Source organism: Coregonus clupeaformis, chromosome 15, assembly GCF_020615455.1.
Source record: "Coregonus clupeaformis isolate EN_2021a chromosome 15, ASM2061545v1, whole genome shotgun sequence".
Taxonomy (NCBI): Eukaryota; Metazoa; Chordata; class Actinopteri; order Salmoniformes; family Salmonidae; genus Coregonus; species Coregonus clupeaformis.
The window spans coordinates 56,895,474-57,039,652 of NC_059206.1; the positions used below are offsets into that span (position 1 = coordinate 56,895,474).

Here is a 144,179-nt window from a genome sequence, read left to right on the forward strand (position 1 = left end):
TCTTTTGTTGATGAGATTTTCAGGGACCTGCACGGACAGGGTGTAGTGGTGTATATTGATGACATTCTCACATACTCCGCTACACGGGCCGAGCATGTGTCCCTGGTGCGCAAGGTGCTTGTTCGACTGTTGGAGCATGACCTGTATGTGAAGGCGGAGAAATGTCTGTTCTTCCAAGAGTCCATCTCCTTCCTAGGGCACCGCCTGTCCGCGTCAGGTGTGGAGATGGAGATTGACCGCATTTCGGCCGTGCGTAATTGGCCAACTCCAACCACGGTGAAGGAGGAGCAGCGATTCTTGGGTTTTGCCAACTACTACCGGAGGTTTATCCGGGGCTTTGGTCAGGTAGCGGCTCCCATTACCTTCTTGCTAAAGGGAGGACCGGTGCGTCTATAGTGGTCAGCCGAGGCGGACAGGGCTTTTGGTCATCTGAAGGACCTGTTTACCTCGGCTCCGGTGCTGGCTCATCCGGAACCTTCCTTGGCATTCCAGGTTGAGGTGGATGCGTCCGAGGCTGGGATTGGAGCTGTACTGTCTCAGCGCTCGGGTACGCCACCAAAACTCCGCCCCTGTGCTTTCTTTTCTAAGAAGCTCAGTCCGGCGGAGCGCAACTATGATGTGGGGGACCGGGAGCTGTTAGCTGTGGTTAAAGCTCTGAAAGTGTGGAGGCATTGGCTTGAGGGGGCTAAACACCCTTTTCTCATTTTGACTGACCATCGTAGTCTGGAGTACATCTGGGCGGCGAGGAGGTTGAACCCTCGCCAGGCAAGGTGGGCCATGTTATTCACTCGTTTTGTGTTTACTCTCACTTACAAACCAGGTTCCCAGAACGCTAAGGCAGATGCCCTGTCCCGACTGTATGACACAGGGGAGAGGTCCATTGAGCCCACTCCCATACTTCCGGCGTCGTGTCTGGTGGTATGGGAGGTTGAGCATCGAGCGGGCGTTACGTACTGAGCCCACTCCCCCCAGTGTCCAGAGGGTCGGATGTACGTGCCACTCGAGGTTTGTGATCAATTGATCTATTGGGCTCACACGTCACCCTCCTCTGGTCATCCTGGCATCGGTCGGACAGTGCACTGTCTTAGTGGGAAGTACTGGTGGCCCACTTCAGCCAAGGACGTGAGGTTTTATGTTTCCTCCTGCTCGGTGTGCGCCCAGTGTAAGGCACCTAGACACTTGCCCAGAGGGAAATTACAACCCCTACCCATCCACAACGGCCGTGGTCCCACCTATCGGTGGATTTTGTGACAGACCTTCCCCTTCACAAGGAAACACCATGATCCTGGTCATTGTGGATCGGTTTTCCAAGTCCTGCCGTCTCATTCCTATGCCTGGTCTCCCTACAGACGTACAAACTGCTGAGGCCCTGTTTACACACGTCTTCCGACACTACGGGGTACCTGAGGATATTGTGTCGGATCGGCGTCCCCAGTTCACCTCAAGGGTCTGGAGGGCGTTCATGGAACATCTGGGGGTCTCGATCAGCCTTACCTCAGGTTTTCACCCCGAGAGTAATGAGCAGGTGGAGAGAGTTAACCAGGATGTGGGTAGGTTTCATCCCCTGGGCAGAGATGGCCCAAAACTCACTCCGCCACTCCTCTACTAACCTTATTCCTTTCCAGTGTGTGTTAGGTTATCAGCCGGTCCTGGCACCTTGGCATCAGAGCCAGATCGAGGCTCCTGCGGTGGATGAGTGGTTTCGGCGCTCGGAAGAGACCTGGACCGCTGCTCATGTACACCTGGAGCGGGCAATCAGGCGACAAAAGGCGAGCACCAATCGCCACCGCATTGAGGCCCCGGTGTATGCACCGGGGGACCGGTTCTGGCTCTCGACCCGAAACCTGCCCCTTCGCCTGCCCTGCCGGAAGCTGGGTCGGCGGTTTGTGGGGCCATTTAAAGTCCTGAGGAGATTGAATGAGGTTTGTTATAGGTTACAGCTTCCTCTTAATTACCGTATTAACCCCTCGTTCCATGTGTCTCTCCTTAGGCCGGTAGTAGCTGGTCCCCTCCAGGAGTCTGAGGTACAGGAGGTTCCTCCGCCCCCACTGGACATCGAAGGGGCACCGGCGTCCTTGGTCCGTTCCATCCTGGATTCGATGCGTCGGGTGGGGGGCCTGCAGTATCTCGTGGAGTGGGAGGGGTACGGTCCGGAGGAACGGTGCTGGGTCCCTAGGAGGGACATCCTCGATCCCTCCATGTTGAGGGATTTCCACCGTAGTCATCCGACTCGCCCTGCTCCGCGTCCTCCTGGCCGTCCCCGGCTGGGGCCGCGCGTCAAGGGGGGGGGTACTGTCACGGATTCAGCCGAGGCTGCCCCTCCTCCTTGCTCGGGCAGGCTTCGGCATTCGTCTTCACCGGAGTACTAGCTACTACCGATCCATGTACAGTATCTATGTTCGACTTGTTTTGTCTTCATTGGTCACACCTGTTTCCCATCATGTAGTTATGTCTTACCTATTTAACCCTCTGTCTCACACTGTGTGTTGTGCGTGTTTGTTCATGTTTTGGTTGTCGTTAGTGTGCGGGTTTATTCCCTCCCTGTGTGGAGGTTTTGTTCTTACTTTTACCTACGAGTAAAGTACGTTTTTGATTAGTTCTGTGTCCTGCGCCTGACTTCGCCTACCGCATTACACTGACGCCTTGACACACTAGTCCTCTTGACCACTAGTCCTCTTGACCTCTAGTATTCTGCGTTGTGTGTATTTATCTTCTAATATTCTTACACAAAGACAAATGATATAAAGAATGACAGTAAAAAGCTTCGCAGCATCTTAAATGAAATTTTGGGCAAAAAGGAAAACTCAGCTCCATCATTCATTGATTCAGATGGCTCATTCATCACAAAACCCACTGATCGTACCAATTACTTTAAAAAACAATTGTATTGGCAAGATTAGCCAATTTAGGCATGACATGCCAGCAACAAACGCTGACACTACACATCCAAGTATATCTGACTAAATTATGAAAGACAAGCATTATCATTTTGAATTCCTTAAAGTGAGTGTAGAAATGGTGAAAAACAATGACAAGCCATCGGGGTCTGACAACTTAGATAGAAAATTATTGAGGATAGTAGCAAACGATATTGCCACCATTTTTTGCCATATCTTTAATTTAAGACTACTAGAAAGTGTGTGTCCTCAGGCCTGGAGGGAAGCAAAAGTAATTCCGCCACCTAAGAATAGTAAAGCCCCCTTTACTGGCTCAAATAGCCGACCAATCAGCCTGTTACCAACCCTTAGTAAAGTTTTGGGAAAAATTGTGTTTGACCAGATACAATGCAATTTTACATTAAACAAATTGACAACAGACTTTCAGTACTCTTGTAGGGAAGGACATTCAACAAGCACAGCACTTACACAAATGACTGATGATTGGCTGAGAGAAATGGATGATAAAAAGATTGTGGGGGCTGTTTTGTTAGACTTCAGTGCGGCTTTTGACATTATCGATCATAGTCTGCTGCTGGAAAAACATATGTGCTATGGCTTTACACCCCCTGTTATATTGTGGATAAAGAGTTACCTGTCTAATAGAACACAATGGAAGCCTCTCCAACATAATCCAGGTAGAATCAGGAATTCCCCAGGGCAGCTGTCTAGGCCCCTTACTTTTTTTCAATCTTCACTAACGACATGCCACTGGCTTTGAGTAAAGCCAGTGTGTCTATGTTTGCAGATGACTCAACACTATATACATCAGTTTCTACAGCGAGTGAAATCACTGCAACACTTAACAAAGAGCTGCAGTTATTTTCAGAATGGGTTGCAAGGAATAAGTTAGTCCTAAATATTTCAAAAACTAAAAGCATTGTATTTAGGACAATCATTCACTAAACCCTAAACCTGATCTAAATCTTGAAATGAATAATGTGGAAATTGAGCAAGTTGAGATGACTAAACTGCTTGGAGTAACCCTGGATTGTAAACTGTCATGGTCAAAACATATACAGTATATATATATATATTTTTTACATCAAGTTTTTATTATTTCAATTCATAGGATTCATACAATACATTTATATATATATATATATATATATATATTATCCTCCCACCCCTCACTGGCAATCTGATAGCATGTAAAATAAGTAATGAGATAAAAACAAATACATTTATATTACATAGTAAATCTACTGAACAATACATCATATTGCCTCAGAAATAGTGACAAATTATTGATACACATTCATGGATGTAAAGGCACGTTGGTTAAGAGTTCAGAAATGTCCGGTGCTGCTTTTTTCCATATGTCCAGAATGGACACCTTGGCCCTGTGGATCCTGGCCGTGGAGAGCTCCATAAGTACAATTTCCTTAAACGTGTGCAGCCATTGTTGCAATGGTAACTAATGAGGTGGAATCCACCTTTGTACAATCATTTTCTTAGCAGCTGTGGTTCTGCCAACCACACTCAATGTTGGTGCTCTGACAAGTGCAAATCAGAGTCATCACAAAGCAACATCACTATTGGATCTAATGGCATTATTCTATCTATAAGTACAGAGATTACATCGTTGACTTTTCCCCAGAATTCAACCACCCCCGGGCATTTCCACAGCACATGCTGAAACGTACAAAGGTCCCCTGTGGTGCAGAACTCACATAATGGCGATGGACTAATACCCATGTGATGTCTTTTTTAAGGTGTTACATACAGTGCCCTCCACTATTATTGGCACCCCTGTTTAAGATGTGGTCGAGGACTTCCAAAAATTCTCCTTTTTTTTTAAACAACATAGAACCCAAATACAAAAAAAGAGAAAAATCCAACCTTTTATTTAAGTACATTACTTTGGTGGTAAAAAAAAAAATCACACATTTAGAAAAAAATAACTTGAAATCATGTGTCCCACAATTATAGGCACCCCTAACAATTCCGCTGAAAATTTTAATTGATTTTAAAAAAAAAATATTTTTCTGTAGTTGCTAAAGTTGGTCAGGGTATCTAGGAACTTTAATTAGTAATTCATGACTTCCTGTTTCCCTGGGGTATAAATATGACGTGACACAGAGGCCTAATTCTCTTACCCATTTGTCAACATGGCAAAGACAAGAGAACACACCATTCAAGTAAGGCAGATTTGTGTCGACCTTCATAAGTCAGGCAATGGCTACAAGAAAATAGCCACTCGCCTTAACTTGCCCGAATCTACAGTCAGAGGAATCATTAAGAAGTTTAAAACAACTGGAACAGTGACAAACAAGGCTGGAAGAGGTCCCAAGTTTATCTTGCCACAACGCACAGTGAGGAGGATGGTAAGAGAAGTAAAAAAAAGTCCCAAGCTCACTGTCACAGAATTGCATCAAAGAGTGGCATCTTGGGGTCACAAAGTCTCCAAAACAACCATCAGACGCTCTCTACATGCCAACAAGCTGTTTGGGAGGCATGCAAGGAAAAAGCCTTTTCTTACTAACACTCACAAACGTAAACGTCTGGAGTTTGCTAAGCGGCACTGGGACTTCAACTGGGATCGTGTGCTTTGGTCAGATGAGACTAAGATTGAGCTTTTTGGCAACAAACACTTTGGGTCTGGCTTAAAACAAAAGATGAGTATGCCGAAAAGCACCTCATGCCCACCGTGAAGTATGGTGGAGGATCTGTGATGCTGTGGGCCTGTTTCTCTTCCAAAGGCCCTGGGAACCTTGTTAGGGTGCATGGCATTATGAACGCTTTGAACTACCAGGACATATTAAATAAAAACCTGATGGCCTCTGCCAGAAAGCTGAAGATGGGTCGTCATTGGGTCTTTCAGCAGGATAATGATCCAAAACATGTGGCAAAATCTACACAAAAATGGTTCAGCAGTCACAAACTCAAGGTCCTCCCATGGCCATCTCAGTCCCCAGACCTCAACCCAATCGAAAACCTGTGGGGCGAGCTAAAGAGGAGAGTGCATAAGAGAGGACCCAGGACACTGGAAGATCTAGAAAGATTGTGCAAAGAAGAATGGTCAAAGATCCCTCTCTCTGTGTTCTCCAATCTTGTGAAATGTTATAGGAGGAAATTAAGTGTTGTCTTGTTGGCAAAAGGGGGCTGTACAAAGTATTAACATCAGGGGTGCCAATAATTGTGGGACACATGATTTCAAGTTTATTTTTTTCTAAATGTGTGATTTTTTTTTTTACACCAAAGTAATGTACTTAAATAAAAGGTTGGATTTTTCTCTTTTTTTGCATTTGGGTTTTATGTTGTTTAAAAAAAAAAGGAGAATTTTTGGAAGTCCTCGACCACATCTTAACCCTCCCGTTGTCCTAGGGTCAAAATGACCCGCCACTGTGTTGAACCAACTTTATTTAATTTTTATATTTTTGGGATCATTTGTGATAAGGAGGCAGTGAGACTTTAAAGAAAGTATCACTGCCTCCTTCTCACAAATGATCCAAAAAATATAAAAATTTAATAAAGTTGGTTCAACACAGTGGCAGGTCATTTTGACCCTAGGACAACGAGAGGGTTAAACAGGGGTGCCAATAATTGTGGAGGGCACTGTAGGTTCTATGGCATTTTTTTTTATTAATTACGGAATTTGTGATTGGGGTTTCTAGATGATTCAAATATATTTTTCCACACTGTCTCCCAATTTATTTGTCTGTCAGCAAGTGTAAAATCATTTTCCCATACAGTGGATAAAGTTAATGGTTTTTGTGCTGCTAGAATTAATTGACTATAGATATCAGAAACAACTCCTTTTGAGGGGTGTCTGTCCGTTAGAAGTTTGACCAATGGGTGTACTGCTAATTCTGCTCCCCAGGGGACTCCATAGGCTCGCATGGATAGGTGGAGTTGAAGGTAAAGAGAATATGATGAACCTGGGACATTAAAACACTGGCGGATTTCCTGGAAACGGAGTCCATTCACATTGAATATGTCTTTGAAAGTATAAATACCCTTCTTAGACCAAGAATCTGATAGAAATGGTTTCTTACATGCTAAGAATTCTTTATTACGCCATATTGGAGAGTATGAATGACATTTAAGATTAGATCTCATATGCTTCTCTGTAGCTTTCCACACATTTACTGAGTATGCTATAATGGGTCCAAACAATAATGCACATTTCTTAGGAGTCAATCCAGAAAATAATGAATCTTGTAATCTAATTGGTGAAACTATTGACTCTTCTATAGCACGCCAAGGAACAGAAGCCTCTGGGTTTAACCAGGTCTTCAGGAAATTAATTTGGAATGATAGGTGATACAATTTTAGATTTGGAACTGCAAGTCCACCTGATGCGTTTGTTCTCTGTAGTGTTGCATATTTAATATGTGGTCTCTTTCTCCCCCAAATGAACTTCTTTATGAAAGAGTCAAGTTTAGACCAATAGTCTATAGGAGGAGGCAGTGGTAACATGGAACTCATAAAATTGATACGAGGGAGGACATTCATTTTAATAATTGAGATTCTAGCATGCAAAGAAGTGGCTATAGCGGACCATCTTTTTATGTCTTTCTGGATCTTTTGAAAGGTTTGTAAGTAGTTCTTCCTGCAAGTAGTGTGAATAGCCGATGTGCCAGAGGAGGAAGTCCACTGTGTGCAGCTCACCCTGCACTAACATAAAGAACATGAGCACATCTACTGCTACTAAGCTTCCCAGTAAAGCAATAAAAACAATTAAGCATCCCAGAAGAAAAATGCTCAAAATAGCCCAGGTTAACATATGTAGCTTAACTAACAAGGTTCATGAAATCAAATATTTGCTAGTAACAGATGACATTCATATTCTGACTATCTCTGAAACTCACTTAGATAATACATTTGATGATACAGTGGTAGCAATACAAGGTTATAACATTTACAGAAAAGATAGAAATGCCAATGGTGGAGGTGTTGCTGTTTATATTCAGAACCACATTCCTGTGAAGATTAGAGAGGATCTCATGTTAAATACTGTTGAAGTAATATGGCTGCAGGTTCATCTGCCTCACCTAAAGCCCATTCTGGTGGGAAGTTGCTATAGACCACCAAGTGCTAACAGTTAGTATATGGATAACATGCTTGATAATGTATGTGCTATCAATAGAGAGGTATAAAGAATATATGTTGGTCCATGGTGTGTAATGAGGAGGAAACAGACACTTGACACATTTATGAAATTGCTTATTCCAGTTACTAATAAGAATGCACCCATTAAGAAAATGACTCTAAAAACTGTTAAATCCCAGTGGATTGATGAGGGATTGAAAAATTGTATGGTTGAGAGGGATGGGGCAAAATGAATGACAAATAAGTCTGGCTGCACAACCGATTGGCAAATGTATTGCAAATTGAGAATTCATGTGACTAAACTGAATAAAAAGTAGAAGAAACTACACTATGAATCAAAGATAAATTACATAAAGAATGATAGTAAAAAGCTTTGGAGCACCTAAATGAAATTTTGGGAAAAAAGGCTAACTCAGCTCCATCATTCATTGAATCAGCTGGCTCATTCATCACAAAACCAACTGATATTGCCAACTACTTTAATGATTTTTTCATTGGCAAGATTAGCAAACTTAGGCATGAATGCCAGCAACAATTGCTGACACTACATATCCAAGTATATCTGACCAAATTATGAAAGACAAGCATTGTAATTTTGAATTCCGTAAAGTCAGTGTGGAAGAAGTGAACAAATTATTGTTGTCTATCAACAATGACAAGCCATGAAAATTACTGAGGATAATAGCGGACGATATTGCCACTCAAATTTGCCATATTTTCAATTTAAGCCTACTAGAATGTGTGTGCCCCCAGGCTTGGAGGGGAAGCAAAAGTCATTCCGCTACCTAATAATAGTAAAGCCCCCTTTACTGGCTCAAAAAGCCGACCAATCAGCCTGTTACCAACCCTTAGTAAACTATTGGAAAAAATTGTGTTTGACCAGATACAATGCTATTTTACAATAAACAAATTGACAACACACTTTCAGCATGCTTATAGAGAAGGACATTCAACAAGCAAAGCACTTACACAAATGACTGATGATTGGCTGAGAGAAATTGATGATACAAAGTTTGTGGGGGCTGTTTTGTTAGACTTCAGTGCGGCTTTGACATTATCAATCATAGTCTGCTGCTGTATGTATTATGGCTTTACTTCTGATGAGGTGATTTCGAAGGAGTCAGGCGCAGGAGGATAAATCACAAAATAACAGGATTTATTCCGAAACACAGAATTACATAGTAATGCATCAAAACACTCCAGTGCGCAAAACAGGCGCACTGGAAAATACAAGGCACACAGGGAAATATCCTGCCAATACAAAATACCACCGAGGTTCTCTATCCTCCACAATTAACAATCACACACAAAGACAAGGGGGCAGAGGCAACACTTATACAGGTACTGATGAGGGGATATGAACCAGGTGTGTTTAACAAACAAGACAAAACAAATGGAATGATGAGATGAGGAGTGGCAGTGGCTAGAAGGCCGGTGACGACGAACGCCGAAGCCTGCCCAAACAAGGAGGCAGCTTCGGAGGAAGTTGTGACATTACTCCATCTGCTATATTGTGGATACAGAGTTACCTGTTTAACAGAACACAGAGGGTGTTCTTTAATGGAAGCCTCTCCAACATAATCCAGGTAGAATCAGGAATTCCCCAGGGCAGCTGTCTAGGCCCATTACGTTTTTCAATCTTTACTAATGACATGCCACTGGCTTTGAGTCTATGTATGCGAATGACTCAACACTATACATGTCAGCTACAACAGCGACTGAAATGACTGCAACACTTCACAAAGAGTTGCAGTTAGTGTCAGAGTGGGTGGCAAGGAATAAGTTAGTCCTAAATATTTCTAAAACTAAAAGCATTGTATTTGGGACAAATCATTCACTAAACCCTAAACCTCAAGTAAATCTTGTAATAAATAATGTGGAAATTGAGCAAGTTGAGGTGACTAAACTGCTTGGAGTAAACCTGGATTGTAAACTGTCATGGTCAAAACATATTGATACAACAGTAGCTAAGATGGGGAGAAGTATGTCCATAATAAAGCGCTGCTCTACATTCTTAACAGCACTATCAACAAGGCAGGTCCTACAGGCCCTAGGTTTGTCACACCTGGACTACTGTTCAGTCGTGTGGTCAGGTGCCACAAAAAAGGATTTAGGAAAATTCAGAACAGGGCAGCACTGCTGGCCCTTGGATGTACACAGAGAGCTAATATTAATAATATGTAGGTCAATCTCTCCTGGCTCAAAGTGGAGGAGAGATTGACTTCATCACTACTTGTGTTTATGAGAGGTGTTGACATGTTGGGTGCACCGAGCTGTCTATTTGAGCTACTGGCACACAGCTCGGTCACCCATGCATACCCCACAAGACATGCCACCAGAGGTCTCTTCACAGTCCCCAAGTCCAGAACAGACTATGGGAGGTGCACAGTACTACATAGAGCCATGACTACATGGAACTCTATTCCACATCAAGTAACTGATGCAAGTAGTACAATTTGATTAAAGAAACAGATAAAAAAAACACCTTATGGAACAGCGGGGACTGTGAAGCAACACAAACATAGGTGCAGACACATGCATACACACACACACAATAAAATACGCACTATACACACAAGTACACATGGATTTTTGTACTGTAGATATGTGGTAGTGGTGGAGTAGGGGCCTGAGGGCACACAGTGTGTTGTGAAATCTGTGAATGTATTGTAATGTTTAAAAAATTGCATGAACTGCATTAATTTTGCTGGACCCCAGGAAGAGACATTATTGACTGGAGGGATTTCTGAGCGTTTGCGACAGAGCAGTAGACATCTGCGTACAGAGAAATTGCTTGTTCAGTTTTATTGATTTTGATATGTGAGGAAGCCGAATTTTGACGTATGCTTTGTGCCAGCGGTGCAAGAGAGAGAGCAAATAGCATAGGGGAGGCGGGACAACCTTGTTTACATCCTCATTGTATGGTAAATGGATTAGATGTGTAGTGCCGGTAGATATTATAGAAGAAGGATTCACATACATGGTGCGGATCATACTGTATGTATAAATCTAGCCCCAAAACCAAAATGTTCAAGAATAAGCCATAAATATTCCCACTATAAGTGGTCAAAGGCTTTCTCTGCATCTAATGATAACACAGCACAAGGGGTATCCAGATTGGAAGCCTCAGCAACCACATGAAAGAGGCGGCGCATGTTATCGGCTGCCTGACGACCTTTAATAAACCCTGTTTGGTCAGGATGTATGAGCTTGTTAATAACTTTCTCTAGGTGCATGGCTAGAATCTTAATTTCTGTTCAGATTAAACTGATTGGCTGGAAATTAGCACATTTTGTGAGGTCTTTTCCTTTCTTAGTGATTAGGGATATAATAGCTGATCCCAAAAGTTGAGAATGAGTTCAGGAGGTATTCCATCAATACAAGGCTCTTTATCTTTCTTCATATTTAAAAGAGCAGCTTTCAGTTCAGATGAAGTGACAGGTTCCTCTAATAAAACAGTTTCTTCTTGAGAGAGTTTGGGCAACGTAAGGTTATCCAGGAACTGCTGACAAGCAGAAGTATCAAAGCTATGCGAGGAACTGTATAAATCTGAATAATATGCTCTAAAAGTTGTATTTATTTCTGTAGGATCAGATATCAGTCTCTTAGTAGGGGATCTGATCAGCTGTATTGTTGATCTTGTTTCAGAATGTTTAAGCTGCAGCGCCAGTAAGTGGCTAGGCCTACTCCCTTGAAAATAGTATTTTTGTCGCACCCTCTGCATAATGAATTCTGCTCTACGTTACAACAGGTCATGAAGTTCCAGTCTATTTGTTTTTAGCTCAATTTCTCTCTCTGATGAGTAGTTGTTTGCCTTCCAGCATTTTACAATGATTTTCCAATTCACTGATCTTCTGAAGTCTTAATTTCTGTAAATTAGAGGGAAAATGTGTAGTGTTTCCTCTTATGAAACATTTTACAGCCAACCATACCATAGTTGAGTCCTCCACTGATGTCACGGATCCCCCCGGTACTGCTGCTCATTCCGTTCACCAGCTCCGGAGGTCTACATCACCAGCCTTCTAGGTGTCACTGAACTATATCATTACCACCAACCCCGGACTGTCTTGTCTCATTAAGCACACCTGGTTCCCATTCTCCCTTATTAGTATGTGTATATATGTGCCCTCTGTTCCCCATTGTTATGATGAGTTTCTGGTACTGAGAAGTTCAGGATGCAAGAGAGCAGTTACACAGATTGAGATTGGATTCAGTCATTATTTAATGGCCACAATATTGGATTCAATGACAGGGGGTACGGACATAGCCTCCTGCCATCTGAATGACTTCCATACAAAATCTCTCAGTTTATATAACGCCCTTCCAATCTACTTTTATCTTACACAGTTGCTAACCATCATTGATTGTCACTCATCTACCACCATATCATCCACCTACTTTGTATCATGTGGCACCCTAGCCAGGCCATTCCATCACGCACCCATCCTAAGATTAGCAACAGTGGCCCCCAATCGATGTTGGCACACTGACCTTCTGTTACTCACTCGTGACACCAATAACACATGGTTCTCTGTCCACATACAGATTATGATCTCTCCATACATTAATGAATCTTGTATCACAAATCATCATAACACTCATTGTCCTTGTCGATAATTGTCCCATGTCCGTTGGTCTCGTGAGTACTTTGTATTATGGGTTACATACCGTGGAATTGTGCACTTGTTATTACGGGACTCGTCCCGTGGATTATTTAGAGGTTTACACCTCGCTCTTTTGTTTGGGTTTCATCCCTTTGCGTCCCCGTCGTTTTTTTCATGAAGTACCTTGTGTTGGGTAGAGTAAAATATAACCTCTATTACGTATTCCTGCGCCTGTCTCCTATCATTATACAACGTGACAGAATTATCAACCTTCCTAAATGGAGACAGCGGGAAAGGCCGAGCTGGCAACCATCGTAGAGACAGTCCAGCATCCCGAGCACTGTCTCTCCAGACTCGGCAGCGCCATGGACAGCGTGCTGGCAACCATCCTGCTTTTGGAGGGGAATGTGCAGTCCCTCCAGCACCGGTTCTGGCACCAGCCCCCACAACACCACTACCTGCCTCCATCCCATCTGAGCCGGTCCCTGGAATAGCCCTGTCCCTCCCGGAGCACTTTGACGGCACACTAGCGAGATGCAAGGGATTCCTTCTGCAATGCGACCTGTACCTCACTCGCTACGCCGAGGCTGTCTCCGGGAGAGACAGGGTTGCCACAGTCATCTCGGCACTGACTGGACGGGCCCTGGACTGTGGTCTAGGAAACGGGCGGACCCGAGGTCGAGTCCTATGAGTGCTTCACCCTCCTCTTCTGCTCGGTGTTTGATCATCCTGTGGAGGGCCGAGAGCGGGGTGAGCGTCTACTCCGACTACGTCAGAGATCTAGGACCGCCTCGGAATTCGCCCTGGAGATCCGGACCCTCGCGGCCTCCACCAGACGGAACGAGTCGGCTCTGGTCAACGTTTTCCGCAGCGGACTGCAGGAGGAGGAACAGAAGGAGTTAGCCTGCTGTGATGACAACCTGTCACTCGACCAGCTCATCAGCATGGCGATCCAGTTGGTCAACTTCCTGCGGTTCCGACGATGACCTGCGCAGAATCTGGAGCCCATGGCTACACCTGCTCTGTGGCCAGAGCCAATGGAGGTGGGCTCTGCAAGTTTGCCAGAGGCAGAGCGTAGGAGAAGGAGGAATCTGGGCCTCTTCTCCTATTGTGGAGAAAGGGGTCATTTCTCCCAGACCTGTCCTCTATCCACTAATAGGCGATAGGCCAGGGAATTCCCCTGCTCCAACTCTCATTTTCTGTCACCTCAACCAGTGTGTTCTCCCATTAAATTCACTGAATGCCATAGCCCCTCACTCCCGTTAGCTCTGATTGATTCCGGAGCTGCCGGGAATCTTTTAGATAGCGCACTGGCCACTGCATTGCACATTCCTTTGGTTCCCCTACGGTCACCCATTCTGGTTCGAGTCCTGGATAATCGTCCAATAGGGACAGGGTTTGTACATCACTTCACTGTTCCCATTTCTCTGCTGACCCATGACACTCATTTAGAACAGATCACCTTTTTGATTATAGACACCCCCACGCACCCCGTTGTTCTAGGTCTCTCCTGGTTGAGTTGGCATAACCCTGTTATTTCCTGGTCCGAGAGGAGTCTGCTGGGTTGGTCGCAGGAGTGTCAGGGGAGGTGTCTCACGGTGTCTGTCAACACCACTACAGTGGAAAGTCTGGACCATGCCCCTCGAGTGGATTTACCGGAGGAATACCAGGATCTGCATCAGGTTTTTTCTAAGACCCAGGATACATTCCTGCCTCCTCATCGCCCCCCCATCATCCCTCCGTTCCGTATCATCGCGCCAATGGTGTGGGACGTGGACGCCGACATACGGCAGGCCCTGCGTACGGAACCTGCACCTGCACAGTGCCCGGAGAACCGTGCCCACGGGTGTGCGGGACCGCCTCCTTACCTGGTCACACACGGCGCCTGTGTCGGGTCATCCTGGGATAGGCCGTACCATCGCCTGCCTGACTGAGAAGTACTAGTGGGCACCTTGGCTAGGGATGTCCGGGTTTACGTCTCTTTCTGCTCCATCTGTGCCCAGTAAAAGACACCCAGCCACCTCCCTTATGGAAAGCTCCTTCCCCTGCCACCCTTATGGAAAGCTCCTTCCCCTGCCGGTTCCACAATGACCCTGGTCTCACCTCTCAGTGGACTTTGTCACTGACCTTCCCCCCTCCCAGGGGAACACCACCGTTCTAGTTGTTGTTTTCCAAAGCTTGTCGCCTCCTTCCTCTGCCTGGGCTCCCCTCGGCCATGCAAACCGTGGAGGCTCTTTTTACGCACGTCTTCCGGCACTACGGGATCCCGGAGGACATTGTGTCAGACCGTGGCCCTCAGTTCACCTCATGCGTATGGAAAGCGTTCATGGAACGCCTGAGGGTCACGGTCAGTCTCACCTCCGTGTACCGTCCTCAAGCTAATGGACAGGTGGAGAGGGTGAAGCAGGAGGTGGGCAGGTTCCTGTCAGGATCGGCTGGGGGAGTGGGCTGAGTATGTGCAGAATTTCCTCCGCCACTCACCTCACTCCTTTCCTATCAGCCGGCCCTGGCACCTTGGCATCCGAGCCAGACCGAGGCCCCTGCGGTGGACGAGTGGTTTCAGCACGCTGAGGATATCTGGGCCGGCTGAGGATATTCTGGCTGAGGATATTCCGTTCACCAGCTCCGGAGGTCTACGTCACTGGCCTTCTTGGTGTCACTGAACTAGATCATTACCACCAGGTTGTAAGGCAACAAAATAGGAAAAATGCCAACAAGACTTGTGTAACTACTCTTGCTAGGTTTCGGTTTTGCGTCACAGCTTGGTACCTAGAACAGATAGATCTCCAATGAGGACATGCTGCATTTCTCAATTTGAATGAGACTCTATGATCTGTAATCCTAATTCTGTCTATCTTTTTCTGTTTCTCATTCAACAAATGAAATATAAGCCTGTTAGCCCCCATGTAATTAGTTAGCTTTCCTTCATTCTTTGCTGTAAAAGATAGCAGAGAAAATATTGTTTTTAATTAAATCAACAACACCTTTCTTGAATATTCAAACGGAAGGAAGTGGTCATAATCAATTGTTCTCTGTGATTTGAGTGTCACTGTTGACAACTTTCTGGAATTTCTTGGAGGTTTTTCCAAAAAGTGCCTATTTGTTAATGCTAATAAATTAACCCCCTTTTTTGCAAGAAAACTAGCGAACCGATCACGGCGCCATCTGATGACCATTTAGGGAATGGAGTTCTCAGCTGAGGTCCCAAATGTTGTTCAGGAATATGGAGTATTGACAGAGAAAAGAGGAGGGGGAAAAACTCACTTGAACATGCATGACTATCGTGCGTTTATAATACATATATCCATTTCAGAATAAATTCCTCACCTTTTCTGGCCATGATGAGTTCAGATTCCCGAACTAGCCATACAACAAATGACCATATGCATCTCTCATTTAATTGGGCCTACCGGTATTAGATAGAGCTATGCATCTGAAAGGGAGTGCGGTTTATAACATACTGTGCAGTAGAATTTAACAGTAGCGTGTATTCATGATGTCAAGGGAAGCCAGGCTTCCCCCCCAAATAAAATAATAATAATAGTAATAATTATTATTTATTTAGTCTCTCTGTGTTTCATTATTTTCCTTCAATTCGCAAGAGGCTGAATGTATCTCACAGGAGAAAGCATCCGAGGGAGCGAAACAGCGCCCCTCTGTCTCTCTACGTGTAGGCCATGTATCTGATGCTGTTTGGTCCATACGAGTATGACGTTGTTGCCGCCCGTAGCATTGACGGCAAGGGAAGCCAGCGAGCATCTGGTCTCCCTTGACAAAATAAGTATAAAACATTTGCCAATCAGCATTGAGGTAAACTGAGCGAACTCAACTGTGAATGGTTCTGCTGCACCAAAAAAAAGTGTAAATGGAAGCCAGCTTGGATTTGGCATCACTCCTATCACATCCCATTGAGAGCATACGCCATTGACAGAAAAACTTCAATTGTTGCATCTTGTTGTGTTGTTGTCCTCCGGTGGCTAGCTAGCCAGCTAGCAAAAATGGTCCCTTTCCTAAATTAGCCATGGATGGAGATAGGGATTTGGACTTGTGGTTTTACTTAACTCTCCGTACTGGCCAATGATTATAACGGCGATTCTGATGCAACCATTAATTCATACATTGTTGTTCTCCTGGCCTGAGAGGATGGAAGTTCAATATGTAGCTAGATGTAGAAGGCTAATGTTAACTAGCTAACGTTGCCCATAAATGGAAGTTAGGCCAGCGAGCAAGCATATTAGCCAGGTAGCCTAGGAAAACAAAAAATAAAAGCGTGTACTGTATGACAGAGTTATAGACTGTTTCGTCAACATGAAAGAGAGGAGGATGGCATTGGCGTTTCTCTACAAGTAGGGTGAGTCAACATGTTTTTCTACTTGCACGAACACGCACACACACGCACGCACACAGAAATCAGAACCATGGACAGCCACATCATATTTAGCTTACGTTGATTGGACTACATTGTTTTTGGTATCTTTTAGTTTCACTGTATCAGACTAAGCAGAGGTGATTTGATGACATTGAAATGGTGCTGGAATAGTGGAGGCAGTGCCTATTTTCTGTGCGACGATGCGGTAACTCTCTGTGGTTCTAAATCAATAGTTGTTTAGTGGTCCGAAAATGTTGAAAATATGAACTTGCTTGACCATGCTTTAGGTCATGTAACTGTCTTTATGCAATATGCTTTGTGGACTTCACTGGACAAAGGTTGCTATCCGGTTTTGTGATAAAACAAAGGTGTGGTTGAATTTATTCTGCCACTGTGTCTTCTTATTGTCTCGGCCTTTAGGCCTATATATCACGGTTGCAAGGCATATGAATTAACAGGTTATAGAGCAAACAACGCAATTATAACAACATATACTGTAGGTTGTAATATGGCTTTTTTGGTGGGGTAGCACCGCTACTGGAATTCAACAGGTGAACAGACAGTTGATCTTTTGCATTGAAGTGTGTCGGCTACCACTGTAAGTAGGCCCACTGTAGTTTTCATTTTATCAGAGTAGACAATGTTTCAGAATTCGCGGGCAGTGCAGCATATTTAGGTTCGGGAAAAAGTAAATTCAAAACATTGTTGAATTCAAACATCTGTTTACAGGTCCACAACAATTTGCAATTGTTTTTGTCTTACAGAAATGGTCAGATAGGCTACAGCAAGTGTCAGTGATGTTCTGCCAACATCTCCAAAAACATTTGATCAAGTTTGCCATTGCTATTTCCTTTAGATACTGTCCTGGCGTAATTCCAATACTTCCAAGGTATACAGCAAATAAGGGTGTTATTGTCACCATAAAAGGTGAATGATGGGCATTTTTCAGGCGGAGTTATAATGCTCGTTCACACAAGCACAGTTTTATGACAGGTCTGATTTATCACAGGAAATATGTTTATAAATCTCAATATTTTGGTGCGTGAGCAGTCTTTTCAGAAATGGTGCATGCAGATATTTAGTGTAAAATTTACACAACGGTCATAAATTAGGCCCCAGGTGTCCACAGCAGTGGTGGAGCCCTACAACTCCACCCTGACCACCCTGGAGCACTCTGACTGCTATTTCATGGTGGACAACGAGGCCATCTTTGACATCTACAAGCGTGACCTGGGAGTGGAGCGGCCATCTTATACCAACCTAAACTGCCTCATCGCCCAGATTGTCTCCTCCATCCCTGACTCCTTGCGTTTCGATGGAGCTCTCAACATAGACCTGACAGAGTTCCAGACCAATCTGGTACCTTACCCCCATATCCACTTCCCCTGGTCACCTATTCCCCCATCATCTCAGCAGAAAGGTCCTACCACGAGCAACTCTCTGTTTCTGAGATCACCAACACCTGAACCGGCCAACCAGATGGTGAAGCGCGATCCCAGACTTCACAAGTACATGGCCTGCTGCCTGCTGTACCGCGGCGATGTGGTGCCCAAAGACATCAACATCATCAGCATCAAGACCCAACACATCATCCAGTTTGTGGACTGTTTGTAGACTTGTCCCACTGGGTTCAAGGCGAGGATCAACTACCAGCCCCCTACGGTGGTTCCTGGAGGAGACCTGGCCAAGGTCCAGAGGGCTGTATGCATAATGAGCAAAGGCCAATCGGCCTTTGTGCACTGGTACGTGGGTGAGGGTGAGGCCATGGCTGCCTTGGAGAAGGACTATGAGGAGGTGGGGGCAGACTCTGGCGATACCTGTGAGGATGATGAATACTAAATCTGTCAATCCTCTTCTCAAAAGCGAATTCTTGTCTACAGCAACTTCCAATAACGTATTTAGAATTTAGAATTCTTGCTCTTATGTCATTTGTACTTTTATAGATCTACTAATCCATTTAGAGGTTTTAGATAGCTGGGTTGAAAGGGGTTTAGCTAAGCTTTGTGGGAGATGGAGTTCTTGAGCAAATGGCTCAAGCAAGGATTGCAAATGTCAACATTTTGATGCTCTTCAAGTTCTCTTCTCCCTCTGTGTTGCCATAATAAAAATGTCTACGATATGTTTCAACAACTGCCATTTTAAAGAATGTTGATATAAACCGAAGACTGACACATCAATTAAAATGGTTGCTTTTATTACATTGTATATACGTTTTACATTTAATTTTGTAAAATAAAAAAATAAACTGCAAAAAATAAACTTTTTTGCAGTCTACGTTCCAAAAATAAAGCAGTAACTATAACATAAGGATTGGGTTAGACTGTTGCAATGAAATGCATGTAGCTAATACTTCATGAGAATATAGGACTTAGGGACAGAGGGAAGTAATTTGATCACGTGAATCACACTCAAGCACCGAACAAAGTAGTGCTGTGTACAATGATGTCTATGGATGCACATCTGGTATGATTTTGGTTTAAAGATTTTATGGTGTATTTTTCCATGGCTATACATTTCTGATAGTTGTTGCATCCCAATTGCGTCCTGTTTCCAATTATTGTTTTACATAATGCACCATTTATTTAACTAGGCAAGTCAGTTAAGAACAAATTAATATTTACAATGACGGCCTACCCCGGCCAAACCCTCCCCTAACCCGGACAATTGTGCGCCGCCTATGGTACTCCGGATCACAGCCGGTTGTGATACAGCCTGGGATACAGACCAACTTGGGTATGTAGCGACACCTCTAGCACTGCAATGCAGTGTCTTTGACCGCTGCGCCACTCAAGGAACCCCGTCTGAGGACAAAACTTCTTCATTCCATGTTATGTAATTCCATTACAGAGGCAAATGGTTGGTACAGATTGTAATACATAAAGGCACAAGAGAAATTAAATCTGAAATTGATTACACATATAAAATAACATATTTTCAAATTTGTACATTATACATTTCTATTGCTTTTCTATTCTCATGAATACTTAATACTGAGTGCGTGGCATTTCACGAAAAAGTGAGTGACAAGTAAAACATTGTCTAATAAATTCATGACTAGAAATCTAAGAAAGTAAAATTTCTGCAACTTTTGTTTGGCATATCGGAAACAAATGAGAAGATACTGTAGTGTGAATACAACAGTTTGCTGGATTATAATACATTAAAATTGTGAAGTTTTGCACTGAGAGCAATTAAATGTGATCTGTTCTGGTATTCATAAATCGTCTCAGATTAGATGTGCCGATCTAGGATCAGGTCCCCCCAGTCCACTTATTGTAACCTAAGAGGCTAAATTGATCCTAGACCAGCACTCCTACTTTGGGATGCTTTATGAATATGAGCCCTAATCTGATATGTCATGATGTCAACATTGCAGGGTCAGACTAGCCTGATTGCCAGTCTGTTTGTGCTATCATGCCAACTGTTTGGCTTGACAATGAGCAAGGGAGTTGGCAAGAGCACAAGCAGATCTGGGAACCAGGCTAGGGGCAGACAGTCATGATGGTGCAATGGGCTAAAGCATTGCTACACCAGGACCATAGCAGTCAAGCAGTTGCACAAAGGCTATTATAAGCATGAAAAACATTTATATGTTTCATAGATATCCAAGGAGCCATTTCTCTCAAAACATTTTGTAAGCCGAGAGACGGTCTAGTGTTAGAGTAATGTAGTTCACAAAATAAAACAATACACTGTTTTGGCTTTTAACATCACTGCAAAATGTCCACAATTACGGTAGTTAGTTATGATATGCATTTTATCTTTGATCCAAAATATTTGCCAAAGGATGACAACAATCAATAAGACTTGAGGTTATAGTCTCATCAGCAGCAATGATAATGCGGAAATGATGTAGAGCAGTAGCAATGGTCATCAAAATTGCAACAGTCGGACAATGGATACACCAACCTTTAGAATTTGTTTTATCTATTGACTGAATTATTTGATATATACATTTTATTGGCACGGACAAATAATGAATGGAGTTCAGGGATATTGGTGGAAATTCGGGTATTACATTTGTCAAATTTCACTTATTTTCTTAGAAAATGTATTTTTATATATATTTTGTGTTAAAATAAAGAACATTATCTGTGCCCTATCTGCGTAAATACACAGGGTGTATTTGCATATATGAATAAATGAACATCAAGCAGTGGAACAGGGCTGCAACCACCAAAAACTTGTGCTGTCTAGACGGCCTCATTAATTCCTGTTGTTATCACATTCTGTTGCATAATTCAATAAATGTGTCAATAGCAGGATACCCTTGGATGAAAAATCAACATGCTTGGCTTTAGATTACATCTATCTATAAATACTTTACATTGTTTGTGAGATCAGACATATCACTATAATCCGAGGGTTCATTTTCAGAATTTACTTTCATTTCAGCGCATCTAATTTGTAAACATTTCAACTGTATTCAATTCCACCAAAAAGGAGGTAAGTGTCGAGACGATGCGCTAAATCCCCCACAAAGCTTTAGCATTTGCGCTAAATCCCCCACAAGGCTTTAGCATTCTTATAGATGCAACGGAAAGACAATGTATTCCATTAAATCCATTTCAGCCATTACCGGGGTGTGTTTGACAGGTCATAAACATTTCTGTGGTCACATTAATGGGAAAAAACGACAGGCACAAGCAAGAGTATGAAAGAGTCGCAGGAGTAAAATGAAAGCAATCAATCCAGCGAGATTTAAGTGACAAGTGGATTTTGCATTCCTCAAACACAGGAAATAGATGGCTGAAAAATACAGATCCTCAGGTGGGCGGGGCATGCGCATTGCTAAGAGCAGAGCCATGTATTTGAAGAGATGTGCCAGCTTTTCGAATTTTGAATATTGTTCTAATTCTAGTAATTCAGTTAGATAGCATTATTGAAATCTTCCCCATTTAATGTTCATGGGGTGCTAACATGGCTACCATAGAATGTTTAAGCAACATGTAAATGCATATTAATGCTAATTCTAGACATTATATTCCCCATGTTAACGTGGCGCTAACATGGCTGCCATATAATGTTATAGTGGCATGTAAATGCATCATAATGCAGAAACCTCAATGGCCCAACTGTCTAAATACAAGGCTTTAATGTAGAGGTAATAATAAATTTAGATAATGCAGAACCTGATCCAGATGCAGCGCTCCTAGTGGCCGGGGACTTTAATGCAGGGAAACTTAAATCCGTTCTACCTAATTAATACCAGCATGTTAAATGTGCAACCAGAGGGAAAAAAACTCTAGACCACCTTTACTCAACACACACAGAGACGCATACAAAGCTCTCCCTCGCCCTCCATTTGGCAAATCTGACCATAACTCTATCCTCCTGATTCCTGCTTATAAGCAAAAACTAAAGCAGGAAGCACCAGTGACTCGGTTAATAAAAAAGTGGTCAGATGACGCAGATGCTAAGCTACAGGACTGTTTTGCTAGCACAGACTGGAACATGTTCCGGGATTCTTCAGACAGCATTGAGGAGTACACCACATCAGTCACTGGCTTCATCAATAAGTGCATCGATGATGTCGTCCCCACAGTGACCGTACGTACATACCCCAACCAGAAGCCATGGATTACAGGAAACATCCGCACTGAGCTAAAGGGTAGAGCTGCCGCTTTCAAGGAACGGGACTCTAACCCGGACGCTTATAAGAAATCCCGCTATGACCTCCGACGAACCATCAAACAGGCAAAGAGTCAATACAGGTCTAAGATTGAATCGTACTACACTGGCTCTGACGCTCATCGGATGTGGCAGGGCTTGAAAACTATTACAGACTACAAAGGGAAGCACAGCCGCGAGCTGCCCAGTGACACAAGCCTACCAGATGAGCTAAACCACTTCTATGCTCGCTTCGAGGCAAGCAACACTGAAGCATGCATGAGAGCACCAGCTGTTCCGGATGACTATGTGATCACGCTCTCCGTAGCCGATGTTAGTAAGACTTTTAAGCAGGTCAACATTCACAAGGCCGCAGGGCCAGACGGATTACCAGGACGTGTACTCCGAGCATGTGCTGACCAACTGGCAAGTGTCTTCACTGACATTTTCAACATGTCCCTGACTGAGTCTGTAATACCAACATGTTTCAAGCAGACCACCATAGTCCCCGTGACCAAGGACTCTAAGATAACCTGCCTAAATGACTACCGACCCGTAGCACTGACGTCTGTAGCCATGAAGTGCTTTGAAAGGCTGGTCATGGCTCACATCAACAGCATTATCCCAGAAACCCTAGATCCACTCCAATTTGCATACCGCCCCAACAGATCCACAGATGATGCAATCTCTATTGCACTCCACACTGCCCTTTACCACCTGGACAAGAGGAACACCTACGTGAGAATGCTATTCATTGACTACAGCTCAGCATTCAACACCATAGTGCCCTCTAAGCTCATCACTAAGCTAAGGATCCTGGGACTAAACACCTCCCTCTGCAACTGGATCCTGGACTTCCTGACGGTCCGCCCCCAGGTGGTAAGGGTAGGTAACAACACATCTGCCACACTGATCCTCAACACGGGGGCCCCTCAGGGGTGCGTGCTCAGTCCCCTCCTGTACTCTCTGTTCACCCATGACTGCATGGCCAGGCACGACTCCAACACCATCATTAAGTTTGCCGACGACACAACAGTGGTAGGCTTGATCACCGACAACGATGAGACAGCCTATAGGGAGGAGGTCAGAGATCTGGCCGTGTGGTGCCAGGACAACAACCTCTCCCTCAACGTGACCAAGACAAAGGAGATGATTGTGGACTACAGGAAAAAAAAGAGGACTGAGCACGCCCCCATTCTCATCGACGGGGCTGTAGTGGAACAGGTTGAAAGTTTCAAGTTCCTTGGTGTCCACATCAACAACGAACTATCATGGTCCAAACACACCAAGACAGTCGTGAAGAGGGCACGACAAAGCCTATTCCCCCTCAGGAGACTAAAAAGATTTGGCATGGGTCCTCAGATCCTCAAAAAATTCTACAGCTGCACCATCGAGAGCATCCTGACTGGTTGCATCACCGCCTGGTATGGCAACTGCTTGGCCTCCGACCGCAAGGCACTACAGAGGGTAGTGCGTACGGCCCAGTATATCACTGGGGCAAAGCTTCCTGCCATCCAGGACCTCTATACCAGGCGGTGTCAGAGGAAGGCCCTCAAAATTGTCAAAGACTCCAGCCACCCTTGTCATAGACTGTTCTCTCTGCTACCGCAAGGCAAGTGGTACCGGAGTGCCAAGTCTAGGTCCAAAAGACTTCTCAACAGCTTCTACCCCCAAGCCATAAGACTCCTGAACAGCTAATCATGGCTACCCGGACTATTTGCACTGCCCCCCCACCCCATCCTTTTTACGCTGCTGCTACTCTGTTAAGTATTTATGCATAGTCACTTTAGCTCTACCCACATGTACATATTACCTCAACTACCTCAACTAGCCGGTGCCCCCGCACATTGACTCTGCAACGGTACCCCCCTGTATATATAGCCTCCCTACTGTCACTTTATTTTACTTCTGCTCTTTTTTTTCTCAACACTTTTTCTGTTGTTTTATTTTTACTTTTTTTGTTTAAAATAAATGCACTGTTGGTTAAGGGCTGTAAGTAAGCATTTCACTGTAATGTCTGCACCTGTTGTATTCGGCGCATGTGACCAATACAATTTGATTTGATTTGATTTGATTTGATACATGAGTTAAAAATTGCAGTCCATTTATGTCTAATAATATCAACCAAAACACAACAACATATGGACTTCCTGTCTAACAGAAATGCACATTAGGGCACACTCTATTCTATTGGCCAAACTAAAATACTAGTCTGTAAATACATTCTAGAGGAATCTAATCTTCAAGTTACACATTTTCATAGCCTTCATGCTTTACTTTTATAGAAATTGACCCCACACTATATGGCACAGGAGAATTGTCTTAAGTGTCAAGCCTCAGTCTATTCAGCCAATTCAGTCTAGAACCTGTCCTTGTTTTACACATTGTGCACAGTGCAATAGGTTTGTTAGCTTGTCCACAATAGCAACAATAAGTCAGGTGATGTGGTAGTTTCATAGAACTGCAGAGATACAGTGCAGACTGTAGTAGGATGACACATTTTAGACACCACACTCACCTAAGCAATGTAGGCAGATGTCACATTTGAAATGTCATATACATAACACTTAAAAATGCTCACTTGCAACCATATCACCACTTACAAGTTCATAGTGAAGCTGACCTATGTAAAGTATGGACAAAGATATTTTCTATAACATATTTTTATAAACATAGTTAGACTTAATTTTTGTTCCTTACAAATTTGAAGGTATTCAACCAACCAACAATCCATTTAAACAGTGCATTAATAAAATGTGATAAGCTGTAGAAATGTAATAATTAGAACGTAAAAATGGCAGTGTTAATATGAGTCCAAATTCATAAAAAGGACATCCTCATGGACATCCTCATTGCATGAATTATTTAGCCTTCGTCGCTCGGTAGAGCATTTTACCACTTCCTTGACCTTCTTTGACACTTATGGTTAGAGAATAATAACACATTTTAACCCATCTCATGATGTACAAGGGGCATAGTTCCTAGCATAGTACCTGAATGAATATACTCACACCTTTAGGACACACATGGAGTAGGGCCGGTTTCCCGGACAAAGATTAAGCCAGGTCCTGGACTAAAAAGCTATTTCGTTGGAGATTCTCCATTGAGAGGACTAGGCTGGACCATAGTGTTCAGCTGGATTGCAAAAACATGTTCCCTTCGCTTGCCATCCATAATCATGCAATATAGCGATGGCTTTACTTAGCCCTCCACCTTATTGTTTTCATCCATTCAATCAGGGGCAGAAGGAAGGCTGCATATTTTTGTTACAGGATACTGTCTTTTTATTTACATTACAATGAGATTAGAAGTGCATAACAGGTATCAAACGGTTCAACTTTTAGAGAATGTCTGAAACAGCAGGTCAAAGGGTCATGTATATTATCAACCGATATTACAGGGACTCTTGGAAGATAAGCATCCATTGTGGGTTAAACAGATCCAAACAAACAAACGGGGAGATATCACAATAATAGTGTAACTAGTGTCACATTGATCAACACTATCACTTTGAGGCACAGAGAGGCAACAATCCAGCTCTGAACAGCAACTCACACACAGTAGATCTGTGAGTCTCAACAACAAAAACGTCCCATTCCCTCTTCAAGACTTTTCAATAATGGGAGTCATGCCAATGTAGGTGTTGCCATTTTTTCCCTCACCCTCCTTGTTGCTCACAAGAGAATAAGATGTGTCCTCCTTTGTTGTCGTCTATACATGGAGAGAGTTTAGGGAGGGAGGGAGAGAGTGGAGGGAGAGAAGGAGAGTGGAGGGAGCGAGGGAGTGGAAGGAGTGGATGGAGGAAGTAGAGGGAGGGAGGGAGAGAGTGGAAGGAGGGAGAGAGAGGTTACGGAGTACAATATTAGTGGCAAGACATTGGACAAAAGAGCATTTCAGGATCATAAGCTTTCAGATACAGTATTTGTTGTCCAACCAAGTATGATCTATAGGGACATGTTATGCTGTACAAAGGTCTGGTTTTCTGGATACAGATTGGGCTTAGTCCTGGACAAAAAAACATGGTCAATGGAGAATCTCCATTGAAATAGCATCTTAGTCCAGGACTAAAATTCATCTTTGTTCATAATAATGGCCGGAACGGAGCAAATGGCATAGCATCAAACACCTGGAAACCATGTGTTTGATGTATTTGATACCATTCCACTGATTCCACTCCAGTCATTACCATGAGCCCGTTCTCCCCAATTTAGGTGCCACTGACCTCCTGTGGTGTCCGGGTAAATTCCCCAAAAGAGTTTAGCTTTCAGGATTATCATTAATCAGATTGTTAACATATCAACATATGTTATTCAAAATAGTGCATACTTGTCATCAGTAACAATGTACAGTAAATACTGTTCACTAGCTCAAATATAAGAGAGGATTATGCAAAAACTATTATGCTAATTATAGAAGGCAATGATATAAAGAATCAAGAATAAGTAATACATCTTAATGATAAAGGGAAGAATTATGAATTATTATTAGGACTTACAGGAGCTGAATAGAGAGCTTTGCCAAAAACAATAAGTTTAACTTTGTTCTGAACAGAAACATTATGGAAGCACATGCATACAGTACTCTTACAATGGTTTAAGATGCACTGGTTAAGACATTTACTGAATCATGGTGGCATCACAGTTAAGAAAATGATTAGTTACACAAACATGTTAGTAATTTTAGCATTGTGTTAATGGTGCGCTTAAGACAACTGGAAACTTGTCAAATAAATGTAGGTCAAATCATGACTTCAGTGATCTTCAGGTCAGAAAGTCAGAGTTCTAGAAAGATGCCAGAGTTTCCGACTTGTAATTCCGAGTTGGATGACCGTTCAAAACGTTTTTTTCCCCAGTCGGAGCAAGTTTTTCCCCTGATTTTCCCCTAGAGTCGATTGATGCACCCGTGCATCACACGGTGACATCATTTTGAATATTGAATAGCTCCCCGTGTGTTTAGCCTAGAGACTTACTGTTTCTTGTAGTGGATGCAGCTCAATCCACTATTTTTGCCATAATAAAGTTTGCACCTATTCCATAACATGGGGCTTTTGAAAGTGGCCTTTTTCTACACGAGAGGATCTGGACAAGGAAATCATCACGAAATCATCGAAAGATGAGACTCTCACGAACACGAAAGTGTCGGTTGTTTGGCTCTACGTCATCCATAAGCTTTACGACAGTTCTCTGAATTCTCTGTTGTGGACGTCCCTTCTTATTATACCTCAGTGGGACATTCTCACCGACTCTCAAGACCAAACCGTTGGAGCTACAAACTCATATGTCACCAATATCGAAAGGGGAGACTCTCACGAACTCAAAGGTTGTTCTGCTCTATGACGCACACAAGCTTCAGGGGAGTCATACGAAGGTAACCTAGTATCATACCGGCTGCATTTCTTTATTTTGAGAGTTATATATCTTGAAAACTTGATTGCTTACATGCAAAACATTTGGGGACTATATCATTAATGGACTAATGAAACAAATACCAAAAGATAGTGTTTGGGTGGAATTTTCCTTTAAGTGCTTCATTCAATGTGGATATCAATGTAAACAGCAAATGTGGAGTTGAATGTTGATTTCCTCTGCCCTGGTTGCGAAAGGAAAACATCAACCAGCAAGCTAGCTACTTAGCTAAACAATGGAAGGTGCACAATCCATGGCTACAAAGCTAGCTGGCTAGCTAGCTACAGTTGAAGTTGGAAGTTTACATACACCTTAGCCAAATACATTTAAACTCAGTTTCACAATTCCTGACATTTAATCCTAGTAAAAATTCCCTGTCTTAGGTCAGTTAGGATCACCACTTTATTTTAAGAATGTGAAATGTCAGAATAATAGTAGAGAGAATGATTTATTTCAGCTTTTATTTCTTTCATCACATTCCCATTGGGTCAGACGTTTACATACACTCAATTAGTATTTGGTAGCATTGCCTTTCAATTGTTTAACTTGGGTCAAACGTTTCGGGTATCCTTACTCAAGCTTCCCACAATAAATTGGGTGAATTTTGGCCCATTCCTCCTGACAGAGCTGGTGTAACTGAGTCAGGTTTGTAGGCCTCCTTGCTTGCACACGCCTTTTCAGTTCTGCCCACACATTTTCTATAGGATTGAGGTCAGGGCCTTGTGATGGCCACTCCAATACCTTGACTTTGTTGTCCTTAAGCCATTTTGCCACAACTTTGGAAGTATGCTTGGGGTCATTGTCCATTTGGAAGACCCATTTGCGAACAAGCTTTAAGTTCCTGACTGATGTCTTGAGATGTTGCTTCAATATAACCACATAATTTTCCTTCCTCATGATGCCATCTATTTTGTGAAGTGCACCAGTCCCTCCTGCAGCAAAGCACCCCCACATCATGATGCTGCCACCCCGTTCTTCACGGTTAGGATGGTGTTCTTCGGCTTGCAAGCTACACCATTTTCCTCCAAACATAACGATGGTCATTATGGCAAAATAGTTCTATTTTTGTTTCATCAGACCAGAGGACATTTCTCCAAAAAGTACGATCTTTGTCCCCATGTGCAGTTGCAAACCGTAGTCTGGCCTTTTTATGGCGGTTTTGGAGCAGTGGCTCCTTCCTTGCTGAGCGGCCTTTCAGGTTATGTCGATATAGGACTTGTTTTACTGTGGATATAGATACTTTTGTACCTGTTTCCTCCAGCATCTTCACAAGGTCCTTTGCTGTTGTTCTGGGATTGATTTGCACTTTTCGCACCAAAGTACGTTAATCTCTAGGAGACAGAATGCTTCTCCTTCCTGAGCGGTATGATGGCTGCGTGGTCCCATAGTGTTTATACTTGCGTACTATTGTTTGTACAGATGAACGTGGTACCTTCAGGCGTTTGGAAATTGCTCCCAAGGATGAACCAGACTTGTGGAGGTTAACACATTTTTTTCTGAGGTCTTGGCTGATTTCTTTTGATTTTCCCATGATGTTAAGCAAAGAGGCACTAAGTTTGAAGGTAGGTCTTGAAATACATCCACAGGTACACCTCCAATTGACTCAAATTGGGACAATTAGCCTATCAGAAGCTTCTAAAGCCATGACATCATTTTCTGGAATTTTCCAAGCTGTTTAAAGGCACAGTCAACTTAGTGTATGTAAACTTCTGACCCACTGGAATTGTGATACAGTGAATTATAAGTGAAATAATCTGTCTGTAAACAATTGTTGGAAAAATTACTTGTGTCATGCACAAAGTCGATGTCTTAACTGTCAAGAATGCTGTAGGTGGGTGTAGTGGTGGAATCAAGCGCAGGACACCGAAGTATAGTCCAAAAGACTTTAGTTCAAATTCCAACAAGGAAAATACGAACAAAACTTGCCCGAAGGTGAAACTACGCACGAAGGCGACACAAACAAAAGGCGCACTAAACATGTGCGTAAACGCTCCAACACAGTGGAGTGAAACTCAACCGAGCGAAAATATAAGCACAACACACGACAGAAAATAATCACACACAAACACAGACACACCCAACGAGACTTAAATAGAACACTAATCAATCAATCAATCAATTTTATTTTATATAGCCCTTCTTACATCAGCTAATATCTCGAAGTGCTGTACAGAAACCCAGCCTAAAACCCCAAACAGCTAGTAATGCAGGTGTAGAAGCACGGTGGCTAGGAAAAACTCCCTAGAAAGGCCAAAACCTAGGAAGAAACCTAGAGAGGAACCAGGCTATGAGGGGTGGCCAGTCCTCTTCTGGCTGTGCCGGGTGGAGATTATAACAGAACCATGCCAAGATGTTCAAAAATGTTCATAAGTGACAAGCATGGTCAAATAATAATCAGGAATAAATCTCAGTTGGCTTTTCATAGCCGATCATTAAGAGTTGAAAACAGCAGGTCTGGGACAGGTAGGGGTTCCATAACCGCAGGCAGAACAGTTGAAACTGGAATAGCAGCAAGGCCAGGCGGACTGGGGACAGCAAGGAGTCACCACGGCCGGTAGTCCCGACGTATGGTCCTAGGGCTCATGAGGACTAACTAGACACAGGTGTACAACATTAAGACCAAACCAAACGAACATGAAACATAGATCGGTGGCAGCTAGTACTCCGGGGACGACGACCGCCGATGCCTGCCCGAACCAGGAGGAGGAGCAGCCTCGGCTGAAACCGTGACAGTACCCCCCCCTTGACGGGGACGACCAGGAGGACGCGGAGCAGGGCACGCGGGATGGTCCCGGTGGAACTCCGACAGGAGAGATGGGTCTAGGATGTCCCTCCGCGGCACCCAGCACCGCTCCTCCGGGCCGTACCCCTCCCACTCCACGAGATACTGGAGACCCCCCATCCGGCGTCTGGAGTCCAAGATGGACCGAACGGTGTACGCCGGAGCCCCCTCGATGTCCAATTGGGGGCGGAGGAGTCTCTCCTATCTCATTGTCCTGGAGTGGACCAGCTACCACCGGCCTGAGAAGAGACACATGGAACGAGGGGTTAATATTCTTATATTCAACAGGTAGATGTAACCTATAACACACCTCGTTCAATCTTCTCAGGACTTTAAAGGGCCCCACAAACCGCCGACCCAGCTTCCGGCAGGGCAGGCGGAGGGGCAGGTTTCTGGTAGAGAGCCAGACTCGATCTCCGGGTGCGTACACCGACCCCTCACTGCGGTGGAGATCGGCGCTCACCTTGTGACGAAGGACGGCCCGCTGCAGGTGGACGTGGGCAGCGTTCCACGTCGCTTCCGAGCGCCTCATCCAATCATCCACCGCAGGGGCCTCGATCTGGCTCTGCTGCCATGGTGCCAGAACCGGCTGGTAACCCAATACACATTGGAAAGGGGTTAGGTTAGTAGAGGAGTGGCGGAGAGAGTTCTGGGCCATCTCGGCCCAGGGAATGTAACGCGCCCACTACTCAGGCCGGTCCTGGCAATACGACCTCAGAAACCTACCCACATCCTGGTTAACACGTTCTACCTGCCCGTTACTCTCCGGGTGGTACCCCGAGGTAAGGCTAACCGAGACCCCCAGACGCTCCATAAACGCTCTCCACACACGGGAGGTAAACTGAGGGCCTCGATCAGACACTATATCCTCGGGGACCCCGTAATGCCGGAAGACGTGGGTAAATAGGGCCTCCGCGGTCTGTAGGGCAGTAGGAAGACCCGACATAGGGAGAAGACGACAGGCCTTAGAGAACCGGTCCACAACGACCAGGATGGTGGTATTCCCCTGAGAGAGGGGAAGGTCTGTTACAAAATCCACCGAGAGGTGGGACCATGGTCGTTGTGGAACGGGTAGGGGCTGTAACTTACCCCTGGGCAGATGTCGGGGCGCCTTACACTGGGCGCACACCGAGCAGGAGGAGACGTAAACCCTCACATCCCTAGCCAAAGTAGGCCACCAGTATTTAGTGCTAAGGCAATGCACTGTCCGGCCAATACCCGGATGTCCAGAGGAGGGTGACGTGTGAGCCCAGTAGATGAGTCGATCCCGAATCTCGAGCGGAACGTACCTCCGACCCTCAGGACATTGTGGAGGGCTGGGGTCTGTACGCAACGCTCGCTCAATCTCGGCATCGACCTCCCACACCACCGGTGCCACAAGGCAAGACTCCGGTAGTATGGGAGTAGGCTCAACGGACCTCTCCTCCGTGTCATACCGCCGGGACAGTGCATCTGCCTTACCATTCTGGGACCCAGGGATGTACGTGATTTTAAATACGAACCTGGTGAGAAACATACTCCATCGAGCCTGGCGAGGGTTCAGTCTCCTCGCTGCCCGGATGTACTCCAGGTTCCGATGGTCAGTCAAAATGAGGAAAGGGTGTTGAGCCCCCTCAAGCCAATGCCTCCACACCTTAAGGGCTTGAACTACAGCTCCCTGTCCCCAACGTCATAGTTACGCTCCGCCGGGCTGAGCTTTTTGGAGTAAAAAGCACAGGGGCGGAGTTTAGGTGGCGAGCCGGACCGTTGAGAGAGAACGGCCCCTATACCAGCCTCAGATGCGTCCACCTCAACCTGAAATGGAATTGTGGGATCCGGATGCGCCAGCACCGGAGCCGACGTAAACAGGTCCTTCAGTCTCCCAAAGGCCCTGTCCGCATCAGCTGACCACTGCAGGCGCACCGGACCCCCCTTCAGAAGGGACGTGATGGGAGCTGCCACCTGTCCAAAACCCCGGATAAACCTCCGGTAGTAATTCGCAAAGCCCAAGAACTGCTGCACCTCTTTTACAGTGGTTGGAGTTTGCCAATTACGCACAGCGGACACACGATCCACCTCCATTCTCACCCCTGACGCGGACAACCGATAACCCAAAAAAGGAGACCGACTCCTGGAAAAACAGACATTTCTCTGCCTTGACATATAGGTCGTGCTCCAACAGCCTCCTCAATACACGTCGCACCAGGGTTATATGCTCGGCTCGGGTAGACGAGTACACCAGAATATCATCAATGTACACGACCACCCCTTGTCCCTGCATATCCCGGAAAATGTCATCTACGAAGGATTGGAAGACTGATGGAGCATTCATCAACCCATATGGCATGACAAGATACTCGAAATGACCTGACGTGGTACTAAACGCCGTTTTCCATTCATCGCCCTCCCTAATGCGCACCAAGTTATACGCGCTCCTGAGATCCAATTTTGTGAAAACCGCGCCCCATGCAATGACTCCGTCATGGTCGCAATCAGAGGGAGTGGATAACTGTATTTCACAGTAATCTGATTGAGACCACGGTAATCAATGCACGGGCGCAACCCTCCATCTTTCTTTTTCACAAAAAAGAAACTCGAAGAGGCGGGGGAAATGGAAGGCCGAATGTATCCCTGTCTCAAAGATTCGGCTATGTAAGTCTCCATAGCTTTCCTCTCCTCTTGAGACAAAGGATACACATGGCTCCGTGGGAGCGCTGCTCCTGCCTGGAGATCAATCGCACAATCCCCCTGTCTATGGGGAGGCAACTGCGTCGCCCTAGTTTTGCTAAACACAAGAGCTAAATCCCCATATTCAGGCGGAATGTGCAGTGCGGGCACTTGGTTTGGACTTTCCACCGAAGTCGCCCCCACGGAAACACCCAGACATCGCCCCTCACACTGAGCAGACCACCCATCGAGAGCCCTCTGTTGCCATGAAATAGCAGGGTTATGGGTGCTTAACCAGGGAATCCCCAGCACCACTGGGTACGCAGGAGAGTCGATCAGATACAGCTGTATAGTCTCTTCATGACCCCCCTGCGCACACATCCTAAGCGGCGCTGTGACCTCCCTGATCAACCCCGACCCCAACTGGCGGCTATCTAAGGCATGTACGGGAAAAGGTTTGTCAACCGGCAGGAGAGGGATCCCTAACTCTAAACAAAACTTTCGATCAACAAAATTCCCAGCTGCGCCTGAATCTACTAGCGCCTTATGCTGGGAATGAGGTGCAACCTGTGGAAAACCAACAGGTATACAAAAGTGCGCAACAGAAAGCTCTGGGTAAGCGGGGCGTCTACTCACCTGGGAGGCCCCCCCAGTGCGTGGCCTGTTGTCCTCTCCCTCGGAGAACCCTCCCCAGCACCTGGCCGCAGTGTGCCCTCCACGACCGCACTTGGTGCAGGTGACAGGCCCCCTCGGGCTCTTCCTCCTCCGCTCTCTAGCGCCAGCGCCCCCGAGCTCCATGGGGCACGGCTCAGAGGCGCTGGAGGGTGAAATGGACGGACCCCCCTCGGAACGTCCGCGGGTAGCTAGCAGGTTATCCAGCCTGATGGACATGTCGACCAACTGATCGAACGAGAGGCTGGTGTCCCTACAGGCCAGCTCCCGACGGACGTCCTCGCGAAGACTACATCTGTAGTGATCGACGAGAGCCCGCTCATTCCACCCTGCATCTGCCGCTAGAGTACGGAATTCTAGGGCGAACTCCTGGGCACTCCTCCTCCCCTGCCGGAGGAAGACCAGACGCTCCCCCGCCGCTTTCCCCTCCGGGGGATGGTCAAACACCGCCCTGAAGCGGCGGGAGAACTCGTCGTAGGTGATGGTATCCGCGTCGATCCTCCTCCACTCCGCGTTGGCCCATTCCAACGCCTTCCCGGAAAGGCAGGAGATCAGGGCGGACACGCTCTCATGTCCCGAGGGCGCCGGGTGCACGGTGGCCAGGTACAGCTCCACCTGGAGAAGGAATCCCTGACACCCGGCCGCGGTCCCATCGTAGGCCCTCGGGAGCGAGAGTCGAACTCCTCTCGGTTCCGGAACGGGAATGGGCTGACTGGCCGATGGTGCGGGCAGGGAGGATGGCGGTGGAGGAGTCCCCCAGCCTCGGATGGTGGTGATCACCTCCTGCAGTGCGGACCCCATCTGCAGGATCTGGTCACTTTGTTCCCGGACCTTGTCCTCCAGCGTCGCCTGGGCTGCTGCGGCTCCTGCTGATTCCATTCTTTATGGTGTGTGATTCTGTCAAGAATGCTGTAGGTGGGTGTAGTGGTGGAATCAAGCGCAGGACACCGAAGTATAGTCCAAAAGACTTTAGTTCAAATTCCAACAAGGAAAATACGAACAAAACTTGCCCGAAGGCGAAACTACGCACGAAGGCGACACAAACAAAAGGCGCACTAAACATGTGCGTAAACGCTCCAACACAGTGGAGTGAAACTCAACCGAGCGAAAATACAAGCACAACACACGACAGAAAATAATCACACACAAACACAGACACACCCAACGAGACTTAAATAGAACACTAATGAGGACTAACTAGACACAGGTGTACAACATCAAGACCAAACCAAACGAACATGAAACATAGATCGGTGGCAGCTAGTACTCCGGGGACGACGACCGCCGATGCCTGCCTGAACCAGGAGGAGGAGCAGCCTCGGCCGAAACCGTGACATTAACTGACTTGCCAAAACTATATTTTGTTAACAAGAAATTTGTGGAGTGGTTGAAAAACTAGTTTTAATGACTCCAACCTAAGTGTATGTAAACTTCCTACTTCAACTGTACCTACTCTGTAAATTAGCTTGTTGTGCTAGAAAGTAATAAAAACCAGTTGAGAAAAAGGTAACTAAAAAAAAAGTGTTTTATTATGTTCTGAATAAATGTCTTTCTCCTGTCTTGAATGTAGAAGTTCTATTTTGCTATATCCCAAAAATAAATACGATCTCTTTGAGGAGATGTTCAGTCAGTGAATCAGGTAATCTCCATGGTAACCAGAAACTCTTTCTGCCATACATGAATTCAAACTACCGTAAACCCCCTTAATAAGTATGCCCTTACCTAAAGAAAACTCTTAAACAATTACCTTAGGTAAGGGGAAAGGATTACTTAAGGGAAAGACTTAAGATGTTTTATGCAACCGGGCCCAGGACTTATTCTTGACCATGTGATTTGACCAGGAAAAACTCTGGGCCCTAACTATAGTACAGTGAGGGAAAAAAGTATTTGATCCCCTGCTGATTTTGTACGTTTGCCCACTGACAAAGAAATGATCAGTCTATAATTTTAATGGTAGGTTTATTTGAACAGTGAGAGACAGAATAACAACAAAAAAATCCAGAAAAACGCATGTCAAAAATGTTATAAATTGATTTGCATTTTAGTGAGGGAAATAAGTATTTGACCCCTCTGCAAAACATGACTTAGTACTTGGTGGCAAAACCCTTGTTGGCAATCACAGAGGTCAGACGTTTCTTGTAGTTGGCCACCAGGTTTGCACACATCTCAGGAGGGATTTTATCCCACTCCTCTTTGCAGATCTTCTCCAAGTCATTAAGGTTTCGAGCCTGACGTTTGGCAACTCGAACCTTCAGCTCCCTCCACAGATGTTCTATGGGATTAAGGTCTGGAGACTGGCTAGGCCACTCCAGGACCTTAATGTGCTTCTTCATGAGCCACTCCTTTGTTGCCTTGGCCGTGTGTTTTGGGTCATTGTCATGCATATTTTACCCATCCACGACCCATTTTCAGTCATTTTCAGTGCAGGATTTCAGTCCTTCACGGCTTAGTGTGTTACCAATTGTTTTCTTGGTGACTATAGTCCCAGCTCCCTTGAGATCAGTGACAAGATCCTCCCGTCTAGTTCTGTGCTGATTCCTCACCGTTCTCATGATCATTGCAACTCCACGAGGTGAGATCTTGCATGGAGCCCCAGGCCAAGGGAGATTGACAGTTCTTTTGTGTTTCTTCCATTTGCGAATAATCGCACCAACTGTTGTCACCTTCTCACCAAGCTGCTTGGTGATGGTCTTGTAGCCCATTCCAGCCTTGTGTAGGTCTACAATCTTGTCCCTGACATCCTTTGAGAGCTATTTGGTCTCGGCCATGGTGGAGAGTTTGGAATCTGATTGATTGATTGCTTCTGTGGACAGGTGTCTTTTATACAGGTAACAAACTGAGATTAGGAGCACTCCCTTTAAGAGTGTGCTCCTAATCTCAGCTCGTCACCTGTATAAAAGACACCTGGGAGCCAGAAATTGTCCTCCCGAGTGGCGCAGTGGTCTAAAGCACTGCATCGCAGTGCTAGCTGTGCCACTAGAGATCCTGGTTCAAATCCAGGCTCTGTCGTAGCTGGCCGTGACCGGGAGACCCATGGGGCGACGCACAATTGGCCCAGTGTCGTCCAGGGTAGGGGAGGGAATGGCCGTCAGGGATGTAGCTCAGTTGGTAGAGCATGGCATTTGCAACGCCAGGGTTGTAGGTTCGATTCCAGTATAACAAATAAAAATGTATGCACTCACTAACTGTAAGCCGCTCTGGATCAGAGTGTCTGCTAAATGACAAAAATGTAAATGTAGAAGTCTTTCTGATTGAGAGGGGGTCAAATACTTATTTCCCTCATTAAAATGCAAATCAATTTATAACATTTTTGACATGCGTTTTTCTGGATCTTTTGGTTGTTATTCTGTCTCTCACTGTTCAAATAAACTTACCATTAAAATTATATTCTGATAATTTCTTTGTCAGTGGGCAAACGTAGAAAATCAGCAGGGGATCAAATACTTCTTTCCCTCACTGTATATTGATTAGAGGACATGTTGTTCTGCTTCTCCCTTACTGTACATCTCCCTCGGCTAGGCCCTCAACACTCCCACAGACACACAGGTCAGTGGTACCTTCTGTTTGCATTCACGGACGACGAGGCAGATGAACACCAGCAGCAGGATGGCCCCCAGACCAACAATGATGAGAGGGAAGTTGGACACCAACGTCACCATCAGCAACAGCTTTTGGAGATTCGCAGCCGACGTGTCGTCTATCACCACCGTCTGAAGAAGGGGGTAAAGAAGGTGCATAACATATCAGTAGAGAGAGTAGACACTGTAAACTCACTGACAGTCTACTATCTGGGGGTGTCACTCACAGCACAATGCTCTGTAACGTGATACAGTACAATCGAAAAGGACAAAGTTGTCATTGCAAATTTGCGATCAATGCTCAGATTAAAACATATTTTCTGATTTCAAATTTCATATTCTCCCAAAGTTGTATGTTTTTGTGGAGTTGATGTGATCTTCTTACCTCATTGATAAACATGACAGGGAAGATGGTCTCATTCAGGGATTTGGTTTTCCTGTGAAGGAGAAGAGATTGTAAGAAAATCATTAAACAAAGGAAGGAAATAATATAGAAATAATAAAGAGTATATCAGTAGTTGAACTTGGTGGTTGTAATATGGAAATCATTAAACAATGGAAGGAAATCATATAAAAACAAAGATTATAAAAGCCTTTAGCTATTTGAACTTGGGTTGTGGTTGTGGATTTGTGATATCTCACGGGAAGCCAGAGATTCTGTTGATGAGGATGTTGATCTGAGCCCTCTTACTGGCACGGATAGGAATACCAGTGGTCTGGAAGTGTAGAATAACACATACACACTTGATGAGCCATGTGAACTGCAGGTGTAACGCTCAATGTACTGGATACATGATTTATATCTAGGTTAAACATGAATAAAAATAGGCTGGTAGGTTGGGAACATTATTTCATATTTTACAGTTGGTGCAATTCTCTATTCCACAAATGTAGCACTAGATCGTGCAACAATGCATTTTAAAGTAAATTATCTATTATACTCTAGGGCAGACCCCCAGAGAAGTGAATGCTAGAGGTTTGTGTACCGGGTTCAGGTCCAGGTAGGTCTGGTGGTGATCTCTCACAGGATTCAGTCCTTCAATGGCGTTAGAGTACTTCTCTTCGCCCAGGTAGAAATGAGGAAAGGACGCCACCACTGGAGCACCTGGAAAGGGAGGAGAAGTTAAGTGACTGGATACTGGGAGAAACTCTGTGATGATGGGAAAAAGGAGAGGCTGTTCAAGCTCAGTGAGGAAGAAATCAAATGTGATTGGATCCTCTTGTTTGAAATATATAAGCAGAATATGTAAAATGTGAATGGGCAGAAAAAGAAACAAACCCTTGAGGTGCAGCTAATACTACCGCAACACACAAGACCAATAAAACCACAACCTGAACAGTGTAGTTCTCAGGTGGTAGGGGCCTAAATACGCAGCACTGTTATCATTCACCAGAGCAACTACAAAACAACAAAAGGGTTAAGACAAAACAGCAGTTGGCCTCTAACTTCCCAGCTTACTGAGAAGAGACCTCCAACTGGGCACACACTGGTTGAATAAACGTTGTTATCAAGTAATTTCAATGAAGGAGGCTTTGTCCTTGAAAGAGTGTTGTGATAGGATATGTCCCTCTCCCCTCAGAGCACGGCTAGTCATTCTATAGGTTCTATAGTTGCCATGGCGCCTAGTGGCAGCCTAAGCAGAGAACTCATGTAAATTCTGTACATATTTAATTATATTTAATCATTTTCATGTACATTTTTATTTCTCAGTAGCTAAATGAGTGCAGATCAAGTCTTGATATCATGAATTGGATTCCTGCCCATAAATTGATGAAAATCAGCGTTGTCAACAAGCTAGTTAATGCTTGTTAGCCAGTGTGTGTTTTAATTTGAATTACATCTACTGACATTGGGTTGTTTTTCACCAACGGTGAGGAGGAGGATATGCATGCAGAGTTGGCATTGGGCCAGCTTTTTCATTGCTCAGGAGGATACTTCTGAAGTAAGGAGTGGGCTGTACTCTGTGGGGAGCTCAAACTTAATCACAGAGTCCCAATAATGAGTATCTGCAGACGGCGGAGACACCCTGATGACATCGAGCTGCCTGCCTGCCCTTGCACATGCTGACCACCACCTCCGACCACCACCTACGCTGTCAATCTAGCTGTGAGCTTCTGGATCTTCTCATGACCACAGCTGTCCATCTGGAGGCTTCAAGAAGCACTCAGACTTGATCTAGCTATTGTTGTTTCTGTGGGTCAGGAGAATATTCCATCAACGAAACCCTAAACATACACAGAACAAGGTCGCCATGTTCTCAAAATATATTTACATTTGACATTTTATTCATTTAGCAGACGCTCTTATCCAGATATATGATATTAATGTTCAAGACACACTTCATGGGAACGTTGCAGGAACATTTCTGTGTATCAGTTGTCAGGATGACGTCATGTGATGTGCCAAATAAACAAAATCATTACACATCACACCTTGTTTCTGTTGCCAAGCTAATCAAAGTCCTGATTGGTGAACCACTGATAGCTCTTTGTCTAGTTAGGGACACTTTCACAAACAGTGCTTTTAACATACATTGTTTTCAACTTACATATTTGACATTGATGATTACGTTATGCACATTCATTTACAGTTGAAGTCGGAAGTTTACATACACTTAGGTTGGAGTCATTAAAACTCGTTTTTCAACCACTCCACACATTTCTTGTTAGCAAACTATAGTTTTGGCAAGTCGGTTAGGACATCTACTTTGTGCATGTGTCACGTCCGTCTATGAAATAGGACCAAAGCGCAGCGTTGGGGAGTGAACATGATGATTTTAATTAAATGCTCACAACAACAAAAACAATAAACAACGAAAGCGTGACGTCTAGTGTACAACACGCACACACACGAACAAAATCCCACAACCCGAAAGGAAAACAGATAGATTAAATATGGCTCCCAATCAGAGACAAACAGCCGACAGCTGACACTCGTTTGCCTCTGATTGGGAGTCACACCGGCAAACATAGAAAATAAACCACCTAGAACACCCACCAGAGAAACCGAAAACATAGAATGAACACACCCTGGTTCAACATAATGAGTCCCCGAACCAGGGTGTGACAGTACCCCCCCCTAAAGGCGCGGACTGTGACCGCGCCTAAATACGAGCAAAACAGGGGAGGGCTGGGTGGGCATTCTTCCTCGGCGGCGGCTCCGGATCCGGGCTTGATCCCCACTCCCTCTCCAACCCCCAAAGTACTCCTGGTCCTGTCTAGCCCCGCTGGCCGGAGCCGGACTGACGACACGCGCCCCTGGCTTGGTGCGTGGAGCAGGAATGGACCGGAATGGGCTGGCGACGCACACCACTGACTTGGTGCGGAGAGCAGGGACGAGCCGGACAGGGCTGACGAGACGCACCACAGACTTGGTGCGGGAAGCTTGGATGGGCCGGACTGGGCTGGCGACGCGCACCGTATCCCTGGTGCGAGTGGCCGGAACAGGCCGGGTCGGGCTGGCGACGCGCACCGTATCCTTGGTGCGAGTGGCCGGAACAGGCCGGGTCGGGCTGGCGACGCGCGACCGTATCCCTGGTGCGAGTGGCGGAACAGGCCGAGTCGGGCTGGCGACGCGCACCGTATCCCTGGTGCGAAAGTGGCCGGAACAGGCCGGGTCGGGCTGGCGACGCGCACCGTATCCCTGGTGCGAGTGGCCGGAACAGGCCGGTCGGGCTGGCGACGCGCACCGTATCCCTGGTGCAGTGGCGGAACAGGCCGGACCCGGGCTGGCGACGCGCACCACCGGCACGATGCGAGGAACAGGAACAGGCCGGCCCGTACTGGAGACACACACCACTGGCCCTACGCAGAGATCAGGAACGGGCCGGACCGGACTGGACACACACCCCAGTACCTCTCGCCGTGCCTCCACACTATCCCTCTCCTCTGTGACCAGTGGCCCCCTTAACCTGGCGGCCTCCTCTTCACACCCGCTGGACCGCTCCATCGCGGCCTCCTGCTGCCCCGTCGTCCACGTCGTGAGCCCCCTAAAAATTTTCTGGGGGTCTTCCCAGGCCTCCAACATTCTCTCCCATCTCTCGCTCCTCTGTCTCCAACCCTCTTCACTCAGCTCCTCCATGGGCTTGACCCAATCGAAGCTGCCACGGAGATTTATACGCGGTGGCTCTTCGACACGCTGCTTGGTCTGGTCTTGGTGGGATTTTCTGTCACGTCCGTCTATGAAATAGGACCAAAGCGCAGCGTTGGGAGTGAACATGATGATTTTAATTAAATGCTCACAACAACAAAAACAATAAACAACGAAAGCGTGACGTCTAGTGTACAACACGCACACACACGAACAAAATCCCACAACCCGAAAGGAAAACAGATAGATTAAATATGGCTCCCAATCAGAGACAAACAGCCGACAGCTGACACTCGTTTGCCTCTGATTGGGAGTCACACCGCAAACATAGAAAATAAACCACCTAGAACACCCACCAGAGAAACCGAAAACATAGAATGAACACACCCTGGTTCAACATAATGAGTCCCCGAACCAGGGTGTGACAGCATGACACAAGTAATTTTTCCAACAATTGTTTACAGACAGATTATTTCACTTATAATTCACTGTATCACAATTCCAGTGTGTCAGAAGTTTAAATACACTAAGTTGACTGTGCCTTTAAACAGCTTGGAAAATTCCAGAAAATGATGCCATGGCTTTAGAAGCTTTTGATAGGCTAATTGACATCATTTGAGTCAATTGGAGGTGTACCTGTGGATGTATTTCAAGGCCTACCTTCAAACTCAGTGCCTCTTTGCTTGACATCATGGGAAAATCAGCCAAGACCTCAACAAAAAAATGTTGTAGACCTCCACAAGTCTGGTTCATCCTTGGGAGCAATTTCCAAACGCCTGAAGGTACCACGTTCATCTGTACAAACAATAGTACGCAAGTATAAGCACCATGGGACCACGCAGCCGTCATACCGCTCAGGAAGGAGACGCGTTTTGTCTCCTAGAGATGAACGTACTTTGGTGCGAAAAGTGCAAATCAATCCCAGAACAACAGCAAAGGACCTTGTGAGGATGCTGGTGGAAACAGGTACAAAAGTATCTATATCCACAGTAAAACGAGTCCTATATCAACATAACCTGAAAGGCCGCTCAGCAAGGAAGGAGCCAATGCTCCAAAACCATCATAAAAAATCCAGACTATAGTTTGCAACTGCACATGGGGACAAAGATCATTCTTTTTGGAGAAATGTCCTCTGGTCTGATGGATAAAAAATATAACTGTTTGGCCATAATGACCATCGTTATGTTTGGAGTAAAAAGGGGTAGCTTGCAAGCCGAAGAACACCATCCCAACCGTGAAGCACGGGGTGGCAGCATCATGCTGTGGGGGTTCTTTGCTGCAGGAGGGACTGGTGCACTTCACAAAATAGATGGCATCATGAGAAACGAAAATTATTTGGATATACTGGCGCAACATCTCAAGTCATCAGTCAGGAAGTTAAAGCTTGGTCGCAAATGGGTCTTCCAAATGGACAATGACCCCAAGCATACTTCCAAAGTTGTGGCAAAATGGCTTAAGGACAACAAAGTCAAGGTATTGGAGTGGCCATCACAAAGCCCTGACCTCAATCTTACAGAACATTTGTGGGCAGAACTGAAAAAGCGTGTGCAAGCAAGGAGGCCTACAAACCTTACTCAGTTACACCAGCTTTGTCAGGAGGAATGGGCCAAAATTCCCCAAATGTATTGTGAGAAGCTTGTTTAAGGCTACCCGAAACGTTTGACCCAAGTTAAACAATTGAAAGGCAATGCTACCAAATACTAATTGAGTGTATGTAAACTTCTGACCCACTGGGAATGTGATGAAAGAAATAATAGCTGAAATAAATCATTCTCTCTACTATTATTCTGACATTTCACATTCTTAAAATAAAGTGGTGATCCTAACTGACCTAAAACAGGGAATTTTTACTAGGATTAAATGTCAGGAATTGTGAAACTGAGTTTAAATGTATTTGGCTAAGGTGTATGTAAACTTCCGACTTCAACTGTAAATGAACATGCACAATGTAATCATGTACAGTGGGGAGAACAAATATTTGATACACTGCCGATTTTGCAGGTTTCCTACTTACAAAGCATGTAGAGGTCTGTAAATTTTATCAAAATCACATTGTATGATTTTTAAGTAATTAATTTGCATGTTATTGCATGACATAAGTATTTGATCAACTACCAACCAGTAAGAATTCCGGCTCTCACAGACCTGATAGTTTTTCTTTAAGAAGCCCTCCTGTTCTCCACTCATTACCTGTATTAACTGCACCTGTTTGAACTCGTTACCTGTATAAAGGACACCTGTCCACACACTCAATCAAACAGACTCCAACCTCTCCACAATGGCCAAGACCAGAGAGCTGTGTAAGGATATCAGGGATAAAATTGTAGACCTGCACAAGGCTGGGATGGGCTACAGGACAATAGGCAAGCAGCTTGGTGAGAAGGCATCAACAGTTGGCACAATTATTAAAAAATGGAAGAAGTGCAAGATGACGGTCAATCACCCTCGGTCTGGGGCTCCATGCAAGATCTCACCTCGTAGGGCATCAATGATCATGAGGAAGGTGAGGGATCAGCCCAGAACTACACGGCAGGACCTGGTCAATGACCTGAAGAGAGCTGGGACCACAGTCTCAAAGAAAACCATTAGTAACACACTACGCCGTCATGGATTAAAATCCTGCAGCGCACGCAAGGTCCCCCTGCTCAAGCCAGCGCATGTCCAGGCCCGTCTGAAGTTTGCCAATGACCATCTGGATGATCCAGAGGAGGAATGGGAGAAGGTCATGTGGTCTGATGAGACAAAAATAGAGCTTTTTGGTCTAAACTCCACTCGCCGTGTTTGGAGGAAGAAGAAGGATGAATACAACCCCAAGAACACCATCCCAACCGTGAAGCATGGAGGTGGAAACATCATTCTTTGGGGATGCTTTTCTGCAAAGGGGACAGGACGACTGCACCGTATTGAGGGGAGGATGGATGGGGCCATGTATCGCGAGATCTTGGCCAACAACCTCCTTCCCTCAGTAAGAGTATTGAAGATGGGTCGTGGCTGGGTCTTCCAGAATGACAACGACCCAAAACACACAGCCAGGGCAACTAAGGAGTGGCTCCATAAGAAGCATCTCAAGGTCCTGGAGTGGCCTAGCCAGTCTCCAGACCTGAACCCAATCTTTGGAGGGAGCTGAAAGTCCGTATTTCCCAGCGACAGCCCCGAAACCTGAAGGATCTGGAGAAGGTCTGTATGGAGGAGTGGGCCAAAATCCCTGCTGCAGTGTGTGCAAACCTGGTCAAGACCTACAGGAAACATATGATCTCTGTAATTGCAAACAAAGGTTTCTGTACCAAATATTAAGTTCTGCTTTTCTGATGTATCAAATACTTATGTCATGCAATAAAATGCAAATTAATTACTTACAAATCATACAATGTGATTTTCTGGATTTTTGTTTTAGATTCCGTCTCTCACAGTTGAAGTGTACCTATGATAAAAATGACAGACCTCTACATGCTTTGTAAGTAGGAAAACCTGCAAAATCGGCAGTGTATCAAATACTTGTTCTCCCCACTGTATGTCAAATATGTACGTTGAAAACACTATGTTAAAAGTGCTCAGTGAGTTTCCCTAACCTTGTAAACAGACAAATAGAGAATCAAAGCCCTGTTTGGTTAACCACTGGTAAGTGGTTCACTAATCAGAGCTTTGATTGGCTCGGCAACAGTAACAAGGCGTGATGTGTTATTTGGTTCCATCAGGCGACGTCCTGACAACTGATACCAGATATGTTATTTGCAACGATCCCATGAAATGTGTCTATGACATTAATATCTTATGTTCTTAGATCATGGCAACCATGTTTGGGGTATGTTTGGTGGGATGTTGATGAAATATTTTCCTAACCCTTAAAAACTGGCATGAATGTTCTTGCAACGTTCCCATGAAACGTGTCTAGAACATTAATATCTTATATTCTGAGAACAATGACAACCATGTTCTGTGTATATTTGGTGGGACGTTGATGGAATATTCTCCTAACCCTCAGAAAACATGACACATGAATGCTCTTGCAATGTCCCATGAAACTTGAATATTGTATATTCTGAGAACATGGTAACCATGTTCTGTTTGACATTAAGGGAATGCTCTCCAAACTCTAAAGCCAACGCATTCTAAAAAGGTTCTCAAAAGGTTTTTGGCAACATACTGTAGATAGAATGTTCCCCTAACTAACGGAAAACTGGACACTCAAACATTCGGGGAACATTACGTGTAACATTCCAAAAACGTTCTCTTTCCTTAAACTATTAAGGACTACAAAGGAAAACCGAGCCGCGAGCTGCCCAGTGACGCAAGCCTACCAGACGGGCTACATTTATTTTATGCTTGCTTCCTGTGCCAGGACAACAACCTCTCCCACAACGTGAGCAAGACAAAGGAGCTGATCGTTGACTACAGGAAAAGGAGGGCCGAACACGCCCCCATTCACATCGACAGGGCTGTAGTGGAGCGGGTCGAGGGCTTCAAGTTCCTCTGTGTCCACATCACCAACAAACTATCATGGTCCAAACACACCAAGACAGTCGGGAAGAGGGCACGACAACACCTATTCCCCATCAGGAGACTGAAAAGATTTGCCATGGGTCCACCAGATCCTCAAAAGGTTCTACAGCTGCACCATCAAGAGCATCCTGACCGGTTGCATCACAGCCTGGTATGGCAACTGCTAGGCATCTGACCATAAGGTGCTACAGAAGGTAGTGCATATGGCCCAGTACATCACTGGGGCCAAGCTTCCTGCCATCCAGGACCTCTATACTAGGCGGTGTCAGAGGAAGGCCCCAAAAATGGTCAAAGACTCCAGCCACCCAAGTCATAGACTGTTCTCTCTGCTACCGCAAGGCAAGTGGTACAGGAGCGCCATGTCTAGGACCAAAAGTCTTCTGAACAGCTTCTGCCCCCAAGCCATAAGACTGTTGAACAATTAATCAAATGGCTACCTGGACTATTTGCATTGACCACCCCCCACTTGCTCCTTATTATCTATGAATAGTAACTTTACCCCTACATGTACTGTACATGAGCGGTACCAGTCAAAAGTTTGGACACAATTTTTTACATTGTAGAATATAGTGAAGACATCAAAACTATGGAATCATGTAGTAACCAAAAAAGTGATAAACAAATCAAAATATATTTTATATTTGAGATTCTTCAAATAGCCTCCCTTTGCCTTGATGACAGCTTTGCACACTCTTGGCATTCTCTCAACCAGCTTCATGAGGTAGTCACATGGAATGCAATTAACAGATGTGCCTTGTTAAAAGTTAATTTGTGGAATTTCTTTCCTTCTTAACGAATTTGAGCCAATAAGTTGCGTTGTGACAAGGTAGGGGTGGTATACAGAAGATAGCCCTATATGGTAAAAGACCAAGTCCATATTATGGCAAGAACAGCTCAAATAAGCAAAGAGAAATGACAGTGCATCATTACTTTAAGACATGAAGGTCAGTCAATCCGGAAAATTTCAAGAACTTTGAAAGTTTCTTCAAGTGCAGTCGCAAAAACCATCAAGCGTTATGATGTAACTGGCTTTCATGAGGACCGCCACAGGAAAGAAAGACAAAGAGTTACCTCTACTGCAGAGGATAAGTTCTTTAGAGTTAACTGCAGTCCAAATAAATGCTTCACAGAGTTCAAGTAACAGACACATCTCAACATCAACTGTTCAGAGTAGACTACGTGTATAAGGCCTTCATGTTCGAATTGCTGCAAAGAAACTTAAACTCTTAGAGGACACCAATAAGAAAAAGAAACTTGCTTGGGCCAAGATACACGAGCAATGGACATTAGACCGGTGGAAATCTGTCCTTTGGTCTGATGAGTACAAATTTGAGATTTTTGGTTCCAACCGCTGTGTCTTTCAATGGATGATCTCTGCATGTGTGGTTCCCACCGTGAAGCATAGCGGGGGAGGTGTGATGGTGTGGAGGTGCTTTGCTGGTGACATTGTCTGCGATTTATTTAGAATTTAAGGCACACTTAACCAGCATGGCTAACACAGCATTCTACAGCGATACTCCATCCCATCTGCTTTGTGCTTAATGGGACTATAATTTGTTTTTCAACAGGACAGTGACCCAAAACACACCTCCAGGCTGTGTAAGGGCTATTTGACCAAGGAGAGTGATGGAGTGCTGCATCAGATGACCTGGCCTCCACAATCACCCGACCTCAGCCCAATTGAGATGGTTTGGAAGGAGTTGGACCGCAGAGTGAAGGAAAAGCAGCCAACAAGTGCTCAGCATATGTGGGAACTCCTTCAAGACTGTTGGAAAAGCATTCCAAGTGAAGCTGGTTGAGAGAATGCCAAGAGTGTGCAAAGCTGTCATCAAGGCAAAGGGTGGCTACTTTGAAGAATCTCAATTTTTTTTTTTTTTTGATTTGTTGAACACTTTTTGGGTTACTACATGATTCCATATGTGTTATTTCATAGTTTGATGTCTTCACTATTATTCTACAATGTAGAAAATATTAAAAATAAAGAAAAACCCATGAATGAGTAGGTGTGTCCATACATTTGACTGGTACTGTATACATATTACCTAAATTACCTCGACTAATCTGTACCCCCGCACATTGAAACAGTACTGGTATCCCCTGTATATAGTTTTTTTTTATTGTTACTTTAAAAATAAATGTTTTACTTTAGTTTATTTAGTAAATATTTTCTTAAGTCTTATTTTCTTAAAACTGCATTGTTGGGTAAGGGCTTGTAAGTAAGCATTTCACGGTAAGGTCTACACCTGTTGTATTCGGCACATGTGACAAATAAAATTTTATTTGGTTTGAATTGTTAGCTGGGATGGCACTATATAGGGAATAGGGTGCCAACTGAAAACCTGAAGGGGTGGAAAGGCCAGGGGATTCTGTTCACGTTACAGTACGTGTGGCGGAAGTAGAACAGAGGTGATGGTTTTCCTACTGCTGTGTAGGCTTTCTTTAAAAGGGATGGGCTACATCCAAACCACAGAGGATCCAGTGTACTCTCGAGCAACATTGCCAGCTGTTTTTAAGACTGACTGTCTATCTGTGATGTTAATGAAGACATTCCTCCTTTGCAAACTTTTATTCACGCCATCCAACATGTATACCCCAGGCCCAGACTACAAAGTCTACAAAGACAACAAAGACAGCCTTGATCAAATGTGAGTAATCTCATTACTATACAGACTCATCACATCTCAGCTACAGGCACTAAACAATTTATCAGACTTGGCCTATTGGATCTCTCAGTCCTAAAGCTGCACTTAAACTGTAAATTAACTTATTACTGACAGTAAGATAGATATTATGAGTTTAACGGAGACCTGGCTGAGACCTGATGAGTATGTGGCTCCAATAGATATCTTGTGAATCAGGAAGAGGTGTTGGGATAGCCATCATACACGAGCCCAGACTCTGTTTTAAACCTATTGCTGCTACTGACGTTTCCTCCTTTGTGGTACTCACTCTGAAGACTGCTTTTGCCACTGTTTACAGACCACTTGGTCCTTATAGTAAGTTTTTGACAGAATTTGCTGAATTTTTATCAAGCCTTATAATCCTATCTGACAAGAAAGTAATTGTAGGTGATTTTAATGTATATGTGGACAACAACAGTGATGCCCTGGGAATAGCATTTTCCTCTCTTATAGAGTATTTTGTCTTTGCTTAGAATGTATCCATGCCCACCCACTGCCATAGCCATACGCTAGACCTAGCCCTATCCTTTGGTATTGATGTTTTAAATGTATCAGTCTCTACTCATAATCCTGTACTCTCAGACCACATTCTTAGAACTTTTGAAATTCTATTGACAGTCCGCCCTAGAGCTGAACCTGGATTTTATTTTAGCCGCCTTATAAATTCCTTCACACTTCAAAAACTTGTTGACATCCAACCAGAAATTATAGATTCTAGCATTCCTATCACAGTGGCATTCCTCCAAGCTTGAAGCATCACGGATTACAAGAAAACCCTAGGATCTGTGCATGCGTCCTACTCCTCTAAATGAACAAAAAGCACTGTAGCCAGCCTCACAGAGAAGCAGGCCCCAGCCTGCCTGAGCAATTTTTTACCCTCACCTGCAAGGATTTTATGAAGTTTTTTAATGAGCAAATTACTACAATTAGAGCTAAAATCTCAATGAATCCATTTGATATGCCACAACCCCTACAGGATTATGAGGAGACCACAGCTATTCTGGATTGTTTAACACCCTTGACTTGGTTGAATTTATTATGCACTCCAAGCCTACCACCTGCCAACTTGACCCTATACCCACAAAGCTAGTCAAAGAACTCCTCCCACTAATAGGCCAACCAATATTTAAACCAAATTGTAAACACATCTATACAAACGGGGATAGTTCCTGAATCTCTTAAATTGGCTGTAATTAGACCTCTTTAAAAAAAATTGATAGGCCTAAAAACAAAAAAACTATAGGCCGATCACAAATCTCCCCTTTCTTTCTAAGATACAAGAGAAAGCCATAGCCCAGGTGCTGACATAATGTTTTTATTCACACAGTGTCTTTGATACCTATCCAATCTGGTTTTAGACCATTTCACAGCACTGAGACTGCACTTGTCAAGGTAGTAAATGACCTACTGCTGTCGTTTGACCTTGGTCAAATCTCTATTCTTGTTCTTTTAGATTGAAGTGCTGCCTTCGATACGATTTATCATGCTATTCTCACTAAGAGGCTATTAGACTTGGTTGGGCTATGAGGACAGGTTCCCAATTGGTTCAAATCATACCTCTCTGAGTGGTATAAATTTTTTCACATGGGCAATCATTCATCTGAAGGTTCCAAGGTTGAATGTGGCGTTCTCCAAGGTTCTGTGCTTGGACCCCTTTTATTTTCCTTGAACTTCCCCTTGGTAATGTCATTCGTAAGCACAACATGCACTTTCATTGCTACGCTGATGATACCCAATTGTATTTATCTTTTAAACCAGATGATGCTTTACAGGCAGCCCGCCTTGAGACTTGGATCACCAGATGTAAACACTGGATGACAACCAAGTTCTTGCTTTTAAACTCTGATATACAGAAATGATGAAACTTACAAAGTGTCAGACCTCACGCTCAACATTGATGGTTGCCTCATTACACCAAACATGGTTGTTAAAAACCTTGGTGTTACCTTTGACCCCGCCCTAACTTTTGACAACCACGTAAAAAGCATATCCAAATCAACATACTTCCATCTTAGGAACATTTCCAGAATTAGACACTTCATCTCTCAGCCAGATGCCGAAAACTGGTTAATGCATTTGTTTAATTTATGCTAGACTACTGTAATGCCCTCCTCTCCAGCTGTTCAGACTCTACTATTAGAAGCTTACAACTTGTACGGAACACTGCAGCTCGGATTTTAACCAACACTAGCACATCACTCCAGTTTTATCTGCACTACACTGGCTGCCTGTAAAGTATCGGTCTGATTTTAGATTTTAAGATCTTACGGGGGGACGGAGCATTCTCTATTAAAGCACCTCAGTTGTGAAACAACCTGTCAGGTAAGAGGGGCAAACACTATTGAGGTTTTTAAATCACTTTCAAAAACCCATATTTTCTGCCGGCTTTTAATAAGATGATTGTTTTGCTTTCTATGTTCTTCTATTATTGTTTTAATGCAAAGTGTGTTGCGATTCTAATTGCACTTTAAAAGTTTGATTTGATTTGAGTTTGAGTGAGTCGTGGTGTGGTGGTGTGACTAAAATGCTAGCCACAGTCACCTGAGAGAGTGGGCATTAGCATGGCAACACAAAATAATTCATAACACAAGAGCTTTGTCCCAAATGGCACCCTATTCCCCATATAGTGCACTACTTTTGACCACAGTCCATGAGGAATAGGGTGTCATTTTGGAGCATATAGCTACACCCCTCTCACTTCCCATGTCCTGGCCTGGTGATCAGGATATGAACTAAATAGAAGTAGGGGAAAGCTCACAGGTTTATGGGTGACAGACCTGGGTTCAAATACTATTTGATATCTTTCAAATACTTTGACCGTTTGCTCTGGCCTGCCTGGAGTGCCAGATGGGTGGGGTTTGCACTTTTGCAACTATTCTATTGGTCCCATTGGGTCAGGCAAGCTCAATCAAGCCTAAATAAAGTATTTTAAATTATTTGACAAATAGCATTTGAACCCAGGCCTGATGGTAAACGACCTGGATCCACACACAAATCAATCAATGTGTTTGCTCTCTTAAACATGGACGAGTGAGTGAGTGTGTTAATTTCCTTTGGTATGGCAACTTTGGCATTACAGTAAACGACCGGTGATAAATCATATAGAGACACTTGCTGGGTGAGCACAACAATGGACATGAGGGCTGCGTCTCAAATGGCACCCTATTCCCTATATAGTGTACTACTTTTCACCAGGGCACTCTTTACTCCTTAGATATTGTACTGATTTAGTCTAGGTCACACCCTATTCCCTACATAGTGCACTACTTTTGACCGGGGTCCCTTAGAGTGCCTTGCAAAAGTATTCATCACCCTTGGTGTTTTTCCTATTTTGTTGCATTACAACCTGTAATTTAAATGGATTTTTATGTGGATTTCATGTAATGGACATACACAACATAGTCCAAATTGGTGAAGGGAAATGAAAAAAATTACTTGTTAAAAAAAATAATCAAAAAAAAATAACGGAAAAGTGGTGCGTGCATATGAAGCCCCTAAATAAGGTCCGGTGCAACGAATTACATTCAGAAGTCACATAATTAGTTAAATAAAGTCCACCTGTGTGCAATCTAAGTGTCACATTATCTCAGTATATTGTGGTTCTCTGTAGCTCAGCTGGTAGAGCACGGCGCTTGTAACGCCAAGGTAGTGGGTTCGATCCCCGGGACCACCCATACACACAAAAAAAAAAATGTATGCACGCATGACTGTAAGTCGCTTTGGATAAAAGCGTCTGCTAAATGGCATATCATATCATATACAGTGGGGAGAACAAGTATTTGATACACTGGCGATTTTGCAGGTTTTCCTACTTATAAAGCATGTAGAGGTCTGTAATTTTTATCATAGGTACACTTCAACTGTGAGAGACGGAATCTAAAACAAAAATCCAGAAAATCACATTGTATGATTTTTAAGTAATTAATTTGCATTTTATTGCATGACATAAGTATTTGATCACCTACCAACCAGTAAGAATTCCGGCTCTCACAGACCTGTTATTTTTTCTTTAAGAAGCCCTCCTGTTCTCCACTCATTACCTGTATTAACTGCACCTGTTTGAACTCGTTACCTGTGTTAAAGATACCTGTCCACACACTCAATCAAACAGACTCCAACCTCTCCACAATGGTCAAGACCAGAGAGCTGTGTAAGGACATCAGGGATAAAATTGTAGACATGCACAAGGCTGGGATGGGCTACAGGACAATAGGCAAGCAGCTTGGTGAGAAGGCAACAACTGTTGGCACAATTATTAGAAAATGGAAGAAGTTCAAGATGACGGTCAATCACCCTCGGTCTGGGGCTCCATGCAAGATCTCACCTCGTGGGGCATTAATGATCATGAGGAAGGTAAGGGATCAGCTCAGAACTACACGGCAGGACCTGGTCAATGACCTGAAGAGAGCTGGGACCACAGTCTCAAAGAAAACCATTAGTAACACACTACGCCGTCATGGATTAAAATCATGCAGCGCAAGCAAGGCCCCCCTGCTCAAGCCAGCGCATGTCCCGTCTGAAGTTTGCCAATGACCATCTGGATGATCCAGAGGAGGAATGGGAGAAGATCATGTGGTCTGATGAGACAAAAATTGAGCTTTTTGGTCTAAACTCCACTCGCCGTGTTTGGAGGAAGAAGAAGGATGAGTACAACCCCAAGAACACCATCCCAACCGTGAAGCATGGAGGTGGAAACATCATTCTTTGGGGATGCTTTTCTGCAAAGGGGACAGGACGACTGCACCGTATTGAGGGGAGGATGGATGGGGCCATGTTGCGTGAGATCTTGGCCAACAACCTCCTTCCCTCAGTAAGAGCATTGAAGATGGGTCGTGGCTGGGTCTTCCAGCATGACAACGACCCGAAACACACAGCCAGGGCAACTAAGGAGTGGCTCCGTAAGAAGCATCTCAAGGTCCTGGAGTGGCCTAGCCAGTCACCAGACCTGAATCCAATAGAAAATCTTTGGAGGGAGCTTAAAGTCCGTATTGCCCAGCGACAGCCCCGAAACCTGAAGGATCTGGAGAAGGTCTGTATGGAGGAGTGGGCCAAAATCCCTGCTGCAGTGTGTGCAAACCTGGTCAAGACCTACAGGAAACGTATGATCTCTGTAATTGCAAACAAAGGTTTCTGTACCAAATATTAAGTTCTGCTTTTCTGATGTATCAAATACTTATGTCATGCAATAAAATGCAAATAAATTACTTAAAAATCATACAATGTGATTTTCTGGATTTTTGTTTTAGATTCCGTCTCTCACAGTTGAAGTGTACCTATGATAAAAATTACAGACCTCTACATTCTTTGTAAGTAGGACAACCTGCAAAATCGGCAGTGTATCAAATACTTGTTCTCCCCACTGTATATACACCTGTTCTGAAAGGCCCCAGAATCTGCAACACCACTAAGCAAGGGGCACCACCAAGCAAGCGGCACCATGAAGACCAAGGAGCTCCCAAACAGGTCAGGCACAAAGTTGTGGAGAAGTACAGATTAGGGTTGGGTTATAAAAAAATATCAGAAACTTTGAACATCCCACGGAGCACCATTAAATCCATTATTAAAAAATTGAAAGAATATGGCACCACAACAAACCTGCCAAGAGAGGGCCGCCCACCAAAACTCACAGACCAGGCAAGGAGGGCATTAAATCAGAGGCAACAAAGAGACCAAAGATAACCCTGAATGAGCTGCAAAGCTCCACAGCGGAGATTGGAGTATCTGTCCAAAAAGCCATTGCTTTTTAAACAAAAAAATAAGCAAACACGTTTGGTGTTCGCCAAAAGCCATGTGGGAGACTCCCCAAAAATTTGGAAGAAGGTACTCTGGTCAGATGAGACTAAAACTGAGCTTGGGGGTGAATAGTTGGGGGTGGGGGTGAATAGTTATGCATGCTCAAGTTCTGTTTTTTTGTCTTATTTCTTGTTTGTTTCACAATATAAAATATTTTGCTGAATCACATGGGGTGTGTGTGTGTGTGTGTGTGTGTGTGTGGACGTGATTAACTATACTTGTGGGGACCAGAAATCCCCACAAGAATAGTAAACCAATAAATATTTGTCAAATGCTATTTCTAGGGGGTTTAGGGTTAAATTTAAATTTAGATTTAGTGTAAGTGTTAGGGTTAGAATTAGGTTGAGGGTTAGGGTTAGGAGAGTTTGAATGGGACTGAATTGTATGTCCCCACAAGGTTATCTGCGCAAGACTGTGTGTGTGTGTGTGTGTGTGTGTGTGTGTGTGTGTGTGTGTGTGTGTGTGTGTGTGTGTGTGTGTGTGTGTGTGTGTGTGTGTTCTGAGGTGTGTATATCTCAATTTGTTCCCTGAACACACCTGATTGAAATAGAATAGGCCGTACTACACCGATTTGAAATATATAAAGAGAGGAGAGGTGGAGAGGAGGTGGAGGTAGAGGGCTGGAGCTAACTACCTTTTTTGCACACGCTGACTTTGAGCACTCCGCTACCCAGGCACTCTTTGGGGGAGACACAGAAGCCTTCATTGGCTGGGTTCTCCTCCTTGCTGGCCAGCACGTCACGAGGAGGGGTGAAACGATACGCTGGGAGCCCCTTCACCTCCACATCCTTCTCAAACTCCATGAAGATGGACCTGAGGATCACAGCAAACAAAATAACAATCAATCAGTCAGTCAATCAAACACTCAAAATGTACTGCCTGAAAATGAGCCCTGCACAATACAAACACACACATCAATATAAAACACAATAAAATACTAAATTACAAAACATGATCATAAAAAACAAAACACAATATTCACTTACAGCATTCCCCACTAATGTTTTAAATTAATACAGCTCATACTATCTTGGGAACTACTCGCTCACATTTGGACTGATATGAATGCATGGAACCACACCAACAGTAAGGGTGGTCTTTTAATCATGTTAAGTGTTGCATTCCCCCTAGTGAAAAGTGTTACATTTTGCTAGTGAACTGCAGTGCACTACACAATAAGATACTGTTATAGGCACCATACCGTAAAAGTGGCCATGGATTCTGTAGTGTTTAGAAAATACAAATGACAACACACAGTCTGAGCCAAAAGGCTGGAAGGATACTGTAAGCAGACCTGGGATCAAAAAGTTTCGAAATCTTTCAAAACCTTGGAACGTTTGTTTTAGCCTGCTTAGAGACTATTGTGACTATTCTATTGGTTCCATTATGCCAGGCAAGCTCAATCAAGGCCAGCTAAAATATCTGAAATGATTTTAAATAGTATTTGTACCCAGGTCTGACTGTCAGGTCTTCAGCTAGGCCACCTGCAACAATGCACTTTATTGTCTGAGAGATGTGCTCATCTTTCAGAAAGTTGTGTAGTGGTGAACATGTGTTGAACTACACTTGCCTCTACCCACAGACCCTAAATCCAATTTACACTCATAGATTAGAGGTCAGGGGTCACAGGTCATGTCACTCACAAGTTATCCACAGGGGAAATTACCTCTGGAGATCACTGTGGTACTGGTACCCAGGTTTGGGGTCCGTTTCAATTCAGTTAACTCAGGACATAAACTGACATTCTAAATGATATTGACCCCAACGGTAACTCCAGATGATCTTTAAGTTGTTTACATTCCTCTAATCTTGGAATCCACAACTAGATCTTAACTTGATTTAACTTTACATATACAGTGGGGGGAAAAAGTATTTAGTCAGCCACCAATTGTGCATGTTCTCCCACTTAAAAAGATGAGAGATGCCTGTAATTTTCATCATAGGTACACGTCAACTATGACAGACAAAGATACAATTTTTTCCAGAAAATCACATTGTAGGATTTTTAATGAATTTATTTGCAAATTATGGTGGAAAATAAGTATTTGGTCACCTACAAACAAGACCTGTAACTTCTTCTTTAAGAGGCTCCTCTGTCCTCCACTCGTTACCTGTATTAATGGCACCTGTTTGAACTTGTTATCAGTATAAAAGACACCTGTCCACAACCTCAAACAGTCACACTCCAAACTCCACTATGGCCAAGACCAAAGAGCTGTCAAAGGACACCAGAAACAAAATTGTAGACCTGCACCAGGCTGGGAAGACTGAATCTGCAATAGGTAAGCAGCTTGGTTTGAAGAAATCAACTGTGGGAGCAATTATTAGGAAATGGAAGACATACAAGACCACTGATAATCTCCCTCGATCTGGGGCTCCACGCAAGATCTCACCCCGTGGGGTCAAAATGATCACAAGAACGGTGAGCAAAAATCCCAGAACCACACGGGGGACCTAGTGAATGACCTGCAGAGAGCTGGGACTAAAGTAACAAAGCCTACCATCAGTAACACACTACGCCGCCAGGGACTCAAATCCTGCAGTGCCAGACGTGTCCCCCTGCTTAAGCCAGTACATGTCCAGGCCTGTCTGAAGTTTGCTAGAGTGCATTTGGATGATCCAGAAGAGGATTGGGAGAATGTCATATGGTCAGATGAAACCAAAATATAACTTTTTGGTAAAAACTCAACTCTTCGTGTTTGGAGGACAAAGAATGCTGAGTTGCATCCAAAGAACACCATACCTACTGTGAAGCATGGGGGTGGAAACATCATGCTTTGGGGTTGTTTTTCTGCAAAGGGACCAGGACGACTGATCCGTGTAAAGGAAAGAATGAATGGGGCCATGTATCGCGAGATTTTGAGTGAAAACCTCCTTCCATCAGCAAGGGCATTGAAGATGAAACGTGGCTGGGTCTTTCAGCATGACAATGATCCCAAACACACCGCCCGGGCAACGAAGGAGTGGCTTCGTAAGAAGCATTTCAAGGTCCTGGAGTGGCCTAGCCAGTCTCCAGATCTCAACCCCATAGAAAATCTTTGGAGGGAGTTGAAAGTCCGTGTTGCCCAGCGACAGCCCCAAAACATCACTGCTCTAGAGGAGATCTGCATGGAGGAATGGGCCAAAATACCACCAACAGTGTGTGAAAACCTTGTGAAGACTTACAGAAAACGTTTGACCTGTGTCATTGCCAACAAAGGGTATATAACAAAGTATTGAGAAACTTTTGTCATTGACCAAATACTTATTTTCCACCATAATTTGCAAATAAATTCATTAAAAATCCTACAATGTGATTTTCTGGATTTTATTTTCTCATTTTGTCTGTCATAGTTGACGTGTACCTATCATGAAAATTACAGGCCTCTCTCATCTTTTTAAGTGGGAGAACTTGCACAATTGGTGGCTGACTAAATACTTTTTTCCCCCACTGTATACAGCTGCGGAATAAATTAAGAGACCACTGCAAAATTATCAGTTTCTCTAGTTTTACTATTAATAGGTATGTGTTTGGGTAAAAATAACATTTTTGTTTTATTCTATAAACTACTGACACAATTTCTCCCAAATTCCAAATAAAAATATTGTAATTTAGAGCATTTATTTGCAGAAAATGACAACTGGTAAAAATAACAAAAGAGATGCAGTGTTGTCAAACCTCGAATAATGCAAAGAAAATACATTTTTAAACAACACAATAGCAATGTTTTAACTTAGGAAGAGTTCAGAAATCAATATTTGGTGGAATAACCCTGATTTTCATGTGTCTTGGCATGCTCTCCACCAGTCTTTCACATTGATGTTGGGTGAATTTATGCCACTCCTGGCGCAAAAATTCAAGCAGCTCGGCTTTGTTTGATGTCTTGTGACCATTCATCTTCCTCTTGAAGATCTTCCACATTCCAGAAGTTTTCAATGGGGTTCAGGTCTGGAGATTGGGCTGGCCATGACAGGGTCTTGATCTGGTGGTCCTCCATCCACACCTTGATTGACCTGGCTGTGTGATATGACGCATTATCCTGCTGGAAAAACCAATCCTCAGAGTTGGGGAACAATGTCAGAGCAAAAGGAAGAACGTTTTCTTCCAGGACAACCTTGTACCTGGCTTGATTAATGCGTCCTTCACAAAGACAAATCTGCCCGATTCCAGACTTGCTGAAGCACCCCCAGATCATCACCGATCCTCCACCAAATTTCACAGTGGGTGCGAGACACTGTGGCTTGTAGGCCTCTCCAGGTCTCCGTCTAACCATTAGATGACCAGGTGTTGGGCAAAGCTGAAAATTGGACTCATCAGAGAAGATGACCTTACTCCAGTCCTCTACGGTCCAATCCTTATGGTCTTTTGCAAACCTCAGACTGGCTCTTCTTTGCTTCTCATTGATGAAGGGCTTTTTTCTAGCTTTGCATGACTTCAGCCCTGCCCATTGGAGCCTGTGTCGAACCGTCCTCGCTGTGCACTTCACCCCAGCTGCCATTTGCCATTATTTTTGTAGGTCACTTGATGTCATCCTACGGTTGTTGAGTGACATTCAAATGAGTTGGCGGTCATCCCGGTCAGTAGAGAGTCGTTTTCGCTCTCTGCCGGTCTGTAGCTTTGTTGTCCCCAATGTCTGCTGCTTGACCTTGTTCTTATGAACCGCCGTCTTTGACATTTTAAGGATGGAAGCAACCTGACGCACACTGTATCCCTCTGCCAGTAAAGCCAGAATTGAACCCTTCTTTTCCTCACTCAAAACTTTCCTTTTGGCATGGTCGATAGTTATTTTTGGATTAATATTACTTTTGAGGTACTATTAGCACTGTTTTTGCCATCCAGCTGGTCCTATTGCAAGATGATAGTGATGACCACAGCAGTGGTTTTTATACTTTTCCTCGTTAAATAAGATTTGGTTCATGTGATCACCTAATCAGTACCTAATTCAGTAGAATGAGGTGTGCCTGTGTTGGATTCAACAGACAATGGAATGGAATGGCTGTCATACATGTAGAGATGCTGATTTAAGAACAATTTGCAGTGGTCTCTTAATTTTTTCCAGAGCTGTATATTTACACCTTTTTTTCATGAGAGATGAACATTCGTCCAATGTGGAACATAGTGCATCAGCTCTGGAATTAAACAGAAATTCGAAGAAAAAAAAACTGCTTCCTCCAGTTGACTTGATCCTTTGGTCATTGCCAAATGACATTTGACAGATGTGGGACATAGTGCATCAGCTCTTCCCTAATACTTAAAACAATGTGTGTATAAAGGTTGTTGGACATGACTAATGACTAGAACAACAACTTCCTATTATAATTAGAATAAAATAACAAGAAGTGGGCTGTGAGCCACTGGCTGCTTCCCTAATGTCAAAAGTAGTGCACTATGTGGGAATAGGGTGCCATTTAGGTCCCCGTTAACCCCCCTCCAAATCAACAATAAGCGGAGAGTTTAAGGCAGGTGAAAAGTCACAGAGACACAAAGGGGTTTGATCGTGTCAAAGTGCACGTATCAACCTCTGATGACACTGATCACTTTGCCAATAGCCACCAAAGTGTCAGCCACCCAAGAGACAGATGCAAAGCGACACAGTGGTCAGAATTGATTTAAAATTAAAAGTAACAATCATCATCATTAGTTAGAGACAACAGAAAAACAATTACAGTATTATATACAGAATATCCTACCAAGGCTCTTAAAAAAGATTTACACAAAACATCGACCCTCTCCATACTGAACCCATCTGGATTGGCTTTACATCCATTGGGAAACAGTCCATTGTGAAATCAAACAGAACTGATCCATTTGATCCATGTCTGCCAGAAACGTAAAAAATAAATTCCAGAGGAGTCCCAATTCTCAGGATTCACTGGTAGTGCTGACTAGATGTACAGTGTTACATGATCATAGAAATACCAGCAGCAGTCTCTTGCAGGACAGACCTGGGTTCAAATACTATTTTAAATGTTTCAAATACTTTGAGCGTTTGCTCTTGCCTGCCTGGAGTGCCAGATAGCTAGAGCTTGCCATTTTGGGACTATTCTATTGGTCCATTAAGTCAGGTAAGCTCAATCAAACGCAGATAATGTATTTGAAATTATATTACAAAAACAAACAAAAACATCTGTTGCAGGGGCAGTTTTCATTCACTGTAAGGTCACATTATGTATGGAGTCTAGTGTTTATGTCTTTCAGTAGCTCTCAGTAGAGTCTGTTAGTATCTGATCAGTAGCTGTGTTAGTTGTGTTAGTATCTAGGCAGCTGTAAATATAGATGTACAGGGCTGGAGCAGGGCCATAGAGAGGTAAAGATAGCTGGACGGGGACCATAGGGAGGTCACCGGTCTCTGTTCATGTGTGTAAGTGATAACCATCTCATGAGATCCCAACCATGTGGAAACATTATTCCAATGCCACTAATAAAATATGTCTTTCCTCTTCTGCTGAGGCGAGTCTGTAGGGCCCAGAATAAACCACTACCTCATCACCACTCAAATCCTAACCAGGTGAAAGGTCACGCATGATGAGAACCCAGATCATTGCTCAATGAGGAACATAGCTGAGATACATTTTACCACAGTTGAACTGTTCTGTATGTATTGAACAGTCAACTTAAAGTGTTGCATTTATTTTCAGTGGCATACTGTTAGCAAGGTTGGTTGGGGTCAATTCCATTTCAATTCAGGAAGTAGGTACAAGCTTTTCAATACTTTTATTAAATGAGAAAATGGAACTGATCCAAAACCTGCTGTTTAGTGAGACATAATGTTCTGTTCTGACATGATTATGTATTTCATACTGTACCTGCACAGGTGAGGACTGAGAGTCTCTCCTTCTTGGACAGCAGGGGGTGGAAGGCCCTGCCATCCATCCCATTGATCATGTTAATCTGCTTTGAAATCCACAGACTCAGAATAAACCAGTACCTCATCATCACATTCTCATCCTTACCAGGTGAAAAGTCACTCATGAGACCACAGGCCATTGCTCAATGAGGAACATCGCTTCTGAACTTAGACAATTTTCTCGTGGGATCCTTTTCCCACAGTAAAACTGTATATATTCAACACTGACCTTTGACATACTGTTTAGCAGAGTTGAGGTCAATTAAATTTCCTCATTTAAAAGCAATACTTCCTGACTTGACTTGAAATGGAATTTACCCCAACCCTGTCAAAATTGGTGTGTTTTAGTGACCTATGACATACAGTTTAGTGAGACATCTGTTATGTTCTGATCAGTATGATTCTGTATTGTAGCCTACCTGCACAGGTCAGGACTGAAGATGTACAGTCTCTCCTTTTTGGACAGCAAGGGGTGGAAGGCACTCCCATCTGTACCGTTGATCATGTTACTCTGCTCAGACGTCCACAGACTCAGTTTGCTGAAACACAAAATGTATTTCTAAATGTAACTTGATTAAATAAAAAATACACATGTACATCTTTATAATACCTATTAAATAAAAAGCACCATCCATCCCAATGCTTGATTGTTTAGGCTTGTGTGACTTATCAATCAACGTATTAAAGAAAGCTAGGGGCCTCTGGAGAGTCTCTTTCTCTGGTGCTGCAGTCTGCATTCCAAATGGCCATAGGGGCTCTGGTCAAAAGTAATGCACTACATAGGGAACAGTGTGCCAGTTGGGACACAACCCTGTCCTCTGTTACTGTCTGGCATTATGAAGCAGTTCTTAGGAAACAAATGGACTGTTCTGTTCCAGTCCTTTATACCAGAACAATGATGGGTTTCACATCATCAAATAAATATATAAAACTTGGACAGAATGTCCAGTGTGTGTTCGGGGAAGATGATGTACATGTACAGTATGTATTGTAGGAGGCAGTTACAGTTACAGTTACAGTTACATATTTTGGAGTTGTAAGAAATGTGCTATATAAATAAAGTTTGATTTGATTTGTGAGTGAGTGAGCATCACGTTGTCTATTATCTAAAGTTACAACACAGAAACGTGTGTCATCAGGGTCAATATGTTTCAGTACCTTTCTCCTTTAAATCTGGCTATCCTGCCATAGTCCATGAAGTCTCCCTCCCCGGTATGGTAAACAAATTCACCATCATTGCTTCCATTTTTCTACAGAGTGGAAAAGAGAAGGAAAATCATTCTAAAAGGCCATTAATATTATTTTATCATAATAATATTTTATCATCCACAGACTTCAGGTGAAAGTGGCAACCACCAGCAGACAAAACAGGTATCAATGACCATAGACTATATTGTTCTTTAGAGAACTTAAAAAGGGTTGAGTGTGTCAGATTTTGTATTTTGTATTCACTCCCTATTGACCTACCTTATACATGAGGCCAAAGTACTCATCGATCTCGGGGTTCATGGGGTGTATGCGGGACAGCAGAGGGTCCTTGAAGCCCCACAAAAGCTCGTTGACGGAGTGCGTCATGAACATGCCCACATGCAGGGAGTTCATCCAGATAGACACCATAGAACTCTTCCAGAAGCTATCCTTTACCTTGTTCATCACAGCCTGAGCAGAGGAGGGAGGGGGAGGGATGGTAGGATAGAGGGAGGGAGAGAGAGAGATAGAGATAAAGTGAATGAGGGAGACATAACAGAGATAAGAGAGAGGAGATAGATAGATAGGAGATAAGAGGGGGGAGGGGGGGGTAATGGAGAGGGAGAGAGATTACAGCAGCTATTCTTCCTGGGGTCCACACAAAACATAGAACATTACAAAATACAGAACACTAATGGACAAGAACAGCGACACAAATTCAAACTAAGAACACAACGACCAAAAAACAACACAACTACAACACAACAAGAAAAAAGAGAAAACAGAAAGATTAAGAAATTAATTATATGCTTATACTTAGGAGCCGCTAAACCTCTACGCTAAACCTCTACATACCACAACACTGAACATGATGGTTGGCTTTAGAAGAGAAAAATAAGAGCTCATAACAGTGTAAACACACACACAGAGAGTTACTCACTACAGCTGGGATGTTGATGGTTGTGATCATGTCCATGTCAGGATCACCCACTGACCTCTCCGGCAGAAACACAAAGGTCTTGGTTTGGTAGGCAGCGACCCTGGTCCCATTCTCTAAAAAGGTCACATTCTCCTTGGGCCTGTACTCCCTGGGACAGACGAGACATTGAGAAAGTCAATATCTCCCTCCCCGAGGATCTGAGCCCAGGACCATGCCTCAGGACTACCTGGCCTGATGACTGCTGGCTGTCCCCAGTCCACCTGGTCGTGTGGTTACTCCAGTTTCAACTGTTCTGCCTGCGGCTATGGAACCCTCAACCTCTGAATGACCCTGCTGGTCATCTATGAACATTTAAATATCTTGAAGAACAATCTGGTCTTAACGGTCATGTACTATCTCCACCTTGCACAGCCAGAAGAGGACTGGCCACCCCTCAAAGCCTGGTTCCACTCTAGGTATCTTCCTAGGTTCTTGCCTTTCTATGGAGTTTTTCCTAGCCACCCTGCTTCTTCATCTGCATTGCTTGTTGTTTGGGTTTTAGCCTGGGTTTCTGTATAGCACTTTGTGACATCTGTTGATGTAAAAAGGGCTTCATAAATACATTTTATTGATTGATTGAAATTGTATTGAATATCAGAGATTCAGATAAAGAAACTGTAGGCTTATGTACACTACATTATCAAAAGTATGTGCACACCTGCTCGTTGAACATCTCATTTCAAAATCATGGGCATTAACATGGAGTTTGTCGCCCCTGCACTCTTCTTGGAAGGCTTTCCACTAGATGTTGGAATATTGCTGTGGTGACTTGCTTCAAGAGCGTTAGTGAGAGCATTAGTGAGGTCGGGCACTGATGTTGGGCGACTAGGCCTGGCTCGCAGTCGGCGTTCCAATTCATCCCAAAGGTGTTTGATGGGGTTGAGGTCTGGACTCTGTGCAGGCCAGTCAAGTTCTTCCACACCTATCTCGACAAACCATTTCTGTATGGACCTTGCTTTGTGCACGGGGGCATTGTCATGCTGAAACAGGAAAGCATTGGGGCAGGTAGTGTTCTCCTGCCATCCGCCAAACCCAGATTCGTCCATCTGACTGCCAGATGGTGAAGCATGATTCATCACTCCAGAGAACGCGTTTCCACTGCTCCAGAGTCCAATGGACAGCAAGCTTTACACCACTCCAGCCGACACTTGGCATTGCGCATGGTGATCTTAGGCTTGTGTGCGGCTGCTCGGCCATGTAAACCCATTTCATGAAGCTTCTAACGAACAGTTCTTACGCTGACGTTGCTTCCAGAAGCAGTTTGGAACTCGATAGTGAGTGTTGCAACCGAGGACAGACAATTTTTACATTATGCACTTCTGCACTCAGTGGTCCTGTTCTGTGAGATTGTGTGGCCTACCACTTTGTGGCTGAGCCGTTGTTGATCGTAGACGTTTCACAATAGCAGGACTTACAGTTGACCGGTGCAGCTCTAGCAGGGCAGAAATTTGACGAACTGATTTGTTGGAAAGGTGGCATCCTATGACGGTGCCACGTTGAAAGTCACTGAGCTCTTCTGTACAGGCCATTCTACTGCCATGTAAGGGTTGGTGTGAGGTGTGACCCAGGTGTGGTGCAGGATAGACAGTAGGCAGAGATGGTGAAACAAGGATCTTTACTGGTGGTCCCAAAGCCAGGATACTAAATATTGTCACGATAAAATAAAGGAGGAGAAAAACAGGCTGACAGCAAAAATACGAAATGCTAACTACGACTGAAACAACAATGAAACAGGGAGAACACTTCTCAAGTACCTGTACAATGTCTTGCGATCAGACACTGATTGGTACTGCTTGGCTTCGAGAAACTAGCAGAGAAAACTGAGCAAGGGAACACAGGGAAGTGAGGGCAAAAATACACAGGTGAACAGGTAGACACAGGTGACACCAACAGGATCATGATTAGTCCAGACTGTGAGTGAGGAGGTGCCTAAGGTTGTCGGAGGAGGACACCTAGTGGGTTGCTTCGTAACTGGGACCCCCTCCTGTAACACTGCCAATGTTTGTCTATGGAGATTGCATGGCTGTGTGCTCGATTTTACACACCTGTCAGCAACGGTTGTGGCTGAAATAGCTGAATCCACTAATTTGAAGGGGTGTCCACATACTTTTGTATATATAGTAGATGTGAAAATAATAACATCAAAGAGAGGAGATAGCCTTGCCCTTGCTTTGTCAAACAGTACATATGTATTTAAGAGGTATGGTATTTAAAACTACACCAACCTTTCCCCTTCAAATTCCTGATTGCGATCAAATGTCAAAGCAACTTGATGAAGCAACCTCCAAACTAATACCAGTAACAAAAAAACCAAGGTGGGGTATGGTGTGGTATGGTGTAACCTCTTGTAGGTAAACATAAATGGTACTGTAAATCTGTCATAAAACGTGATGCGTGAGATGCTTTGGACAAATCACAATTTAGCATCTTTCACATTTCGGAAGGGGAGGGGACATTTGGCCTATAGACTTGCCCATTGATTGCAAAGGGTGCCACTGCATGAAAAGCAGAGTTTCTGGGTGAAATCAGATCTGCTATATTCCATTGAAATTTGAGGTGCACGGTCGTGAGTGGGAATTTCCCATGCAGTGTCTGGATTTCTGCACAGTCCCATGCATCCCCGAACACTTGTGTGATACGAGAATTTCCAGGACAGTAAATTCCCGATTATGCATTAACAAGTTTCTGGAAATTTCCGGACTGTGCACATCACATAAACTCTTAACGGCTGCAGGCGCGTACCTTTCTACTTCTTCATGACTCGGAAGAGAAGCCCAATTAAAATAAGCCAACTCTCTGTCTCCTTGGCCCTCCTGTAGCTCAGTTGGTAGAGCAATGGCGCTTGCAACGCAAGGGTTGTGGGTTCGTTTCCCACGGGGGGCCAGTATGAAAAATGTATGCACTCACTAATTGTATGTCGCTCTGGATAGGAGTGTCTGCTAAATGACAAAAATTTAAATTGGATCACAAAAAAAAAAAAATCCTTATTTATCCTGTTTTCAGGTTTGTAACATTTATAAGCATGGTTTTGTTTTCAAAAACGCTAGATAACATGTTTATTTAAACTGTGACGAGTTTTCTATTCATTTTGTTGTATAATTTGTGTGCGATTTTCCCATTTATATGACTATTGCCAAGCTAAGCTAGCTAACTTTGTATGCACTGTAAATTAATGAGAACAAGATGGCATCTCAGATTAATTATTTTTCTGTTATGTTTCTAAATGTTTTGGCTCTTAAATGTTATATGTATATTTTTTTTATGATGGCTCATATTACATGCATTTAACCACGCTAATCATATGTATTTTAGAAGTTTGCTTTTTATTACATTTGTATATAACGGTTGCATGCTAATTGCTAACCGCTAATGTTAGGTAGCACACCATTAGGCGCTAGCTAGACTACCATTTCACCCAAGTAGCTAGCTACTTTTAGCTTACGTTGCTAGCTGTTCGTGGGTTTTTGTTACATTTAATACACAGGCCTCTTCTATAATGTGTTTGTACAATTAGCACTCTATAAATAGAATGAATGTGTATATTCTGTGGTTTTGCACACCACCATCCTTAGTGATAAACTAACACTAGCTATTTAACCAAATAGCTAACTAACCTGCTTCAAATCTTGATTCGTCATACACACTAGCAAAGTAATTATTCTATAGATCGTTGAATTGAGTTCACAAATGTAATATTTTTGCATTCTCTCTGACACAAAGATTTACCTTCCCGCAAGACGTGTCTATGCTCTCATTCTTAATGAGTGAGATGTCACAGAGCACGGACATGTCACCCGATGTCATTAGTTTTTCTTTTCACCAATAATCTAGAATGGTTAAATGTTTCTCTCAGGTGTTCATTCAAACATTGAAAAAGAGTGATACTCTCAATGTTTAATGCTATTTTTACATACACCAAAGCAACATAAAATTAATGTTGTGCTTATATCCATTGCAGGTTCTTGTGCCACCTATTACGAGATTGTGAGGCAGGCGTATCGCTCAGGTTTATCTGAGAACATAGGGGACACAATCTTGGAAAAACATGCAAAGAAGGGTTGCCATTGGAGAAAGCAGGTAAGCCTTTTTGTACGAGTAGCTTATGCGTAACACTAGCTTTATTACTGCTGTTTTACCCCTGGTCTTTGGAATACAAAGTACATACATGGCAAGTTATATATTTGAGTCTAGAAGAGTAGAATGAAAACAGACATTGAATTCCACCCACCTGGTCTAGAGTGGCTGCTATAGTGCCCTTAGTGCCACCCATTGCTGTACTTTGTTGGAACACTAATTGCCTCTGTATCAGAACTTCATTGACTGTTTTACTGAAAATAACAGTAATCATGAGCTAGGTACACGTTTTGGCAAAAAATCTGTTTCCTACTCTGGTCCACATGCCTGTAGCTCTGTGCACTGACAGTATCACACGCAAAACTTGTTTTGGTAGGTGTTTGTGGGTGATACATCCAGTGCACAGAGCCAAAGGCATGTGGAGCCCCTTTCAATCTACTAAAAGAGAGGATGTCTTTATTTGTTTATAAATACTGTCAGAAATGCTGAATTTAGACTAACTGTAAACAATTTTTACATTGTGTAAAAATTGACTGTTCAACTTTTTAAAATGCAACCGATGTCATTCTTACGTTGAGACGCTTGATATGGTACCCCCTATCTTATTTTTCATTATCTGAAAACCAAAAGTGATCCTAGATCAGCACTCATAGTCTTGGATACCTTGCAAATATGGGCCCAGAAATATGCAGCATATGTGACTCGTTTCAGGAATCTAGGTGTATGTCGTGCGTCACTACTTCACAGGAGAGCCATTTGAACGTAAACGTTATTTTATTTATCAAAATGTGTTTTTTGGAAGAAATGCCTTCTGGAACGTGAACTTTCATGTGCCTTAATAGCAAACTTGTATACCATCTGTAAATACGAAAAAAAAAGTGTTAAATTACTAGCCTATTTGGTTTAGCCACAGAAAAAGACAGGAACCTTCCCGCTAGCCATGATTGGTTGAGATAATGGCTGGGCTGGACTTGCCGAGAGATGAGTTCGGATTGGTCTGCCATGTAGCATGCTTCTGTCTATAACATGAGCTGGTCAGTATGTGTAGGTAATCCTTTCTAACGCAGCTTTTTTGAAAGATATCACATGGTAGAACTGCAAAAGTGTTGCTCTCCACTTTCTGGAGGACCGAGTTTTGAAATCAGTGGAATGCCCGGTGGAATTAGAGTATGATAGCTAAGGAGATGGAGAAAATTCTGGCGTTTGATTGCAAATATGACGAGGGAGTTGAAACGAGAACACACAGAAGGCTGATGTATAAAACACCTGTCTCCGGATTACATCTTCAAACTAAGGGAAACCATGGCATCTGTGACAGAGAAGGAGAAGCATCCATCCATGTACAGTGGGGAAAAAAAGTATTTAGTCAGCCACCAATTGTGCAAGTTCTCCCACTTAAAAAGATGAGAGAGGCCTGTAATTTTCATCATAGGTACACGTCAACTATGACAGACAAAATGAGAAAAATAATCCAGAAAATCACATTGTAGGATTTTTTATGAATTTATTTGCAAATGATGGTGGAAAATAAGTATTTGGTCAATAACAAAAGTTTCTCAATACTTTGTTATATACCCTTTGTTGGCAATGACACAGGTCAAACGTCTTCTGTAAGTCTTCACAAGATTTTCACACACTGTTCCTGGTATTTTGGCCCATTCCTCCATGCAGATCTCCTCTAGAGCAGTGATGTTTTGGGGCTGTCGCTGGGCAACACGGACTTTCAACTCCCTCCAAAGATTTTCTATGGGGTTGAGATCTGGAGACTGGCTAGGCCACTCCAGGACCTTGAAATGCTTCTTACGAAGCCACTCCTTCGTTGCCCGGGCGGTGTGTTTGGGATCATTGTCATGCTGAAAGACCCAGCCACGTTTCATCTTCAATGCCCTTGCTGATGGAAGGAGGTTTTCACTCAAAAACTCACGATACATGGCCCCATTCATTCTTTCCTTTACACGGATCAGTTGTCCTGGTACCTTTGCAGAAAAACAGCCCCAAAGCATGATGTTTCCACCCCCATGCTTCAGAGTAGGTATGGTGTTCTTTGGATGCAACTCAGCATTCTTTGTCCTCCAAACACGACGAGTTGAGTTTTTACCAAAAAGTTATATTTTGGTTTCATCTGACCATATGACATTCTCCCAAACCTCTTCTGTGTCACGGTTTCGGCCGAGGCTGCCTCTCTTCCTTGCTCGGGCAGGCTTCGGCGTTCGTCGTCTCCGGAATACTAGCTGCCACCGTTGCATGTTTCTATGTTCGTTTGCTTTTGTCTGATTGTTGTTACACCTGTTATCGTTTAGTGTAATTAGTGTCCTATAAATTCTCGTTGTGTTTGTCTAGTGTTGTGTGTTATTGTTTTACTGTCGTGCCGGTAGGCTGTTATTCTACTGTTTGCTCGGTTTAGCTATTTCTCCATATTGTTTGGAGTGTTTTGTCGCACCTGTTAGTGCGCCCGTTATTTTCGCCTACGTGCGGAGTTTTCGCCTCAGGGCATTTATTCGTGATTTTTTTTGTGTGCATCTATTAAAGTCTGTTGGACTAACGTTCTGCGTCCTGCGCCTGATTCCACCACCACACCCACCTACATCTACCTGACAGAATAACACACCCTCGAATGGAATCAGCAGGAGCCGCAGCAGCACAGGCGACGCTGGAGGACCGGGTCCGCGAGCAGAATGACCAGATCCTGCGGATGGGGTCCGCACTGCAGGAGGTGATCACCACCATCCGAAGCTGGGAGACCCGAGGGACACCTCCACCACCATCCTCCCTGCCCGCACCATCGGCAAGTCAGCCCATTCCCGCTCCGGAACCCAGAGGGTTTCGACTCTCGCTCCCGAGGGCCTACGATGGGACCGCTGCCGGGTGTCAGGGATTCCTTCTCCAGGTGGAGCTTTACCTGGCCACCGTGCACCCGGCGCCCTCGGGACACGAGAGCGTGTCCGCCCTGATCTCCTGCCTTTCCGGTAAGGCGTTGGAATGGGCCAACGCAGAGTGGAGGAGAATCGACGCTACCACCATCACCTACGACGAGTTCTCCCGCCGCTTCAGGGCGGTGTTTGACCATCCCCCGGAGGGGAAAGCGTCGGGGGAGCGTCTGTTCTGCCTCCGGCAGGGGAGGAGGAGTGCCCAGGAGTTCGCCTTAGAATTCCGTACTCTAGCGGCGGATGCAGGGTGGAATGAGCGGGCCCTCATCGATCACTACCGATGTAGTCTACGTGAGGACGTCTGTAGGGAGCTGGCCTGTAGGGACACCAGCCTCTCGTTCGACCAGTTGGTCGACATGTCCATCAGGCTGGATACCCTGCTAGCTACCCGCGGACGTCCCGATGGGGGTCCGTCCATTTCACCCTCCAGCGCCTCCGAGCCGTGCCCCATGGAGCTCGGGGGCGCTGGCGCTAGAGAGAGGAGGGGTCGGATGACGAGGGGGTCCATCTCCTGCACCAACTGTGGTCAGGGAGGACACACCGCGGCTAGGTGCTGGGGATGGCCTCCTAGGGGAGAAGACGACAGGTCCCGCACTGGGGAGTCCTTCCAGGTGAGTAGGCGCCCCACTCACCCAGAGCTCTCTGTTGCACACTTCTGTATGCCTGTGCGTTTTCCACAGGTAGCACCTCATTCCCAGCATAAGGCGCTGGTAGATTCAGGCGCGGCTGGGAATTTTGTTGATAAGAAATTTTGTTTAGCCTTAGGGATTCCCCTTCTCCCTGTTGACGTTCCCTTCCCCGTTCATGCCCTAGATAGCCGTCCGTTGGGTGCGGGCTTGATCAGGGAGGTCACGGCGCCACTTAGGATGTGTGCGCAGGGGGGTCATCAGGAGATGATCCAGCTATTTCTGATCGACTCGCCTGCGTATCCGGTGGTGCTGGGCATGCCCTGGTTGAGTACCCATAACCCATCTATTTCGTGGCAGGAGAGGGCTCTGATGGAGTGGTCTGCCCAGTGTGTGGGTCGATGTTTAGGCGTTTCCGTAGGGGCTACCTCAGTGGAGAGTCCAAACCAGGTGCCCGCATTGCACGTTCCCCCTGAGTATGGGGATTTGGCTATTGTGTTCAGTAAGTCGAGGGCGACGCATTTGCCTCCCCATAGGCAGGGAGATTGTGCGATAGACCTCCAGGCAGGAGTTGCGCTCCCACGGAGCCATGTGTATCCTCTGTCTCAGGAGGAGAAGAGAGCTATGGAGACTTACATAGACGAATCTCTGAGACAAGGATACATACGGCCCTCCACTTCCCCTGCGTCCTCGAGTATCTTTTTTGTGAAGAAAAAGGATGGGGGTTACGCCCGTGCATTGACTACCGTGGTCTCAATCAGATCACGGTGAAGTACAGTTATCCACTCCCGCTGATTGCGACCATGACGGAGTCATTGCACGGGGCGCGTTTCTTCACTAAATTAGATCTCAGGAGCGCGTACAACTTGGTGCGCATTAGGGGGGGCGATGAATGGAAGACAGCCTTTAGTACCACCTCGGGCCATTACGAGTAACTTGTCATGCCATACGGGTTGATGAACGCTCCTTCAGTTTTCCAATCATTCGTGGATGAGATCTTCAGGGACATGCAGGGGCAGGGGGTGGTCGTGTACATAGATGACATTCTCGTGTACTCGCCTACCCGAAGTCGAGCATGTGGCCCTGGTGCGCGAGTGTTGCGGAGGCTGTTGGAGCACGACCTGTATGTCAAGGCAGAGAAGTGTCTGTTCTTCCAGGAGTCGGTCTCCTTTTTGGGTTATCAGTTGTCTGCGTCAGGGGTGAAGATGGTGGTAGACCGGGTGTCAGCCGTGCGTAATTGGCAAACGCCAACCACTGTGAAGGAGGTGCAGCAGTTTTTGGGGTTTGCGAATTACTACCGGAGGTTTATCCGGGGTTTTGGACAGGTGGCAGCTCCCATAACGTCTCTTTTGAAGGGGGGTCCGGTGCGTCTGCAGTGGTCTGCCGAGGCGGACAGGGCGTTTGGGAGGCTGAAGGACCTGTTTACCTCGGCCCCGGTGCTGGCGCATCCGGATCCCTCTTTGCCATTTCAGGTAGAGGTGGACGTGTCAGAGGCCGGTGTAGGAGCCGTGCTTTCGCAACGGTCCCGGCGCGCCACCTAAACTCCGCCCCTGTGCTTTTTATTCCAAGAAGCCTCAGTCCGGCGGAGCGAAACTATGACGTAGGGGGACAGGGAGCTGTTAGCCGTGGTACAGGCCCTAAAGGTGTGGAGGCACTGGCTTGAGGGGGCTCAACACCCTTTCCTCATTTTGACGGACCACCGTAACCTGGAGTACATCCGGGCAGCGAGGAGGCTGAACCCTCGCCAGGCGAGGTGGAATATGTTTTTGACCCGGTTCACATTTAAGATCACGTACATCCCTGGGTCACAGAACGGTAAGGCAGACGCACTGTCTCGGCGGTATGACACGGAGGAGAGGTCCGTGGAGCCCACTCCCATACTGCCGGAGTCTTGTCTGGTGGCACCGGTAGTGTGGGAGGTCGATGCTGAGCTCGAGCGGGCGTTACGCACCGACCCTAGTCCACCTCAATGACCGGAGGGTCGGAAGTACGTTCCGCTCGAGGTTCGGGATCGATTGATCTATTGGGCTCACACGTCACCCTCCTCTGGACAACCTGGTATCGGCCGGACAGTGCACTGTCTTAGTGCCAAGTACTGGTGGCCCACGTTGGCGAGGGATGTGAGGGTTTATGTTTCCTCCTGCTCGGTGTGCGCCCAGTGTAAGGCGCCTAGACATCTGTCTAGGGGTAAGTTACTACCCCTGCCATCCACAACGACCATGGTCTCACCTCTCGGTGGATTTCCTCACTGACCTTCCTCCTTCACAGGGGAATACCACTATACTGGTCGTTGTGGACCGGTTTTCTAAGGCCTGTCGTTTGCTCCCTATGCCGGGCCTTCCTACTGCCCTGCAAACCGCGAAGCACTATTCACCCATGTGTTCCGGCACTACGGGTACCCGAGGATATTGTGTCTGATCGAGGTCCCCAATTTACCTCCAGAGTCTGGAGAGCTTTTATGGAGCGGTTGGGGGTCTCGGTGAGCCTCACCTCGGGTTACCACCCGGAGAGTAATGGGCAGGTGGAACGTGTAAACCAGGATGTGGGTAGGTTTCTTAGAACATACTGCCAGGACCGGCCGGAGGAGTGGGCCAGGTACGTTCCCTGGGCCGAAATGGCCCAGAATTCCCTACGCCATTCCTCCACTAACCTAACCCCTTTCCAATGTGTGTTGGGTTATCAGCCGGTTCTGGCACCTTGGCAGCAGAGCCAGATCGAGGCTCCTGCGGTGGATGAGTGGGTGCAGTGCTCAGACGAGACATGGAACGCTGCACACGTCCACCTGCAGCGGGCCCTCCGTCGTCATAAGGCGAGCGCCGATCTCCACCGCAGTGAGGGACCGGTGTACGCACCTGGTGATCGAGTCTGGCTCTCTACCAGAAACCTGCCCCTCCGCCTGCCCTGTCGGAAACTGGGTCGGCGGTTTGTAGGGCCATTTAAAGTCCTGAGAAGGTTGAACGAGGTGTGTTACAAATTACAACTACCTGTTGAGTATAAAAGTATTAACCCCTCGTTCCATGTGTCTCTTCTCAGGCCGGTGGTAGCTGGCCCACTCCAAGAAAGTGAGATCAGGGAGACTCCTCCGCCCCATTGGACATCGAGGGGCACCGGCGTACTGCGTGCGGTCCATCTTGGATTCGAGACGTCGGATGGGGGGTCTCCAATATCTAGTGGAGTGGGAGGGGTACGGCCCGGAGGAACGGTGCTGGGTGCCGAGGGAGAGACATTTTGGACCCGTCTCTCCTGGACGGAATTCCATCGTGGGCACCCGACGCACCCTGCTCCGCGTCCTCCTGGTCGTCCCGAGGCCGAGTCGGCGCACGTCTGGAGCCGCGCGTCAAGGGGGGGTACTGTAACGGTTTCGGCCGAGGCTGCCTCTCTTCCTTGCTCGGGCAGGCTTCGGCGTTCGTCGTCTCCGGAATACCAGCTGCCACCGTTGCATGTTTCTATGTTCGTTTGCTTTTGTCTGATTGTTGTTACACCTGTTATCGTTTAGTGTAATTAGTGTCCTATAAGTTCTCGTTGTGTTTGTCTAGTGTTGTGTGTTATTGTTTTACTGTCGTGCCGGTAGGCTGTTATTCTACTGTTTGCTCGGTTGAGCTATTTCTCCATATTGTTTGGAGTGTTTTGTCGCACCTGTTAGTGGGCCCGTTATTTTCGCCTACGTGCGGAGTTATCGCCTCAGAGCATTTATTCGTGATTGTTTTTGTGTGCATCTACTAAAGTCTGTTGGACTAACGTTCTGCGTCCTGCGCCTGATTCCACCACCACACCCACCTACATCTACCTGACATTCTGGATCATCCAAATGCACTCTAGCAAACTTCAGACGGGCCTGGACATGTACTGGCTTAAGCAGGGGGACATGTCTGGCACTGCAGGATTTGAGTCCCTGGCGGCGTAGTGTGTTACTGATGGTAGGCTTTGTTACTTTGGTCCCAGCTCTCTGCAGGTCATTCACTAGGTCCCCCCGTGTGGTTCTGGGATTTTTGCTCACCGTTCTTGTGATCATTTTGACCCCACGGGGTGAGATCTTGCGTGGAGCCCCAGATCGAGGGAGATTATCAGTGGTCTTGTATGTCTTCCATTTCCTAATAATTGCTCCCACAGTTGATTTCTTCAAACCAAGCTGCTTACCTATTGCAGATTCAGTCTTCCCAGCCTGGTGCAGGTCTACAATTTTGTTTCTGGTGTCCTTTGACAGCTCTTTGGTCTTGGCCATAGTGAAGTTTGGAGTGTGACTGTTTGAGGTTGTGGACAGGTGTCTTTTATACTGATAACAAGTTCAAACAGGTGCCATTAATACAGGTAACGAGTGGAGGACAGAGGAGCCTCTTAAAGAAGAAGTTACAGGTCTGTGAGAGCCAGAAATCTTGCTTGTTTGTAGGTGACCAAATACTTATTTTCCACCATCATTTGCAAATAAATTCATAAAAAATCCTACAATGTGATTTTCTGGATTTTTTTTCTCATTTTGTCTGTCATAGTTGACGTGTACCTATGATGAAAAATACAGGCCTCTCTCATCTTTTTAAGTGGGAGAACTTGCACAATTGGTGGCTGACTAAATACTTTTTTCCCCACTGTATATGGGTAAGATAGTCTAGCTAGCTAAATTTTCAGATATTACACATTTAAAATTTTGTAAGAAAGTCGTTTTCATTTCAAGTTAAAGTGTACTGTTAGCTAGCTAGCTAACGTTAGCTGGCTGGCTCGCTAGCTAACGTTACGTGTATGATCTGTGTACTAATATTAATCGTATCTCAGAGCCATTTGCATTGCTAGTTATAGTCTAATATTAGCTAGCTGGCTAACATTGAACCTGGCTGGTTTGTTACCTGCAGATTCATGCAGGGTAGTAACGTTAAGAGGTGGGATTATGGTTCATTGTTTAGCTAGCTAGCTACATGTCTAAACAAAATACTTCACTATGCAAGTAGCCATTTCAATAGAATGTTCATGATGTCAATGTGACAATTGTCGATAGACATAGCTGGTAAATTCGCTCTGGCTATCTACTCTGATTTCAGGGCACTCTCGTCTGAGTGTGCCAGAGCGCAAATTAACTGACAAATTTACGAACGCTCAACACCCATTGAATATGGCTGGTGTCAGTATACGTTGGCAAAAAAGCGTAATGAAATTGTTGCCAGCAGCATAGTTACAGTCACCAATGCTCTGGATAACATAAAAACAGCCAAAACAGCTCTGCTAGGGCAAATGAAATGAGTGAGCTGTTCTCTCATTTGTGCCTGGAAGTAGCTAGCCAGCTAGCCAACGTTAGCCAGTTAGCTTGGGTGCTTGACTGCTGTTGTTAGGTCAGAACGCTCGGATCAACCCTACTCCTCGGCCAGAGTGTCCAGCGTACGCTCTGAGAGCGAGACGTTCTGAATTTACGAACGGACAATCTGACAACGCTCTGAGTTTACAAACGCCCAGGGCGCACTCTGGCACTCCAGATTGACACACCCGTAGTATAAACCAGCCTTTAGTCTTGAAATCTTTGGTTGTTTAGTACATGGCCTCACATGTGAATCCTTAAAGAGATGGGTGGGGCTATGGCTTAAGAGGGTGTGAACGGTGCTGAATGGGTGTAGATAAAGAAGAGGTCTCCAGTAAGTTTACCAAAACATTCAAGGGCCATTTTCTCAAAAGTGAGTTACAAGTTTATCAACTCTCAAAGCAGAATTATGTTTCCATTGTTCCTCAACTGTAGTGTATGATATACAATTTTCTAGCTCAGAGTCTCTACTTTTATCCAATGTAAAAAACACCATTTCAAATGTTGCTACATAAGACCGAATCGAGCCGGTCGGTCACATATAAAGAAGATGGATGAAGTGATGGTAAATAACCCAGTTACCAGTATTTCCCTGGGCTAGGTATGTCTACGGATAAAAAGGAAGCATGGAATACCTTATTGGTCATACTGCCCTGGCAATATCCTGAAAAACAAAGATTTAAGAGAGCGTCCCTGCTGACGTAGAGGATAAAAGACCTGGTTTGGCAACCAAACATTGCAGGTTCAAACCCCACAAAAAAATATGGTTGTTTGTATGATTAAATGCTGTTCAAATGTCCTAATGAATTAAATAATGTGCAGACAGATTGTCAACATAGGAAGTGTCAAAAATATGGTTGTGTTTGTATGATTAAATGCTGTTCAAATGTCCTATGAATGAAATTAAAATAGCATGTGTTGCTATATCACATACAAAACAGTCCTCAAATGCGAATTGCCATTAAATCTGAATTGACACATAATGGGGATGTATTCTAATCTGCTTTAAGGAGCTATATATTTTAATGTTGTAGTAATATTAGGTCAAACTTGATATAACATGTTCTTGGAATGTTCTGAGGATCTCCAAGACAAGGTAAAATGTATATTGTGTGAACATCAATGGAATGTTAAACCTAAAACAAATATGCTATGAATGTCATAATGTACCCGCACTGTTCCCACAACCTAATGAAATGTTCTGGGAACCTTTAAATAACTCAGAAAGGCTGTTCTGGCAACATCAAAGGAATGTTTTGTGCAACCTGATACAAACAGTATCTGAATGTCAGCACAACTAGACAGTGTAAGTGTTTTTGGAACCAATCTCTTGTCATATCCCCACAATGTTCCCACAACCTAAATAACATTTTTGGGAACCATTAAAGAAAATACTAAATGTGTTCTGGGAATCAATCAATCAATCAATCAATTTTATTTTATATAGCCCTTCTTACATCAGCTAATATCTCGAAGTGCTGTACAGAAACCCAGCCTAAAACCCCAAACAGCTAGTAATGCAGGTGTAGAAGCACGGTGGCTAGGAAAAACTCCCTAGAAAGGCGAAAGCCTAGGAAGAAACCTAGAGAGGAACCAGGCTATGAGGGGTGGCCAGTCCTCTTCTGGCTGTGCCGGGTGGAGATTATAACAGAACCATGCCAAGATGTTAAAAAATGTTCATAAGTGACAAGCATGGTCAAATAATAATCAGGAATAAATCTCAGTTGGCTTTTCATAGCCGATCATTAAGAGTTGAAAACAGCAGGTCTGGGACAGGTAGGGGTTCCATAACCGCAGGCAGAACAGTTGAAACTGGAATAGCAGCAAGGCCAGGCGGACTGGGGACAGCAAGGGAGTCACCACGGACGGTAGTCCCGACGCATGGTCCTAGGGCTCAGGTCTCTCAGTTGGCTTTTCATAGCCGATCATTAAAGAGTTGAAAACAGCAGGTCTGGGACAGGTAGGGGGTTTCGTAGCCGCAGGCAGAACAGTTGAAACTGGAATAGCAGCAAGGCCAGGCGGACTGGGGACAGCAAGGTGTCATCATGCCCGGTAGTCCTGACGTATGGTCCTAGGGCTCAGGTTCTCAGAGAGAAAGAGAGAACGAGAGAATTAGAGAGAGCATACTTAAATTCACACAGGACACTGGATAAGACAGGAGAAGTACTCCAGGTATAACCAACTAACCCCCAGCCCCCGACACATAAACTACTGCAGCATAAATACTGGAGGCTGAGACAGGAGCGGTCCGGAGACACTGTGGCCCCATCCGAAGAAACCCCGGACAGGGCCAAACAGGAAGGATATAACCCCACCCACTCCGCCAAAGCACAGCCCCGCACCACTAGAGGGATATCCCCAACCACCAACTTACAATCCTGAGACAAGGCCGAGTATAGCCCACAGAGGTCTCCACCACAGCACAAACCAAGGGGGCGCCAACCCAGACAGGAAGATCACGTCAGTAACTCAACCCACTCAAGTGACGCACCCCTCCCAGGGACGGCATGAAAGAGCACCAGCAAGCCAGTGACTCAGCCCTGCAACAGGGTTAGAGGCAGAGAACCCCAGTGGAGAGGGGAACCGGCCCGGCAGAGACAGCAAGGGCTGTTCGTTGCTCCAGCCTTTCCGTTCACCTTCACACTCCTGGGCCAGACTACACTCAATCATATGACCTACTGAAGAGATAAGTCTTCAGTAAAGACTTAAAGGTTGAGACCGAGTCTGCGTCTCTCACATGGGTAGGCAGACTGTTCCATAAAAATGGAGATCTATAGGAGAAAGCCCTGCCTCCCGCTGTTTGCTTAGAAATTCTAGGGACAATTAGGAGGCCTGCGTCTTGTGACCGTAGCGTACGTATTGGTATGTACGGCAGGACCAACTCGGAAAGATAGGTAGGAGCAAGCCCATGTAACGCTTTATAGGTTAACAGTAAAACCTTGAAATCAGCCCTTGCCTTAACAGGGAAGCCAGTGTAGGGAAGCTAGCACTGGAGTAATATGATCAAATTTCTTGGTTCTAGTCAGGATTCTAGCAGCCGTATTTAGCACTAACTGAAGTTTATTTAGTGCTTTATCCGGGTAGCCGGAAAATAGAGCATTGCAGTAGTCTAACCTAGAAGTAACAAATGCATGGATTAATTTTTCTGCATCATTTTTTGACAGAAAATTTCTGATTTTTGCAATGTTACGTAGATGGAAAAAAGCTGTCCTTGAAACAGTCTTGATATGTTCGTCAAAAGAGAGATCAGGGTCAAGAGTAACATAACATCAGGTGAATGGTTTTTGCACCCTAAAATAAACATTGTAGAATCATCCGCACAACTGGACAGTTTTTGTGTTTTGGGAACATATATATATATATTGTCTCCACAATGTTCTCAACAGATAACAGACTTTTCCCACAAGCTAATGAAACACTCTGGGAACCTTTAAAAAACAGATTAAATGTGTTCTAGGAACGTTCTTGCAAAATCAGGAAAATGTTTTATACACACATTCTATAATCATCAGCACGACAGTTGTTGTGTTATGAGAACATTTGCCGTGACCTAACGATTATTCTGGGAACTTTCACAGAAGCAATTTTGGTTTGATGGGTAAGCACCATATTTGAAATTCAAAGATTAATGGAAGTGTCTTCAAAATAATCAAGCAGAGTACTGGCAGGAGTCATCCAGCTTGTCACAGGGCTAGCCTCCATGGGGGTTACTTTAGTTTCAGGCCCTGCTTAGCCTCAATGTAGATACTATTACCCGCCTTCTCCTGCTCTACTGAAATGTATTGTCATCGTTCAAGAAGTGATTAGGTGGATTTGTGTGTTTTATTCAAGGAACTAAGAGATGTTTTAGTATAGCGATGTCGTGTGGTGCTGGAAAAACATTATAGTGGCATTTGAATTTTATTCTGTCTCGGATTCTGCCTCGGACTCGGATCCTCCAGTTTCTCTGGGGGACTCTTTCCCGGACTCAGATCCGCTGAGCTCCTCCTCTCACCGGACCTCCGTCAGCCACAATGGGTTTTGTGGTCAGCTCGAGGCGCAAAAACTGCCGGACCTTACTTTTTTCTATATTTACTAATGACATGCCACTGGCTTTGAGTAAAGCCAGTGTGTCTATGTATGCGGATGACTCAACAATATACACGTCAGCTACTACAGTGACTGAAATGACTGCAACACTTAACAAAGAGCTGCAGTTAGTTTCAGAATGGGTGGAAAGAAATAAGTTAGTCCTAAATATTTCAAAAACTAAAAGCATTGTATTTGGGACAAATCATTCACTAAACCCTAAACCTCAACTAAATCTTGTAATAAATAATGAGGAAATTGAGCAAGTTGAGGTGACTAAACTGCTTGGAGTAAAACTGGATTGTAAACTGTCATGGTCAAAACATATTGATACAACAGTAACTAAGATGGGGAGAAGTCTGTCCATAATAAAGTGCTGCTCTGCCTTCTGAACAGCACTATTAACAAGGCAGGTACTACAGGCCCTAGTTATGTCGCACCTGGACTACTGTTCAGTCGTATGGTCAGGTGCCACAAAGAGGGAAAATTGCAATTGGCTCAGAACAGGGCAGCACGGCTGGCCCTTGGTTGTACACAGAGAGCTAACATTAATAATATGCATGTCAATCTCTCCTGGCGCAAAGGGGAGGAGAGATTGACTTCATTACTACTTGTATTTGTACGAGACGTATTGACATGTTGAATGTGCCGAGCTTTCTGTTTGAACTACTGGCACACAGCTCGGACACCCATGCATACCCCACAAGACATGCCACCAGAGGTCTCTTCACAGTCCCCAAGTCCAGAACAGACTATGGGAGGCACACAATACTACATGGAGCGATGACTACATGGAACTCTATTCCACATCAAGTAACTCATGCAAGCAGAAAAATAGATATAAATACATCTTATGGAACAGCGGGGACTGTGAAGAGACACAAACACAGGCACAGACACACACACACGATAACATACGCACTATACACACACGTACACATGGATTTTGTGTTGTAGATATGTGGTAGAAGAGTGGTGGCCTGAGGGAACACACTTAATGTGTTGTGAAATCTGTTGTAAATGTATTATAATGTTTAAAAAATGGTATAATTGCCTTAATTCTGCTGGACCCCAGGAAGAATAGCTCAGCTAATGGGGATCCATAATAAATACAAATACAAATCTCACCATCCGTTGTCATCGGCAGCTCTATGGTGAGAAACATCTTGGTTCTGAAGGCAAAAATATTGTGCTATCCTGGGGCTCGGGTACAGGACATTACCATTACTAGGCTGCTTCCTACCGTTTTACGCCAGAACACAGGGGCTGTCGCTGTCGTAGTCCATGTGGGATCTAATGACATTAGGATGGCTAGCTCAGAACAGCTGAAATGGGATTTTAAATAACTGATTGGAACTCTGAAAGACCAACAAGTGTCTAATTATTTCAGGCCCAGTGCCCAACCATAAATGATCAGCATTATCATCATACTGCAGGCCCACAACATGTAACCAGCTTGTTTTAGCCCACGTCCTCGCTCTAGGCGTAGGCCCATTTGTACAGTTCTAGACAATCTTATATCTATACCAATTCAAACTAGCCCTATGGTATTTTCAATTAAGGGGTTAGCAGCTGAGCAGAGTATGCTTGAATTAGAGACTACGTCTTATCTGAAATCCCACAGCTGCGGAATTGGACTGATTCATGTAAATTCCAGAGGTTTGGTCTTGTAAATGAATTTTATTATAACTCTGGTAATATCTCAAACTTGCCTAATTAAGACTGTGCCGGATACTGATGTGTCTGACTGGTTATAATATTTTAAAGATCCAACAGATTTGACAGAGGAGGAGGTGTCACCATATTTACAAAGGACAACTTAAATGTTTCTGTATCTCTCACTACCTCTGTCTCTAAGCAATTTGAATGTATAGTCCTAAATGTGGGCCCTGGTAATAATGCCCAACTTACGCTAGTGGGAATTTATCGCCTTCCCACTGCCTCAATATGTGCTCTTAGCTGATTGTCTGACGTGAAATCTATGCTAAATCTGAATTATTCAATTTGGGTGATCTTAATCTGGATTGGTTGATGACAGCTTCTGATAGGCTGAAATATATCTACATTGAGCTAAAATCTAACTAAGATGATAACTGAACCAACCCGCCCTAACCTTTTACTGCAGTGGGCTAAATCAGGGTCACACAGAATGATTATTGGTAGTCTTAAACAAATCTACTTTGAAACAAAAGTATATACCTCACACACATGGTTAAGGGCTTAAAAAAAGAAGACACCTGTACCATGTCAGATATAGAGTTGACATTTATTCAAATTTGAGTTTTCATCCCAATATTACACTTTAAATACACTACCAGTCAAATGTTTTGACACACCTACTCATTCAAGGGTTTTAATTTATTTTTTATTTTTTGAATAATAGTGAAGACATCAAAACTATGAAATAACACATATGGAATCATGTAGTAACCAAAAAAGTGTTAACAAATCAAAATATATTTTACATTTGAGATTCTTCAAATAGCCCCCCTTTGCCTTGATGACAGCTTTGCACACTCTTGGCATTCTCTCAACCAGCTTCATGAGGTAGTCACCTGGAATGCATTTCAATTAACAGGGGTGCCTTCTTAAAAGTTAATTTGTGGAATTTATTTCCATCTTAATGCATTTGAGCCAATCAGTTGTGTTGTGACAAGGTAGGGGGGGTATACAGAAAATAGCCCAATTTGGCAAAATACCAAGTCCATATTATGGCAAGAACAGCTCAAATAAGCAAAGAGAAACGACAGTCCATCATTACTTTAAGACATGAAGGTCAGTCAATACGGAAAATGTCAAGAACTTTGAATGTTTCTTCAAGTGCAGTCGCAAAAACCATCAAACACTATGATGAAACTGGCTCTCATGAGGACCGCCACAGGAATGGAAGACCCAGAGTTACCTCTGCTGCAGAGGATACGTTCATTAGAGTTACCAGACTCAGAAATTGCAGCCCAAATAAATGCTTCACAAGTAACAAACACATCTCAACATCAACTGTTCTGAGGGGACTGTGTGAATCAAGCCTTCATGGTCGAATTGCTGCAAAGAAACCACTACTAAAGGACACCAATAATGAGAAGAGACCTGTTTGGGCCAAGAAACACAAGCAATGGAAATTAGACGGGTAGAAATGTGTCCATTGGTCTTGAGTCCAAATTGGAGATGTTTGGTTCAAACCGCTGTGTCTTTGTGAGACACGTGTGGGTGAATGGATGATCTCCGCATGTGTAGTTCCCACCGTAAAGCATGGAGGAGGAGGTCTTATGGTGTGGGGGTGCTTTGCTGGTGACACTGTCTGTGATTTATTTAGAATTTAAGGCAAACTTAACCAGCATGGCTACCACAGCATTCTGCAGCGATACGCCATCCCATCTGGTTTGGGCTTAGTGGGACTATCATTTGTTTTTCAACAGTACAATGGCGCAACACACCTCCAGGGTGTGTAAGGGCTATTCTACCAATAAGGAGAGTGATGGAGTGCTACATCAGATGACCTGGCCTCCACAATCCCCCGACCTCAACCCAATTGAGATGGTTTGGGATGAGTCGGACGGTAGAGTGAAGGAAAAGCAGCCAACAAGTGCTCAGCATATGTGGGAACTCCTTCAAGACTGTTGGAAAAGCATTCCAGGTGAAGCTGGTAAATTGAATGCCAAGAGTATGCAAAGCTGTCATCAAGAGTGGCTATTTGAAGAATCGCAAATATAACATATATTTTTATCTGTTTAACACTTTTTTTGGTTACTATGTGATTCCATATGTGTTATTTCATAGTTTTGATGTCTTCACTATTATTCTACAATGTAAAAAATAGTAAAAATAAATAAAAACCATTGAATGAGTAGGTGTGTCCAAACTTTTGACTGGTACTGTCCATCACAGAAGATAAAAAAATAACACAAAACTGTTTGACATTGAAACAACCGATTATTGTCAGTTAAAAAAAAATAATCTTGATAAATTATGAAATTATGAAAAATATTAATAACATTACCCATGAGGCCAAAGTGGGTGCTTTTGGTCATTGACTGCAGGAAAGGGCTACACACCCTGAAATAGCTACTCTTTCAGATATTATTTTGACAAACGCCCCTCATAAGTATACAGTCAATGGAATTTTTGCTAATGTGACCATTGTCCTGTTGCCTGCATAAGAGATGCAAGCTACCTAAATCTCGGCCTCGCATTATTACAAAGAGAAATTATAGGAATTTAAATGAGCAACAATTCTCGTCTGATCTGGGATTGTGTGAATGGGGGGTTGTGTCAGATATCTCTGACTCGGATCAGGCCCTAAATTGGTTTACTTATTTGCTCAACTCAATTTCAGATAAGCATGGACTGTTCAATAAACTAAGGGTAAAGGATATAGCTAATCCCTGGTTCACACATGAACTATCTGAGAAATAACAGGAAAGAAATTTAGCTTGGGCTAAGGCTGACTGATTATACAGTGTGGAGAACAAGTATTTGAAACAATGCCGATTTTGCAGGTTTTCCTACTTACAAAGCATGTAGAGGTCTGTAATTTTTATCATAGGTACACTTCAACTGTGAGAGACGGAATCTAAAACAAAAATCCAGAGAATCACATTGTATGATTTTTAAGTAATTAATTTGCATTTTATTGCATGACATAAGTATTTGATACATCAGAAAAGCAGAACTTAATATTTGGTACAGAAACCTTCGTTTGCAATTACAGAGATCATACATTTCCTGTAGGTCTTGACCAGGTTTGCACACACTGCAGCAGGGATTTTGGCCCACTCCTCCATACAGACCTTCTCCAGATCCTTCAGGTTTCGGGGCTGTCGCTGGGCAAAACGGACTTTCAGCTCCCTCCAAAGATTTTCTATTGGGTTCAGGTCTGGAGACTGGCTAGGCCACTCCAGGACCTTCAGATGCTTCTTACGGAGCCACTCCTTAGTTGCCCTGGCTGTGTGTTTCGGGTCGTTGTCATGCTGGAAGACCCAGCCACGACCGATCTTCAATGCTCTTACTGAGGGAAGGAGGTTGTTGGCCAAGATCTCGCGATACATGGCCCCATCCATCCTCCCCCCTAATACGGTGCAGTCATCCTGTCCCCTTTGCAGAAAAGCATCCCCAAAGAATGATGTTTCCACCTCCATGCTTCACGGTTGGGATGGTGTTCTTGGGGTTGTACTCATCCTTCTTCTTCCTCCAAACACGGCGAGTGGAGTTTAGACCAAAAAGCTCTATTTATGTCTCATCAGACCACATGACCTTCTCCCATTCCTCCTCTGGATCATCCAGATGGTCATTGGCAAACTTCAGACGGGCCTGGACATGCGCTGGCTTGAGCAGGGGGACCTTGCGTGCGCTGCAGGATTTTAATCCATGACGGCGTAATGTGTTACTAAGGGTTTTCTTTGAGACTGTGGTCCCAGCTCTCTTCAGGTCATTGACCAGGTCCTGTCGTGTAGTTCTGGGCTGATCCCTCACCTTCCTCATGATCATTGATGCCCCACGAGGTGAGATCTTGCATGGAGCCCCAGACCGAGGGTGATTTACCGTCATCTTGAACTTCTTCCATTTTCTAATAATTGCGCCAACAGTTGTTGCCTTCTCACCAAGCTGCTTGCCTATTGTCCTGTAGCCCATCCCAGCCTTGTGCATGTCTACAATTTTATCCCTGATGTCCTTACACAGCTCTCTGGTCTTGGCCATTGTGGAGAGGTTGGAGTCTGTTTGATTGAGTGTGTGGACAGGTGTCTTTTATACAGGTAATGAGTTCAAACAGGTGCAGTTAATACAGGTAATGAGTGGAGAACAGGAGGGCTTCTTAAAGAAAAACTAACAGGTCTTTGAGAGCCGGAATTCTTACTGGTTGGTAGGTGATCAAATACTTTTGTCATGCAATAAAATGCAAATTAATTACTTAAAAATCATACAATGTGATTTTCTGGATTTTTGTTTTAGATTCCGTCTCTCACAGTTGAAGTGTACCTATGATAAAAATTACAGACCTCTATATGCTTTGTATGTAGGAAAACCTGCAAAATCGGCAGTGTATCAAATACTTGTTCTCCCCACTGTATGTCTGACTGGCAGTCCTGCAGACGCTTGAGAAATAGATGTCAATCCCTGGTTAGAAAATCAAATAGACATACTTCTTGAACTATGGATCTGAGAATAGTGGGAATCCAGCTGCCTTCTGGAAGGTAGTCAAATCTCTGAAACAAAACTCCAACACCTTATTACCCCAGAAGGTTATGACAGCCTCTGATCCCATAACAGATAAGATGGGAATTTGTGGTTCTTTTAATAACCACTTTGCCTCAGCTGGCCACCTATTTGATTAAATAGCTTCTGAAAACTCTGATTCCAGTAGAGGGAGTCCTTTGCTCACATCGAGCAAATCTGTACAGAACGATACATTCCCAGATCCACATTCCTCATTTTCATGTAAACCATTTGATGTCTATGATGTAATAAGTGCATTTTTGAAGATCAATGTAATAAAAATTCACTAGGGCTGACTCACTTGATCCCTTTTTGCAGCAGCGGTCTGCCCCACTTATTGCAGACTCATTAACCTATATTTTTTACTTGACAATTGTTTCTGGGGTTATCCTTAATATCTGGACAATGGCACAAGTCCTTCCCTACACAAAGGCAAAGATCCTTCTGACTTGGATAACTAACATCCACTTTTCAAGCTATCTTGCCTTGTCAAAGTTTTAGAGACCCTGGCCAACTCTCTGCTTAGAACTTTTTTAACTTCTCGTTCTATTCTTAATGAGTACCAGTCTGGTTTTAGACGTGGACATAGCACTGTTTAAGTGGCTACACTTGTCTTAGAGGATGTACTATATTGTTTAGACCAGGGATGGGCAACTGGCGGGTTCTCAAGTCGGAGTCTCAACTTACTATTGCGAGTTAGAATAGTAGAATACACAAGGTGCAATTTTGAAATGTGGTTATGCATTAGTGGTTTTTCTCTTGTTACTCAATGTCAGCTAAAACATTTTAGATTGGTAAGTTAGTCTAGCAGCCAGCTATCTAAACTTGTAGTATTCATGGTTGAATTACCACCCGGGGGGCCCCCATCGCACATAATTAGCTCTTGGGGGCCATGAAATTAGCTCTAAAACTTAAAAAGTGGACTTAAATGCGGCCCCTCATGATGAGTTCAGATTTTTGTGGCCCCCAACCCCATAAAATTTGCCCATCCCTGGATTGTGCTGCCTTATTTATTGACCTGTCAAAGGCTGATACGTTGACCATTTCTTACCTGTTCAAAGGTTGTCTGAAACAGGCCTAGATCAGGCGTCTTGCAATTGGTTCAAGAACTATCTAACAGACAGGACACAATGTGTGCTTACTGACGGTATCAAATCTAGTTTCCTCAATATTACGAAAGGTGTGCCACGTGGCTCAATTTTGGGCCCTGTTCTCTTCACTATTTATCTAAATAATATTGGTCTATCTGATAAAACCTTGAACATTCATCTCTATGCGGATGATACAGTTATTTACTCCTGTGCCCCCTCAGTACAGCAGGCCATTCATGACCTTCAGCATGGTTTTGACTCAATTCAAAAATCCCTTACTGATCTTAAACTAGTGCTAAATGCTAATAAAACCATGTCTATGTTGTTCTCTCGGTTTTGTAATATTGACCCTGAGAACCTGCATATTTGCATATTGAAGGGAGCCCAAATTGAGCAAGTTCCCCATTATAAGTACTTTTTTATAAATAAGGGTTTTGCCACCATGTACTAAGTCATGTTTTGCAGAGGGGTCAAATACTTATTTCCCTCATTAAATGCAAATCAATTTATAACAATTTTGACATGTGTTTTTCTGGATTTTTTTGTTGTTATTCTGTCTCTCACTGTTCAAATAAACCTACCATTAAAATTATAGACTGATCATGTCTTTGTCAGTGGGCAAACGTACAAAATCAGCAGGGGATCAAATTCTTTTTTCCCTCACTGTATGCATCAAATGCATATCAACCTGCAAGGTGCGCAAACATGCTTGATAAATAAATGCTTGATAAATAGTGCATAAACGATTGTAAATGATTAATTGCATGAAGAAATATCAAAGGAAATATATAAAAAAAATGTTTTACAACAATAGTTATTTGTTTAGAGAGAGTCAAGGATATGTTTTGTATAATACTACAAAGTCCTAGTAAAAACGTAGGCCTATAGCCTATTTTCGTTTCCCTTACAATAAAAACATTACAGCACAATCAATTTGATCAACTTTCGATTATTTTTAGAATTATAGTAATTAATAATGTCCGGTTACAGCTTCTTTTGACAATGTAGAAATGAAAAAGATGATGATAAGATAACCAGGTCCAAGTGAAATTATTTGCAGTATTCCTAAAAAAAAAACACCAGTGTATGAACAATTGTAAAGGATTAATTGCATAAAGAAATGTTTGTAGAAGTACAATACCGGTCAAAAGTTTTAGAACACCTACTCATTCAAGGGTTTTTCTTTATTTTTACTATTTTCTACATTGTAGAATAATAGTGAAGACATCAAAACTATGAAATAACACATATGGAATAATGTATTAACCAAAAAAGTGTTAAACAAATCAAAATATATTTTATATTTGAGATTCTTCAAATAGCCACCTTTTGCCTTGATGACAGCTTTACACACTTTTGGCATTCTCTCAACCAGCTTCACCTGGAATGCTTTTCCAACAGTCTTGAAGTGCTGAGCACTTGTTGGCTGCTTTTCCTTCACTCTGCGGTAAGACTCATCCCAAACCATCTCAAGTTGGTTAAGATCGGGGGATTGTGGAGGCCAGGTCATCTGATGCAGCACTCCATCACTCTCCTTCTTTGTAAAATAGCCCTTACACAGCCTGGAGGTGTGTTGGGTCATTATACTGTTGAAAAACAAATGATAGTCCCACTAAGCCCAAACCAGATGGGATGGCATATTGCTGCAGAATGCTGTGGAAGCCATGCTGGTTAAGTGGTAAATCACAGACAGCATCACCAGCAAAGCACTCCCACACCATAACACCTCCTCCTCCATGCTTTACGGTGGGAACTACACATGCAGAGATCATCCGTTCATCCACACCGCGTCTCACAAAGACACGGCGGTTGGAACCAAAAATCTCAAATTTGGACTCCAGACCAAAAGACACATTTCCACCGGTCTAATGTCCATTGCTCGTGTTTCTTGGTCCAAGCATGTCTCTTCTTCTTATTGGTATCCTTTAGTAGTGGTTTCTTTGCAGGAATATGACCATGAAGGCCTGATTCACACAGTCTCCTCTGAACAGTTGATGTTGAGATGTGTTACTTTAACTCTGTGAAGCATTTATTTGGGCTGCAATTTCTGAGGCTGGTAACTCTATTGAACTTATCCTCTGCAGCAGAGGTAACTGGGTCTTCCATTCCTGGGTGGTCCTCATGAGAGATAGTTTCATCATAGTGCTTGATGGTTTTTACGACTGCACTTGAAGAAACGTTCAAAGTTCTTGACATTTTCCATATTGACTGACCTTCATGTCTTAAAGTAATGATGGACTGTCGTTTCTCTTTGCTTTTTTGAGCTGTTCTTGCCATAATATGGACTTGGTATTTTGCCAAATAGGGCTATCTTCTGTATACCCCCCCCTACCTTGTAACAACACAACTGATTGGCTCAAATGCATTAAGAAGGAAAGAAATTCCACAAATTAACTTTTAAGGTACACCTGTTAATTGAAATGCATTCCAGGTGACTACCTCATGAAGCTGGTTGAGAGAATGCCAAGAGTGGGCAAAGCTGTCATCAAGGCAAAGCGTGGCTATTTGAAGAATCTCAAATCTCAAATATATTTTTGTTTGTTTAACACTGTCACGATCGTTGTGTAAATGATCAGACCAAGGTGCAGCGTGGTATGCGTACATGTTTAATAAAGAAGTAAACGCTCTACAAAAACAAGCCAAACCAGAAACAAGATCCCACAACATAGGTAGGCAAAATGGCTACCTAAGTATGATCCCCAATCAGAGACAACGATCGACAGCTGCCTCTGATTGGGAACCACACCCGGCCAACATAGAAATATCCATTCTAGATAATCACATAGATATTAACACCCTGACCAAACCAACTAGAGATCTCTATGTCAGGGCGTGGCAAACACTTTTTTGGTTATTACATTATTCCATATATGTTATTTCATAGTTTGGATGTCTTCACTATTATTCTACAATGTAGAAAATAGTAAAAATAAAGAAAAACCCTTGAATGAGTAGGTGTTCTAAAACTTTTGACCGATAGTGTATATTCATGACAAGATATAAAAACAGTCATTTGTTGATTGTATCAGACACTGTATTGTGCCAATATTCCCGTGCCTTTACTCATGAATCAATCGCTCCTGCCGGCTTGACATTGTGTCTTGGGGAAGTTCGAGAGTGCTTGGGGAAGTTGTGGTGCTTGGGGAAGTTCGAGAGCAGGACCTGCGGCCTGCTTGGCGGCTGTAGCTTCTCACAAAGCTCACATGCCAGATCCAGTGGGATGCATGGTGCTGATGATGCAAACACTCTTATTTATTTTACATCTGTACACCGTGAGTGTTGCTTTACCACTCTCCATCACTGATGTGGAGTACAGCTCCGCTGGTATGTTGTTTTGCGCAGAGGGGGGTAGCTCTCGCCTTGTTTGTTCACTGTTCCGAGTAGGCTAGTCTTCTTTGCAATCAACTTGTATGGTCACATTTCTGCCTTTGCCCTTGTAAGGCTCCACAAGTCTCAAAACCACAGTCTCAGACAGTCGCTCCCGCTGGCCTGGTTGAATCTTTCCCCAGATATGGAAAGCAATTGAGCAAGTACTTGGTTTCGACATCGGCGGCTAACCAAAACCTAACTGAAGTCACATGCACCATTATCAGTTTCTATCTGGTTTCTAGCGCTCATTCATCCATTGACGCCAGAATAGCATATTTTAATTTTAATTGTATTATGTTACCAGTTTTTGCTTATAGTAGCCAAATCAATGTTGCAGCGCGAGTGGTCAGGTGCTGAATGCATGGACAGCACGGATATTCTTGGAAAAAATGCAATTTGGAAAAAGAGCTGTACCTCTTGAATTTTGAGAGTTTTTTGACAAAGGTAAGTGTCATAGAAATAGCAGAATATGCTCTTTCAGATATTATATAGAAATTACAATGTTTTACCTGCATGTGACTCTGAAGGAGCATTAGATAAAGCGATGCTCCTTTCCTTGCATCTGTCAATTACAAGATACGCCCATCTTTCATGTGCAATTTGACAACTGATAGGCCTAATAATGTTACTCATCAGATTATTGTCAATTTAATCTTGTCTATAGGCTAACTCTTATTATGTGTGAAATTAGTTTTGTTATAGTTTAGGTGTAGTTTCGATGGTCCGGCTGTGCAGGTTGACTGGCATCGTTTGGTTCCGGCTCATCAACTTGGATAGTGTTTAGCATTATTTTTGCAAATGTTTAGCATTATTCTAAACGCCTACTGCCACAAGTAGCATGTTTTCGTTTTCCTTACAATACATTTGATTAGTAATTGTTATGGTAAATACAACAGTCCCATAACATCTTATTTTTACAAAGTAAAACGTAAAAGAGAATGGTATTAACCCCCAAGGTGAGTGGTCAAATTATTTGCTGCTGATAAATAGGCATAACTCATCCTTACACTATTGTCTTTCTAAATTAAATCAACCTCTTCATCCTCCTTATCATTCAGTTAGGCCTAATTTAAATTCAATTGTGAAGTAAGCTGCACAATTATTGCCCATTCATCCATTTGTCATTCATTCAGCGAGGAAAGAGAGACACATTAGTGCCTGACTGAGTACCAACATTGTCTTGGTGGATTAAGTTAGGAATAGATGTGAAAAAACTGGTGAAAAGGCTCTAAATACTTTTCTGTTTGTGATTTCAAAATTCTGACAAATGAGCAGTGTAAAATACAAACATTTAGGAAAAGTCAGGGAAGGAGCAGGACATAGCTTTTTTTGTGGCTGATTATTTTAATTTACAAAATCAATCGTCAGTGGCCGTTGGCCTATTGCGGTTCTAGTGTTAAGGGAGGTAATATGTGAGAGTTGTGTTTGTTTTCATTAATCTTGTTGTATTTATTGTATTGATATTATTATCTTATTCAGCATTCAGTGCGGCGAATAAGCATGCACAACTTTGATTTACTGACATTTATTGGAGAGACATGGGCGGACGTGGACAGAGATGTATTGCAACTGATGTCAAAGGTGTGCACTGGAATTGAAAGCCGTGTCCTGATAAGTGGGTTGACGTCCCTGCACGTCCGCGCACATAAAGTGTTCGTTACATGATATTTACAGGGGTTGTGCAGCGCCAAACACGGCTGGACATAAAATTTCCAGAAACTCTACATTTTCGGATTTGTGCACATCTGCTAAACATGTGTACAGTGGGGGAAAAAAGTATTTAGTCAGCCACCAATTGTTCAAGTTCTCCCACTTCAAAAAATCAGGGAGGCCTGTAATTTTCATCATAGCTACACGTCAACTATGACAGACAAAATGAGAAAAAAAGATCCAGAAAATCACATTGTAGGATTTTTAATAAATGTATTTGCAAATTATGGTGGAAAATAAGTATTTGGTCAATAACAAAAGTTTCTCAATACTTTGTTATATACCCTTTGTTGGTAATGACACAGGTCAAATGTTTTCTGTAAGTCTTCACAAGGTTTTCACACACTGTTGCTGGTATTTTGGCCCATTCCTCCATGCAGATCTCCTCTAGAGCAGTGATGTTTTGGGGCTGTCGCTGGGCAACACGGACTTTCAACTCCCTCCAAAGATTTTCTATGGGGTTGAGATCTGGAGACTGGCTAGGCCACTCCAGGACCTTGAAATGCTTCTTACGAAGCCACTCCTCGTTGCCCGGGCGGTGTGTTTGGGATCATTGTCATGCTGAAAGACCCAGCCACGTTTCATCTTCAATGCCCTTGCTGATGGAAGGAGGTTTTCACTCAAAACTCACGATACATGGCCCCATTCATTCTTTCCTTTACACGGATCAGTCGTCCTGGTCCCTTTCCAGAAAAACAGCCCCAAAGCATGATGTTTCCACCCCCATGCTTCACAGTAGGTATGGTGTTCTTTGGATGCAACTCAGCATTCTTTGTCCTCCAAACACGACGAGTTGAGTTTTTACCAAAAAGTTATATTTTGGTTTCATCTGACCATATGACATTCTCCCAATCCTCTTCTGGATCATCCAAATGTACTCTAGCAAACTTCAGATGGGCCTGGACATGTACTGGCTTAAACAGGGGGGACACAGCCTGGCACTGCAGGATTTGAGTCCCTGGCGGCGTAGTGTGTTACTGATGGTAGGCTTTGTTACTTTGGTCCCAGCTCTCTGCAGGTCATTCACTAGGTCCCCCGTGTGGTTCTGGGATTTTTGCTCACCGTTCTTGTGATCATTTTGACCCCACGGGGTGAGATCTTGCGTGGAGCCCCAGATCGAGGGAGATTATCAGTGGTCTTGTATGTCTTCCATTTCCTAATAATTGCTCCCACAGTTGATTTCTTCAAACCAAGCTGCTTACCTATTGCAGATTCAGTCTTCCCAGCCTGGTGCAGGTCTACAATTTTGTTTCTGGTGTCCTTTGACAACTCTTTGGTCTTGGCCATAGTGGAGTTTGGAGTGTGACTGTTTGAGGTTGTGGACAGGTGTCTTTTATACTGAGAATCCAGAGATATTATGTTGGAGTCTATTTTGACAGAGGCTACGTCCCAAATGGCACCCTATTCTCTATATATTTTGCCCTACTTTTGACCTGGGTCCATAGTGTGCCATTTGGGAAACAGTCAGAGACTGACAGAGACAAGCTGTCCCCTCTGCATAATTTCCTGTCAAAGCTATGAGATGAGGAAACATTACTTATAAACCCTGTGACATCACATCTCAGATAGAGACATAGAGACTAGGATTTATAGTTGGACACAATTTCCCAAAAGTGTCACTAAATAAAACCAAATGATGACAAAAAGGCTTCCTGACAGTTGCTGATTTTCCAACTTTGAGGAACAATGTCAATAGTCTCATGGTTCACACTTACCATACGTTCCCCTTAAAAAACGTCTCTAGTTTGGTCCAAATTTAAACAAACTACAATTTAAAAAGGCTTTATAAAGGCTTTATAAGCACTACAGAAATGCTTCACGTATCATTTATAAACAATGTAAAAGATCTGTATAGCTGGTGCTTTGCCTTCATGTAGCGGTAGATGTATGAGCCATCCTGAGAGATAAACTAAAACTTAGAAAGGCTTCATACATCATTCATAAAGTCTTTATAAACACTACATCAATTCATCACAAATCCTACCTGTATGTGTAAGGGCCAACCTGAGAGACGAAAGGCTTGGCTCCAGCCAGGAACTCGTCTGGGTTGGTGACGTTAAAAAAGAAGTACTGCATGAAGACGGGAGGAGGAGGGTTCTTCCATGTCTCAAACACACGGCTGCCCTCTGTCAGAGTTATCTCCTGAAAGACACAAAAACAGAACCAATCTTTCAAATGTATTTAATAAAGCCCTTTTTACATCCTCAGTTGTCAATTTGAATATGAAGAATGCTGAACTATGTGGTCTGTTTTGTGCACTTCAACTTCTGTGTTGCTTGCTCTTTGATGTTTAGGCCGGTGCCTAAACACCAAAGAGCAAGCAACACAGAAGTTAAAGTCCACAAAACAGACCACATAGTTCAGAATTCTTCATATTAAAATGTATGAGAACATGGTATATTACTGTTTAGTACTATATGGTTGATCAGGTTGCAATTCCAAGCTCCATTTCAATAGCTCACTGTTCTCATTTCATTACACTTCACTAAGTGTAGTGAAATGTGATTCAGTTCGGATTTCAAAGCTACCATTGCACTCAACAAGTATGAACATTGACACAAAGTATGAGGATTCAGGATGAGTCCTAAAGTAACTTGCAGTTGGAATTTCTTTCCTTCTTAATGCGTTTAGCCAAACAATTGTGTTGTGACAAGGTAGGAGGGGTATACAGAAGATATCCCTATTTGGTAAAAGACCAAGTCCATATTATGGCAAGAACAGCTCAAATAAGCAAAGAGAAACGACAGTCCATAATTACTTTAAGAGATAAAGATCAGTCAATACAGAACATTTCAAGAACTTTGAAAGATTCTTCAATTGCAGTCGCAAAAACCATCAAGCGCTATGATGAAACTGGCTCTCATGAGGACCGCCACAGGAATGGAAGACCCAGAGTTACCTCTGCTGCAGAGGATAAGTTCATTAGAGTTACCAGCCTCAGAAATTGCAGCCAAAATAAATGCTTCACAGAGTTCAAGTAACAAACACATCTCAACATCAACTGTTCAGAGGGTACTGTGTGAATCAAGCCTTCATGGTCAAATTGCTGCAAAGAAACCACTACTAAAGGACACCAATAATAAGAAGAGAACTACTTAGGCCAAGAAACACAAGCAATGGACATTAGACCAGTGGAAATGTGTCCTTTGGTCTGGAGTACAAATTGGAGATTTTTGGTTCCAACCGCCGTGTCTTTGTGAGACGTGGTGTGGGTGAACAGATGATATCCACATGTGTAGGAGGTGTTATGGTGTGGGGGTGCTTTGCTGGTGACACTGTCAGTGATTTATTTCGAATTCAAGGCACACTTAACCAGCATGGCTACCACAGCATTCTGCAGCGATACACCATCCCATCTGGTTTGGGCTTAGTGGGACTATCATTTGTTTTTCAACAGGACAATGACCCAACACACCTCCAGGCTGTGTAAGGGCTATTTTACCAAGAAGGAGAGTGATGGAGTGCTGCATCAGATGACCAGGCCTCCACAATCCCCTGACCTCAACCAAATTGAGATGGTTTGGGATGAGTCCGACCTCAGAGTGAAGGAAAAGCAGCCAACAAGTGCTCAGCATATGTGGGACCTCCTTCAAGACTGTTGGAAAAGCATTCCAGGTGAAACTGGTTGAGAGAATGCCAAGAGTGTGCAAAGTTGTCATCAAGGCAAAGGGTGGCTATTTGAAGAATCTCAAATATAAAATATATTTTTATTTGTTTAACACATCCTTGAGATGTTTCTACAACTTGATTGGAGTCCACCTGTGGTAAATTCAATTAATTGGACATGATTTTATTAATTTAACCTTTGTTTAACTATTTGGAAAGGCACACACCTGTCTATATAAGGTCCCACAGTTGACATTGCATGTCAGAGCAAAAACCAAGCCATGAGGTCGAAGAAATTGTCCATAGAGCGACGAGACAGGATTGTGTCGATGTACAGATCTGGGGAAGGGGTTCCAAAAAATGTCTGCAGCATTGAAGGTCCCCAAGAACACAGTGGCCTCCATCATTCTTAAATGGAAGAAGTTTGGAACCACCAAGACTCTTCCTAGAGCTGGCCGCCCGGCCAAACTGAGCAATCGGGGGAGAAGGGCCTTCGTCAGGGAGGTGACCAAGAACCCGAGGGTCACTCTGACAGAGCTCCAGAGTTCCTCTGTGGAGATGGGAGAACCTTCCAGAAGGACAACCATCTCTGCAGCACTCCACCAATCTGGCCTTTATGGTAGAGTGGCCAGACAGAAGCCACTCCTCAGTAAAAGGCCCATGACAGCCCGCTTGGAGTTTGCCAAAAGGCACCTAAAGGACTCTCAGACCATGAGAAACAAGATTCTCTGGTCTGATGAAATCAAGATTAAACTCTTTGGCCTGAATGTCAAGCGACACGTCTGGAGGAAACCTGGCACCATCCCTACTATGAAGCATGGTGGTGGCAGCATCATGCTGTGGGGTTGTTTTTCAGTGGCAGGGACTGCAAGACTAGTCAGGATCGAGGGAAAGATGAACGGAGCAAAGTACAGAGAGATCCTTGATGAAAATCTGCTCCAGAATGCTCAGGACCTCAGACTGGGGCGAAGGTTCATTTTCCAACAGGACAACGACCCTAAGCACACAGCCAAGACAACGCATGAGTGGCTTCGGGACAAGTCTCTGAATGTCCTTGAGTGGCCCAGCATGAGCCCGGACTTGAACCCGATCTAACATCTCTGGAGAGACCTGAAAATAGCTGTGCAGAGACGCTCCCCATCCAACCTGACAGAGCTTGAGAGGATCTGCAGAGAAGAATGGGAAAAACTCCCCAAATACAGGTGTGCCAAACTTGTAGCGTCATACCCAATATGACTCAAGGCTGTAATCGCTGCCAAAGGTATTCAACAAAGTACTGAGTAAAGGGTCTGAATACTTATGCAAATGTGATATTTCCTTTTTTTTTATACATTTGCAAACATTTCTAAAAACCTGTTTTTGCTTTGTCATTATGGGGTATTGTGTGTAGATTGATGAGGGAAAAAAACAATTTAATATATTTTAGAGTAAGGCTGTAACGCAGCAAAATGTGGAAAAAGTCAAGGGGTCTGAATAGTTTCCAAATTGACTGTATTAGGTGGCTTCCCATGAAAGGATATTTATTTACCTCAATCATAACTGTTTACCTGCTAGAGCAGTACCCCCAAAGTTTTTTAATTGAATGTTCCTTCCTAAATTTGAACGTCATGGCTGCAGGAAAACAGGAGAACAAAACATGCCTCCCTGGGGAGTTGGGGGTGGGTGATGGAGGGGAGGAGGGGTAAAGGGATGGAGGGGAGGCACAGATGAACGGGAAAGGCCCTCTTTTTGTCTACGGTAACCAATGGAAACCCTTTCACCAGCCAAGCAGACTGCTCACACACTATAATTTGTGTGTGTGTGTGTGTTGATCATGTGATTGGTGAGCTCCAAGGCACTGACCTTAATGATCAGAACACATTCCTCTTGTTTGAACACAAACTCACAGAGAGAGAGAGAGAGAGAGAGAGAGAGAGAGAGAGAGAGAGAGAGAGAGAGAGAGAGAGAGAGAGAGAGAGAGAGAGAAAGAGATGCTGCAGCGCCCCAGTGGATGTCTCTCTGTGTTAATGATGGCCACGGAGGCACAATTACCCCAGCGCAGGGACAAAGACCCAAGCCACCAGGGGACCTGTGGAGGGGCGAAGACATCCACTCTCAGCCTCTCCAATGACAAAACGTCCAGCTGAGTAGCTCAGGATAAGGTGCCTGTCATCTTAGATAGAAGGAGAGCACAGTCTGGACACATGGTTGAAAATATCAATATGATACTTTACCCAGCATAGAAGATGATCAACCTCAGTCAGGGTTGTTCATTTCAAGCAACATACAACATTTGTTGGTGCAGATGCAACATTTAGGCTTTGATTTTTAGGTATTTTTTCATGTAGACAAGCTAGGGGTTAAGACCAAAGGCATTCATACATTTCCTGCTGTACACGGCCGTCTCTAACACGTTGGGGGGCATTGTTCTGGTCTGGGCTAATGTCACCTCTCTAGTTGGCCGATGGTGATCCTTTACTACAGTGACCCAGTTAGGATCTGTGGAGCTGCCAAACACTTCAGGGTTACGTCCTAAATGGCACCCCATTCCCTATACAGTGCACTACTTTTAACCAGAGCTGGTCAAAAGCAGTTCACTATATGGGGAATTGGGTGCCACGGCTCTCGCTGTTACCCAATAAGCCTACCATGCTCTGTGAAAGAGCTTACCACACAAAGAGGGTCTACTGCTGAGTTCAGAAGGGTTTCTGTGGTTTGAGTTATGAGCTCGATCCTGTCCCAAATGGCACCCTATTCCATATGCCCACAATCCTCTTTCAAACCATGAGGTGATATGAGGAGTGGTCTGACTCCACTATGCCGAGAGGTCCAAGACAATAACAAGTTTGTGTGTGTGTGCGAGCGTGCGTAGGTGCGTGTGTGTCTGTGCACCTGTTGCATTTCCAATATGTTTTCATGGCCATCACTCAGCATCATCTTTCACACATGTAAAGACCCCAACAGACAAAACAGGTTGAAATGATGTAATCGGAATTAAATGGCACACTATTCCCTTTATAGTGCACTACTTTTGACCAGGGCCCATAGTGTAGTAGTGTACTTTATAGGGATAGGGTGCCATTTGGGACACAACCTTTAATAAGTAACCTAATTAAACAAACACTAGAGGCTAAACAAACATTTGTTGTTTCAACATCTACATTTTGTAAGATTCTCTCCAGAGATAAAGTCCAGATTTGTGTGGTCTATTCTTGGTCAGGTCCGTCACATCAGGACAGTGTGTTTATGTGTGTGTGTGTGTGTGTGTGTGTGTGTGTGTGTGTGTGTGTGTGTGTGTGTGTGTGTGTGTGTGTGTGTGTGTGTGTGTGTGTGTGTGTGTGTCTCACATCAGGATCGTGAGTAAAGGACCATTGTTTGCCTGGCTGGCATAACCTCTGCATACCTCACGGTAAACAGGGGTAATACTGTATATTTAGGTCAGGGGGAGCGGACTAGCCTAATTATCTGACAGCATTTCCCATGTATTATTTGTTTATGGAAACACAGATGGGATGGTATGTCAGGGTGGCACAACTGTTACTACTAGTTCACATCTGTCTTATTTTACGCTTGTCTCTCACCCAATTGGCTGACTCCTAAGATCTATAACCCTGGTCTGTCACCCAATTGGCTGACACTTAAGATCTATAATCCTTGTCTCTCACCCAATTGGATGACTCCTAAGATCTAGAAGCCTTGTCTGTCACCCACTTGGCTGACTCCCAATATCTAGAACCCTAGATGGGTAAAAATAATTAAAAGCAGAAACTGAATATCCCTTTGAGCATGGTGAAGTTAATAATTACACTTTGGAAAGTGTATCAATAAACCCAGTCACTACAAAGATACAGGCGTCCTTCCTAACTCAGTTGCCGGAGAGGAAGGAAACCGCTCAGGGTTTTACAATGAGGCCAATAATGACTTTAAACAGTTACAGAGTTTAATGGCTGTGATAGGAGAAAACTGAGGATGGATACACAGCATTGTAATTACGCCACAATACACAGAGTGGGGGGGTTGAATCGCAGTGGCTGTTTGCTGAAATGGTAGTTGCTTGTTAAAAATGTAATGCAATACAATGGCAATTCAGGTTATAGGTTAAAATCCTACGCATGAATACCGACATTATTACGCACATTAATTGATAATGATGGAAAATAAGATATGCAAGATATTTGAATAGATATTTTTTAAATAGCTATATAAATATATTGAGGTGAGAGCATTGGAAATGCTTTTGGCGGTTGACCTGCTTCTGTTTTGTGGGTGGCACTATGTGATGTTTTCGATGGATGGGTCCTGGCCCCTCGGGGGCATAGGGATCCGGGGGGACAGGGGTGGTATGCTGATCACTGGGATGATGGCCCAACTTGGGATGGGGAGGGGTTTTAGCTGAGGAATTAGTGGAGAACAATTGGAGGGTTATTTAGTAACATTGCAAATATCATGGTACAGCTATGTGGACAGTCAATCACTATGATGCACAATTGAGAGCAACCTGTTGAGGGCTCTCCAGAGGGTGGTACGGTCTGCCGAACGCATTACCGGGGGCAAACTACCCGCCCTCCAGGACACCTACAGCACCCGATGTCACCTCTCATCCAGAAGGCGAGGTCAGTACAGGTGCATCAAAGCTGGGACCGAGAGACTGAAAAACAGCTTCTATCTCAAGGCCATCAGACTGTTAAATAGCCATCACATTAGACGCTGCTGCTGCCTATAGAAGTCACTGGCCACTTTAAGAAATGGAACACTAGTCACTTTAATAATGTTTACATATATTGCATTACTCATCTCATATGTATATACTGTATTCTATAATATTCGTCTGTATAGTCCATGCCGCTCTGTCATTGCTTGTCCATATATGTATATATTGTTAATTCTATTCCTTACTTAGATTTGTGTGTATTGGGTATATGTTGTGAAATTGTTAGATATTACTTGTTAGATATTACTGCACTGTCGGAGCTACAAGCACAAGCATTTCGCTACAGCTGCAATAACATCTGCTAAACACGTGTCGGTGACAAATAAGATTTAATTTGATTTGATTTGATTTCAGTGAACAATTATAATTTCAGTAAGGAAAGGCTGGTCTCAGATCTGTTATTTTACAGAGCAATTATTCTGTATAGGTAGGTAGGCCTGCTATGCTTAATAAAACCAAATTTCCCAATTCTCATACTTTGGTCTATTGGTCTGGACAATCTGGACTCAGAGGTAGATGTAACATAGTAAACAAAAATCCGGGCCACTCAAATTAGTATATTACATTACGAATTCCAATTTGTATGATATGTTACGAATTGCAATTCATGCAATATGTTACGAATTTGCTATAGGTATGATATGTTACAATTTTAAATTTGTTGTGGCTAACATTATCTAGGTGGCTAATGCTAACTTTAGCTAGGTGGCTAACGCTGACGTTAGCTAGGTGGCTAATATTAGCTAGGCTAGGGGTTAGGGTTAGGGGTTAAGGTTAGGGTTAAGATTAGGGCTAAGGTTAGTGTTAGTGTTAGGGTTAAGGTTAGGGTTAGGAGTTAGGTTAAAGGGTTAAGGTTTGGGTCAGGGTTAGTGAAAGGGGAAGCTAACCTGCTAAGTAGTTGCAAAGTATCTAAAAGGTAGTAAGTAGTTGCAAAGTTGCTAAAAGCTAAAATTGTCCGTGATGATATTTGAACACGCAACCTTTGCATTGCTAGACATTCGTGTTATATGCCTACCCTTCCACCATCCTTTCATTTTTGCTGTATTGCTTTACACTCCAACAAGATATAATAGGAAAATGTCATCCTGACACGGTTTTGCAAAAAGGTAAAATGTCACAGTAGCTGATGTTTTTCTCAATACATTGCAGATGAGTGTCGCAGGGTTGACATCTCATTTATTACATTTACATTTTAGTCATTTAGCAGACGCTCTTATCCAGAGCGACTTACAGTTAGTGAATACATATTTTTTTTTATACTGGCCCCCCGTGGGAATCGAACCCACAACCCTGGCGTTGCAAACGCCATGCTCTATCAACTGAGCTACATCCCTGCTGGCCATTCCCTCCCCTACCCTGGGCCAATTGTGCGCCGCCCATGAGTCTCCCGGTCGCGACAGAGCCTGGATTTGAACCAGGATCTGAACCAGGATCTCTAGTGGCACAGCTAACACTGCGATGCAGTGCCTTAGACCACTGCGCCACTCAGGAGACGAATTTATCTCATGTCTCTGTCTCACTCTACCTCCTCTTTAACCCTCCCTCCCCCATTCTCTTCTCCCTCCCCCTTCTTTCACTCCCTCCACCTCTCTCATGCTCTCTGTCTCTCTCTCTCCACCTCCCTCACTCTCCCGCCTTCTTTCCCTCCCACTCCTTTCATCTCTCTCTCTCTCCCCATCCTCTGTCTTACTGTTGACTCTCTCTCTCCCCTCCCTCCTCCCTCCTTCTCCCCTCGCTCCCCCTCCCTCACTCCCCCCCTTTTCTCTCTCTCCTCCCACCTCCATTATCTCTCCCTCCTTCTTTCCTCCCTCCCCCTCCTCTTATCTCTCTCTCTCCCTCTCCCTCTCCCTCCTCTCTTCCACCTCTGTCTGTCTGTCTGATTGACAGGCAGACACAGACAGACAAACAGACACAGACAGACAGACAGACAGACAGACAGACAGACAGACAGACAGACAGACAGACAGACAGACAGACAGACAGACAGACAGACAGACAGACAGACAGACAGACAGACAGTCTTATATAACCATACCAAGGGTAACATATCATACTAATTTGAAAATCCCAAATGTTCTATGTGACGTCTAGTTTATGAGACCATCCTGGTCTGGATAGAACCCCTAAAACTCAGTGATCTCTGCATTGATTCTGAGAAAGCGTCAGCTGCAGTTTGTTGGAGAACTTCACACAGTGGTGCACTAAGCTACTTTGTTCTCAGTACCCCAAGCAAAGTTATTCTGACGGATTGGTACCGGATGATTTGCAGTCTCTAACCTGGTTTTGTGATTGTCTCATAATAATTAGGTGGGTGCTTACATTTGTCCTATTTTACACATGTACAAGTGTGTGAATTGGAAATTCATTTTTTTGCATATCCTACTCCCTTGAAACACCCTTGGAGAGTGGGGTCACGGCCAGGGATTAGCCATTATTGACAGCAACCCCAGAGCAATTAGGGTTAAGTGCCTTGCTCAAGGACACATTGACAGATTTTTCACCCAGTTGGCTCAGGGACCTAGACAACAAACAACCTTTCGGTTACATGGCCCAAAGTTCTTAACCGCTAGGCTACTTGCCTCCACACCTCATGACATTGTAACACTGCTGTAACTGCATTTTGATTTATTTGGCACCATATCAGTTATTAAAACATTTTTGACATGCAAATATAAAATGAAAAGTTATCAAAACTTTTGCATTCTGCTAACTTACCTTTTTTAACCGGTTATGTATTACAGTTTGAAATACTTGAGCCACAAACAAGCCAATCCCGATGATCAGCAGATGAGCGCAGACAATCCCGACTCCATATACTGCACAAGATCTTCGAGTCATGATGCAGGACAACAGCGCGTAAAAGTTGAAACACAGCAAGAAGAGGACAATACCGTTGAAATGTGGCAACTGAGCCTGCTACGCTTTTATCTTCAAATTCCTTCAGTTCACGGTGCATACATTAACAACAACATTTCTTCAAACTTCTTCAAAGTTGACCTTGTTGTCCTCTTTTGTGGTTTGTGGTCAGTTTTTCCACTTTTCTGTAACTTGCAAAGTGGTAGAACTTGGATTCTGTAGAAGTGACTGATTTTATCTGTTTATTCTAGTCGAATATAATGGTAATCGCTTCTTTATTCTTCTTAGTTTTAAGTCATAGCAAGAAAAGGAATGTATGCTAAGTTTAGTTATCTGCTGCCTGGTTAATAAGGAGATCTTTCACAACAAAGGGAGGTTGTCTGCAATCCGGGGTGGTGAAGGTGTAATAAACTGTATGAAACATGCCAGTGGATATTTGTAGGGGGCTGAGAAGGTCATGCTTGTTGATTGGTCACAACTCAATGTCTGCTGTTCTCCCTTCAACACGTGTGGCAATACGGTTACTGTTTCTGCCTGGTTGGGAGGAAAAGTAACAGTGGTGTATTCATTAGTGCACACTGTAGAAAACGCTTTGCAATTAAAACAAGCGTTTGTTATTGGACAAGTTCAGGTTACCCTCCCCGCTTCGGCCCATTTGCTTCCTAATGAGTACACCCCAGGGTTGGCTGTCTTGCTACTCACACAAGTTATGGGCAGACAGCCTAAACCTCACCCAGAACCCTGCTTCATAATGGTGCATAAAAGAGCTGGATAAAATAATTTGAAGGCATAAACAATTATCAATGTGGAGATAATTTAATCTAAATTTAGTTTTTTTTATGTAATTCATTGTTTCACACTATTTGCATGGATTGAAATAATTTGACATCAAACTACAGTGGCAAATTCAGGGCTGGAAGTTGGAACTCCAACGTAAAATGTCAAATTATAATTTCAACCCTGTCAACAAGTGCAAATAAGAAATATAAGAACTTCTAGACATTTCATATAGTAGCCTTTTTAAATTGAAAGGTTTTAGTTTAGTTATAGGATGTTTAAAAGACAGTTTGTCAGTTGCAGAGTCCTCTTTAGAGACCAAACATATTCAAGGACTCTTAGATGGAGAACATGTTGACTATATACGAATAAGACGGAGTTTGTAAAACATTGCGTGTTAAAGCTTAGAGTGCTATTTCCTTTTAGTCATTTAGCAGACGCTCTTATCCAGAGCGACTTACAGTTAGTGAGTGCATACATTATTTTTTTTCATACTGGCCCCCCGTGGGAATTGAACCCACAACCCTGGAGTTGCAAACGCCATGCTCTACCAACTGAGCTACATCACTGCTGGCCATTCCCTCCCCTAGACGACACCAATTGTGCGCCGCCCCATTGGTCTCCCGGTCGCAGCCGGCTACGACAGAGCCTGGATTCGAACCAGGATCTCTAGTGGCACAGCCTTAGACCACTGCGCCACTCTCACAATCTAAACAGGAACAGCTTGCCTGCCAGTGCCTTTAGTTATAAATAGGCAACCTAATTTCAATTTAATAAGCATTTTCAGTTAAATTTGCACCTCAATTTGCACTGAATGTCTAATTTACAAATAATAGGATGGTAACGGGCTATTGAGGCCAAGGAGAGTCTTGACCCTGAAATACAGTGCTATCTAATTGCCATACAGTAGCACTGGCTAGGATAAATAAAGTCAGACACTATACATTTGCAGCATGCCAAATGAACATCTATGCAAACTTGTATTTTTATGGGCTAGTGATGCAATTACAAATAAAAAAATTAGATACCATGTCAAGAGCTAATTAGTTCTCGAACTCGCAGCCCTGATCATTATGTAGTTTCGAGGGGTATCCAAATCGAGGGATAAAATCATTGAAGATTTGTTTCACTGCTGCCTTGCCAGACTTGTTTTTCATAGGGTAAGCTTGAGCAAACCTGGTGAAGTGGTCAACAATAACCAAGATGTACTTATAACCACCTCGACTGGCTTCTAGGTGAAGATAGTCAATAGAGACAAGCTCTAGAGGCGAACTGGAATTGATACTGCCCATGGGAGCTCTGACAAGCGCGACAGGTTTCTTCTGCTTGATGCACGGACATCTCCTTGTGACGTATTCTTCGATTTGCTTCTTCATGAATAGCCAGTTCTCCTCTCTCTAGCAAGGTTAAGTACACGTTCTGTCCCTACGTCATCATGCGGGTGTTTCAAAACTGATGGTCTGTACTTTACTTGTAGGAAAAGTTCTCGTCTCTTACTTGTTTTTCTGTACAAGAGTCCATCTTCAAGATGTAACTTGCTCCACTCATGCAACAATTTTCTTGTGATGCCACATACATCGTGTTGTGTCTCATGGCTGAGGATACTGTTTGACTCTTTCAAATGGATGACTTCTACAATGGCCTGGTCCTCTCTTTGTGCTTATACCTGCTCATCATGGCTAATGGTCAGTTGAAGTCCAACAGTGTTTTGGTTGGTGTCCTGTAGGGCTATGTTTAAGGTGGCGATCCATGCAACATCTTTCTTTTGCGCTGCTTGGCTTCCTTGCCAGGTGGCACGGATCGCATCCTGTGATAGCTCCTCTGTGCATTCGGCCACATACTTGTTAATGTCAAGAGGTAGATTTAGATTTACATTTACATTTACGTCATTTAGCAGACACTCTTATCCAGAGCGACTTACAAATTGGTGCATTCACCTTATAGCCTGTGGGATAACCACTTTACAATATGTTTATTTTTTATTTTTTTGGGGGGGTGGGATAAGGGGGGGTAGAAGGATTACTTTATCCTATCCCAGGTATTCCTTAAAGAGGTGGGGTTTCAAGTGTCTCCAGAAGGTGGTGAGTGACTCCGCTGTCCTGGCGTCGTGAGGAAACTTGTTCCACCATTGGGGTGCCAGAGCAGCTTCCGGACATCACCAACGGTCTGAGGTTTTTCTCCTTCAGTGCCATGATCGCATCCATCTCTTTGGGATCAATCCTGACACCGTCTGCTGATACGAGTTGTCCAACATATCGAACCTCACGCTTAAATAGCTCACATTTTGTTGGTCTCAGATTTACACCATGTTTCTGATGGGCCTTGAGGACCGTCCGGAGTCTGTCAACGTGGGACTTCAAATACTTCGCGTAGCACAGTACTTCGTCGAGGTAGGGGATACAACATTCGTCACGTAGCAGGTCCAACATCTCCTCCATGCTCCTCTGGAATGCGGCAGGTGTATTCGACAGCCCGAAAACGATTCTGACCCACTCATAAAGCCCCTCATAAAGTTGATAAATGCAGTCAGATGTCTGAACCCTTCAGCCATGAACCCCTAGTGATATGCTGGATGGTAAACCAGCTGTAGCCACCCAGGGTATCCGTCAGGTCTTGGATCCGTGGCTGTGGATATGTATCGGGACGGTCTTCTGGTTGAGCTGTCTGTAGTCGACACATAACCGCAGCGACCCATCCTTCTTTCGGACACATACCACTGGTGCGGAACACGGTGACTGACTTGACTATCCATCCTTTCGCTAACAGGTTTTGAATGTGCTCCTTAACTTTCTGGTAAAGCGGTTTTGGCACTGACGCATACCCTCTTTGGACAGGTATGTAATCTTTGAGACTGAATGACATCTGTAGGCTTGGGATGCACCAGATATCATTGTTGTCATGCTGGAAAGCGGCTGATTCCTCATGCAACATTTTCTTGACTATTTGTTGTTGTGTCTCTTCAAGTGGCTTATGTCAACTTGAGGGTGCCGTAGTGACACTATCACCATTTGCACTGGGTGAGTTGACACTTAACCTCCACACTGGCTTTAGGTTTCACTTGTTGGTCTGTCTAGACTATTTTGGATTTTGGCTGGATGCTACCAATGGCTGTTCTTCTTGGCAGAGTTATGTCTTGCTGGGTGTGGTTCCGCACAGGGACCTGTACATAGGGTTTTGTAGCCTTTTGGATCTCTACTAAGCCCTCCCCAACATCTAGTTTTTCTAGCTGCATGTGGTTTTCAATTAGGCTCAAACAGCACTCAGGGGTCAGACAGGTCAAAACTGTGTGGAACTCTGCATTTAACCTGGGCTACTTGACCTGGGGGGATAACTATGTTCCGTGCTGGCTTGTTCCGTGCTGGCTTTGTGGATCTACACAAAGTTTACAATGGCTTTGGCTTGGTCATCTTGGATTGCCATGGCCCCAATGAGTAAGCTAACAATGGTCTACAAGACTTCCCCTTTTTGTCCTTTAACTAGCTCCTCTATCACATTAAACCCAAGCAAGGGCCTCTCAAGCGTCATCTGACTAACTAGGAATGGGACATTGGATAGATCAGGTTTGTCATTCTCATGTAAGTTGACAGTAACTTAAACCCAGCAATCAAAGGGTATGGTATCTCCATGCCCAGCATAGATATTTTACATTTACATTTACGTCTTATCCAGAGCGACTTACAAATTGGTGCATTCAACTTATGATAGCCAGTGGGACAACCACTTTTTTATGGGGGGGTGGGGGAGGGGGGGGGTAGAAGGATTACTTTTATACTATTCCAGGTATTCCTTAAAGAGGTAGGTTTTTAAGTGTCTCCGGAAGTTGGTCAGTGACTCCGCTGTCCTAGCATCGTGGGGGAGCTTGTCCCACCATTGGGGTGCCAGAGCAGCGAATAGCTTTGACTGGGCTGAGCGGGAACTGTGCTTCCGTAGACGTAGGGGGGCTAGCAGGCCAGAGGTGGACGAATGTAGTGCCCTCGTTTGGGTGTAGGGTCTGATCAGAGCCTGAAGGTAAGGAGGTGCCATTCCCCTCACAGCTCCGTAGGCAAGCACCATGGTCTTGTAGTAGATGCGAGCTTCAACTGGAAGCCAGTGGAGTGTGCGGAGGAGCGGGGTGACATGAGAGAACTTGGGAAGGTTGAACAGCAGACGGGCTGCAGGTAGGGTTGTACTCTGCGAATGTTGTAGAGCATGAACCTGCAGGATCGGGTCACCGCTTTGATGTTAGCGGAGAAATGACAGGGTGTTGTCCAGGGTCACGCCAAGATTATTTGCACTCTGGGAGGAGGACACAATGGAGTTGTCAACCGTGATGGCGAGATCATGGAGCGGGAAGTCCTTCCCCGGGAGGAAGAGCAGCTCCGTCTTGCCGAGGTTCAGCTTGAGGTGGTGATCCGACATCCACACTGATATGTCTGCCAGACATGAAAAAAGAGATGCGATTCGCCACCTGGTTATCAGAAGGGGGAAAGGAGAAAATTAATTGTGTGTCGTCTGCGTAGCAATGATAGGAGAGACCATGTGAGGATATGACAGAGCCAAGTGACTTGGTGTATAGAGAGAATAGGAGAGGGCCTAGAACTGAGCCCTGTGGGACACCAGTGATGAGAGCACGTGGTGCGGAGACAGATTCTCGCTACGCCACCTGGTAGGAGCGACCTGTCAGGTAGGATGCAATCCAAGAGTGATGCCCAACTCGAAGAGGGTGGAGAGCAGGATCTGATGGTTCACAATATCAAAGGCAGCAGATAGGTCTAGAAGGATAAGAGCAGAGGAGAGAGAGTTAGCTTTAGCAGTGCGGAGAGCCTCCGTGACACAGAGAAGAGCAGTCTCAGTTGAATGACCAGTCTTGAAACCTGACTGGTTTGGATCAAGAAGGTCATTCTGAGAGAGATAACAGGATAGTTGGCTAGAGACGGCACATTCAAGAGTTTTGGAGAGAAAAGAAAGAAGGGATACTGGTCTGTAGTTGTTGACATCGGAGGGATCGAGTGTAGGTTTTTTGAGGAGGGGTGCAACTCTTGCTCTTTTGAAGACGGAAGGGACATGGCCAGCGGTCAAGGATGAGTTGATGAGCGAGGTGAGGTAAGGGAGAAGGTCTCCAGAAATGGTCTGGAGAAGAGAGAAGGGGATAGGGTCAAGCGGGAAGGTTGTTGGGCGGCCAGCCGTCACAAGTCAAAAGATGTCATCTGGAGAGAGAAGGGAGAAAGAAGTCAAAGCATAGGGTAGGGCAGTGTGTGCAGGACCAGCAGTGTCATTTGACTTAATAAATGAGGTTCGGATGTCGTCAACCTTCTTTTCAAAATGGTTGACGAAGTCATCCACAGAGAGGGAGGTGGGAGGGGGAGAAAGAGGAGGATTCAGCAGGGAGGAGAAGGTGGCAAAGTGCTTCCTAGGGTTAGAGGCAGAGGCTTGAAATGTAGTGTGGTAGAAAGTGGCTTTAGCAGCAGAAACAGAGGAAGAGAATGTAGAGAGGAGGGAGTGAAAAGATGACAGGTCCGCAGGGAGTCTACTTTTCCTCCATTTCCGCTAGGCTGCCCGGAGCCCTGTTCTGTGAACTCGCAATGTCGTCAAGCCATGGAGCAGGAGGGGAGGACCGAGCCGGCCGGGAGGATAGGGGACATACAGAGTCAAAGATGCAGAAAGGGAGGAGAGGAGGGTTGAGGAGGCAGAATCAGGAGATCGGAGGGAGAAGGATTTAGCAGAGGGAAGAGATGATAGGATGGAAGAGGAGAGAGTAGCGGGAGAGAGAGAGCGGAGGTTGCGACGGTACATTACCATCTGAGTAGGGGCAGAGTGAGTAGTGTTGGAGGAGAGCGAGAGAGAAAAGGATACAAAGTAGTGGTCGGAGACTTGGAGGGGAGTTGCAGTGAGATTAGTAGAAGAACAGCATCTAGTAAAGATGAGGTCAAGCGTATTGCCTGCCTTGTGAGTAGGGGGGGACAGTGAGAGGGTGAGGTCAAAAGAGGAAAGGAGTGGAAAGAAGGAGGCAGAGATAAATTAGTCAAAGGCAGACGTAGGGAGGTTAAAGTCACCCAGAACTGTGAGGGGTGAGCAATCCTCAGGAAAGGAACTTATCAAGGCGTCAAGCTCATTGATGAACTCTCCAAGGGAACCTGGAGGGCAATAAATGATAAGAATGTTAAGCTTGAATGGGCTAGTGACTGTGACAGCAAGGAATTCAAATGAGGAGATAGACAGATGGGTCAGGGGGAAAAGAGAGAATGTCCACTTGGGAGAGATGAGGATTCCTGTGCCGCCGCCGCGCTGACCAGATGCTCTCGGGGTATGCGAGAACACATGATCACACGAGGAAAGAGCAGTAGGAGTAGCAGTGTTTTCTGTGGTAATCCATGTTTCCTTCAGCGCCAAGAAGTCGAGGGACTGGAGGGTAGCATAGGCTGAGATGAACTCTGTCTTGTTGGCCGCATAACGGCAGTTCCAGAGGCTGCCGGAGACCTGGAACTCTACGTGGGTCGTGCGTGAAGCGTTAGTATGGCCTGTGCAGAGAGGAGAGAACAGGGATAGACAGACACATAGTTGACAGGCTACAGAAAAGGCTACAATAATGCAAAGGAGATCGGAATTAAATTAACTAAACATCTGGGAAAGCGAGAGAGTGTCACGATCGTCAGGGAGAGAAGTAGACCAATGCGCAGCGTGATGAACGAACATGTTACTTTATTATATTAAAGCACAAAACAATAAACGACTCGTGAAGTCCACGGTGACAATGACCGAACACGGAACAAAAACCCACAAACACCAAGGGAAAACAGACAGTTTAAATATGGCTCCCAATCAGAGACAACCAGCCAACAGCTGACACTCGTTGCCTCTGATTGGGAGTCACTCAGGCAAACATAGAATACACAACCTAGAACACCCAACATAGAAACAGAACACATAGAATGAACACACCCTGGCTCAACATATAGAGTCCCAGAGCCAGGGTGTGACAGTACCCCCCCTAAAGGCGCGGACTGCGACCGCGCCTCAACAAGAGCAAAACAGGGGAGGGCTGGGTGGGCACACCTCCTCGGCGGCGGCTCCGGCCCCGGCCTTGCCCACCACCCTCCAATAAACCCCCGATAGCGCCCCTGGTCCGGTCTGGCCCCGCTGGCTGGAGCTGACCTGGACGTAGCAGGAGCGGCTAGCTTCAGCTCCGTTGTGGAGCAGTTGAGCGGTACCTGATTTGGCACCGATGACCCAGGCACGGGTTGTGCCAGACTGACGACGCGCACCCCTGGCTTGGTGCGTGAGGCAGGAACTGACCGGACCGGGCTGACGATGCGCACCCCTGGCTTGGTGCGTGGAGCAGCAACGGGCCGGACCGGGCTGACGATGCGCATCCCTAGCTTGCGCGTGGAGCCGGAACGGCCTCACCGGACTGATGACTCGCACCCCTGGCTTGGTGCGTGGAGCCGAACGGGCCTCACCGGACTGACGACTCGCACCCTGGCTTGGTGCGTGGAGCCGAACGGGCCTCACCGGACTGACGACTCGCACCCCTGGCTTGGTGCGAGTAGCAGGAACGGGCCTCACCGGACTGACGACTCGCACCCCTGGCTTGGTGCGAGTAGCAGGAACGGGCTGGACCATGCTGACGACTCGCACCCCTGGCTTGGTGCGAGTAGCAGGAATGGGCTGGACCAGGCTGACGATGCACACCGTAGGCTTGGTGCGTGGAGCAGGGACTGGCCGGACTGGGCTGGCGACGCACACCGTAGGCTTGGTGCGTGGAGCAGGGACAGGCCGGACTGGGCTGGCGACGCACACCGTAGGCTTGGGGCGTGGAGCAGGGACAGGCCGGACTGGGCTGGCGACGCACACCGTAGGCTTGGGGCGTGGAGCAGGGACAGGCCAAACCGGGCTGTGGAGACGGATAGGAGACCTGGAGTGAAGAGCGGCCACAACCCGTCCTGGCTGAATGCCTACCCTCACACACTCTGTGTGAGGCATCCGCACAGGACGTACAGGGCTGTGTACCCGTACTGGCATAACAGCACGTGACACTGGAGCAGGATATCCGGGACCGCGGCGAGGCATTGGAGACCACGAGCGTTGAGCCGGCACACTCCGTCCTGGCTGCATACCCGCCTTCGCACGACACGTGCGGGGCGCTCTCACAGGACGTACAGGACTATGCCGGACCACTCGTGGCACAGAACGCCGCTCCGCATACCGCGGAACCTGCCCCGTCCCATGCTGCCATGCCTGAGTACGGGACGTTGGTTCCGCTCTCCTTCCAGGCTCCGCCAACCTGCCTTCTGGCCCCCCAAACCCGGTGGCCTCCTCTCCAAATCGCCCTCTGGCAGCCTCCTGCTGCCCAGCCGCCAATGCAGTGTGCCCCCCCCTAAAAATTTTTGGGGGTTGCCTCTCGTCCTTCCGACGATGACACTGCTGACGCCGCAGCTCCTCTCTCGCCAGGGCCTTAATCCTTGCCTATGGCCCTTTGCCCCCGAGCATGTCCTCCCAGGACCACGATTTGCCCACCTGGGCCATCGCCAGCCTCTCCATCTCCTTTCCTGGCGCTTCCTCCCATGTCCAGTCTGCCTGCTCCTGGACACGCTGCTTGGTCCTGGTATGGTGGGTTTTTCTGTCACGATCGTCAGGGAGAGAAGTAGACCAATGCGCAGCGTGATGAACGAACATGTTACTTTATTATATTAAAGCACAAAACAATAAACGACTCGTGAAGTCCACGGTGACAATGACCGAACACGGAACAAAAACCCACAAACACCAAGGGAAAACAGACAGTATAAATATGGCTCCCAATCAGAGACAACCAGCCAACAGCTGACACTCGTTGCCTCTGATTGGGAGTCACTCAGGCAAACATAGAATACACAACCTAGAACACCCAACATAGAAACAGAACACATAGAATGAACACACCCTGGCTCAACATATAGAGTCCCAGAGCCAGGGTGTGACAGAGAGCGGGGCCTCCCTCACTTACCTTTCACTGAAACACTCAAATATAACTCTCCCAACTTCCACTTTAGAAATTATAATTGTTGTAAACTACAGCGGTTCAATGTTTTCTAGGAATAGACTCTAACTTAGTTTATTAAGATAGCTAACTTGGTACAGTATTCTTCCGACATCAAGACCTCCGTCAGATCCCATGAGCTCAGTAAGCGGCCTCACATTTTGACCATTTCTTTCCTATGAGCTAGGTTACTTTGTACGATTCTGTGGCCGGCTGACTTTGTGAGTGTACCTTGAGAGAAGCACCTCCCGTCCCGCCTCTTTTCTTACATTTACATTTACAATTACGTCATTTAGCAGACGCTCTTATCCAGAGCGACTTACAAATTGGTGCATTCACCTTATAGCCAGTGGGATAACCACTTTACAATATGTATTTATTATTATTATTATTTTTTTATTTTTTTGGGGGGGTGGGGTAAGGGGGGCTAGAAGGATTACTTTATCCTATCCCAGGTATTCCTTAAAGACGTGGGGTTTCAAGTGTCTCCGGAAGGTGGTGAGTGACTCCGCTGTCCTGGCGTCGTGAGGGAGCTTGTTCCACCATTGGGGTGCCAGAGCAGCTAACAGTTTTGACTGGGTTGAGCGGGAACTGTGCTTCCACAGAGGTAGGGGGGCCAGCAGGACAGAGGTGGATGAACGCAATGCCCTCGTTTGGGTGTAGGGACTGATCAGAGCCTGAAGGTACGGAGGTGCCGTTCCCCTCACAGCTCCGTAGGCAAGCTCCATGGTCTTGTAGCAGATGTGAGCTTCAACTGGAAGCCAGTGGAGTGTGCGGAGGAGCGGGGTGACGTGAGAGAACTTGGGAAGGTTGAACAACAGACGGGCTGCAGCATTCTGGATGAGTTGTAGGGGTTTAATGGCACAGGCAGGGAGCCCAGCCAACAGCGAGTTGCAGTAATCCAGACGGGAGATGACAAGTGCCTGGATTAGGACCTGTGCCGTTTCCTGTGTAAGGCAGGGTCGTACTCTCTGAATGTTGTAGAGCATGAACCTACAGGATCGGGTCACCGCCTTGATGTTAGCGGAGAACGACAGGGTGTTGTCCAGGGTCATGCCAAGGCTCTTCGCACTCTGGGAGGAGGACATAACGGAGTTCTCAACAGTGATGCCGAGATCATGGAACGGGCAGTCCTTCCCCGGGAGGAAGAGCAGCTCCGTCTTGCCGAGGTTCAGCTTGAGGTGGTGATCCGTCATCCACACTGATATGTCTGCCAGACATGCAGAGATGCGATTCGCCACCTGGTTATCAGAAGGGGGAAAGGTGAAGATTAGTTGTGTGTCATCTGCGTAGCAATGATAGGAGAGGCCATGTGAGGATATGACAGAGCCAAGTGACTTGGTGTGTAGTGAGAATAGGAGAGGGCCTAGAACTGAGCCCTGGGGGACACCACTGGTGAGAGCACGTGGTGCGGTCTTAATAATAATAATATGCCATTTAGCAGACGCTTTTATCCAAAGCGACTTACAGTCATGTGTGCATACATTTTTAAGTATGGGTGGTCCCGGGGATTGAACCCACTACCCTGGCGTTACAAGCGCCATGCTCTACCAATTGAGCTACATAGGACCACACCAGCTTTACACCAGCTGTCTCGGCAGATGCATGTTGTGAGACCGTACTCCTGCGATTTACACTGAGGTCTTGACCCTGTGAAACCATCTGATTGAGAACGTAGCTGCGGCCCGATCACTGGTTGTCCCTGCACAGTGACCGACTCCTGTTTCCCTAGCGTCTCTTTAGACAGCCTACTGTCCTATGTCCTTCCTCACCACAGAAGAAACAGTGGCTACAGTTTGGTACACCCTGTTCAACACATCGGGAGCAGCCGTATGGTTTCTCTCTTCTGGGCCCAGACAGTTGGCTTGGGGAACAATGACACATATGTTCTGGTTGTTTTGACTGTGTCAGGGAGCCTATTATGCTGGCTAAAGCTTCAACCTGTGCACTGAGCTGTTGTATGGTCTTACTTTTATGTTTATGGTCAGCAACCTCCAGTCTTCATTACTATGGCTATCACCAAGCTGTACACTATGAGCATGTGTAGGTTTTGGGCGGGTTATCGGGCCTAGCCTAGGCTGCCTCTCGCTCTCATCACTGGTTATTTTCATCACATACCTTAGTATTACTACATCAGACACTTTGCTGTCAGAAGGAGGGGTCAGAACTCCCAGCGAATATGGCTGTGTTTTTGTTAAAGCCCCTGGTACAAGGTGTGTAAGAATACTGTCTTTACATCATACCTTATGTCTGTGTTGGCTTCGTTTGACGTGAACAGAATTTTCTGTTTCAGCTCTATCATCCTATAGAGAAATTGTTGCGGTGTCTCTTGTTCACTTTGTTTAGTGCACATAAGCTCATGGAATAGTTTGGTACTGTTCTTTTTCCCTAGGTGACTCTGGAGAAACCCTTTAAGCTCTGCTATTGTCATGTCATCTTTATTCATGAGCATGTCCTTGAAGTTTCCTGGCTTTATGATCTGCAACACGCAGTTCTCTTTAATCCCTTTTTCTATCTGTTTGCACACATTGTTGTAGCTTACAGTGGGGAAAAAAAGTATTTAGTCAGCCACCAATTGTGCAAGTTCTCCTTCTTAAAAAGATGAGAGAGGCCTGTAATTTTCATCAGCTTCACCTGGAATGCTTTTCCAACAGTCTTGAATGAGTTCCCACATATGCTGAGCACTTGTTGGCTGCTTTTCCTTCACTCTGCGGTCCGACTCATCCCAAACCATCTCAATTGGGTTGAGGTCGGGGGATTGTGGAGGCCAGGTCATCTGATGCAGCACTCCGTCACTCTCCTTCTTGGTACAATAGCCCTTACACAGCCTGGAGGTGTGTTGGGTCATTGTCCTGTTGAAAAACAAATGATAGTCCCACTAAGCCCAAACCAGATGGAATTGTATATCGCTGCAGAATGCTGTGGTAGCCATGCTGGTGAAGTGTGCCTTGAATTCTAAATAAATCACAGACAGCGTCACCAGCAAAGCACCCCCATACCATAACACTTCCTCCTCCATGATTTACGGTAGGAAATACACATGCGGAGATCATCCGTTCACCCACACCGCGTCTCACAAAGACAAGGCGGCTGGAACCAAAAATCTCCAATTTGGACTCCAGACCAAAGGACACATGTCAACCGGTCTAATGTCCATTGCTCGTGTTTCTTGGCCCAAGCAAGTATCTTATTATTATTGGTGTCCTTTATTAGTGGTTCCTTTGCAGCAATTTTACCATGAAGGTCTGATTCACACAGTCTCCTCTGAACAGTTGATGTTGAGATGTGTCTGTTACTTGAACTCTGTGAAGCATTTTTTTGGGCTGCAATTTCTGACGCTGGTAACTCTAATGAACTTATCCTCTGCAGCAGAGGTAACTATGTGTATTTCATTCCTGTGGCTGTCCTCATGAGAGCCAGTTTCATCATAGCGCTTGATGGTTTTTGCGACTGCACTTGAAGAAACTTTAAAAGTTATTGAAATTTTCCGGATTGACTGACCTGACCTGATATCTTAAAATAATGATGGACTGTCATTTCATTTTGCTTTTTTGAGCTGTTCTTGCCATAATATGGACTTTGTCTTTTACCAAATAGGGATATCTTCTGTATACCCCTCCTACCTTGTCACAACACAATTGATTGGCTAAACGCATTAAGAAGGAAAGACATTCCATAAATTAACTTTTAAGAAGGCACACCTGTTAATGGAAATGCATTCCATGTGACTACCTCATGAAGCTGTTTGAGATAATGCCAAGAGTGTGCAAAGCTGTCATCAAGGCAAAGGGTGGCTATTTAAAGAATCTCAAATATAAAATATATTTTGTTTTGTTTAACACTTTTTTGGTTACTACATGATTCCATATGTGTTATTTCATAGTTTTGATGTCTTCACTATTATTCTACAATTAGAAAATAGTAAAATTAAAGAAAAACCCTGGAATGAGTAGGTGTGTCCAAACTTTTGACTGGTACTGTATGTAGGTAAGGTATTTCAGTTTTTTAAAATCTTTAATACATTTGCAACCTGTTTTCGCTTTGTCATTGTGGGATATTGTGTATAGATTGATGATGATTATTTTTTCTTTAATCTATTTTAGAATAAGGCTGTAATGTAACAAAATGTGGAAAAATGGAGGGGTCTGAATACTTTCCGAATGCGCTGTATACCAACGTATATCAAATATTGAAGTAGTTGAGCATAATGGATATTTACATCAGTGGAGCTGATGTTATGAAGTTACTTTAGGACTCATCCTGAATCCTCATACTTTGTGTCAATGTTCATACTTGTTGAGTGCAATGGTAGCTTTGAAATCCGAACTGAATCACATTTCACTACACTTAGGATACAAAATACAAGGAGCTCAACCGAGCTTCACTATCCTCACAATAAACAATCACACACAAAGACAAGGGGGCAGAGGGACACTTATACAGGTACTGATGAGGGGATATGAACCAGGTGTGTGTAATAAACAAGACAAAACAAATGGAATGATGAGATGAGGAGCGGCAGTGGCTAGAAGGCCGGTGATGACGAACGCGAAGCCTGCCCGAACCAGGAGAGGAGGCAGATTTGGAGGAAGTTGTGACAGTACCCCCCTTGATGCGCAGCTCCAGCAGTGTGCCGACACTGGCCTCAGGGGACGGCCAGGAGGACGCGGAGCAGGGCGAGCCGGAAGGCGACGGTGGAAATCCCGCAACAGGGAGGGATCGAGGATATCCCTCACCGGGACCCAGCACCACTCCTCCGGACCGTACCCCTCCCATTCCACGAGGTACTGAAGGCCCCCCACCCGACGCCTTGAGTCCAGGATGGAACGGACGGAGTACACCAGGGCCCCCTCGATGTCCAGAGGAGACGGAGGGACCTCCTGCAACTAAGACTCCTGGAGCGGACCAGCCACTACCGGCCTGAGGAGAGACACATGGAACGAGGGGTTAATACAATAATCTGGCGGGAGTAATAACCTATAGGTAACCTCGTTTATTCTCCTCAGGACTTTGAACGGCCCCACAAACCGCAGGCTCAGCTTCCGGCAGGGCAAGCGGAGGGGCAGATTCCGGGTCGAGAGTCAGACCCGATCACCCAGTACAAAGACCGGGGCCTCACTGCGGTGGCGGTCAGCGTTGGCCTTCTGACGACGTACGGCGCGTTGGAGGTGGACGTGAGCAGCGTTCAACGTCTTCTCCATACGCCGAAACCAGTCATCCACCGCAGGAGCCTCGGTCTGGCTCTGATGTCACGATGCCAGAACTGATTGATAACCTAAAACACATTGGAATGGAGTTAGGTTAGTGGAGGAGTGACGGAGAGAGTTCTGGGCATATTCGGCCCATGGCAAGAACACCGACCACTCCCCCGGCCGGTCCTGGCAGTAGGACCGCAGGAATCTACCCACATTCTGATTCACCCGTTCCACCTGCCCATTAGACTCAGGGTGAAAACCAGAAGTCAGGCTGATCGAGACCCCCAGACGTTCCATGAATGCCTTCGAGACCTTGGATGTGAACTGGGGACCCCGGTCAGACACTATGTCCTATGGTCCCCGTAGTGCTGGAAGACGTGTGTAAACAGGGCCTCCGCAGTCTGCAGGGTCGTGGGGAGACCGGGCAGAGGAAGGAGGAGGCAGGCTTTGGAAAAGCGATCCACAACGACCAGGATGGTGGTGTTACCTTGAGAGAGGGGAAGATCAGTAAGGAAATCAATACTCAGGTGGGACCATGGCCATTGTGGAACTGGTAAACGCTGTAACTTACCCGCTGGGCGGTGCCTAGGTGCCTTACTCTGGGCGCACACAGAGCAGGAGGAGACATACACCCTCACGTCTTTAGCCAAGGTAGGCCACCAGTACTTTCCGGTCAGGCAGTGCATTGTTCGACTGATACCTGGGTGATCAGAGGAGGGGGACATGTGTGCCCAGTAGATCAGACGGTCACGGACAAGAGCAGGCACGTACTGCAGCCCAGCTGGACACTGAGGTGAAGATGGCTCTGTGCCTACTCTATATCCACGTCCATCCCCAATACTACCGGCGCCACAATGCAGGAGGCCGGGAGTATGGGGGTGTTGTCTCTGGGCCTCTCCTCTGTGTCTTAAAGTCGTGACAGTGCGTCTGACTGAATAGGGCCCACCTGGCCTGGCGAGGGTTCAGCCTCCTCGCTGCCCGGATGTACTCCAGGTTACGGAGGTCCGTCCAGACGAGGAAAGGGTGTTTCGCCCCCTCGAGCTAGTGCCTCCACACGGTCAGGGCTTGGACAACAGCCAACAGCTCCCGATCACCAACGTCGTAGTTCTGCTCCGCCGGGCTGAGCTTCTTGGAGAAGAAGGCACAGGGGCGGAGCTTGGGTGGCATGCCTGAGCGTTGAGATAGGACCATCCCTATCCCTACCTCGGACGCATCCACCTCAACAACGAACGGTATTGATGGATCGGAGTGGGCCAGTACCGGGGCTGAGGTGAACAGACCCCTCAGGTTACTGAAGGCCCTGTCAGCCTCAGCAGACCAGTGGAGCCAGGACGGCCCACCCTTCAACGGAGATGTGATGGGGACTGCAACCTTGCCAAGCCCCGGATAAACCTCCAATAGCAGTTGGCAAAGCCAATAAAGCGCTGCACCTCCTTTTCCGTGGTTGGAGTCTGCCAATTACGCACGGCTTAAATGCAATCTCCCTCCATCTCCACACCTGAGGTGGTAATGCGGTATCCGAGGAAAGAGACGGACTGTTGGAAAAACAGACACTTTTCTGCCTTGGCCTAAAGGTCATGTTCCAACAGTCGGGCCAGCACTTTGCAAACCAGGGACACATGCTCGGCGCGCGTAGCGGAATACATCAGAATGTCACCTTGTTCACAAAGGACTGGAAGACGGATGGAGCATTCATCAAACCGTAAGGCATCACCAGGTATTCGTAATGCCCCATGGTTGTGATGAATGCTGTCTTCCACTCGTCCCCTTCTCGGACACGCACAAGGTTGTACTCACTCCGGAGATCTAATTTTGTGAAGAAGCGCACCCCATGCATTGACTCGATAACAGATGGAATGAGGGGTAGAGGATAACTAAATCGTATCGTCCCCTTGTTCTGTGATCGGTAATCAATGCAAGGGCGCAGACCTCCATCTTCCTTCTTCACAAAAAATAAACTTGTGGAGGCGGGCGAAGTGGAGGGATGTATAAACCCCTGGCGCAGGGACTCGGAGACACATGTCTCCATAGCCTCCGGTTCAGCCTGTGACAGGGGATACACATGACTCCTGGGAGGCACAGCATCTACCTGGAGGTTTATCGTGCAATCCCCCACCCGATGAGGTGGTAATTTGGTCGCATGCGTTTTGGAAAATGCGTGCACCAAATCGAGGTATTCGGGGGGAATGGACTTTCCACCGTGGTTGCACCAACGGAAACACCTAGACACCTACTCTGACATGCTCACGACCACCCCGTGAGAACCCACTGCGGCCATGAAAAGGTGGGGTTGTGGAGTGCTATCCAGGGAAGACCTAACACAACAGGGAAATCAGGAGACTCAATAATAAAAAAAAGTGACTTGCTCTCGATGAGTCTCGTGTGTACCCATAGTGACTGGTGCTGTAACCTCCCTAATGAACCCGGACCCTAATGGTCGACTGTCAAGTGCTCTGATGGGGAGTGGAATGGATAGGGGAACCAATGTAATGCCTAGACTATGTGAAAATGACCTGTCCATAAAGTTCCCAGCTGCGCCTGAATCGACCAGCACCTTACACTGAGAAACTACAATGTAATCAGGAAAGTGGATGGGTAGGGTACAGTGTGCAGCAGAGGGCTCTGAATGAGTGTGGGTGTTCGATACCCGAGGTGATGCAGAAGTGCCCTGCCTGCCGCGTCCAGACCCAAAAGAACGCTGACGACATCGTGCCGTGAAATGTCCTCTCATGCCACCAGAGTGACGCTGGCACTGTCGTCCTCCGCTCTCCCAGATCGCCACTCCACCCAGCTCCATCAGCTTGTAATCCGGATTGGGGGAGGTTGTAACGGTCAGGCCCCCTCCAGGATGTCCTCTGGCCATCAGCAGGTTGTCCAATCGGATGGCATTGTCCACCAGTTGAGGGAAGGACAACATGGTGTCCCGGCAGGCTAGCTCCCTTCGGACATCCTCCCGTAGATGGCACCAAAAATGGTCGATTTTTTTTTTCTTTCTTTTTCGATGAGGGCCCGCTTGTTCCACCCGGACCCTGCTGCTAGAGTCTGGAACTCCAGGGCGAAGTCCTGCGCGGTCTTCATCCCCTGCCTCAGGTGGACCAGCCGCTCGCCCGCCTCTCTACCCTCGGGCGGGTGATCGAAGACAGCCCGAAAGAGGCGAGCGAACTCCCCGTAGTTGTCCAACACGGCTCATCCTTCATGCCAGACTGCGTTGGCCCACTCCAAGGCTTTCCCCGAGAGGCAGGAGATGAGGGCGGACACTCCCGATCTGATGGGGCCGGGCTGATGCTTGAATAGTATAGCTCCAGTTGGAGGAGGAATCCCTGGCAGGGAGCAGCTGTCCCGTCGAAGTCCCGTGGTCAGGATATATGGATCCCTCTGGGTGCTGGGGTGTGGGTGGCTGGATCCGCTCTCCCAGCTGGCCCCGACAGATCGGGTCCTCTCCTCTCCAGGCGTTGGACGACCTGGAGAACACGATCCATCGCTTATCCAAAGCTGGCTAGCATCGTTGAATGCTCCCGGACCCGTGCCACGACTCCAGGCATGTGCTCCTCTCCTGCTGACTCCATGGTTGTGTGTGATTCTGTGATGGGTGATTTGAAGGAGTCACGCGCAGGAGGGTAAATCACAGAATAACATAATTTATTCCGGAATACAGAGTTACGCAAAAATTTGTCAAAACAGTCCAGTGCGCAAAACAGGCGCACTGGAACCAACAAGGCACACAGGGAAAATAACCCGGCAATACAAAATAGAAGGAGCTCAACCGAGCTACACTCTCCTCACAATAAACAATCACACACAAAGACAAGGGGGCAGAGGGAACACTTATCCAGGTACTGATGAGAGGATATGAACCAGGTGTGTGTAATAAACAAGACAAAACAAATGGAATGATGAGATGAGGAGTGGCAGTGGCTAGAAGGCTGGTGACGACGAACGCCGAAGCCTGCCCGAACCAGGAGAAGAGGCAGCTTTGGAGGAAGTCGTGACAGTAGCTTAAGAAACAAGGTTCATGAAATCAATAATTTGCTAGTAACAGATGACACACTTTCGTCCCCCTAACAGACCTCGCAGGGGAATACCCCCACTAGGGACCTATCCTATACATAACTTACCCTACACTGTAATGTCACTCATGGATCTCGGGACATATCCTTATGGAACCTACCCTACACCATAATGTCACTCATGGATCTCGGGACCTATCCTTATGGAACCTACCCTACACCATAAATTTACAACCTACCATGCTAGTACACAAGGATAACAATTTATCCATATACTATATTTACTACAGACACTTAAACAGACTCCAACTCCTAATCTAACATATTAAGTGGCTTAACCCTCCTGAACACGCTGTGCCTACAGTGCTCCAGTCTAACCTATTAGGGGGCTAAACCCTCCTAGGCACGGAGTGCCCGCAGTGCCTAGCCCTACCGGGAGTATTTACAGTGGGCCTATCGGGGCTATCCGTATCTTATAATTGTTCAGCCTACGATTCTCATCTCCCCAAGATGTCAGAAGGAGTGGTAACAGGTGTAGAAACTGTGCCTACCTTGTTTCTGGTGCCGGCTCCTGTTCAGTGATTCGGACTCTCTAGTTCGACTTTAAATCGTGGTGAACCCTGCTCGCAGCGCGAACTGTTAGGTTCTAAACAAACCGAGTAAAACTCACGGACGATTAGTAAAGCTCAACCAAGTTTATTCACCCACTGGGTCCCACAACTGCATAAGACAAAGACATGTTTCTACCAGCACAAGTACAGTGCCTTGCAAAAGTATTCATCCCCCTTGGCGTTTGTCCTATTTTGTTGCATTACAACCTGTAATTTAAATTGATTTTTATTTGGATATCATGTAATGGACATACACAAAATTGTCAAAATTGGTGAAGTGAAATGAAAAACATAACTTGTTTCAGAAAATTCTAAAAAATAAATAATGGAAAAGTGGTGTGTGCATATGTTTTCAACCCCCTTTGCTATGAAGCCACTAAATAAGATCTGGAGCAACCAATTACCTTCAGAAGTCACATAATTAGTTAAATAAGTGTCACATGATCTGTCAAATGATCTCAGTATATATACACCTGTTCTGAAAGGCCCCAGAGTCTGCAACACCACTAAGCAAGGGGCACCACCAAGCAAGCGGCACCATGAAGACCAAGGAGCTCTCCAAACAGGTCAGGGATAAATTTATGGAGAAGTACAGATCAGGGTTGGGTTATAAAAAAAATATCAGAAGCTTTGAACATCCCACGGAGCACCATAAAATACATTATTAAAAATGGAAAGAATATGGCACCACAACAAACCTGCCAAGAGAGGGCCGTCCACTAAAACTCACGGACCAGACAAGGAGGGCATTAATCAGAGAGGCAACAAAGAGATCAAAGATAACCTTGAAGGAGCTGCAAAGCTCCACAGCGGAGAGATTGGAGTATCTGTCCATTTGGAGTATCTGTCCACTTTAAACCATACACTCCACAGAGCTGGGCTTTACGGAAGAGTGGCCAGAAAAAAGCCATTGCTTAAAGAAAAAAATAAGCAAACACATTTGGTGTTCGCCAAAACCCATGTGAGAGACTCCCCAAACATATGGAATAAGGTACTCTGGTCAGATGAAACTAAAATTGAGCTTTTTGGCCATCAAAGAAAATGGCGCAAACCCAACAACTCTCATCACCCCGAGAACACCATCCCCACAGTGAAGCATGCCAAGGGGGGTGAATACTTTCTTAAGCCACTCTATATATGTACTCCAATTTGGGTGAAGTATCCTCCCTTCCCTCTAAACATTACATGTTTATTGCTAGGTAGAAAGTTAAGTGATGCTGGCAATAAACTGTTCCTTCTCCCTTAATGTGACCTGACCTGACCTCATTCCTCACTCCTCACTGACCCACAGCTATCCACCCTTATCAGTGACTGCAACCATGTGATTGCCTGCACCATATACATTCCTCCTACAGATAACCATTAACTTTCTGGTGTAGGAACCAGTCTATGGCATTCCTCATTTCCATAGGATACTTGATAATTAACAATAACATGTTCTGCCAGTACTTACACGTCCTGCATTCCTCTCTCCCCCTCTGTGACATGATTAAGGATATTTCTAGTTTATACATCAGAACCCATCAGTAGTAATCATGTGTCTATGAACCAGAGTTATACTGTTAGCACTGATGCGGTGTGGCCTAGAAGGAAGTCCACTGTGTGCAGCTCACCATAAATAACATGAGCATGTCTACTTATGCTAAGCTTCCAAGTAAAGCAATGAAAACAATTAAGCATCCGGGAAAGTGCAAAGAATAGCACTAAGAAACAAGGTTCATGAAGTCAATGACTTGCTAGTAACAGATGACATTCATATTCTGACTATGTCTGAAACTCACCTAAATAATATCTTTGATGATATCTGAATAACATCTGTGAAAGGCTTGATAATGTATGTGATATAAATAGAGAGGTATATTTTCTGGGTAATTTAAATATTGACTGGCTTTCATCAAGCTGCCTACTCAAGAAAAAGCTTCAAACTGTAACCAATTCCTGCAAACTTGTTCAGGTTATCAGTCATCCTACCAGGCTAGTTACAAACAGCACAGGAATGAAATCATCAACATGAATTGATCACATCTTTATTGATGCTGCAGAAATTTGCTTTAAAGCAGTATCCAAATCCATCAGATGTAGTGATCACAATATACTAGCCATATCTAAGTAAACCTGTCACGCACGTTGACTGATGACTCATGGAACCAAGGCGCAGCGTGATAAGCATACATCTTTATTGATACACAACACACGAACAAAATGAAACGTGAAGTCCTGAGGTTACACACACCAAACCATTACGGATCAAGATCCCACAAACTAACTTACATTTACATTTTAGTCATTTAGCAGACGCTCTTATCCAGAGCGACTTACAGTTAGTGAATACATTATATATATATATATATATTTTTTTATACTGGCCCCCCATGGGAATCAAACCCACAACCCTGGCGTTGCAAACGCCATGCTCTATCAACTGAGCTACATCCCTGCCGGCCATTCCCTCCCCTACCCTGGGCCAATTGTGCGCCGCCCATGAGTCTCCCGGTCGCGGCCGGCTGCGACAGAGCCTGGATTTGAACCAGGATCTCTAGTGGCACAGTTAGCACTGCGATGCAGTGCCTTAGACCACTGCGCCACTCAGGAGTCAACTGAGTAACTGGTGCCAACAGGCTGCCTAAGTGTGGTCCCCAATCAGAGACAACGAGCTACAGCTGTCTCTGATTGGGAACCACCCTGGCCAACATAGATCAACACGATCTAGAACAAAAACAAAGAAAACTAAACAATGAAAATCCACACCCTGGCTCAACATTTAAGTGTCCCCAGAGCCAGGGCGTGACAAAACCAAAGTTCCAAATGCTCGGCCTAATATAGTGTATAAGAGTTCACACAAAGTTTTGTAATGATTCTTATGTTGATGATGTAAAGAATATTTGCTGATCTGTGGTGTGTAATGAGGAGCAACCAAACACTGCACTTGACACATTAATTAAATTGCTTATTCCAGTTACTAATAAGCATGCACCCATTAAGAAAATGAATGTGCAATAACTCATAAAGCTGGTTGAGAAAATGCCAAGAGTGTGCAAAGCTGTCATCAAGACAAAACGGTGGCTATTTGAAGAATCTCAAATATAAAATATATTTTGAATTGTTTAACACTTTTTTGGTTACTACATGATTCCATATGTGTTATTTCATAGTTTTGATGTCTTCACTATAAAAAATATGAAAAATAAAGAAAAACCCTTGAATGCGTGGGTGTGTCCAAACTTTTGACTGGTAGTGTATGTGTTATGGCTTTACACCCCCTGCTATATTGTGGATACAGAGGGTGTTCTTTAATGGAAGCCTCTCCAACAAAATCCAGGTAGAATCAGGAATTCCCCAGGGCAGCTGTCTAGGCCCTTTCCTTTTTTTCCATCTTTTCTGACGACATGCCACTGGTTTGAGTAAAGCCAGTGTGTCTATGTATGCGGATGACTCAACACTATACACATCAGCTATAACAGCGACTGAAATGACAGCAACACTTAACAAAGAGCTTCAGTTAGTTTCAGAATGGGTGGCAAGGAATAAGTTAGTCCTAAATATTTCAAAAACTAAAAGCATTGTATTTGGGACAAATTATTTACTAAACCCTAAACGTCAACTAAATCTTGTGATGAATAATGTGGAAATTGAGCAAGTTGAGGAGACTAAATAGCTTGGAGTAACCCTGGATTGTAAACTGTCATGATCAAAACATATTGATACAACAGTAGCTAGGATGGGGAGAAGTCTGTCTAAAATAAAGTGCTGCTCTGCATTCTTAACAGGACTATCAACAAGGCAGGTCCTACAGGCCCTAGTTTTGTCGCATCTGGACTACTGTTCAGTCGTGTGGTCAGGTGCCACAAAGAGGGACTTAGGAAAATTGCAATTGGCTTAGAACAGGGCAGCACGGCTGGCCCTTGGATGTACACAGAGAGCTAACATTAATAATATGCATGTCAATCTCTCCTGGCTCAAAGTGGTGGAGAGATTGACTTCATCACTACTTGTATTTGTGAGCGGTATTGACATGTTGAGTGAACTGAGCTGTCTGTTTGAACTACTGGCACACAGCTCGGACACCCATGCATACCTCACAAGACATGCCACCAGAGGTCTCTTCACAGTCCCCATGTCAAGAACCGACTATGGGAAGCGCACAGTACTACATAGAGCCATGACTACATGGAACTCTATTCCACATCAAGTAACTCATGCCAGCAGTAAAATTAGATTTAAAAAACAGATAAAATACACCTTATATAACAGCGGGGACTGTGAAGTAACACAAACACACGATAACATGCGCAATATACACACATGTACACATGGATTTGTATAGGCCTGAGGGAACACAATTAATACAGTGGGGGGAAAAAGTATTTAGTCAGCCACCAATTGTGCAAGTTCTCCCACTTAAAAAGATGAGAGAGGCCTGTAATTTTCATCATAGGTACACATCAACTATGACAGACAAAATGAGAATTTTTTTCTCCAGAAAATCACATTGTAGGATTTTTAATGAATTTATTTGCAAATTATGGTGGAAAATAAGTATTTGGTCACCTACAAACAAGACCTGTAACTTCTTCTTTAAGAGGCTCCTCTGTCCTCCACTCGTTACTGTTATGATTTAACTGGATAAGAACCCAAATGCAGACAAGTACACCAAGCCAGAGAAGTTTTAACAGGTTTATTTACAATGTTCAAAGTCCAGGTTTCCAAATATATGGGAAGAGCAAGTCCAGGTACAGGGAGGGTAACAGATCCAGATCAGGGCAGGTGTGGTACCGTAATGTCCTAGTGTCCGTGGTGAGTCCAAAAGAGAGGTCCGGTAATGGAGAGCAGGATGGTGGTGGCAGGAGTGAAGCGGAGGCAGGAGTCAGGTTCCAAATATCTGTGGCACAGGAGAAAAAGTAAATAGAACAGGCCAAAACACAAAGAGCAAAAATAAACAGGTTGAGTCGGCAGCGAGACTAACATGGTCGTCTTGACTATGATCTGACGATGAGTGGTAAGTTTGACCGGGTCTTAAAGGCTGAGGTGATATGGTGAATGAGCTGCAGCTGGAACCCTGACTCCCGCACACCAGACTTCACTCCTGCAATCAAGGACAGACAGAGGGGAGGGAGAGAGCAGAGAGAGCTACCTATCAGCAGTAGGCCTAACAGTACCCCCCCCTCTACGGACGCCACCTGGCGGCCGACGGGGTTTATCGGGATGTAACCTATGAAACTCTCGGACCAGATCAGGATCCACAATGAAGCTCCTGGGCACCCAGGAACGTTCCTCGGGACCATAACCCTCCCAATCCACCAGGTACTGGAAACCACGACCTCGGCGGCGAACATCCAGAAGTCGCCGGACAGTGTAGACCGGACCCCCACCCACGATCTTGGGCGGAGGAGGGGGACGAGAGGGCGGGCACAAAGGGCTAACCGACACAGGCTTAATCTGGGAAACATGAAAGGTGGAATGAACCCGTAGGGAGGCAGGAAGCTGTAGCTTAACCGCGCAGGGGTTAACAATAGACAGTATCTTGAACGGTCCTATAAAACGAGGCGCCATCTTCTTAGACTCCACCTTCAATGGAAGGTCCCGTGACTTCAGCCATACCTCTTGACCAGGAGAGTAACCGGGAGCCTGGGACCGGTGACGGTTGGCTTGCCTCTGCATGTACGCCGAAGCTCGGGACAGAGCTACCCTGGCCTTCCTCCAGACCTTGAAGCAGCGGCGCATGTGGGACTGCACCGAGGGTACCGCAAGTTCCCTCTCTTGGGAAGGGAACAGGGGAGGTTGATAACCCAGAGCACACAGAAAAGGAGACAAACCAGAGGAAGCGTTAGTCAAGGTGTTATGAGCATATTCCACCCAGGGGAGCATGGAGCTCCATGACCCAGGGTTAGACCCAGTGACACAGCGAAGTGCGGTCTCCATCTCCTGGTTCGCTCTCTCGGCTTGCCCGTTGGTCTGGGGGTGATATCCAGAGGACAGGCTGGATGTAATGCCCAAAGCTTTACAGAAAGCTTTCCACACCTGGGAGACAAACTGGGGACCCCTGTCAGAGACAATATCCGTGGGTAGACCATGAGAGCGGAACACAAACAATTCACATGACAAAATGTGCTCCATGAAACAATGCTACCTGTCACCCAATCAATGTGTGGATTGTGTTTTATGAGCCAGGGGATACCAAGGACCAGGGGAGTCTGTGGGCAGTCGATAATATGGAATTGAATGTTCTCCTGATGATTTCCCGACACTCTAAGACAAACAGGAACAGTCTGATGGGTAATGCGGGTCAACAATTGTCCATTTAGACCCTTAGCCTGCAGCGGACAGTCCATAGGAACAGTCTCCAAATCCATTTGTTGAGCCCACTCTCTATCCAAAAAGCTTTCGTCGGCACCAGAGTCCATCAGCGCACTAACAGAGAAATTCTGGGACTGCCACTGGAGGGATGCCTGGAGCAGAATGCGGGGAGAAGAGGAAGAATCCGCTGCTCGGCTCACCAAAACTTCTCCCATTAATGATGAGCCGGCCCTTTTCCCGGACGAACTGGGCAGGAAGGAACGAAATGACCAGCTTCTCCACAATACAGGCAGACCCGAGCCTGAATACGACGTGCACGCTCCTCTGAGGACAACCGTGCACGACCCACCTCCATGGCTTCGGGTTCAGTGCTCCTCGTATCGACTCGGGAAGACACGGCTCTCTCCGTAGGGACGATGCAGGGAGGAGTTTGTTGATGACAGACAGGTTGCTTGGAACTAACACTCCTCTCCCGGCGGCGCTCCCGAATCCGATTATCCAACCTGATAGTGAGTGAAATAAGATTATCCAGCGTAGGCGATTCATCATATGACACCAATTCATCTTTTAAAGTCTCAGACAAAGCATTGATGAACACTCCTTGTAATGCCTCGTCATTCCAACCACTCACTGCTGCTAAAGTCCGAAACTCCACTGCCATCTCCGCCACACTACGAGCCCCCTGCCGAAGAGAAAACAGCCGTTTCGCAGCCTCCTTGCCTCGTACGGGGTGGTCAAAAACCTTCCTCATCTCCGTGGTGAAGGCAACGTAAGCGTTGCAAATGTCCGACTGACTCTCCCAGACCGCGGATCCCCAGGCACGAGCGGAACCGCTAGTAGAGTTGATAAGGTAGGCAACACGGGCTCTTTCTGAGGCGTAGGTGAGGGGCTGTTGTTCAAACACTAACGAGCATTGAGTCAAAAAATCGCCACAGGTTCCCATGTTCCCGTCATAGCGCTCTGGAGCAGGAACAAAAGGCTCTCTGATCTGGGCTGAAGGGGTAGTAAGGGCAGATACTTGATTGGAGAGTAATTGAACCTGATTAAGCAGCACCTGACTGTCCTCAGCAATCGTTTTAAACAGGGTATCATGTTGGCCAAGTAAAATGCCCTGATTGGCTATGGCAGTCCAAATTTGAGTGCACTCTGGGGTGGTATCCGAGCTACTGTCTGCTGGGTTCATGTTGGTCAGATCATACTGTTATGATTTAACTGGATAAGAACCCAAATGCAGACAAGTACACCAAGCCAGAGAAGTTTTAACAGGTTTATTTACAATGTTCAAAGTCCAGGTTTCCAAATATATGGGAAGAGCAAGTCCAGGTACAGGGAGGGTAACAGATCCAGATCAGGGCAGGTGTGGTACCGTAATGTCCTAGTGTCCGTGGTGAGTCCAAAAGAGAGGTCCGGTAATGGAGAGCAGGATGGTGGTGGCAGGAGTGAAGCGGAGGCAGGAGTCAGGTTCCAAATATCTGTGGCACAGGAGAAAAAGTAAATAGAACAGGCCAAAACACAAAGAGCAAAAATAAACAGGTTGAGTCGGCAGCGAGACTAACATGGTCGTCTTGACTATGATCTGACGATGAGTGGTAAGTTTGACCGGGTCTTAAAGGCTGAGGTGATATGGTGAATGAGCTGCAGCTGGAACCCTGACTCCCGCACACCAGACTTCACTCCTGCAATCAAGGACAGACAGAGGGGAGGGAGAGAGCAGAGAGAGCTACCTATCAGCAGTAGGCCTAACAGTTACCTGTATTAATGGCACCTATTTGAACTTGTTATCAGTATAAAAGACACCTGTCCACAACCTCAAACAGTCCCACTCCAAACTCCACTATGGCCAAGACCAAAGAGCTGTCAAAGGACACCAGAAACAAAATTGTAGACCAGCACCAGGCTGGGAAGACTAAATCTGCAATAGATAAGCAGCTTGGTTTGAAGAAATCAACTGTGGGAGCAATTATTAGGAAATGGAAGACATACAAGACCACTGATAATCTCCCTCGATCTGGGGCTCCACACAAGATCTCAACCCGTGGGGTCAAAATGATCACAAGAACGGTGAGCAAAAATCCCAGAACCACACGGGGGGACCTAGTGAATGACCTGCAGAGAGCTGGGACCAAAGTAACAAAGCCTACCATCAGTAACACACTACGCCGCCAGGGACTCAAATCCTGCAGTGCAAGACGTGTCCCCCTGCTTAAGCCAGTACATGTCCAGGCCCGTCTGAAGTTTGCTATTAAAAAATAGTGCATTTGGATGATCCAGAAGAGGATTGGGAGAATGTCATATGGTCAGATGAAACCAAAATAGAACTTTTTGGTAAAAACTCAACTCGTCGTGTTTGGAGGACAAAGAATGCTGAGTTGCATCCAAAGAACACCATACCTACTGTGAAGCATGGGGGTGGAAACATCATGCTTTGGGGCTGTTTTTCTGCAAAGGGACCAGGACGACTGATCCGTGTAAAGGAAAGAATGAATGGGGCCATGTATCATGAGATTTTGAGTGAAAACCTCCTTCCATCAGCAAGGGCATTGAAGATGAAACGTGGCTGGGTCTTTCAGCATAACAATGATCCCAAACACACTGCCCGGGCAACGAAGGAGTGGCTTCGTAAGAAGCATTTCAAGGCCCTGGAGTGGCCTAGCCAGTCTCCAGATCTCAACCCCATAGAAAATCTTTGGAGGGAGTTGAAAGTCCGTGTTGCCCAGCGACAGCCCCAAAACATCACTGCTCTAGAGGAGATCTGCATGGAGGAATGGGCCAAAATACCAGCAACAGTGTGTGAAAACCTTGTGAAGACTTACAGAAAACGTTTGACCTGTGTCATTGCCAACAAAGGGTATATAACAAAGTATTGAGAAACTTTTGTTATTGACCAAATACTTATTTTCCACCATAATTTGCAAATAAATTCATAAAAAATCCTACAATGTGATTTTCTGGAAAAAAAATTCTCATTTTGTCTGTCATAGTTGACGTGTACCTATGATGAAAATTACAGGCCTCTCTCATCTTTTTAAGTGGGAGAACTTGCACAATTGGTGGCTGACTAAATACTTTTTTCCCCCACTGTATGTTGTGAAATATGTTATGTATGTATTGTGATGTTTTTAAAATGTATAACTGCTTTAGTTTTGCTGGACCCCAGGAAGAGTAGCAGTGGCTAATGGGCAGCTAATGGGGGATAATGGGGGATCCATAATAAATACAAATACTGATTTGAATGACCTCTGATCTATGTCCTTACTTTTACATTTTACAGATGCTTTTATCTAGAGCGACTTACAGTTAGTGATTGCACACATTTTTCATACTGGCCCCCCATGTGAAACTAACCCACAACCCCGGCGTTGCAAGCGCCATGCTCTACCAACTGAGCTACAGGGGACTATTAGTGCGGTTTATAGTTCATAGCCCTATTTGTGATTCGGACCACAGGGAGAAAGAGAGGGCGTTGCCTTTCAGTAAGGGTAGGCTGTTTTTAGTCTATTCTACAATTTTTTCTTAATGGTGTTATAAAGGGTAGTGATTCCAATTCGATTTGTTATTTTAAATTGTTTTTTATTTCACCAGTAGTGCTGTTGTTTTTACACATTAATCACATTGTAAATCACATTCATCACGTGTCAACATGGGGAAATTACCAGTCCTCTGAAGGTTTTTTCGATTGAAGTTGTACACACCTTGATGGATATATAGAAGTGTATCGTTGTGTTGTTTGTTCTGTTTTGTTTTGATACAAATCTCACCAGATTGGGCCTACTGGATGATCGAGATTACTCCCTGAGGATTAGTGGCCTAATTTCCTGATCCTTTGACTCTACGGTGAGGTCGATAGTGTGATAGGGGAGTATAAGCCAATTTGAAAATATTGTTTCAACAGAATGTGTTGTTATTCTATTTGACATTTGTCTTAGAAATTTGTATTAAGGATATTGGTAAAAGTAATAATTAGTCATACAGAAAATGCTTGTCTGGATTTCCTGAATCAGAAATGAACTGAACTAAACTGTTGTTCTGATCTGTCCTCTCTCGAGGTTATGGTAAAGGTGACAACAGATGGTGTCTAGAATACATTTTACTTAAACCGGGAGTCACTACCTGGATTTGTCCAACAAGATATGCTAATTTTAGTTTCTACAGATGGTGTTATGGGGATGGAAATAGTTATTTCCACCATGTTGACCAATGGGAGTGCTCAGTATCAACATGATTATTGTGTTTCGATGAAAAATGATTTAGATTGTAGAGAATTTCTTATTGATATTTTAATGTTTATATTAATCCCAATGAAGGATAATTTTATGTTAAGGTTGAAAGCTCAATGAACCAACGGAGGGAGCTTACATGGAAATAAGATACTCGACATTGAAGGGTTTTGATTCTCTGTTTTTCTTATCTTTAATAATTCATATATTCTACAACAAATGTTAGTAAGATTTGCCATGTTACTGTTCATTTTTTTCCTGGAAGGAACATAGTCCCTTGAAAGGGGAATGTGAGAGAAAAATGTACATGTAACATGTTTACCTGCTTTGTTTAATATTAATAGTTAACAATTATATACTGTTCTACTAATGCTGTGTTTTTTTAAAGGTATGGTTTCTACTCCAGCTACCTGCAGCTAGTCTAGGCGTAAGGTCAAGGACATGGGCATTACTAGAGATCGGGGTTGTCACACCCTGGCTATGGGACTCTAGTTGTTGAGCCAGGGTGTGTTTGTTCTATGTGGTGTATTTCTATGTTGGGGGTTCTAGTTCGTCTATTTCTATGTTTTGCCTGAGTGACTCCCAATCAGAGGCAACGAGTATCAGCTGTTGGCTGGTTGTCTCTGATTGGGAGCCATATTTAAACTGTCTGTGTTTCACTTTGTGTTTGTGGGTTTTTGTTCTGTGTCGGTCATTGTTACCGTGGACTTCACGAGTCGTTTCTTGTTTTGTTGTTTCGTGTGTGCACTTTAATTAAATAAAGTTAAACATGTTCGTTCAACACGCTGCGCATTGGTCTCTCCCTGACGATCGTGACAGAAAAACCCACCATACCAGGACCAAGCAGCGTGTCCAGGAGCAGGCAGCCTGGACATGGGAGGAGATATTGGGCGGGAAAGGGTCCTGGACCTGGGAGGAGATCCTGGCCGGGATGGACCGCCGGCCATGGAGTGAGACAGTTGAGAGGCGACGGAGAGAGGAGCAACGGCGTAAGCAGTGTCAGCGTCGGACGGTCGAGAGGCAACCCCAAAAAATGTTTAGGGGGGCACACGGCAGGGGGCGACTGGGCAGCAGGAGGCTGCCACAGGGCGATTAGGTGAGGAGGCCACCAGGTTAAGGGGCTACTGGCGCAGAGGGAGCAGGAGTTAGTGTTGCAGAGGATGGAGCTATTGGAGGCGATAAGGGAAAGGGTGAGAAATGAGGCACGGCGAGAGGAACTCGGTAGGCAGCTGAGGGAGCGGAGGGTTATGATGAAACCCAGTCCCGCTCCTCACACCAAGCAAGTGGTGTGCGTCACCAGTCCGGTCCGGCCCGTTCCTGCTTCCCGCACTAAGTGTACGGTGCACGTCGCCAGCCCAGCCCGGCCTGTCCCTGCTCCACGCACCAAGCCTACGGTGTGCGTCGCCAGCCCAGTCCGGCCTGTCCCTGCTCCACGCACCAAGCCTACGGTGTGCGTCGCCAGCCCAGTCCGGCCTGTCCCTGCTCCACGCACCAAGCCTACGGTGTGCGTCGCCAGCCCAGCCCGGCCTGTCCCTGCTCCACGCACCAAGCCTACGGTGCGCGTCGCCAGCCCGGCCCGGCCTGTTCCTGCCACTCGCACCAAGCCAGGGGTACAAGTCGTCAGCCTGGTCCAGCCTGTTCCTGCCACTCGCACCAAGCCAGTGGTGCGAGTCGTCAGCCTGGTCCAGCCCGTTCCTGCCACTCGCACCAAGCCAGAGGTGCGAGTCATCAGCCTGGCAAGGCCCGTCGCTGCTCCACGCACCAAGCCAGAGGTGCGAGTCGTCAGCCTGGCAAGGCCCGTCGCTGCTCCACGCACCAAGCCAGGGGTGCGAGTCGTCAGTCCGGTGAGGCCCGTTCCGGCTCCACGCACCAAGCCAGGGGTGCGCATCGTCAGCCCGGTCCGGCCCGTTGCTGCTCCACGCACCAAGCCAGGGGTGCGAGTCGTCAGTCCGGTGAGGCCCGTTCGGCTCCACGCAGCAAGGCAGGGGTGCGTATCGTCTGCCCGGTCCGGCCCGTCGCTGCTCCACGCACCAAGCCAGGGGTGCGCATCGTCAGCCCGGTCCGGCCCGTTGCTGCTCCACGCACCAAGCCAGGGGTGCGAGTTATCAGTCCGGTGAGGCCCGTTCCGGCTCCACGCACCAAGCCAGGGGTGCGTATCATCAGCCCGGTCCGGCCCGTTGCTGCTCCACGCACCAAGCCAGGGGTGCGCATCGACAGCCAGGTCCGGTCCTTTCCTGCCTCACGCACCAAGCCTGGGGTGCGCGTCGTCAGTCCGGCACAACCCGTGCCTTGGTCATCGGTGCCAAATCAGGTACCGCTTTATTGCTCCCCAACGGAGCTGAAGCTAGCCGCTCCTGCTACGTCCAGGTCAGCTCCAGCCAGCGGGGTCAGACCGGACCAGGGGCGCTATGGGGGGTTTATTGGAGGGTGGTGGGCAAGCCCGGAGCCAGAACCGCCGCCGAGGAGGTATGCCCACCCAGCCCTCCCCTGTTTTGCTCTTTTTGAGGCGCGGTCGCAGTCCGCTCCTTTAGGGGGGGGTACTGTCACACCCTGGCTATGGGACTCTAGTTGTTGAGCCAGGGTGTGTTTGTTCTATGTGGTGTATTTCTATGTTGGGGGTTCTAGTTCGTCTATTTCTATGTTTTGCCTGAGTGACTCCCAATCAGAGGCAACGAGTGTCAGCTGTTGGCTGGTTGTCTCTGATTGGGAGCCATATTTAAACTGTCTGTGTTTCACTTTGTGTTTGTGGGTTTTTGTTCCGTGTCGGTCATTGTTACCGTGGACTTCACGAGTCGTTTCTTGTTTTGTTGTTTCGTGTGTGCACTTTAATTAAATAAAGTTAAACATGTTCGTTCAACACGCTGCGCATTGGTCTCTCCCTGACGATCGTGACAGGGGTATCTGGAGCTGACAAATGATTTATGAATGGTTGGGTGATAAAACCTTCAGCATGCATTCAATAGAATGAGTTGGTGTTTATGTAATGTAAGGTACCAGGGAGAGATGGCTCGGGTATGGATAAAGATGAAAGGAACCTTGTCTTAGGGGCCAAACTTGGGTTTCTGTATAATAAGAACAGTCTTCAGGGCAAATGCTATCTGGCTGGGGGATACTCCTTTCTCATATATCAAGTCTCACCTTTTGACCCATTGCACACATTTGCTGTTTGTTATGTACAATAGGAGAGGGTATCGTGCTATAGAAGATCTTTGTATTCTTTGTATGTGAGAGCTCTCGGCATCACACTTCAGAGTGTGGGGTCGACCAGTCTCATTATTGCAATAATTAATCGATATTAAATAACGATGATTGTTTGAAGAAATGACAGTCTTTCTCACTTTATTATAATTTCCACCACAACCTTGAGGACAACAAATTGTAAAAATGTAAATAAACTACAAATGACAGAATTAACACTACAGCTTCAAACACCACAAATCCAAACAGTTGCAATTCTCATTAAATTCATTCAAATGTAAAGTCCTAAACTACCCTAGATGCACCAGAGAGTCAATATGTAGGGAGTTTTATAGGCTATTCCAAAAATGGGGGGCACTAAAACTGAAGGTGGATTTACCTACAGTAGATCGGGGATGGAACCTTGAGAGTTAACCATCCCTGTGAACGGGTTTGGTGTCTCATATTTTAACATTTTAACAGTGAAGTGAGGTAGGTCAGAGGCTTGTATAGTAGAGCTTTGTAAACAAAAAGTTATCTACAGGACTTTAATGAGGACCGGCCAACCTTTTGATACAGGATGCAGTGATCCGTATTAAAACTGTCACCTGTGATAAAGCGAAGTTATATCTGTTTGGGCTTCTTGTGGTGAATTTGTAGTACAAATTATTTGTAATTATGTTCTGGCCCCTTGTTCATCCGCTCAAGAAAAAAATCGGCCTGAGATGGAGACTTTAATCCGACATATGAATAATTAACTTGAAGATTAAAATTCATATCAACCAAAGCTTGAAACCATGTGTATTGTCTACTTTTAGTTGAAACCTGGGTTGAATTGAAACAAAAGATGTTGATGAATGCTATACAGGCCTAAATAGTATAATTGATGATTTATGACTTATAAAGTATAGTTACATTCCAAAATCAGCACCTCCCACCTCAGCAACAATATCTGGCTTCTTCTGCAAAACAATCTTACTTTTCGTAATCAAATCCCTTTAACTGCCACACTTCAATTAATATTTAATACGCTTCTTTTGTTGGTGCTGCCTTTCCTTCGTCACTAACATGATCATGATCAAATAGAGTAGGGAGTTGTTTCCTGAAATAAAAACTAAAATGTAATACTGAGACTCATATTCAAAGTTATATCACGCACACACACACACACACACACACACATACACACGCGCACACACACACACACACACACACTGGCCATGGGATTCAGTCTTCCTGTCCCTTCGAGTTGAAGAAAGACAGTTTGTCCAGGTAAGTGAGGGCCTTGCAAGCCACCAGGCCATAGTAGGTCTCTAGAAGGGAACATCCTCCATCCTCCTGGCCCAGATCTGCCCACACCGTCCCAAGCTCCTCACTTCCCACCCCCGGGGAGTTGAACAGGTAGCGGTAACAGCAATCATTATAACGAATGTGCTTCTCCCCTGAGAAGCGTGCACTGTGGGTGGGTACCACCCCGGCCTTCCAGGCACACAGGCCCACAAACACATCAGCGGGAAGGGTGGTATGGACCCCAGCTGACGCCACATACACCTTCCTAACCACATCCTGGGAGAGGACAGAGGCAGTTCTGGCACAGTAGTCTGGGAGATACCTGTTAGGGCACAGTAAAATGTACACTGTCACTATACCTTGGGTCCAACCAGGGTGCATATTAAGGAGCAAACAGAATACATGGGAGTTATTCAGCCTTTTGAAGGACAATGGAAGCTTATTGTAAACTTTTTCAATTCAGTACAATTAACGCATTGTTTCTTAATAATAGAAAGTATTTTCCTACTGTTTCCATAATTATTTTCCTACTGTTTACATTGCCCTCCAAGAGTGGATGAATAACTCTCCTATATATATCCAGGTACAGTACCTGTCTGGATAGAGGGCTGGAGCTAAGTAGCTGGGACTGGAGGGGTCTCGGTTGGGGGTGTCTTTGTGCATCACCCTCCCCAAGTAGAGGTCCTCAGGGTGTCTTCTCAGCCCCAGAAGGTAACCCCCTAACGCAGGGAGATTGACAAACACAGAGTCCTCTGTGATCAGGACGAACCTGGCTACTGGGCAGAAAGCCACCACCCACCGTAACGCCAACACCTCCCTCTCGGCCTGACCATGAGGGGAGTCATTCACGTAACCTTGGACCATGTCACCGTGGCGACCGGACTCCGTCATGACAGTCTCCTGGGTAGCGGTGGAGGGAGACAATCCCAGGAAGAAGAGTGTTCTCACGGCGAAACCCTGGACACGTGTTTGGTTGGCCCAGGTGGTCCTTACCGCATTCCTCTGGGTGTGATTGCTTGGAGAACTGAAGACGATGGTGAGGAGGAAGAGGTCACTGTTTAGGCAGGCGTTTGGGGTAATGGGGTAATACTGGGACTCATTTCCCCTGGTCCCACTCAGGTCTAGTTTACGGGCCCTCTCCCTCACGTCCAGGACTGTTCCATCTGTGTAGATCCCTGGGGTGGGCTGGAGAATGTACTCCTCTACAAAGTCAGCCCCAAACAACAGGGCATGGAACAGAAGCACATTGAAGAGCAGGAAACACCACTGGTGGGTACGCAACCTGCACAGAGAGAACTTGAGAGGAGAGAGAGAGAGAGAGAGAGAGAGAGAGAGAGAGAGAGAGAGAGAGAGAGAGAGAGAGAGAGAGAGAGAGATTCAAACTTACTGATGTACTCAAACACATAAAATAAATACAAACCACAACCCAGGTCTCAATGCTGAGCTGTTCCTAATGTTAATTTAGAAGATCCACAGACATGGTTGGGAGTTTTCAGTTAGAAATAAAAAAGGTCAGTATCATGCTAATGTCTGTGAGGGAACTAAATATGCTTACCTGCATGGTGTCTGCTCATAAGGAACTGCTCCTCTGCCCCTGAACCAGTAAAGCCCTGAGTAACTTGGTGACTCCGGTTGAATGAATAGACTAGCATGAATCTATTTTGTAGAGGTCTTTCCACCACCTGGTAACTCTACCGCCGGGTAACAGTAACACTACACTCTTCCACATGGTCAGATGGCTGGCTATTCACAAGGAAAGTATCCTCCATCATACATATAGTAATGGCCTGCAGAAAGACTGGATTAACGCACTGTATGAGAAACAACAACCTAGGTAAACAAACCAAGTAAACCAACAGTTGTTTACTGTCCTTTAACCCTATACACTCGTGGTAATTGGCCTATATGGATAGGGCTAAATTGAAATGTTTCTTACAGAAGAAATATGAAAAGCATATGCATAACCATGGTGGTAATTGAAAGGGAACAGTTTGGAGATTTTGGGGTGAGGACACCTGACACAAGACTGAATCCAAACATTACACTGTTGATTTTATGTGCATTTTACATTTACTGTACTTTTCACCGCATTTGTTGATAACGAAATCTGAAAATACTCTGAATACATTCAGTAACATGATAAGAATATTCCTGGAAAATGTGAGGTAGGTGCAACATAAGACAAAGTGTGCACAGTTCACTTTTATGACTCAAAGAAGTCTTCAACTATAAGGTGCTTTTTGCGCTATCTTAGCTATGCCATTGAGGAACTAGCACAAGCACACTTGTAGTTGTTTTGTTTGGAACACAACCCTGTATTTCCACCATCACACAATTACTGTTCTTCTTTACACAATCCAGAAACGATCCATTATAAACCGCAATCTGGGTCAAGTGGGCATAATTTGAAATCTTGTTCTATTGCCAACATGACCAGCTAAGTTATAAAATACGATATTACAATGTTAGGCTTTCACAATGCAATTCAGGGAAACAGATCAGAATTTTGATGCGCACAGAAAGGAGTCGTGGCAAATTTTCTTCACAATAGACAAACATAGGCTCATTCTGTTCAGAACAACTCTGGGTATGATGCCATGTCATCTTGTAGCTGTACATCAAACATAGTTATAATAAATATTGACACTGTATATGACATGCTATGGAAATGTGAAGTGCACTTTTGGACTCAAGGGTGTTTGGCTTGCTTGTATGACATCAATGTGGTATTTATTATAATCCTCAACATCTTTCAAAATACATAGAGTCCTCTTAATTTACAGCATTTCCCCCACTCAGACAACAACATCTTTGCAAAAGTTGCCCAATTAGCAGGAGGGATAAGAGCAACTTCTTGTCACGCAAGGTGCTCAAGTTCAGAACAGCTGTCAGTCAAAACCCCATACAGCGCTGTGAATTGCAGAGCCAGAGCTCTGACGTCATGTATAGCATGTTACTGTACACCCACTGCATTCCAATTTTGGCATTTATCAGTGCCCAAATCTGCCATTTTAAACCGTATACGGGTACGTGTGTAAAGGGTTAACCCATTTAGGCCAGGATTCAATCAGATCAGCGTTAACCTGCAATAACCGACAAACCCATAGCATATCATTGCTTTTGTTTAGGAGATGTCAGAGGTGTAACTACGTTGGCGCTGTCAAATCGGTGAGCAGATGCTCTTGCCCACATGAAGAAATACTACAGTTTACTATTGTAAACTGTAGTATACTTTAGAACATACTACACACTGTACTATCCCTCGATAATGTGTAGAACTTAATATAGAATGTTCTAGTATACTGTAGAATACTACAGTAAATACTACAGTATTATCTGCAACAACCAACAAAACACTGTAGTAAATACTACAGTAATGTCCACAAAAACACTACTCTTTTAAAAAACTATAGTAAATACTACAGTATTTAATTTGCATATACCCTACCCATTCCCCTCCCCCATATCGCAATCTGTGCCACCCATAAGTGAGAAACCTACATGCCAAGTATAGACCATATTGTGTTCCCTACAGGTTATAGAACTAAGCAGAAGCTCTGAACTATTGCTTTAGACCCCAGTCCTACCTATCTATAGGTTATGGAAAATTAGCTATTTTTGTATTTCTCCAATAAAACACTATAGTAAATACTACAGTAATGAATGCAAAAATGCTACAGTATACTAACATCAGCAAAAACACTACATTAATTACTATAGTTTATATTAAATTAAATACTTTATTACAGTATTTATACTATAGTTAACTGTAAATACTATAGTTTTTTGCGGACTTTACAGTAAAGTATGCAAAAACACTACAGTGAATACTATAATATTTAAACAATAGTTTACTATTGTATTTTTTCATGTGGGTGTGGTCAATGAAACCACACCCGTCCTTATATCCCACTCGCGTTAGAAGTTCAGAACGATAAGGTGTAGGATACATATAGTTACACATACATGAGACACAACACAACAACATATAACATAACAATGAATGGAAGTTAAAACAGCGCACCGCCAGTACGACACCAGTACAATGCCAGAACACAGCCCACGCCAGCAACCCAGTCCTAGACACTAATAAAAGACCCATCATATCAGGCCCATTGCCCTTTCTGAATCGTGGCATTGAACTGGCTACGCGATTATTGAAGCTCAATGGGTGTAACTTTTGTTGACAATTTCGATACCTTTTGGAAACAAAACATGTTTTATAAGGGGGATGAGATCCACCCGAATTATTTGGGTTCCTGGATCCTTTCACAGCATTATAAGGCTCAGCTGAGACAATGACTTATCAATGACCCAAGCCCAGCTCAGTTAATCCCTAATATTGTGTCGCTGGTTTGTCATAATGCTTCAGCAAATGTACATTATACCAGGGGCGTTGGTAGACACAATGTAAGTAACCTAATTTATGTCCCTCTAACTGCCCTGAATGCCTCTGCTGATCCTACAGCTATTGTATGTAGTGTTAGGTTCTAAACGAACCAAGTAAAACTAACAGACGATTAGTAAAGCTCAACCAAGTTTATTCACCCACTGGGTCCCACAGCTGCATAAGACAAAAACATGTTTCCACCAGCACAAGTACAGTGGGGAAAAAAAGTATTTAGTCAGCCACCAATTGTGCAAGTTCTTCCACGTCAACTATGACAGACAAAATGAGATTTTTTTTCTCCAGAAAATCACATCGTAGGATTTTTTATGAATTTATTTGCAAATTATGGTGGAAAATAAGTATTTGGTCAATAACAAAAGTTTCTCAATACTTTGTTATATACCCTTTGTTGGCAATGCCACAGGTCAAACGTTTTCTGTAAGTCTTCACAAGGTTTTCACACACTGTTGCTGGTATTTTGGCCCATTCCTCCATGCAGATCTCCTCTAGAGCAGTGATGTTTTGGGGCTGTCGCTGGGCAACACGGACTTTCAACTCCCTTCAAAGATTTTCTATGGGGTTGAGATCTGGAGACTGGCTTGGCCACTCCAGGACCTTGAAATGCTTCTTATGAAGCCACTCCTTCGTTGCCCGGGCGGTGTGTTTGGGATCATTGTCATGCTGAAAGACCCAGCCACGTTTCATCTTCAATGCCCTTGCTGATGGAAGGAGGTTTTCACTCAAAATCTCACGATACATGGCCCCATTCATTCTTTCCTTTACACGGATCAGTCAGTCCTGGTCCCTTTGCAGAAAAACAGCCCCAAAGCATGATGTTTCCACCCCCATGCTTCACAGTAGGTATGGTGTTCTTTGGATGCAACTCAGCATTCTTTGTCCTCCAAACACGACAAGTTGAGTTTTTTACCAAAAAAGTTATATTTTGGTTTCATCTGACCATATGACATTCTCCCAATCCTCTTCTGGATCATCCAAATGCACT

General features: G+C 44.9%; 2 protein-coding genes and 1 pseudogene across 2 annotated transcripts; 1 reads left to right on the forward strand and 2 right to left on the reverse strand.

Annotated features, from left to right (window-relative positions):
* The first annotated feature begins 13,577 nt into the window (after positions 1-13,577).
* On the forward strand, positions 13,578-18,803 carry LOC121582743 (annotated as a pseudogene).
* Positions 18,804-25,832: 7,029 nt separating this feature from the next.
* Positions 25,833-104,636, reverse strand: LOC121582742 (lysosome membrane protein 2-like). The gene is made up of 12 exons (XM_041898819.1): positions 104,083-104,636; positions 95,056-95,213; positions 63,677-63,824; positions 63,016-63,207; positions 62,707-62,798; positions 61,968-62,087; positions 55,356-55,534; positions 38,644-38,762; positions 38,300-38,373; positions 38,043-38,094; positions 37,637-37,789; positions 25,833-26,285 (listed from the first exon to the last, which is right to left on the reverse strand). Exons 1-12 carry the CDS (start codon positions 104,203-104,205, stop codon positions 26,178-26,180), a joined length of 1,518 nt encoding a protein of 505 aa, XP_041754753.1. The 5' UTR covers positions 104,206-104,636; the 3' UTR covers positions 25,833-26,177.
* A 33,554-nt stretch (positions 104,637-138,190) lies between these two features.
* Positions 138,191-140,411, reverse strand: LOC121583399 (beta-1,3-galactosyltransferase 9). Its single transcript, XM_041899577.2, has 3 exons — positions 140,342-140,411; positions 139,379-140,082; positions 138,191-139,108 (listed from the first exon to the last, which is right to left on the reverse strand). Exons 1-3 carry the CDS (start codon positions 140,345-140,347, stop codon positions 138,724-138,726), a joined length of 1,095 nt encoding a protein of 364 aa, XP_041755511.1. The 5' UTR covers positions 140,348-140,411; the 3' UTR covers positions 138,191-138,723.
* Between the last annotated feature and the right edge of the window lie 3,768 nt (positions 140,412-144,179).

Excerpts from the sequence above, each read along its gene's own strand:
- LOC121582742 (XM_041898819.1), bottom strand. The coding sequence starts at position 104,205 with ATGACTCGAAGATCTTGTGCAGTATATGGAGTCGGGATTGTCTGCGCT. Across the intron at positions 63,825-95,055 it reads GTTGGCCCTTACACATACAG|GGAGTACAGGCCCAAGGAGA; the intron begins GTAGGATTTGTG and ends CGTCTGTCCCAG. Across the intron at positions 26,286-37,636 it reads TCCGTGAATGCAAACAGAAG|ACGACAACAAAGGAGGACAC; the intron begins GTACCACTGACC and ends CTCCATGTATAG.
- LOC121583399 (XM_041899577.2), bottom strand. Across the intron at positions 139,109-139,378 it reads CCAGCCCTCTATCCAGACAG|GTATCTCCCAGACTACTGTG; the intron begins GTACTGTACCTG and ends GTGCCCTAACAG.